Source organism: Zalophus californianus, chromosome 5 (assembly GCF_009762305.2).
Source record: "Zalophus californianus isolate mZalCal1 chromosome 5, mZalCal1.pri.v2, whole genome shotgun sequence".
NCBI lineage: Eukaryota > Metazoa > Chordata > Mammalia > Carnivora > Otariidae > Zalophus > Zalophus californianus.
The window spans coordinates 76,074,387-76,218,565 of record NC_045599.1 but is presented as its reverse complement, the minus strand read 5'-3'; positions in this window follow the sequence as shown (position 1 = coordinate 76,218,565).

Here is a 144,179-nt window from a genome sequence, read left to right as displayed (position 1 = left end):
CATGGTCACTAGTCTTCCGAGTGTACTGTGTAGTAGGGAGACAAGCAGACCACTAGAGAGTCAGAACACTGTAAATAGGTATGCGAGAAATTCCTGTTCATTTTAATCTTGTGAAATGCTTGAGGGCAGGGATGATTTACATTGTTGTCACAAAATTTACTCCATAAAATGGAGTCTCTTTTACCTTGTAGTAGAGGGCTCTCCTGGAGTCTGGAAAGTATACAATGATGACATAGAACATGTTTGTTGTTTTCAGTAATGTTCCAAAATGTTGTGTTGTAAACATAATGGAACAGCCAATATCACAAGTATCATTTTCTCAGGCGCCTGGGTAGCTCAGTCGGTTAAACGTCTGCCATCTGCTAATGTCATGATCTTGGGGCCCTTGGGATCGAGTCCCGCATTGGGCTCCCTGCTCGGTGGGGAGCCTGCTTCTCCCTCTGCTCTTTCCCCTGCTCATGATCTCTCCCCTTTCACTCTCTCTCTCTCTCTCAAATAAATAAAATAAAATAAAATAAACAAAACCAAGTATTGTTTCTCACTTTCTCATTTCGCGGCTAGAGGCTTCAATAGAGAAGAATAGAAACTACACATCATTTCTGTAATTCCGGGTCTTCCTTTATTTTATCCCCAGTGTGTAGGCTAACTTGGCAGTGACAAAGTGAATTGCATGGGGAGAAATGGGAGCTCTAGAAGAAGGGCAGTCACTCCTCGGTGGGCATCAGCGCCACTTGGACAGCTTCATGCACATAGCTCTCTATGCTCCATCACCAGAGTTTCTGCTCCCACGGCCCAGGGTCAAAGCCCACAGTCTGCAATTCTACCAACTTCCCCAGAGAAGGTGGTGTTGCTTTTCTGGGGACTACCCTTAGAGTAGAACTACTGCCTTTAAACACAGGAAGGGCTTAAATGAGGGAAAAATGCTTTTCATGTTGGAATGTTCTCCTGCCTTCTTTCTGGAAAAAAACAAAACAAAACAAAACAAAACAAAAACGGAATAAAGAGGAAGGACCAAATGTACCATTTATAAAAATTCCTTCTTTTAAAGCAATATTAACAATGCAGAGGAGACTTAGAAGTTTTCATGGGAAGTCACAGTCTAGAACTATTTCAATTGAAGATATCTTCTAGTGCTTGTGTTTACTTATTCAGAAGAAAATGTTTCACTTTTTTCCTTCTTTTCCACTTATTTTTCCTATACTGATGTATTTTAAGGAAAATGATAGACTATCGCATTCTACCTCCTAAATACTAAAGTACATTGTGTATGTATAAGAGTATAAAAACAATTGCCTAATAACCAAAATTATTACACTTGAGAAAATTGACAATTACTTAGTATCATCTAATACTTATTCCATATTCAAATTTTTAAATATTATCCCTAAAATGTGCTTTTCAGCTGATTTGTTCATACTAGTATCTAATCCAAGATAAATATTTTATTTGGGGGTTGTGTCATTTAAAATTTTTTTGGTAAAAAAAAAATGGGAGCACCTGGGTGGCTCAGTTGGTTAAGCATCCAACTCTTGATTTCGGCTCAGGTCATGATCTCAGGGTCGTGAGATCGAGCCCTGTCTTGGGCTCCATGCTGGGCATGAAGCCTGCTTAAGAATCTCTCTATCTTCCTCTGCCCCTCCCCTGCCCTCTCTCTCCCTCTATCCCTCTCTAAAAAGAAAAAAAAAATTAATCAAATATAGATAAATAAATAAAATACAATTGCTTTAGTTTAGAAGAGTTCTTTGTTTCATGACACTGACTTGGCAAGAAGAGAGGATCATTTACCCTATAGAACATCTCATTTTTCTGGATTTGTCTTACATCCGTGTGGAAAGGCTTAGTTAAATCACAGTAAATATTTTGGTAGGAGTAGATACAAGCTTAAGTCATGTACTCCATACTGCATTACATCAGGGAACACAGATTTGGGTTTCCCACCATTTGCATTGCTTTGACTGCATATGTTAATGACTTCCTAATTATCCACTATAATATTGTATTTTCTCATTGCCAGAAAGTAATCTGTATGCTGTTTCTTTAGTACTACACGGACATCTGATCCCTCTACATTTTTCCTTACAGTTTTAATACCACGTGGTAATTCTTGCCAAAATCAATAATCTCATTAAATTTTACAAAGTGGTAATTTATTAATTCTATCACTCCTACTACATATATTAGCTGGCATTCTTTTCAAATTAGAGCGTTTGCTTACAACCAAGGCTATTTGATCACTTAAGATGTATTTTCCATTAGAAAGCTTAATCTTGCCCATAATTCACCAATTTTCAAAGTAAGTCACTGGTTTAATTGAATGTCTCAAATGTTGAGAAGTCAGATAGTTCAAGCCTTCTCTAGAAAGCATATTAAAAATACGTTGATTTTCATAGGTGAATTGTGGCTCAGTTGTCTACCATTATTCTGAAAATGTATTCCTATGACAGGAGTAAACTGTCAAGAAGCAGTGAGCTGAAGACCAAAAGGACAATTTATTATGACAGGAAACAAGTGACTACTCTGCTAAGAAAACTCAAGGCCTCAGATTTTCTTGTTAGCCATTTCTGGGTAAACCATTCAAAGAAGACGCACTCAACCAGTAAAGTACCGACAAGCGAGAAAATACATACCATTTGCTTTGAGAGACATTCATTTCTATATGGCTTAATAGAGCCAATCCAGATTAGGGAAGAGTGGCCACCAATTTTTACTAGTAGAAATAGTAGAAAAAAAATGTCGGGGTAATAAGAAAACTTTAAAGAGGATGTAATCTTTGCACTGCTTGAGCCTATTTTGGGAATGGTGATGGTGGAAGAAATACTGTTCTTTATTGTATTTATAACCACGCTGAGTTTGCAAAAGGAAAACAGACTAAAGTCATTAGATGAATATAGCAAGGCACTCAAATGTAAACACAAGGAGAATGATTTATATGGAGGTCTTCAGCTTTTTTTCTATCTCCTAGAATTTCTTTAAAAAACAAAACAAGACAAAACAAAAAAATCCAAAACCCCCAAAACCCAGGATTGCAGAATTAGAAACCATCTCCTGTTACCTCATGTTAAGGCAAAAAGAAGTGTGCCAAGTTATTTTGGTAAGGCGGCAGGTGATAGTCATAGTCACAGGTTTTAACAATGTAGGTCCAAGGAGTTAAATATCTAGGAGATGTTTTAGAATCATCTCTCTTGGATGTTATCACCCCTTCCTTTTGGACAAGTCTTACACCTTTTTGATTTTTGTGCCCTGATTATCCGAAGAAAGTGACTATGGGATGTGATGTAAATAGAGTCCTCCCTCTCCCTTCCCCCCTTTGCTGGAAAGCCAGGCATTCCCCAGAAAGTCATGCAGAACTCCGGTCTGGATGAGCTTTCAATAGCAAACACCATTAGCTTGGACCCTGTGCATTCTTACACCTTTGTCCTTGAACTCCTTCTGCTAATATTGACCTTAAACCCAAGCCACTCTGATATCTTTCATTTCTTCTAATACTCTCATGTCTGTTCTCTAGTTTTAGAATGAGTTACCAGTTTTCCAGAAATATGGGCAAAAGTAATATCCTGAGAATTTTCCAGGTTGAACTTTCTGAACACACAAGATTTGTCCGTGTGGAGAGTGGACAGAAAATGTTATCTTGCAGAAGAATAGTAAAGATAACATTATTTCTTATTCCGGAATCATTTACTGAAGACTTAACTGTGTAGCATGAAGGAATAGCTCTGAAACAGTCAAATATGTCACCTGTTCTCTACCAGCTGTCTTAGTCACAGATCATGACTATTCAAAGCAATTAAGTCTATTAAGATAGAAAAATGAGGCGCCTGGGTGGCTCAGTCGTTAAGCATCTGCCTTCGGTTCAGGTCATGATCCCAGGGTCCTGGGATCGAGTCCCACATCGGGCTCCCTGCTCAGCGGGAAGCCTGCTTCTCCCTCTCCCACTGCCCCTGCTTGTGTTCCCTTTCTCACTGTGTGTCTCTCTGTCAAATAAATAAAATCTTTAAAAAAAGAAAAATGTTTTTGCTCTTGTAGGTAGGGTCTTCTATTTAACTTTTATCACATTTAAAGAGTAAGATCTAAAATGATTCTAAGTCTCAGCTTATTGCCAGTTATATGGGCCTTTTGAATGTTTGTATCATTCACATTCTTATCTTCTTTATTTATAGCAAAGAGCTTATGATATCACATAATTTGATAATAACAATCCAGTGTTTCATGTAGCTCCTTGCTAACTTCACTTCCTTGTATATACTTTACCTTTCATGCAAGGTTCAAATTTGCCTTTGAGACTATTACCTTTGGTTTAAAAAGACAAGAGAAAAAGTAAATAGGAGACACTTTGTACCTTTGTGCAAAGAATTCTTTGAATACAATAAACATTGTAATTAAATTGATAACTCCCTGTAGTTGTTTTAAGAACATTTTTCCCAGGTCTATAAAAATAATAAAAGTGCCATCCCTGGTAAGGATTTTGAAATCAATTAGTTGTATTTTATAGCCAATGAACAGGTTCGTTGGAGGTTTTGATGTGTGAGTTATATCAACTTCAAAAGGAAACTTCTGTGGTGTGGGATGAAATGTCATTTTGAAAATTTTAATTCTGTTTCATTCAGAACCAGAGGCAATCATACTTAATATTCTCTGCATTAGCAAAATCTTTGGATTTAGATAGCCATGACTTAAAAATAAGAAAGTTTAAATGAGAGTTGGAATTGTATAAGGTTTCTTGCACAAAGGTTATGATCTTCCTGAATTAAAAAGGGGGAAAGCTTCAATATTTTCTAAACCTTGGGTAAAAAACAATATACAGTTGAACAAGAAGGGTTTGAACTGTGTGGGCCCACTTATACACAGATTTTTTTTTTTTAATAAATACAGTATAGAACTGTAAATGTATTTTCTCTTTCTAGTGATTTTCTTAACATTTTTTTCCCTCTAGTTTACTTTATTGTAAGAATACAGTATATATAACATTTAAGGACAACATATATGTTAATCAACTGTTTACTGGGAAAGCTTCCAATCAACAGTATGCTACTGGTAGTTAAGTTTTTGGGGAGTCATGAATTATACACAGATTTTCAACTGTGTGGGTAGCTGATGCTCCTAACCCCTATCTTGTTCAAGTGTCTACTGTATTATAAGTGAAAGCATAATTTTGCCTTATTTTATTATATCTCTTCAGAAAATTTGAGATCACTTGCAAGGTACTAGATATGGAGAGGAATTATCAGTCAGGAAATCTTCCAGATACTTCCAGAGATTACATAGGCTCTTTAGGTGTCTCTTAGGAAGGCCTGCACACTCTACTGCACAGATAATGAAATGCAGTGATATGTACCACAAAAAGCAATCTCACTGTCCTGGATGCCTTGCTTATGACGCTCCCTAAAGACTCACTCTGGCTCCTGACTTTCCCCATTCCCTAGGACCTGAAGCACAGTGGGATAGGATATTTATCCCTTCATTCTCTAGCCTTTAGTCTGATGCTAGGGGAAGATGTTCAGTGTCCCTTATAAACAGATGGCACTGTACCCTATATCTGCTGGAGTATATAGCTCAGACATCCAGCTGGAGAAGACATTATAGCCTCAGAACATGAGCCCATCCTAGTGAAACAAACCTGAGAATCACAGAATTCCAGGCTTTGGAAGGTATTTTAAGTTTAAGAATTTATCCCTCCCCTCCCCTACATCAATTTCCCATATGTGGTTGTGCAGTCAATTTTGCCTTCATTTAGCTCCACCACGTTTTTAAAGCCACGGCTCACAAAATCTCTGCATTTCACTTTAGTGTCTCCCTATGGGTCCTACTTGGAAAATCAGATAATTCTTCCAGCTTTGATAGTCTGTGTTCCCATAATGCTGTGGGCCTTAGCTTAGTGATGCCTCTCTTCAAGTGAGATTTGTTCAGTGGGACCCCATGGTCGTGGGACATAGTAATTTATTCAACAGATATTTATGGAATGCCTAGTAGATGCCAGACACTGTTTTAAGTGCTAGACAGACAGAAGTAAACAGAAAAAAAAAAAAAAACCCTCTGCTCTCACAGAACTCATATTGTTCTAGGAGAAGAGAAGACAGATGAAAGGAAGAACTTAAAAAGTATGATGTGTTAGGTGGTAATATGTGCTGTAGAAAAAAAATAAAGATTGGTAGGCAGGTTGCAATTTAAAATTGAGTGGTCAGGAAAGCCTCCCTGAAATGGTGACTTTGAATAATAACCTGAAGGAGGTAGAGGTGAGGAAAGCTCATCAGATATTTCAGAGAAGAGCACTTCAGGTAGATGAGGCAGCGAGTTCAAAGGCCCCAAGCCAGGGTCACTGAGGACTGAGAAGGAGGTGGGACATAACAGCAGTGGCATTGGGTAGGGCCTTCTATAGGCAACTGTAATAATAACCTTGGCTTTTATCCATATTGAGCTAGGATGTCATACCTCTGAACAGAAGAGTGATACACTCGAACTTTTCTTTTCTAGGATGACTCTAGTAATTGTGTCACATGTAGACCAGCAGGGGCCATGAGCAGAAGCTGGGAGGACAGTTAGGAGGAAACTAATAATATGGATGGGATGTGCTGGGGGTTTAGAGCAGGCTGGCAATAGCAGGGGTGGCGAGAACTACTCAAACCCCGAATATATCTTGGAAAGTAGAGCAGATGCAGTCTGCTGAAGGGTTAGATATAGGGTGTGAGAGAAAAAGAGGAGTCAAAGGTAGCTTCAAGTTTTTTGGCCTGAGCAACTGGAAGGGTGAAACTGTGGCTTATTTATTTGGAGAGAGACCTAGATTAGGGTCCCTGTCTGTCCGTTACTCAGAGTGTGACTTTGGGAGCACAGCTTAACCACTCTGTGCCCTCCCCCTTGTTTTCACTTATAAAACGGGATAACCTTATCTACTTTGCGGTAGATACAAGAACTAGAGATAATGTATTAAAAGCCTGTGCACAGTGCTTGATACTGGCGGGTACTCCAGAATAACTGGAACTCTTAGCATTGCTGTCCCTTAGGAACAAAAGAACAAGTCTTGGTTTCCCTGCATGATGGGCCTTCAGATAGTTGGAGATAACTCACATGTTTCCTCCGAGTCTTCTCAGAATGAATTCCCTCTTCGTGGGGGCTGGCTGGTTTCTGTGACTCTCCTTGATACACATGGGCTTGAACTACTCTCCTGGTTTATAAAAGGAATGGGAGAGCGTTAGAAGAAACTTCACACAGCTTTCAATAGTGAACTAAATGATCAGAAATCCACGTGGTAGCAGAACACGTTTCCCATCCTCCACCCTCCCATAACAATTGTGAATGGAGAGGTTTTATTATGGATGCACTTGACACAAATATAAGTCAGGATAATGGGAGTCATTATTTACATGTATCTTCTTTTATCCATAATTCTATCCCCACTATATTCAGAGCCCATACATCAGAGGCATCAAGTTATTAAAGCTGGAAGCTTCTAGAATTGCACCATCCAATGTAGTAGCCACTAGCTGCATGTGGCTATTGAGCACCTGAAATGTGGCTGGTCTTAACTAAGATTAAGTGTTGTAAGTACAAAATCTGTATGTGTAAAATACATACACACAGATATTGAAAACCTAGTATGAAAAAAGGATGTAAAATACCTCATCGATAGTTTTTATATTGATTATATGCTCAAATGATAATGTTTTTTATATATTGGGTTAACTAAAATATATTGTTAAAATTAATTCCAGCTGTTACTTTTTATGATTATGGCTAGTGCCATAATGCATCAATTTTAGTCCAACTAAACTTTAACACTTCCAAGTTATAAAACCCATTCCATCCAGCCACAATTATAATTACTTATGGTTCTGAGTATGCCAGAATGGCTGTCAGTTATGAAGAAACTGGTGGCTTTTCTAGCCTCTTAGTCCTGTGAGCTGGCTACATAGGCAAAATGTTCTAGAAAGGACAAAAACAGCAGATGACTTCTATTTGGCTGAGAACTGTGTTGAAAGCCAGACGGTTGGAGCAAAAGCCTGAACACATAAGGAAATATGGAAGACCATACAAAATCAGACTATGTCTTTGGTCCTCATTCTTTTTTAATTAAAAATTAGGGGGCTGGATTAAGTAGTTCTTTTTTTTTTTTAAGATGCTGTATTCATTTTATTTTATTTTATTTTTTATTTTATTTTTTTTAGATTTTTTATTGTTATGTTAATCACCATCTATTACATAATTTGTTTTGGTGTACTGTTCCATGATTCATTGTTTGTTCATAACACCCAGTGCTCCATGCAGAATGTGCCCTCCTCAATACCCATCACCAGGCTAACCCATCCCCCCACCCTCCTCCCCTCCAGAAACCTCAGTTTGTTTTTCAGAGTCCATCATCTCTCCTGGTTCGTCTCCCCCTCTGACTTACTCCCCTTCATTCTTCCTCTCCTGCTATCTTCTTCTTTTTCTTTTTTCTTAAAATATGTTGCGTTATTTGTTTCAGAAGTACAGATCTGTGATTCAACAGTCTTACACAATTCACATTAAGTAGTTCTTAGAGTTGTGTCTAATGCTAATACTTTATGTTCTACTTTCTCCCTTCTGGTGCCCTCTCAAATACAGTAAAATAAATGTTAACATTCTATCTGCCATGGTGGAGATGAGAGCCTTCTGAAAACTTTTCACGGATAATCAAGCATCATAGGTTACACTGCACTCAGCAGATAGGCATGGCCCAAATTTTAAGCTCCGTTGGCAAAGCAAAGCAAGAAATTAAGTAGACCAATATGTAGAGAAGACAAACTAGAGATTCTCTTTGATACAGGCTGGATCCTCACAGTCAACTATAATTTCAATGTTCTTTATCTAGAAAAAAAATCTTTACTAATTTATCTAAGCAAATTAATAAACTTGACGGTGCTTCTAAATCACTTAGCACAATGCCTGAAATATAGTACACATCTAACAGGTGCATTTTGTAATAGTAACAGTGATAGTATTTTTAATTTTTTTGTGTCCTTCCAGGGCAGTGCTACTCTATATTCATTGAGATTGGCCAGTCTATTAGGCCTCTCAAAATGCACAGCCACATTGACTTAACTTGTTAATAAACTGGAACTTCACACCTGCTCCCAGCAGTCCCCAAGAGGCCCTGTGAAATAGAAACACAGCTGAAATGGCCCAGGGATTGCTGGCTGATTTTTAAATCCTCAGCATTCGTGTTGGTCACACATATATTCACACTGCCAAATGAAATACATCTTTGTGCAAGAGCAAAGAGTTTGAGGTAAGCTGGTAGCTTGGCTCAGAGATGCTTTCATGCTTTTCATCCTTTCCTTCCCTTCATTTCTACTTCATGACTCTCTCTCTCATATGGAGGGGGAGAGAGAGAGAGAGAGAGGACCCAGCAATTTCAAGTGAGTCTGTGTGTGGGTTTGTAGTAATTGTCTGTCTTGAAGGCTGGGGAGTAGGCATGTGCACACATCCAGCTCTGAATACATGCTCTGGTGCCTGTTCGCCAAATCACATGTTTTCTCTTGGTGCTGCATTTCTGATGGGTACATTGAGATCTATGTTCTTCACTAAGAATTTCTCTCCTACTGCTTGGTATTTAATTTTTTTAAAGTAACCTCTAGGCCCAATGTGGCAATCAAACTCAAGACCCACAAATCAAGAGTCACATGCTCTACTGACTGAGCCAGCCAGGCACCCCCTAAAATTTTTAATCTCAGTAAGAATGGATACACTTTTTATAGCCTATACAAAAGTCTCTAAAGTAATACTATGAAAACATTCTAGAAGAATTTAAAGCAATTCCTCGGGATTAAAAGAACAAGGCCCCAGTGTTCTAGCTATTGCAAATTTGTCATTTTATGTTTTCTTATTTTATATGACTATAGAAATACATATAAAATACACCTATATTTACATATAAAATACATATATATACACAAGTGCATTTGCGTGTATTTGTACATAATCTTCGTTCCTCAAGAAGTGGCCGAGACTCTTCATCAATTTTCGTTTTATTTTCTCGCTATGATGACCATGGATCTCTGTTGTTCTGACCAGAATGTAAGATTCATGAGGAAGGAACTTGTTCGATCATTCTCTAGTATATCTCCTGTCTCTATAAAAGCACATGTTAAATACCATATTGAGGACAAAAGAAACCTAAAGACTGGCATGGAACAAATATGGCATAAAGAATAATTGCTTTTAAAGGACAATAGAGATACTTGTGTGTTGTTCTTAAGTTTGAATGTATGTTAGAAGAACTGGGAGTTTGTCAAAAACTCAGATTCTTAGTAGGTCCCCAGAGATTTTGGTTCTGTCTATCTGGGGTAGAGCCCAGGATTTTATCAAGCAACAACCTGCCCCCCTCCTCTTCCCACAAATCATTCCGAGACAGGTAGTCTGTCGAACCACACTTTGAGAAATATCACCTTATTATCTGCTTTTTATTTCTATGTACTGAATAACAAGTATTGGAAGCTTAGTGACTTTGTTGATCTCCCCATTCTCTGCTAACATTGACGGAAGGACTTTTAAGTTTTTTTCACCTCTTTATTCCCTATATTAGAAACATAAGGGTTTGGCCAACAATCATAAAAAGAGCCTGACATTTATCGAGAGGAGCTTAAGACGAGTTGGGGCTGACTGACATCAGGAAATGAGATCAGGACACAGTGTGACTGGCCAGATTTGGGAGAGAAAGAGAACTAGTGAGTCTGCTCAGAAACAGCAAAGAGGGAGGAAATGAGATTTGAGTTAAGGGCAGACGGGGACAGGGATTGGTGGAGAGAGACCTGGACTGTGTGCTAAGACGCGTTCAGGAGGGTCTCATGACAAAAACAAGAGGAGAAGCCATCAGCTTACGGGCTTCAGGTTGAGGCAGAGAAGTGAAGCTGTGCCTTGAGTTCAGGGCATGTGGCTGGGATTCAGCCAGAAAGGATCTGGCATCCCCAAGGAATTGGAAATAAGGGAAATGGCTGGGCTAGCCTGAGTATGAAACAGGTTGGAACTAAAAAACAGGCTCTCACATCATAATTTGCCAAGTTGGATGGACTCTATGACGAGGCTGGGTAGTTCTCAGTGATCCATCTGTGGGTGCATTGGGCTCTGAAACCTTTCGCCCTCCAGAAGAGAAGTGTTTTTATCTTATTTTTATTTATTTATTTATTTATTTATTTATTTATATTTTAAAATAGCTTGCTGATATAGAATAAAGTACAGACCAGAAGTGTGGGAGCAAGATTGTTGGAATCCAAGATTGTGATTGAAAGGCTGCCTTATAAAAAGAAAAAAAATTATTAATCTCCTTTGACCTTGGAAGTGAAACTGATAAGTAGTGAACAGGAAAATTTTGTGTGTGCGCCTCAGGTGCTTGAGCACACATATCTCAGCTCTCAAAAGGTGCTAATTGAACAGCTGAACTGGTAACTGGTGACCTCAGGACACTCTTGCCTAGAGCAGTGGGTGGGTAGACAAGATCATTTTTCAAAATGATAAAACTTACATTTTTTGCTCATTCCACTCACAACTGAAATAGTCCAGATGATTCCAGTAACTAACTGTGTGAAATTGTGTAAGAAATTTAACTTTTTGGCATATATTTTTGTTTTTCTCATTTTATAGGAAACATATAGCCATTCCAAGGATAGAGACTAACATCCATACCAAAATCACAAGAATACATTCTAGCTCTAGAATTCAATGTCTTAAATAGATTCTAAATATAAATGAAAGGCACACGTAACAAAAACGTTTATTTAGTCCTATAAGATATGATGGCTAAGAGTTTGTGCCCTCAAGGGCTTGCAGTCAAGGAAAAACAAGATAAATCCCAAACTTCGTTATGGCTCTAGAGTCCAGAACCAAGACTTAAAGTTATTTTATGTAACATTTTAATGAGAGGAAAGGGAAAATGTCTTGGACTGGATTACTAAGTAAGGAACTGACAAACACATGGAATGAATGACCACGTTTCTACTGGACACATGTATAGGAATGGCAAAAGTAGGGAGTAATAGGTCAATTACAAAACTCCCCCCAAACAAATGCCCCTCTATGTGACTTGAGCACTGAAAACAACTAGCGGTATCCTGTAGGAAGTTGATACATTCGGCACCTACTTCTTCCTTTCACAGAGAGTTTTAAGTAAAATCTCTCTTCATTTATTGTGCAAATGATCACTGCTCTCTGCTATGCACTGCGCTAGCGAGAAAAGGAGGAAACATTAAATGGGATTCCTGCCTTCAGGTAGCTCAAATGTAGAAAGCTATGGTGTGAGGTAGGAAGCTTGAAGGGCTTTACAGAGGTTCTGGTAAGGTGGGTGGTATGCAGGTTCCATAGAGAGGCTGTACCACATCCAGCTGGAAGTCAGGGGGGCTTCATGGACGAGGTGGAGGATTTGAATTGGACCTGAGGATAGACAGAATTGGAAAGAGTTTGGAGAGGTGGTATGAGCTCTAGATACAGAAATTCTAGTAGGATTGAAGGCAATGAAACAGAAAATAACAAGTTATAATTGGGGCTGAGCAATGAGTAATCTGGTTTGCTTGAGACAAATGGCTCTAAGGAAAGGCACAGTTGGAGAGAGAAGCTGAAGAAATATTTGAATAAATAAATTGACTGATGAGCAGTATTCGATTATTTACTTAGTCTAGAAACTTGACCAGCTGTACAACCAGGGGAGAGAATTTGCTGAAGAGGATTTTGTAAAAAATTGCTGAGCTTTTCTGTGTAGAGTGGCAGTTGCAAGCTCAACTGATAAGAGAGGCTGGCAAGTAAGGTAGTTGAGTGAACTGAGCCCGGTGTAGGAAAGATAGCAACAGAAGGGAGATGCTCGAGGTCAATACGTCCCTGGCCTGCACGTCAGGAGGTGATTGGGACTGGGCTGAAACGTGGCTAAGGCGATGGAACACATCACTTCTGAACATGACAGCTGCTAGGCAACTCTGGACACTTGCAGCCTTGTAGAAACCGAGGTTCAATCTGACCAAATAGTCAAGAGAAACTAGAAGCCCCTATTTTATGTTGGCAAGGAATTCAAATTTTTTAAGAAAGTAGACCTCAGCATTGTGTGGGCCAAATAAAATAGGTCTGGAGGCAGCGAGTTTGAGACCTCTGAAGATTTGCTTAGGAGCCCTTAAAGAAAGGTGGAATGGGGAAGGACTTATCCGTGAAAACAAATCAAAGCATGGCATTGCTAGGAATAGCAGGAATAGCAAAGAGCCATTTGGAAAGTCCCCAGCTTACTTGATTATTTGTTCAATGTCTGTCTCAGCAGACTATAAACACCTCGAGAGTGGAGACCCTCCCCGTCTTGCTCCCTGACACCTAGAAGAGTGCCTAACATAACACAGGCATGAAAATAAATATTTACTGAATGGACATTATTCTTAGAAATGCATCCTTAAGGCTAATGAGAAGACCTAGATTCTGTTTTTTATATTGATGAGAATAATTATATTAATGACTTGTAATTTTATCACATCGATATGTTAGTAAATATATCATTTTTGTTTTCAGCAGAATCTTTTCATATACATTATTACAAAATCCTCAGAGTTCATAACCTATGTGGAATCTCTAAAATAATTGTGATCATTATATTCCTCTAATCAAAATGCTTCAATGATCCCTGTCACCTACTGAATAAAGTCTAAACTCAACATGATTCAAAGTTACTTCCATGATCTGGCTCTTAAATGTTTCCTTAGTTCTACCTTTTCTTTCTCTCTTCCAATCTTGGGTTAAGTGAGTAGGAAAGTGGCTTTTGGTTGCTGAGAAGAGTCATTAGGGGATTTTTGGTTCTGAGAAGAATTATTAGGGGACACTGTTCATATTTTATAGTGGTCGCGGAGACACACTGAACACCAGGGCATAGGATATGTTACCAGTTGCCAAAGAATCATGTGAAAATGGGCCAAGAACCCGTGATTGGGTTCAAGGCTGCCATCCTTGGTACCTCTGTATCATTGGCATTTCAACCTTGAGTTGTGCTTAGTTGCCCTTTGTAGGTATAGGACCTAATAGATAGGCACAAAAGAATTTTAAATGGTTTGTTAATATCCAGAGTTTGCTTTATCAAACACTTTTTTTCCTGGTTTTTCTGGTTAAATATTCTATTATGCTTGTGAATGTTGCAGGCAATATTCACATAATGAGCACTTTCTAAAAGTACTTTTTTATTTCTAGATGTTCTTTTACCCATTTTATTCTATGTTTAGAGTAGTGTTTCTCAAACTGCAGACTAAGGAACACTTACATTAGAATAACCCAGACTGTTGAAAACAGATTTCTGGAACATACCATAGGTATGTGCTGAATATAAATCTCTTGGGGAAGGGCACAAGGTTCTGCCTTTATTATGAAGCTGCTCAGAGGCTCAGTCAGTTAAGGTGGCTTAGTTAGTTAAGCATCCAACTCTTGATTTACTCAGGTCATGATCTCAGGGTCGTGAGATGGAGCCCTGGGTCAGGCTCTGCCCTCATTGGGGAGTTGGCTTGAGATTCTCTCTCTCCCTCTCCCTCTGCCCCTCCCTGACTCACACAAGTGTGGTCTCTCTCTCTCTCTCTAAAATAAATAAATACATCTTTAAACAAATAATAAAACTGTTCAAGTGATCTGGATGCATATGAAATTTAAGAAGCCCTCTTTGAGGGTACGTGGTCAGCCTAGAAGTGGCACCATTTATTATCAGTGGGTGGTCCTCCTTTTTTTCTTCCCCTATACTAGTGTGGAGCTAGCACCACAAAAATGCTACCCCCTGGAAGTTTGGCTGGGGAGTGTCAGTACAAACACCTGCATACCAGATGGGCACATCTGTTCAGCTGGTACTACTGACCCAACTTTGGCCCATGTCACGTACCACTCGCTTAATTTGGAGTGAATTGAAAGGAAGATGAGGATTTCACACTGATGTCTTCAGCACATCAGTCATTTTCCTTTCTTTTTTGTTCTTCTCTTTTTTTCTTTCCTACTTATCTTGACTTGCAGTCATTTTCTTTTTCATGAACAAGAATTGCAGGGATATTGAATACCAATAAGTAAATAACTCATCTAGCTAAAGGCATTGCTGTGTGAGTATAAGTCACTTTATTCAGAAAGACTCAAGAAGGTGGTGGTGCTATTGGCAGGGGTAGACTTTTTATTTATTTATTTTTAATGGATCCAGTTTTCTATTAAAGCCACCTAACAATTTAAGGTTTATCAATTACTGAGTGTAAAAGTACGTATAGCTACACTAAAGTAGGATCTGAAGAAAAAAGAATTACAATTTTTTTCTTTTTTTTTTTTTCCTATGCAAGTGACCTACGTATCAAATAGATGGTTAATCTCATCTACCAAAATGAGATACCAGGAAAAGTTCATATAACCTTTCAGCTAGGCATGTGTGAGATACATCTAGCTCTCTTTTCTCCTTTCTTTCTTTCTTTCTTTTCTTTCTTTCTTTCTTTCTCTCTTTCTTTCTTTTCTTTCTTTCTCTCTTTCTTTCTTTCTTTCCTTCCTTCCTTCCTTCCTTCCTTCCTTCCTTCCTTCCTTCCTTCCTTCCTTCCTTCCTTCCTTGTAGTTTCCCCTCTTACATTCTTTTTCCTGCTAGATCTAGAGGAAAGAATATTGCATTACAAGATAGAAGGAAAGAATAACAGTCTGTTGCTGGAGTCACAGGGAGCCAGGAAACAGTCCATTAGAGATGGGTCAGAAGTCATAGCTCATGGATAGAGGGTAGGGAACTGGGGGTATGTCGTTTAGCTCTAAAGAAAAAGCTGCCTACTGTTTTAATATAGGGGCAGGGGGAAGAAGTTTCCACAAGGTTTTTTAAAAAAGACCATGATAAAACTTTCTGACAATTAGAACAAATGATGACAATGGCAGCATATACATAGAGAGATAAAAATACAGTTTAGAGCTTTTCTTATACTATTCAAGGCATTCTGCTAAGTGTTTTGACTCTATCAGCACACTGAACTACATAAAAACCCTGCAAGGCAGGACTCCTCCTATTTTATAGATGAGTAAACTGAGGCTTATATAGGTTAGTTATCTCATCCAAGACTACCCAGTGGCAGAGCCAGAACGTGAGTTCAAGTAGTCTAGCCTCAGACTTTACAGACTTGACACTCTTCACCTTGTAACTGCTGGAAAACGCAGCAGGGAGAAGTACTAGTTGCTAGGGGTTAGTGAATTCTGCTAAATAAAGAGGACTTGGAAACATCTCAAAGAAAAAGCAGTTTAATTACTAATCAGGACTGGCCAAATCTGGATTGTCATTAAAAAAAGAAAAGAAAAGAAAAAAGCTCTGCATTATACCATCATATGGTCCAATCTGCCCTTGCTAGAAGATGTGGGGGTGGGAAGAACCAGAAACGGTCAAATTATTTGCATGAGATCTGTGCTGGTTTTGTCAAACAATGTTGCTTTAAAACTCAGCTGGCAGAAGAATGTGCTGAATAAAGCTGAATAGACCTGAAAGATATCCATCAAGTCTGTCTGCTGTTGAAACTCAGCAGAATATGGTTGCAGTCCATCTCCCCTCCTTGCTAAACAGGGATGAAACTGCTGAGCATTTGCCAGTCACACAGAAAATGCCTCTTAAAGAGGCAGAGCTTGGCTGACCTCTTGGCCCTTCCAGGGGACTGGGTCCAAGCGCAGAACTCGAGCTGTTCTTCTACTCCCAGCAGTACTGCCCTCTGCGGCCAGTTCATCGTGGCTTTGGAACAGTGGCAAGGGAGCAGGCATATTAAGTGAGCAGTTAGCCATTCTTCAATGCTGCGTTGCTTAAGCTGATTTTGCAGTCTTTACAATAGACCCAGCTACAGAACTGCCGCAGGAATTTCCTGTTTGGAATCCTTTTATTCTTGCCACAGCAAAACCTCTCAGAAATCTGTCCCGTGCTTGCCAGGTATGGCGAGATTAAATAATGCCAGGCTGACACTGTATTCCTTGAAGTTCAGTCAAAGGATTTTATTATCTCCCAGCACAGATTGCGGCAAACACAACTGCTCATATCTGGCACATGTGTCGTTTTGTCTGGTTCCTTTGCTAGGGACAGGAATATCTTTCAGGAATACGCTTTAACAGTAGTTTCAAGGATGAGAAGTAGCACCAGCCTTGTCTTGTCTTTTTTCTTTCCCAGATTTTTATGTTTCCTCCTTTCCCAACATGTTCTTGACCGTTTCCCTTTTCCTTTTCCATCCCCACTCCCATTTCCTTCTTTTCTGATATCAGAATTTTGGAACAACAGGAAAAAAGAAAATCTAAGGCATTGCACAGCAATACAGGAATCAATCTCGGTGGAAAACATTCTTTAAGAATGAGAGTGAGTTTTCATTATTCAGTCCTCAGAGTTGTACGTTGAGTTCACCCGTGTCGGGAAACTTTCAATAAAAAAAACAGAATCCTTTCTACGTCACAGGATTATATGAGGAATAAATGAAGTTGTGCATGGGAAAGCATTAAGTTCAGTATTTAGCACAGAGGAGGTGTTCAAGAAAGGTTAATTTCCTACTTCCCTTTTCCCTTTTCTGGGTCTTAAAACTCCTGAAGGAATGATTTTGTTTTGATCCTTTAAAAACAGTAAGTTGAGAACAGAATGCTAGGAAAAGAATTACGTAGAGTTTATCAGAGTTGACACAAACATGAATATATATGTATATAGTAGCTTACAAATAAAAATTTATAATTGCAGTGTGGTGCCCTGTTAACAGGCATACCTCTTTATCAGAGCATTAGTGACCCTCAGGGCTAGACTATTGCTAAGGTTTTATTTGACGTCTGACCATGGAACTCACCAGGGATTAGTTTTCTCTGTTTTAGAAAAAGCCTCGTGGATTATGTAAAAGCCAAACCTGAATTCCTATGCTGGGGAAAGAGGTGATGGGAAGGCAAGGGAAACAGGAAGGGAAAAGAACCCTTGTTTTGCATCATATTTCATATCTGTTTCTAGTGCTTTCATGGCTCTCAACACAAATGCCACTGGAATCTGTAAGCCAATCAGAGGTTCTGGTTTCTTTCTCCTATTATAGAAAGTTCTTGTATCATCTCTTTGTAGAAGATGAAGCTCTTCACGGAGTCCAAACCGGAATCCACAGTTCTGAACTATGTGGCATTCTTGGATGGAAGTGAAAAAAATGAAACTAGCTTTTGAATTATTGGTTTGTGTGATTCAAAGTAGGTAAAGCAGTCATACACAATATACAAACAATTGGGTGTGGCTGTTGTTCTAATAAGTCCTTGTTTACCAAATCCATTGGCAAGTCAGCTTTGGCCAGGGGGCTGTGGTGTAGAGTTCCTGCTCCAGCTGCCGTCCCATGACGTGGAGAAGCAGTTACACTGGACTCTCGTCCTCGACCCAGTAGAACACAGGAGCTCTACTGCATTTGCAGTGGTCCAGTGACTCTATCGATGACTCAGCACAGAAATGGCAAATGGGCTTTCTCTCCTCTGTCACTTTAAACCCTTGGTAGAGAATGCTCGTACAATTGTGTTGAGAAGAATTCTGAGGTCGTGTCTCTGCTAAATAGAGAAATATGCCATAACCAATCAGCAATGTTTAAAACAGGCACCGAGGGGGATGTAGCAGCAGACGTCATGTTCCTGTCATTTCTCTTGTGGCATACAGGATCGGCATGGCCTGATCCCCCTTCATAGACTGAAACATTTTGGCTCTAGTGCCTCAAAAGGTTTTTCTAGCTTGATGTTTTTCCAAGAGCCAAGTTTGGCTAAGGTGTCACTCAATGCAATTGCTCATTTTTTTCAATTCTTTTTTAGTATAGAAGTGATAAGATCATTGAAAATATTTTATTAGGTAGAATTAATCAGGATGTCAGGCTAACTCATTTGATGAAATACTCAGATGAGATACCTCTTACTTTTTGGTATGCTGGAAGTGGATGGCAAAGTAGAACTACATTTTTTAAGTCTTCCTTTAGCTCTCATTCCTTTTGTACATGTATTTACCTAGTTAGTGGTGTACTCTCACTAACCTTTCTAGTTATTACTATTATTTTTTTCCTTTCCTGGAGAAGGCCAGCGCCATCTTGAAAGCCACCAGGAAGAGTAACGATACCAAGTAAGCTGTTTGAGAATCCCGCCCACAGACACCCAAGCACTAGATGCAGCTGTGCAATAAAACAGATGGTGCTTCTCGAAAACATAGGCGTTGGGAGGCAGTAGGCAGCTGTTAAAACTGGATCCCCATCGTTCAGAATTCAAAGGGAAGGGGATTTTAACCATTAGTTTCTCCCACTTAATATTTAATTACCCTCAGAAGAAAAGGAACTTCTCTTCAGAATTCCTTAGGAGTCATACCCAAAGTTCCACCAAACGTGTTTATTGCAGTTGTCTCAACAGTAGCTGTGTGGGCAGAGGGTGCAGGAAAAGTACATCCACGCTTCCTTCTAGTTGGAGTTTGGTTTTAACCAGCTCCATAATCAGTTGTCTTATTTACCCTTTTCTAAAAAAGTAAATAAATTAAAAAATATGTATTAAGGGGGCGCCCGGGTGGCTCAGTCATTAAGTGTCTGCCTGCGGCTCAGGTCATGATATCAGGGTCCTGGGTTGGAGCCCCGCATGGGCTCCCTGCTCCGCGGGAAGCCTGCTTCTCCCTCTCCCACTCCCCCTGCTTGTGTTCCCTCTCTCGCTGTGTCTCTCTCTGTCAAATAAATAAATAAAATCTTTTAAAAAAAAGTATTAAAAATAATTTTGAACATTTTCTTATGAATTAGATTAGAACTTTATCTCTTATCAAAGAATGAGGTATGAAAGAATGGGAAAAAGGATGGAGACAGAAAAAAGAAAAAGAAAAGTTTGAGGCAGGGGTTCTTATGCTAGGCTAGCCTCGGAGAGAATTTTATCAGTTACCTGCAACTGTATGCAAAAGTTTGCATTTGTGTGTGTGTGTGTGTGTGTGTGTGTGTGTGTGTGTGTGTGTATGCACACATGTGAAGTTTATTTTGGAGATAAATATTAGCGTGTCAACTGAAAAGGACTGCTATGGAGATTGAATTCTTATCCAGAGAGGGCATCGTGAAGAAGTTCTGGAATGGCAGAGTCTGGTCTGAGGCCTGGGGAAGGTAAGGACCAAAGAAAAATGGATATTAATTAAGAAAAATATTATGTACATCACAAGTTTGCCCAGGGGCAGCCCTGATCCTAGCCACACAATTACTGGTCCCGGAACCAAGGAGGAATCATGGCAGCCAAGGCAGGCTTTTCTTGGGAATCAGTGACATATGACTGCTTCCTTCTTCTCCGTTGTTAAGCTAACAGCTGGTGTGCCCTGGAGAGGGCCTGACAGTGAACGATAACCCAAGGACAAGGAACCAGCTGAAAGCCAGCTTGGCTGCAAATTAGAGTATAATGGCAGAGTGGCTTCTGCTGAGAAGCGATTTGTATCAGAGCCCACCGACAATGCACATTCTGTTGGACGGGCATTTGTAAGAGAAGGAAACCAGAAATATTTCATTTCTAAATAATTTAGAAGAGGATTCACCAAAGGAAGAAAGGGAGAGAAGATAGGGAATCCCTGATATCTGTTTTTAGGTTATACTACATAGAATACTCATTTTCCTACTCCAAGGGGTAGATCCCTATCAAATTCACCTCCATATACTTGCTCATTGCCCCTCCTTCTGTACTCCCATAGTACTCTATGCATAACTTTATTATGAACCATATAAATACAGTGCTTAGACAAATATTTGATTAAATTGTGTGTTTACAGTGCTTAGGTATGTTTTCCCAACGATCAGTTTACTATGGCTTTCACATCAACACTCCAGCATTCTAAGAATACACACACACACACACACACACACACACAATATACTTTTAATTACATACATGTATCTTTAATTGTTTTAAGAAATCTTTAATTGTTTCCAGAAATAACTGAACCTCGTGGAAGAACCCTGATAATGTGAAACATCAGAGGAGAGATCCAATAAGAGCTCAGTGAAATTCTCTGATAACGAAGACAAAATCCTGAAGAAAGAAAACAGAAAGGTAAGAAGAAACAATAGGATTCATGAAATAATAATCAACTAAGAACAGGGAGGAACATAACAGAGGAACAGATGTTATAGCTATCAGCGAGATAACACGTTATATTCGGTATAAGATAAACACATCTAATGAACAGAACTCTTTTGTTAAGATAACTACGAAGACCTGCTAGCACGGCATATAGATACATGGGAAATTTTGATGGTTGATATGCTCTGTTTTTCTCTTCCATCTGATGATGGGTTTCATGGGAGTAGAGACTGTATCTTATTCCTTTGACAAACTCCAGTGCTTAGTTCAGCATTCATCACACAGAGATGGATAAATATTTGTAAAAAAAATAAGTCTGTCTGAGACATAAGATTCTTTGTAATCAGTCTGATCTTATCCATAGTTCCTATTTTTCCACTTCTCTCTATTCATCCTCCTGCCCTACTCATCTCTGTCTCCTGAAGCCATGCTAGAATGCCTTCTCTTCTTTTCTTTGCCTTCCCCAGAATGCTTGATACACACTTACGGTTCAGCACAGCTTACATCCCAGATGCTCCATGAGGTCTCATCTGTCTGCTCTTTGTATATTGATTCCCTTCTTCTCTAAATTGGAACCCAAAATGTTCATTTCTCATTGACTATTTCACTTGTTCAAGGCTCATTTCCTTGCCTAGACTACATGCTCTTTGTCAGAAGGAACCATAATTCCAAAGAAAGTGAATGTCTGTATTTCCCATGTTGCCAGGGAAAGACCAGACAATTCTTAGGCAGAGACATGCTTGCAGGGTAGCGAGCATTTCTGGGAAGGAGGAGGAATCTAATGTCATGGCAGAAGTGATGTATAAAGGACCTGAGCATGGCAGGTGGATGGGCATCTAGACTCAGAGGTTTTCCCAGACTTCGGGGTAGTTTCACCATTTGCAGGAGCTCACCTCAACGGAAGATTTGATAAAGCAGGAGGCTGGGCCCCTGGATCTAGTGTGCTTACTGAGGATCGCACACTTGGCTAAGCTTTCCCATTCATTTCCTATTTCAGCAGCTGTAGTCTCAGAGTCTACATATTGAAATTAGATCGGTTTCTTTTACGTGGTTACAACCATTAGCTGCTCTTTCTCTCTAGGGCATAAGTCAGTAGCAGGTAAATAAATAGTGGCATAGAGATTTAGTTAGTGTTCTGTCATTAGCAGGCTCCTCTCTTACTGTCTCTGCTTTTAAGTAGAGCTTAAAATAAGAACAAAATTGTTCCTATATTGTCATCTAGCATTTACCGATTTGACAGCATTTTCAGTACATGGGATACAAAAATAAAAGCTCTGATCTATGTAGTGTGCTAGCTTGTTAGGTTTTTTCCTACGGTTTTTCAAAGTAATTCAGTTATAATACCAGTCAATAGATTAGTGTTCAGTAAAAAGAGAGGGGAAAAATGTATTTCTATCTTTGTCAATAATAAAAAAAAAAAAACCCAAAACTACAAACTTGCTATGTAAATTCTAACCCTTCTGTCCTTGTAAACTCTACTTTGGGACTAAGGAGACTTTTCTTTCCTGAAATTGTAGAATATTTTTGTATAGCTACGCAATGATGTAGTGTTCTTTAACCTTGTTTTCCATAAAACCATCTAATAGCCTATTGGAATAATAAAGAAAGGCAAGATTCAAGATCTATCTCAGTCTGATAGGATTGTTCTATGTGGCAGTGGTTTACTAATAGCTTTATTATTCAACCATGTAAGCAAAAGAAAGCACTACAGCTTAGAGAGAACTCAGACAGATCTGCTTTCACCATGTAACTAAACCAGTGTGTAGAAACAAGTAATTAAAAGGACACAAAGCCCGTAATCAATTGCGCACTGGTTATCTTTGATTGCTCTTGCAAAGGACAAATTACACACAAGGCTGTTGCAAGCCTAAAGAAAAAGAGGTTCTATTATCTTCTTTTTGAAATCATTTCTCTGCAAAGACAAGGGCGTCCCTATTCCAGATCTCTTGGTTTAATTAAAAGGACACAAACATCAGATGATGTCGCAGCATATTGAATGTTTCCCTGTCAGGGCAATGGAGTGAAAGAAGGCAGGGAGGGGAAGTGGGGAACGGGTGGGGGGGGGGGTTGGAAGAATTTCTTTTCCATAAAGGCTTGCCTTTTTCACTCTGACCATCTGTTTTCTCATGGTGAAAAGCCCCATTGCTGGTATCCTGGCATAGCTTTGCATGTCTTTGTGCTTGAGGGACATTCAATCTTGCATCTGATACACGCTGATCCGTGACACTTCCTAACAAATGAGGCTTTGTTCAAACAAAGAGACTCCCTGATAGGAACTGTAAACTTGGAGCTTGATATCCTGTAGGCAAGGACTGAACTGGCGCAGGAAATTCCCTTTGCAGTGCAACAGAGCCCAGGGAGGTTACCCGCCCCCTGCAACCCATGCACGCAGATGCTCTTTCAGATCTTCCCAGAACCCTTCTCCTCTCTGTCTTCTCTTCAGAGATGGCAGCTCTTGGAGCACAGTTGCATTTGGACCCGAGAATGCGCCCCATCTCCATTACAGGCTGAAGCTCACTCCCAGAGATAATGGCACTTATCTGTATAGCTTCTTCATTTTACAAAGCATTTTCACCGTCATTAATCCATCCGATACAATAACCTTATAAGGCCCAGTCCAAATGTGATCGTTTCCAAGAGAACAATTTTGTAAATACGGATGCCAATTCCTCCTTGTCTCTTTTTAATTCCTTCTATGCCCTCTCTCGATTTCTCTCTTCTCTTCTCTTCCTTTTTATTCCCCCAACTCGTGACCTTGAATTTGAGGTTTATCACTTCGAAACCATCCATCTTTTCATCATATGGATGTCTCCGTAGTCCCTTGACACTTGGATTTAGCTGTGCAAATTTGTAAATGTATAACGAGCTGAAGATGGATTTTGTTTTGGAGCGGGTGGCAGAAAAGACCTCAGCTCAGGAAAACAGGACTTGCTCTTTCTAGCTGTGATTTAGAACCTTGTTAGAATGTATTTAAGTATCCTTAGAAAGACTCTCCCCTCCCCCCCCCCTTTAACGTGTTGTTTCCTCTCCTTGGCAAACTCCTACACACTCACTGAACACGGAGCTGAGAGGGGGCTTCTCCTGCAGGCTGTGCCTCCTTCCTCTAGGCAGTTAATTGGTGCTTCCTTTGTGTTCTCCACCGCTTTCCTTCCAACTCAGCCGCAGTGTAACACATTGTAGCCTGAGCTATTTGTTTATGTATCTATCTCCCCTACTAAGCTGTGAACCACAGGGCTGGAATTGTTTATTTATTATTCATCCTTGTATATTTCCGGTATTTTATGAAGTGCCTGACCCATAATAGGCTCCCAGTAACAGTATGTTGAATAAATAAATTGTGTTGGTGAAACACTGATAGAGCTGGGAGGAAAGAAGCAGGAAAATAGGGCAAAAAAGGGAAAACTGACTTCATTACACACATCTATAAATTTTTCCTTGGCCTGGACCTGTCATCTCGTGTTCTGCTTCCCACCATTTCAACAATGTGAAGCAGTGTGTGATTCAGGAATTATCTTAGACCTAGTTTCTCAGTTTTCTGGATCAGTACTTTTTTACAAAGATGCTTGAATTGCAGAGAACTTAAGTAACCTTTCAAAAATTCTGTCTTTGATTACTTAGTGGACCTATTACCAAATATAAAGATTTTTGGCCCAATAAGGCCCTGGATTTACAGGAAAGAAAACTTGTCCTGTGGAATACTTCTTTAACATGAAAATTTTTAGGGATGGCAGTGAGCTGCAGAAGGGAAAGTGGCTATGTAGCCCTTCAATCTCACTTTGCAACTGGTTTGTCAATCACTTAGAAGTTCTTTAGTGTTTCTGAACCTTGATTTCTCTAGCTGTGAAATAAGAATATTAACTCTAGCATGCCTCAATGAGATTTTATGAGGATTAACTAAATGTGGTTGTAAACCATTTTGGGGGCATCAAATACTGGATAAAATAATTGATATTCATAATTTTGAGACTGGAGAGGATTTCAAAGGGTGACGGTGTGAGGCAAGTTGCCTTTGCATTGCATTTTTAAAGGGAGTGGCTCAAGCTCATTTTGTTCCTTTTCTAATCTCTTTTCCTTATATGCTGGTAAAGATATAACAGAAACTTGATTAATTAAAGTTTGGTAGCATATTGGAATTTATTTGAAAATAACTTCTAAGAGTAATAACGGTCAGTAGTCAAAGGGTAGAGTAACCGTACTTGCCTTGTTGCTGCAATCACTTTGAATGTTAACCCTGTAAAACACAGGAAAGGTTCACAAAGACAGTAGAGACAAACCCTTTGGCTGCTGGCATCCAGTTACTCATTCAATCAAAGGTAACCGATAGTTGAATCCATGAGCGATTATCAAAATATGAAGCTTTCATTGCTGCTCTTATTCAAAGTGAGGTAGAAAAAGGCAGCAACACTTGCGGTGAGCATAGCTTTTATATGTGGAGAAGTTGAATCACTACGTTGTACACCTGAAACTAAGGTGACATCGTGGGTCAACTATACTCAAATGAAACAAATAAATTAAATTAAAAAAAAAAAAAAGAAAAGAAAGCGAATGGACTTAGAATTTGGGGCTTAACTTATTGAAGTTCCAGAAACAACCTCCAGAGTTGTTTCTTAAGGATTACACCATGGAATCATAAAATTAGTTTATTATCCCAGGGGAGTGGGAATGATAAGTTTAATGTGTTTGATTCTGCTTAAAGCAATGGCTTACATGAATATAGTGCTGGCTTTTCATTTGAGTTCTCTGTTCTGTATTACTGCATTTGGTGCTCTGAAATTCCCCATTAAGGAGAGAGGGGAGGTGCTAATCACGCTAAGGTTATTAATAAGTAACCCACCCTGGACAACTTTTTGCCTTGGTATCAGTGGGGCTCTGTGTTTTGATTAAGCTGTCAAATTTTCCAATGTGTTTATCACATGTGGAAGGTTCATTTGTTTGTCTGTTTGTTTGTTTTAATTTAACAAATGGCACTAGGAGAACAATTTTCCCAGTGTTTTCAAAAGAAATACTGGTTTTCCTTTCAAACTATTTTTCAGATTCCTTTCCTCTTTTCCATTTTCACTGTCAGCCCTGAAGGTCAAATCCTCCTTCTTTGACTTACTAGAGCAGTAGTTCTCAGTCTTGGTGGCACAATAAAATCCCTTTGGGAATGTTAAAAATACTGACACGTGAATTGGAATCTCAGAGACCCTGATGTAATTTGTCGGGGATGTGCCCTGCCTGGTGGGATATGGGGAGTGCCCTGGTTGATTCTCAAGTGTGGCAGGGAGTGGAACCAGTGACCAATGGCCATGAGCTCTCCTCTGTCCAGTCCATCCTGAGAACCTCTCACTTAGATTATATATTTAAGAACCACTCACTTAGATCTCACTTACAGTGACTGGCTCCTCCTGGGTCTTACCAAAATTACATCTCACCTCCACTTTTCCTTTCCTTATTTCCTCTTCCTAATATAGATATTTCATCTTACATAGTTTGAAGCTAGAAGTGGAATCACTGGAAAATATCATAAAATTCCAGTGCTAGGTAATATTTCCCAGTGCTTTAATCATTTTACACATTCAGAAATTCTAAAACTTCTACATTGCTGAGTTCTAAAACTCTTTGACCTAGCATTTAATATTCTTCAACATTTGTTTTAACTCCAATGAGTTAACATACAGTGTTATATTAGTTTCGGGTGTACAATATAGTGATTCGACACTTCCATACATCACCTGGTCATTCTTCAACATTTTTAAACCTCATTTGACCTCTCCGGTGTCACCTACCACTACTACTTTTTCTTTATCCCATACCTGACCAAACTGAGCTACTTGCTTGGCCCACAGTGTGTCTCATATCCTTCTGTTTGTGCCTCTCTTCTCACTTTTCTTCCTACTGAGAATGCCTTGAACCAGCTCCACTTATTTTAGTACAAATTATCCCTCATATGTCAATCAATATGCCACTTTCTTGAATAAGACTTTTCAGTTTTGATGAAAATGGGTGTAATTTCCTCCTTTTTTCAACTCCGTAACAGTTTTACTTCCATATCTTATAGTTTGCTCTATGATTATCTATATATTTTATTCTATTCCCTCCCTTTCTTCCATTTTACTGACAAGTCCTCAAGGGCCAAAGTAAAATATGAATAAAGCTCAAATCCTGGTTTTACCTCTTACTAGATGTGTGACCTTTAGCAAATTATTTTCCTCTGGGAGATACAATACCACCTTCTCATAGGCTTGTGGGGAAAATTAAATGAATTAATGCCCAGAATGTACTTAGAACAGTGTACTGGTAAAGGTGAGCACCCAGTAAATGTTAGCTATTGTCAGTCACTTGCTTTATCTTCACAGAGACTAGGTCAGGATCTTGCACATTTTAGGCACTGAAAATATTTGTCAAATGTACTAAATTCTTTGGAGCTTGAAAAGATCCCAAATACCCAAACTATAAATATTTGATAACTGATAACCTTCAAGTCATTTTTACAGCTACTTGAAGGAGCATGTGGGCCAAAGTAACCTGATATTTTGTTTGAAAAAATGGAAAACATAATTTCTGACAGGTTTGGTACCTTGTGGTGAAACTCTTCAGTCCCACAGTTAGTATTAGAGAATCACCTCTATGAGATGCCAACGCTGTCAATCAGAGTGATTTACTGCATACTCAATTCCACAGACATTTAAAAAAAATAGCTGAATATCCAAAAGCCATTGAAATTCTTCAGCTTAAAACAGCTATGTGCAAAGAAACTAAACAGGCATAATTATGTATTCTGAGAGCAAATTTCTCAATATAGATTCCATTTAATAATATACACTTCCCAGGTCTTTGGAGATAAAGACTATAAATATAAGTGTCAGACTTAACCAATAAATATTTTAACACCAGCACACCCTCACCTCACATGCATTTATGTCTCAGATGCCATAAAACAGAACTGACCTTTTGTTTTTCAAGACAGAGAAAAAGAATAAACAAAATGATGAAGCCAATGTCAAGTGTGGCTATACGACCAGTGATCGGGGCTTTACCTCTCCCATGCTGACTTTTGAAGTGTTTGAAGTACCTTTTTTTGAAATTAATAATTAATCTTTTCAAGGTGTTCTTTTTGCAAGCAGCGAGGGCAGTCAATGTTAAAGGAAAAAAGATAAGAGTAGAGGACAAGGGCTGCCCGGCAAGGTGTTTCCAAGGGAGCAAGACACTGCCTGAAATGGACTGCTCGGGCCTTGTCCCCTAGAACGTTAATGTGGCCTTTGTCTTAGGACACTTCCCAGGAAACGCTGCCAAAGAATTAATTCTGGACATGATGTTTCTGCCAGTGAAGTAGTAGTAAAGGTTTGAAGTAAGTCTACAGCTACAAAGGGAAGGAAGGAAGGAGGGAGGGAGGGAGATAATAGAGTCAAGAGAGACATTTCAGAGCAATACTGAAGACAATTTATCTTTCAGGAGCCACTTTCTGAGTAGGGTACTTGGGAATTTTTTTTTTTTTATAACTAGCATTTTTTACCTATTGCCGAATGTTCTATTTTCTCTTTGTTGAAAAATTTATGCATGACATTATCACTTGGATCCATGGAAGATCCAGTATTTATATTCCTGGGTGGAACTGTATTTCTTGATCAGATCCTTATATAGAGACATTATCTACTAGGCACTGTGTTCTAAGTTTGGCATGTCATCACTAATTCAGCCCTCAGAGAGCCCTATCAGGTAGATAGTATTACGATCCCCATTATACAGATGAGTTAATTGAGGCCCAGAATTCATTACCTTGCCCAAGGTCACAGAATAGAGCCAGGAATTGAATTCAGGCTGCCTGACTGCGTCCAGGCTCATAAGCACTGATTTAAGCGGCTTCAGAAGGGAAACCGCAGTCACCACAATAGCGATCAGAGCGTGTTGGCCCTGCTGTGTCAGCCTTTTGCTGTGGTTATGTAGTTCTAAGCAGTGCTCCCTTCTGAGCATAAGAAGAGATAATGGTGCTAACCTGACAAAGGAAAGAAATTTATCCAAAAATGGACAAAAGAACACCGAGAATTTGAATGGACTGTAAAGTTAGTGCAAAAACCTCAAAGTGTTTTGGCCCCGGGCCTGCATCGATCTACTGGCCAAGTGAGAGGCTGGTGGCTCAGGGAACGGCAAACACTGAGTGTGAGGTGCAGTTTTATGAGAAAGTGGCGAAGGTACAGGTAGAAGAGAGAGCATGAAAGGCCAGAAGTGTACGGATTCAGGGAGGACACTGTGTGGCCTCAGAGAGTGGTTTCACCACTTCTAAATACCACTGCCTCCACTCGAGCCTTCTCCCAAGCAGGAAAATAGTATAAGGATATCTTGCAGAAGCCAGCGGTCTGGAAACCTCAATTTAGCCCCCCCCCAACACCAGTCCATAACTAACTGGCTTTATGACTTTGGTCTACATATTACATTTTTCTTAATCACAGTTTTCCCATTGATGAGACAGGGCGAATACTAGTACCTACCTCAGGGTTATGGTGAGAATTACATGAGATAATCTGTATGAAGTACCTAGTATCACTCCCAGCACAGTGAGTCATCAATCATACTTTTTGTCTTTTTCTCTTCTCCGTGACACTTGATGGGTAACAATTTTGTATTCCATAACTATTGATTCAGCTTCTACTGGCTGGGGGCTGGGATATACATATATATATACACATACACACACATATATATATATACACATATATATACATATATATGTATATATATATAAAACAAAATATAGTCCCTGCCCTGGGGGACCTTCAAAGATATTCATGAACCAGACACAACAGCCCATAAATGCAAATACTTGTAATACTATATATTGTATATGTTTGTACAAATAGATAGGTGAACTGCAAATATCGAGATAATTTCTAGTCAAATTTCCAGAGCAAAAAAGTAAAGTTTTGAAGATATATAGTAGTACGATAAAGTGCACTAACTCATCTCTGCCAGGTGTGTCTCTGCAGCATCTCCGGCAGCCTGGCGGATATTGCCAGGGGGAGGATTCTGCACCCACAGTGTGCGCACTGAACGCCGCACAGGCTGGACACAGGTGCAGTTTGTCCTTGAGACCAGCAAAGATCTTTGTCCTTGATTATGCCCGAAGGGTATGAAAATCCATTTTTAAAGGGAAGGCGTGATGGAAAGAAAGTGTTTACACAGTTTCCTTAATTATAATAACATACTGTATCTAAAGTTTCTAAGACCTAAATCATAATTCCTGGCTAACATGTCACAAAGTTTCTTTGGACTGTACATTTTTCATTTTCTTTTTTTTTAAAGATTGTATTTATTTGTCAGGGAGAGAGAGAGAGCAAGCAAGTACAAGAAGGGGGAACAGCAGAGGGAAAGGGAGAAGGAGGCTCCTCAGTGAGCAGGGAGCCCGATGCGGGCCTCGATCCCAGGACCCTGGGATCATGACCTGAGCCGGAGGCAGATGCTTAACCAACTGAACCACCCAGGCATCCCGAACTGTACATTTTTCAAAAAACTTTCAGCTTGGGATGCCAGTATGCTATATGCTTCATAAGAAGATATGAGAAATTAATTTTAAATATTTAATATTATTACCAAATTTGTAGTGTAGCATATACTTCTGTTACCTCATGTCCCATCCTTCAGCCTGTCTCTGCTTTTAACCGCAGTGGCAAGGCCTACTATTATGCAATCTTAGCTTCACACTGACAACATCCTGCATCAAAGCCTTCCCCTGTGTCTCTCCACTTTCTACGGAGACCCTCTCCAAAGCCACAGTTCCTGCTCAGTCCAGGAACTTACTGGATATTAATACCCCAGGTGGGTTAGTGAGTGTCCTCAGCCTTCCTTCCTTCTAATGGAATCATGGTGAAACACATTCTGCCTTCTTCTCAGACATCTGGCTAAATTGCACTGAATACATCTTGATGTTGCTTCTTTTCCTTCCTTCCCTGTTTTAATCACCTTGCTCCCTCACTCCTGTTTTCAAGGTTACCTCTAAGTAAATAGTCTCCTTCCAAGTCTTTGTCTAAGCTTTGCATGGAGAGAATTCATATCAAGACATACAATCTCAACACCCAGGTGAATTAATATTCTCAAGCCAGTTAAATAAACTGAGTGAAGGGAAATGGGTAGATTAGGAAATCTGGGTTTTTCACTTAGTAAGTGAGGCTGTGAGAGTGAGACAATCAATGGAACCTCCAGTCAGACCAGTTAACGTCATAGCTCTGTGCAGGGTAGCTAGCCTCTCGTAAGAAGACTTAATTCAGAGCGTTACAAGTCCTAGGAAAAAACCCTCTCAGTGAACTCATCATTCTGAGAGGGGTTCAGTGGTTACATATTTCTATAATAAGAGCAGGAACGTTATGTTTTAAACACATGAAAGGAGAAATTAATACTCATATCTTTCTTCCCAGTAAACAGTTTTCAGTTATAACTGAAGTTGTGCTAAAAGGACTTAGAGACATATGGGCCACTTTCACTTAGTTTAAATCAATAAGACCCACATAATGGTCTCATTCTTCTTTGGCTGGTTTATGACTGCTGCTTGTGTTAGAATGTCAATGAAAGCTTGCGACAGCAACGTAAAAGCTTTCATATTGATTGTGTCATAAGCTTTGGGCTGATTAGAAGAAAAGTACACGGTGCAAAGTATCATTCTTATCATTTTATAATCATTATAAAAAGACCACAGTGATTATCACTAACAAAAGTGTTTACATCATGGTGTGTGAAACTGACAAGTATATAACCCAAACTGATGCAAATGACAGAAATTAAAGACAGAGCAAATACACCTGCTCTGAGTGAAGAGGACAATAAAAATGGTAGGATCCTTTTGGAAAAGTGGTCTACATACTTTTGTATCCACAAATTTTGCGATTCTTTTTTTTCTTAAAGATTTATTTATTTGAGGGATAGAGAGAGAGTCTGCACCAGCAGGGGGAGGGGCAGAGAGAGAGAGGGGGAAAGGGAGAGAGAATCTCAAGCAGACTCCCTGCTGAGCGTGGAGCCGACTCAGGGCTCAGTCGCAAGACCCTGAGATCATGACCTGAGCCGAAATCATGGGTCAGATGCTTAAGTGAAATGAGCTACGCAGGTGCCCCACAATGATTCGGTTTTAAAAAACCCCGCCAATATTTTGCACAGTGGCTTTATCATCTTTGCATTCTACACCAGCATGCATGATGGGCCTAACTTTTCCTTTTTTTATTTTTTAAGATTTATTTATTTATTTATTTTAGAGAAGCAGAGAGAGAGCGTGGGGAGGGGCAGAGGGAGAGGGAGAGAGAGAATCCTCAAGTAGATTCGCCGCCGAGCAAGAAGGAGCCTGGGGCAGAGATCAATCCCATGACCCTGAGATCATGACCTGAGCTGAAACCAAGCGTTGGACACTCAACCGACTGAGGCACCAGGCACCCCAAATTTGTGATTCTTAATGAACATGATTACACTTCAATTTTAAGTTACTGTTGGTGAGTTGGAGCATTTCATTTTAAGATTCGCTTACTGGCTTTCCCTCTTTCATCTGTAGCAATAGATCAGTCCTGATATGCATAATGCATTTAAAATTACTTATAACTCTAAGTAAGCTGTATGCCAACTTTCAGAAAAACAATCTCCCTAGAAATGATAATCAGTCCTTTCGATACTCCAGGTTTATGGGAACACTACCAGCGCAAAATTCAAGAGAGCCCAAATAATTCGACATCATGGAATTTCTCCTGGAATACAATCAGACACTGGATTTGCCCCAAAACTGTTGAAGCCTCTCGAAGAAAATTAGCAGAAGAGGAGATGTTCCCTGGCTATTGTGGGGAAATCTGGTCAGTGTCACGAAGCTGTCATTCGTCTTTAAAGTCACCGGAGAGCTATGTTCTCCATATTTGGTAGCTATTTGAGAATTTCTCTTAGTGTTGTTTATGAAATGGCAAAGTCTGAGGTACTGACGTTGACAGAAAATTGCTATGTGACAAACGATCCAAGAATCGTTAACTGTTGTGGCTCAGTTCCCTTCAGATGTCTGCAGTCGACACATGGCATTCTGTGGCACATGGCTCTCAAATGGGCAAGTCGATTTGTCTCATAGGATATGATGGGTATTACTCACTAATATTGCTGGTCCTTCAATCCTTCTGGAAGCATGGGAGGATTGTCCGTCTTTGCCCCCTTAAGTTTAGACAAAAATGTAACATGCTTTAACCAAGAAAACAGGAGTAACCTGACGAGGGTCACCTCACAGAAGAGCTTATGCATGATTCTCTTTGTTCTCTTCTCTACCCTACTATCACCTGAAGGCTCTTGTGAGATAGCAGCTGACAGAACGGCAGAAACTTCGTCTACCTGGGTCTCTGAGTGACTATCATAAACCAAACTCTGAGAAACAAACTGAGGGTTCTAGAGGGGACGGGGGTAGGGGGATGGGTTAGCTTGGTGATGGGTATTAAAGAGGGCACGTTCTGCGTGGAGCACTGGGTATTATGCACAAACAATGAATCGTGGAACACTATATTAAAAACTAATGATATAATGTATGGTGATTAACATAACAATAAAAAATTTAAAAAAATTTAAAAAAATAAACCAAGCTTGACCACACGGGTTATGTACTGTGCGTGAGAGGTAGACATTTGCTGTGTAGAGTCACAGAAAGGCTGGTGTTTTTTGTTAGTGCACATAACCTAGCCTGTCCTGACTAATATATAAGGTTTGTTTTAAAAGGCAATATTTATGGGAATCGGACACCTGGGATTAGAAATAGCTGATATATAAAATATATGTTTGCTAAATTTAACCAACTGTAACTCTACCTTTATTAAGACTATAATGGGGCACCTGGGTGACTCAGTCAGTTGGGCATCTGCTTTTGGCTCACGTCATGATCCTGGGGTCCTGGGACTGAGCCCCATGTTGGGCTCTCTGCTCAGCGGGGAGCCTGCTTCTCCCTCTCTCTCTCTGCCTGCCACTCCCCCTGCTTGTGTTCTCTCTCTCTGTCAAATAAATAAATAAAATCTTTTTTTAAAAAGACTATTTGTGGGGCGCCTGGGTGGCTCAGTCGTTAAGTGTCTGCCTTCGGCTCAGGTCATGATCCCAGGGTCCTGGGATCGAGCCCCGCATCAGGCTCCCTGCTCCACGGGAAACCTGCTTCTCCCTCTCCCACTCCCCCTGCTTGTGTTCCCTCTCTCACTATCTCTTTCTGTCAAATAAATAAAATCTTTTTAAAAAAAAGTAAAAAAAAAAGATTATTTGTATGCAACTTCCATACTTATGGCAAGATAATATCCCAGGAAAGAATAAAACCCATGTCAGTGGCTCTTTCAGTGATAGGGACACAGCAGGTACTCAGAAGATACTTTTTGAAATCAGTCAGGTTACATGAGAAAGCAAGTGTGCAAGGAAGGAGGTTTTTGCCCACATACCATCTTATAACACAGAAAAAGGAGTGTGGGGGTGGGGGAGACAAAATCAGGATGGGTTAAAGAAGGGCGTCATAGGCTGCAGGAGGTACACACACAGAGTCATAATGTGAGTAGGTTCCGCCCAGAAAAATGCGAATACAATGATTTGGAGCCAGCTCAAAGTCTGAGGGTAAAGGTAGTTGTGCGGACTGCAAAGGACTTTAAAGAACTGAAGCTGTATCTACATGATATCAAAAATTTGATCAAGTTCCATATTGATTTTACTGACCTGCTTTTTTTTTTCTATCAGACTGATTACTTAGTATTATGTAGGTAGAGTGTTAGTGTATCGCACCTAATCATTTGCTTTAACTCCTACAGTTTGGTAGAAATTATTTTATGGTTAAAAAGCTTTCTTTTTCAGTATCATCAACTTTTATAAAATTCAGAATCACACAAAACGTTTTAAAACTTTTATATTTCCCTTTCCCCCTTGTATTTTTTTAATGTTTGTATTCCCTGAGGAACTGATACTCCATGAAGGCAGGAATGATATTAGTCTATTCATCACAAAATCTCCAGGATTTAACATGATGTCTCATACATAGTGATGCTAATTATCTTTTGACTGAATGTATTAATGTGTATCCCAAGCTTTTAACACAATGCTGCCTTATCTCTTTGGTTTTATTCCCATTAGACTCCTCCACACACCCCTGTGCTCTGGCCAAACAGATCTGCATATAAGTTCCACCCCGTCTTTGTTCCTTGGCTTGCTGTATTGCTTTCCTCAATATGTCCCCATCTTTCTGCCTAATACTAACAGATAACTTTTATGGCTAAGCGCTTTACACATATCTTGCCATTATCTAAAACAAAATAAAGCTATAAGACAGGTGCTATTATTTTTAACCCCACAATACAGATGAGGTGAATACGGCTTGGAAAGGTAAGCTATCTTTCTTCTCCGAGCCCCAGAGCTCCCCAGCCACAGTGCTGCCAAGGTCTGCCTCCTAACAGAAACATGACTCAACCACCTCGCTTACTGCTAGCCCCTGGAGTTCACCCTTCAAGCCTCAGTTCAAACACTGCTTCCTCCATAAAGCTTTCTTTTATTATGTTGATCTTCATGAATCTCTCTTTTGTTCCAAACACCTGTTACTCTTAAACTCAGCACCAAGCTGTTAACCCTTATTCGTTCAGTTTACTACATATTTCATGCATATTAATGTTATCTTTCTCATGACACCTTAAAGTCTTGAATAGGAATTGAGCACTACTTATTTTGTAAATTCCAGTATCTAGCATATGAGAGATGATCAAGAAAAACGTCCTAGCCAACAGATTGATAATGAATAAAATAGTGTTACATTTGCAATATTTACCCTGGAATTCCCATTAAGAAATGCTCCTTGAGGCTGTAGTCTGACAAAGAAAGATCTGGCCTTCGCTTTTAACAACTTTTATTAAAAAAAAAAGAAGAAGAAGAAGAAATTCAGTTAACTTCCTTCCTGCCACTCAGAAACTTAAAATTACATGTTCAGATTTGGAATTGTGAGACAGTTTGGATGAAATAGGGTGCTTTTTAAAGATGAGGCTAAAATTGTTATTTCCAGTCATTAAAAATGTTTAGGAACAAAGGAATCATCTGACAACTTGTGACTGGTGCAATCAGAGAAGCCAGAGATTGGGATGTTTATTTTTACACATTGGGAAGGAAGAAGCAAGGATCAGCTTCCAAGTTTGACACCTTTGATGAGCTCAGTGGTTTTGCATCATATCGTATGAACATAATGCCTCTCTTCATGCCCCCAAAGACTTAGGCAGAAGCATACAAGCAAGCCCCAGGCCAGAGCTAAGAACAGAAATTGGATCTGAGCCTTCATAACTGAATCTGACCATATAAACAACTCAGAACAAGTGAAGAAGTGTCCTTGTGAGTTTCCTTATAAGTTAAAAATAAACTGAAACAATTATGTAGTCAGATTATGGAAAGGTAATGAAATTGAAGCTGATTTAGGTAATGATTCATGTTTCCCTAATACCTACAACTACTACAAAATTAAGTTTAGCTTATGGAAAAGGAAAAACAAAATAAATGGAACGCTTGGTTAGGATTGATATTCTTTAAATCTGTTTCCAAACATTTCACGGTGTCACCTTAAATCATATATCTGAATTTCAGGAGCAAACGACAATTATTACCTGAAGGCTCTTCTGCGGCCTATATAAAACAAACTCATGATTTAAGTTCATTCCCAATGCAAAAATGTCCAATACAATTACTGATGCTTTAAGCCGAGGCCTCAAATAATTTACAAATTGAGTGAGATTATGATCTTCTTATGTATGTGCATCTTTTTAATGGGAAACAAAAAATATTTTCTTATTATGAATTGACTTTAAAATAGAGACTGACAAAGGATCACAGAGTTTGTGTCGAGCATATAGCAAATGAAAATTGCTAAACCGAGCCAGATGCACAGTCTGCTTTGGACCATACTACCTACCAACACTTCAAAGATCATGCAATGGGAGAATTAGCAAGGCCTTTACTAATAATTTATTGCCATTCATTAACTTGCCAAAACGTTTTGGGATTATTATACTTTGTCATTATTAACTGCAATTGTTTAATTTACAAAAGCGTAACACCTTCCATTCCTACCACCATTCCTCAAAAAAAGTTAAAAAGGGGTGATGCCTTGCCGTGAGGGACTGCTCTATGAGATCTGTTCTAGTGTTACTCCTGCCTCCACCCTTCTGTCCTGTTCTTCATTCAGTCTTTTTTTTTTTTTAAGATTTCATTTACTTATTTGAGAGAGAGAGAGAGCATAAGAGTGGGATGAGGCTAAAGGGCGAGGCAGACTCCCCGCTGAGCAGGGAGCCTGACACGGGGCTCGATCCCAGGACCCTGGGATCATGACCTGAGCCGAAGGCAGAGGCTTAACTGACTGAGCCACCCAGGCGCCCCTTCATTCTGTCTTTCTGACTCACTGCTGAGATTCCGATAAGCTTACAGCCAAGGCAGCTTATATCAGAGAATTCATCACATCCACTCTCAGGCTACATGGTCTTAGTATTTCTTCACACTTCACTAATTTAGTAGTCTCCCTGACTCTTGCTCTTTCTAGTTGTCCTTCTCAAATGTAGATCTTCTCAAGTTATCTCTCTGTACAATTATTGACATGGAATGCTAGAGTGTAGTTGAGGTCCCCTGGAAAGCGGAAGCTCAGATAAAAGTAGATTTGCCCTACGACCCAGCAATTGCACTACCAGGGATTTACCGCAGACATACAAGTGTAGTGATCCGAAGGGCACCTGCACCCCAGTGTTCATAGTAGTAATGTCCACAATAGCCTAACTGTGGAAAGAGCCCAGATGTCCACTGACAGATGAATGGATAAAGAAGATGTGGTGTACACACACACACACACACACACACACACACACACACAAAATGGACTATTACTCAGCCATCAAAAATTGAAATCTTGCCATTTGCAATGATGTGGATGGAACTAGAGGGTATTATGCTAAGTGATATGTCAATCAGAGAAAGACAATTATCCTATGATTTCACTCATCTGTGGAATTTAAGAAACAAAACAAAGGGACATGGAGGAAGGGAGGGAAAAATAAAACAAGACAAAATCAGGGAGACAAACCATAAGAGACTCTTAATCATAGGAGACAAACTGAGGGTTGCTGGAGGGGAGGGGGGTGGGGGGATGGGGTAACTGGGTGATGGGCAGTGAGGAGGGCACGGGATGTAATGAGCACTGGGGATTATACAAGACTGATGAATCCCTGAACTCTACCTCTGAAGCTAATAATACACTATATGCTAATTTATTGAATGTAAATAAACTAAGTTAAATTAAAAAAAAAGAAAGCCTTGCCATATCAAATGTAAAAAAAAAAAAAAGTAGATTTGCAAGAGACTGATCAGGGGAAATGCCTGTGAAAGATAAAAGGGGAGAAGGAGCAGAAGTAGTCAGAGCGCCTCAGACCCCATGTGGGTCTGACATCTGTGCAAGGAGAGGCAGGGAGAGCAGCGTCTGGGGGGCGCTTGTTGCCATGGAGGCGAGAGGTTTCCGCAGCATCTCCTGCATGGGAGGAGTGCCATTTCTTACTGGGAGGGGTGTCGCCTCGGCGACTCCATAGTTTCAGCGGAGTCCGCTGAGCCCCCATCTTTAGGGGCATCTCCCCGGCTCTTCCCATCTTTTATCTCAGTGCCCTCAGTCTTCTGAACCTGGCCCTGACCTTAGCATAACAGACCTGCCACGGCTTGTCTTTTAAATGATTCTGGGGCTCGACAATCCTAACTCTTAGGTCCTGCGCCGGCTGGCAGCTGTGTCTGCCTTCGCACTGTCCACACACCACACACACACACACACACACACAAGAGGAAGGCCACTTCAGAAGTGACCTGAGATGCCCTCTGCCTCCCGTAATCAGCATTTGATTATTTGTTAACTGACTTAAGTTTCTCCTTGTCCTTCTGTAGGGTATTAACACAACTTAGTATAACCAACCAATTTCACTGTCTTGACTTGCATTTTTTTTTTCACCATACATTTCCAAATGCCTGAATCACTGCACCAGCAAAAAAGTGTTCCCTTCTACTGGGCTCTTTTCCCAGATAACCACCGGTGACATTGTCAGCAGTTGGGTTGTCCCTTTGTCTCAGAGCCTGTGTGTGCCTCGTTCTGGCTGGGCAGTAAGGGATCTAAGCCACAGACCGTAGCTCACTACGTTGTATTGGATCTCTTCTGGTATCAACTGTGTCAGCTTGGGAAGAGGATGACAGTATGGAATTAGGTGTGTGAGACTTTTATTTGGAGAACGGTCCACAGGAGATAAAGGGGGAGAGGGACCAGACCAGGCTGGAGAACCATGAGCAGGATTATGCAGGAGTGTGATGCCCGTCCAACACCTGTAAATGGAGATAAGGAAAGAGCAGGATAGGATGGAAAGAGCCTCACAATGTGATGCAGCTCTGAGAAGGCGCTGGGCTGACTGAAAGGTAGCCCCGGAGAAAAGATGGCCCTGTTAGAAGAGTCCCACTTGGGGCAAGAATGGCGCAGCTCTACGACCCCCCCTGTGCTCTGTCCCTGGCCATAAGCAGTCTAGGAATAGCATGGCCTCAGCAAGAATGCTGTGGTGGATTATACGGTGCAACACCACAGGCTGTCCAAAGAACACACCCCTCACAGCAGAGTCTCTCTCGAAAGGAGTTTTGGCAGCACACTCCAATGGCTGCCACAGTGGAATTTCAGGTGTGGACACACCGTAACTTTAGAGGGGGAAAATAATAATTACTTGATTTTTTTTTCCCCTTGTCAACTAAAATCACCCAAAGACACCTCATGTTTGGTTTACTTTCAAAACCATGGCAACCTAATGCAAACAATTTCCGCACATTCTAAGTCCTTTCTCTTGATCATAACTATTAGCTGAGAACTCTTTATTTTGTGCTTCGGGTTTGCATTATTTATGGCTAAATGCATTACCTTGCTTTTCTCATATTAAAATTTATCTAACCACTTTTCTACCCACTGTTCTGACTTAAATCATCTTTTCATAGTGCCCTTACCAGTAGAGTTCCTGTAACGGGGACTTCCCATTTATAATGGATATATGCAAGTTTTGACAAACATTTCTTCAGTTTCATGCCAAAGTATCTCTGGGGATTTATCTATTGATTCACTTTAGATGCTTTTGAAATCTCTGAGCAGAATCTTCTGAGGAGGCTCCCTTTACACAGCAACATGGGACTCATTCCCTGTATCAGCCTTGCATCCTTGTACTGAAGACACTAAATGAGGACCCACAGTCTGAAGAGCCTATCAAGCACACGCCATCTCTTAAGGGTGGAATTTCCTGTATGCAGGGTCATGGCTTAAGAAGCAAATTTTGCAGGTGAATTCTGTCTTGCTACCTCAGACTCACCTAACTGTACCACAGATAAAAAGGTGACAATGCCAGGTTATCTATGGGGTAGATCAACTGCCTCTAGTAACTCTGCTGATATTCTAGATGAACATGGAAAAAGTTAGGCACTTAAGTCCAGGCTATTATTACAAGGTTAAACATCTCACTCTTTTTTTTTTTTATAACTTTTTGTAAAGATTTACTTTTTTATTTTAGAGGAGGGAGGAGAGCAGGGGTGGTCAGGGACAGAGAGAGGGGGAGAGAGAATCTTAAGTAGGCTCCATGCTGAGTGTGGAGCCCGATAACGGGGCTCGATCTCATGACTCTGAGATCATGACCTGAACCAAAGCCAAGAGTCGGACGCTCGACCAACTGAGCCACCCAGGTGCCCCACAACTGTGCTCTTTCTATGTGATCTTTTGTGTGTAACACTACTATCAGCGTCACGAGGCAGTTTCTCACTTATTCCAGATTGTGTGGGTGCTAGCAATACAATCTATACATAGGTAACTTATGTAAGTCTCTCTTTAATGCTAAGAAATTTGATAAGTTTTACTTGGCTGTATAATTTCTGTTTGTATCTAAGCCACAAACTATGCCTGTCCCGTTCTCTCTCCGGACTGTATTTATGTTTTTTTTGAAAAGTCCTCCTCCCTAGCCCTCCTTTTCTACTTAAGGAGGAAACTGGTTCTGGCGCCTGCTTTTTGATCCTTAGGCCACTTTAGTTGCAGGTTTTCTAATTCATTCAATCATTCAGATGCCCACCAATCCCTGCATTTATTCCAGGGTAGAATTACCACTGAAAGCAGCTGCTTAGTGAGAGATTGTACTTCCCAGCTACCCCAGCGTGTAGATGAGGCTTTGTGTTTGATTCTTGATAATGGAACAGAGCAGAAATGGTATGTGCCACCCTCCTTTCTGCTGGCTAGATAGAAATCATGATCAAGCCCTCAGAGATGCATGTTCCCAACAAGGATGGAACACAGGTCTCTAACTTCCACATAAAGAAAAGCTGTTTGTTCATCAGGAGTAACCGGGTTAGACCTAGGAAGAAATTAAGTTCTATTGTATTAGATAACTGAAATTTCAGGATTTATTTGTCATAGTTACTGCCAATACCCTAATGAATGCAAGACGTTTTAGGCAAGGCAAGATCCTAAGTGTAGTTGGAAGAAATATCACTGCATTTACCTTGAGCTTAGGAACATCTCCGAGTATATGTACACAGAATTTGTAATGTTTTATGGGAAGGTAAAAAAAAAATGAAAACTTTATATAAAAACAATGAAATAGGATTGGACTCTCTTTGTATAGAAACATCACTTTTTATAATAAAAATGTGTAAGAAAATATTATAGACCAACAGACCAAAACAGTGCGACTGAGGTTCCAAAAACAATAAAAAAAGGATTTAGGTAAGCTGAAAAATTAGGTCAAGTTGTAAATCCAAAAGATTCATTTAATAGGAGATGGACTGGTGGAGTATTATATCAGCCTGAGGATGAGAGATATTTTGGAGAAGATGGAGGAATTGTGTCAAGAAAGGATGCCTAGTTTCAGAGGTAGAGGTCAGTGATTCATCAGTTGTGTATAACACCTCATTATATCATGTGCCCTCCTTAATGTCCATCACCCAGTTACCCATCGCCCTACCCCCTTCCCTTCCAGCAACCCTCAGTTTGTTTCCTAGAGTTAAGAGTCTCTTAATGGTTTGTCTCCCTCTCTGATTTTGTCTTATTTTATTTTTCCCTCCCTTGCCCTATGGAAAAAGAAAAAAAAAAAAGGATGTCTAAGCAGGAACAAACCCAGAAGGGGCCAGTGTGTAAGCCAGTAAGAAATGGCAATCACAAACCAGCAAATCATCTTAAATATAGAAAGTAAGCACCACAGATATGTCCATTTTTATCTCCTGTGTGTCAGTGGTATCTAGGTAGAACTCAAGTCTCATAACTAAAATAAAAATTTTTTTAGTTAACTTCTGTAGCTGCCTGTTGTACGGAAAGTTATGATGGACATTCAGGTCTCATATAAATGTGAAGAGCCACATAAGAAACTCATGGAATGATTCAGGGCTGTCCTACCCTTTGCCTTGATGATGCCAATATACTAGTGGGCTGAATTTTTTATGTATAGAGCTCAGGACTAAATTAGCATGAGCTATGGAGGAAGTTCTACACAGGCATCAAAAATAAGTATTGAGAGCTCTTTCTAACTGGATCAGCTGCACATGTCAGAAATCTCTGGAGGAAATATGTTTGGTAACTGGCTTCCTAGCTTTATGAGTTAAAGTAATTTGGAATAATGACGTTGGAAGAACAGGATAATAAGCCTCACTTAAAAAAAAGAAACACTAACGCTTTATAGTTCAAACATTTGTTCCATTTATCCTACAAACCCATTATTGAAATATGGAGAATGTTAAGGATAGGAATGTGGAAGTCAGTCGCTTCCCTCAAGGGGCTTTGAGTCCACTGGGGGATCCAGACATGTGAACAGATAGGACGTGACCATGGAATCCAGTGCTGTGATACATTTATTTCAGGGAAATATATGTGTTAACTCAGAAGCCATAATAAAAATAGTCAAATTCATGGGGAGTCATCCAAAATTTCATAAGTACCTCATTACTGAATCATTTAGTTTTGGTGGCAAAGAGCTAGACAAAAGTAGTTGGAATTCTGATTTTTTCCTTCCAGTTTTCTGACAGCCACCTGTTTTGCCTTTCCTAGTCGTCTTCCTTTCCTCTCTTCTCCCCATGTAATCCTTCTCATTCTCTTTCCCTTGATTTTTAAGCTAATCCATACATCTGCTTGAACCCAACCTCACTTTCACACAGCACACGGAATTTTTAATATTACAGTTTCTGGAGTCAGACTGTTGGGGTTCAAATCAGGCCTTGCCATTTATTACTTATGTCCCTGTTTACTTACAATTTCTGCATCTTACTCTCTACCTAAAAAATGGTGTTCATCTTATAAGGCTTTTTGTAAATACTTAATAAGTTTATATAGATACGTGCTTAGAGTCTGGCACATGGTAAGTGCTCTGTGGTTGGGTATCAGTTTCCTCTTGCGGCTGTAACAAATCACCACATACTTCGTGATCTAAACAAACAGCCATTTATTATCTCTCGGTTCTGTAGATCAGAGTCTGGATAAATTCTACTGGGTTCTCTGCTGGGGCACTACAAGGCTGAAATAAAGGTACTGGCAGGCCTAAGCTCTTACCTGAGGCTCTGAAAGAGAATCTGCTTCCTGGTTTATCCAGATGAGCGGCAAAATCAGTTCTTTATTATCGTAGGACAGTGGTCACTATTTCATTGACATTTGGGTCACTCCACTTTAAGCCTGCGATGGCACATTGATTGTGTATCATCCTTGGAGTCTCTTGTGCTTTTGAATCTTCTTCTACCACAGCTCTCTAGTTTGCCTTCCGCTTCTGCCTTTAAGGGCTCCTGTGAATACCTGTGCATACCCAGAAGCTCCTGGATAATCTCTCTATTTCAAGGTCTCTAATCAAGGTGATTAGTAACTTTAATTACATCTGTAAAGTCTCTTTTGCCATGAAACACAATATATTTACAGGCACAACATGAGGTGGTAAAGATTATAGGAACCAAAATTCTGTCTACCACAGGTTATTAGCTATTCTCATTGCTATTATTTAAATGAGTGGAAAGAGTAGCATTGGTAGGCAATAGAATGTTCTGGATGATAATGTTTTCTAGTGACTTGGAAGTTATTGCATTTAAAGAGTTAAACTTTGGGGCATAAGGAACTAATGCACTGATGAACAAACTGAAATCTTGAATTCTTATCTGTGTGCACATATATAATACCAATCTCGATATTTTTTAAATGTAACAGTCTGTTTTCTCTAAACTTTAACACAAATCTGTCAATGCACTTTCAAAAATATTTATGAAATTGCAATGTTAAGGCCACCCCTTTATTTAAAAAACTGAATAAAATTAGCAAGAAGAAATCTTTTTTACAAAATTTAACTTGAGGGGAAGTTTCAGAAATCAGAAAAATCATAGACCTTTCCCATATATGTTTTGTTCTGAAATATGATTAGGATTAATTCCTGATAATATAATAAAAATGAAACATATTTATTAAATAATTAGGCTCCAGGATAAAATGAAAACAGTTAAATTATAATTATTTCTAAATATTTCACTGTCAGAGTAAACCTAAACTAGATCTTGCCAGAAATTGAAAAGAGAAAGCTTCAAAAGATCATGAAAAAGAAAATAAAAAAGAAAACAAAAGATAGTGTTTTAGTTCTTTTGCATGCCTGCAGTATAAAGCTGGAAACTGTCATTCACATAGTTAAACTATTTCTAAAGATTTTCTTTTCTTTCGGTTTATGGACTTACGACAGGCAGCTTGTGACTATAGATATTGGAGTCTTCTGCGCATGGTAACTTCTCGCTAGCATCTGTTCATGGCTAAGAAACTCACTGTGGGGCTAGTTATTTGTATTTGGGGCTTGCAAATTGTCCTAGTACATGAGCCATTTCATACTTTGTTTGGGACAGTGGATCTGTATACACTTGTACATGCATATACGCATATGCTAGTGCTTTCACACTCATACACACACACGTGTGCGTGTTGTTGATTTACGTGACCAATCAACAATGATTTGGAATGTTTTTCAAACATACTTTTTTTTTTTTACTTTATAGTGTAATCTATATACAACAGTCAACACAACATCGGCTATCTTTAAACAGAGACATGTCACTGAGAAAGAAGTGGACAGAGATAGGCGATGAGTATTTCTAGACCTTCTGAGTTATACCATAACTTGCAATGTTCTTTCTATTTTGCTCTCATTTCCTGTTCCTATTTTTCTCTCATCCATTTTTAGATCTAACTTGCCAAAGTCTCCTTCTAAGCATGTTTACTCATGCAGTTACTGTTTTCTCTCACTTCCCTCACATTAACCAGATTTTGGCCCAGTACAGACTTTGCTTGACATCCTGGAATAGGGTGATTTAAGTCAAAATTCAACCTCTTGTTTCATATGGACAAGATGACATTTAAATCTCCAAGGGTTTATTTATGCAAATATCAGATATCAGGAGTGACTATGAGTCACTGTGAAATTCCTTAAATCTCCTTTTAGCTATAGTTAATAATTTACAGGTTGAGGGATACATGCTGGATTATAATCAAATCCTTCAGAAGAGAGGATGCTGGGACATAGTCTTTCACGATTTAGCATCCATTTATATGATATCACTGAGACTTTTGGCATAGTTTTCATGCCCAAAATGTTTTTAACATCTGTCTGACTGTTCTTTTTTTAAGACTGAGGATTCAGTATTCATTAATCTCTCAAACCCCAATTGGCCTTCAGAAGCAGCTGAATGCTTTCTTTGAGGAGTGCACAAAATATAATCTTAAAATAAATCACAAGAAGTGTAGTTCTAGTTCTAGGAAATGCAAGAGTTCCTGGTATGCTTGGGGAGTTAAGTTTAATGTGGTGAAATACTTTATGCGGCTTTGCATTATCTTTCACTTAAATCTGTCATGTGAAAAGCAAAGAAAGTTGAAAATCTCAGCAACAATAGTGGATTTGATTTAGGAGGGAATGAAATGATGCCCGTTTTTATGGTATATCAACCTAAAGCAGGTTTCCAGATTCTCTGTTGTTCAGAAATACAGAATATCCACGACGGTAAACATATTAAAGTTGCCTTTGGAAAATGAGGATGACATTCATTTGCCACAGAGGGTGCTTAATCTCTGCAGGTAAATCAGATGGGGAAAAACAGCTTTTTCATTTGGGTTGCATTTATTATCATTTCTGCACCTTTGATAAGATGGTCAAAATGAACGAATCAACCAGGCTGTAGGCAGTCGGAAGATTACGCTCATGGGCATGAAATGAACAGTTACTGACAGGGCTTTCAAGAGAAATGGAATATACTGAGCTGAACCTAACCCGAATGCTAAGATGGAAATGGCATAGAGAAAGTTTAGTAAGAGAACTCTTACTCTGGGCAAAACATAAATGCAAAATACACAATTCCACAATTTAACATTTAGCTTATTGTTACTTGGGAAAATAAGTCTTTCTAAAATTTGATGGGCGTTGAATATCCTGCTTGCCTTAGCATGTTCAAAAACTAGATTATTCCAAGTATGTTGAAGCAGAATTTTGGGGACCTTTCAGAGAATTGCATATGCAATAGTCTTAAAGGGAGGGAGAGACTCAAGGAAACATGTAATTCCTCAAAGAAATGGCCAAGAAGTGTTCTTTTCAAGTGCGTTACTATTATCCTTATCAGATAATTTAGAAACTTTATGAATAACTACATGATTAGATAAGAAAATCCATCCTTGTTGTAAGACATATACCTGCATAATCAATTGGATATTGCTGCTTTTAAGTTCATGGTTGCCTTGGATGCAGCTTGCCAATGAATGCTTATTTGATAAAATATGAGAAAGAATTAATAAGATACCATGATGAAACGGACTTGAAAACAGCTGAAAATATAAATAGTGCCTTTGATTTTTAAAGAGAAGATTCCTGCCAGGATAACACAGATCCAGATAATAGAGAACTCAGGAAGCTAAGGTCTGATAGTTTGTAGTTCTTTGTCGGCATGGTTAAACCACTTTGGAAATAAGCTTCAACTCTTACATTTCGGAATCAGCGGGTGTGTCCATTCCTGGCCGAATGCTGCTCTCTCAATGTTAGGCCCATATTCTTCTTTATTTTTATCAAAGTTACGCATGTACATAGACTGAAGAGTCAAAAAGGTTTTAAGGGCTGTTAAGAAAAACAGTCTTACCACCCACCCCAGACAAAACCACTTGTAGCTGACTTTTTTGGCACTTCTTGCCCTGTTGCTAGTAATAGACTTGTATGCTATGTCTTGATTTTTCAGTGTCAGGTTATATAACCTATCAACTTCCCACTACTAAAATGTCGTCGTTCACCTCACTGCTCCCTGCACTTCTAGAAAATAGGGTTACCCTTGTATCTTTCCATCAGCCTGTTAAAGGTATATGGTAATTTTGAATAGATCTATACTCCTTGCTTTACATTATTATGTCTATGTAAATACTTACCACAGCTGCTCCATCTAGTAAACTGTATTACTTTTCCTTTTGGGCACAAGTTTAAATTTTTCTATGAAATGAAAACTTGTCTAGTTTTGCTTGGTTTTCTTTATCATCTCTTTAACCACAAACTTTGTGCATCAAGTATTCCATTAATTTAGTATTCCAGAAGTATTTCCTTGAGCCTTCTGACCCGCTGCAAACTGAGCTGCTTGCCCTGCTCTGCCCGGTGACCCAGCTGCTGTGGGATCTTCTGTCACCACCATCTGAGGGACTCACCTTTTCTTCCCTATGCTCTGTCCTGTTTGTTAGGCCTATCTTCCCCACGCACCTTCCCTTCCACCCTCCCTCCTTTCCCTCTGTCTTTTATTTTTGGTAGAGTATAACCACCTAGGAGCTCCAACAAAGAATGCATGGAGGGGAAATTTCTGAGGCTTTGTGTTGTGTGAAAGTGCCATTACTTTTATTCCATCTTATTGATAGTTCATCTTGTTATAGAATTCTCTATCAATTTTCCATCAGAAATCTGAAGGTACTTCTCTTTTGACTTTCACTGCTCCCATTTTCCAAATTTGCTGCTGACAAAAATCTGAATCCATTTTTATTATTGTTATTATTATTATTATCATTATTACTAGAGAGAGTGCATGAGTGGGATGGGATGCGGGGAGAGGCAGGGGGAGAGGGAAAGAGAGAATCTTAAGCAGGCTCCATGCTCAGTGTGGCGCCCCATGCAGGGCTGGATCTCACAACCCTGAGATCATGAGCTGAGCCAAAATCAAGAGTCGGAGGCTCAACCGATTGAGTCACCCAGGTGCCCCCCAAAAACCGGAAGCCATTTTAATTCCTAATCCTCTTCAGATGAACTCCAGTCTCTCTCTATACCCTCTTCCCACCCTCCCCCACCTCTCTAGAAGCTCGCTGCATTTTCTTTTTGTCCTCAGTATTCTGAAGTATGGCAATGATACACTCTAATACAGGTCTCTTTGTGTCCATTACATTAAGCATGTAATTGGTAAAAACTCTTTTACTTTTCTTCTTTTTTTCCAGCTTTTCACTTACGGAACACATTTTTTGTTTGTTTGTTTGTTTGTCATTATACCTTCTGGATTGATCTTCTCATTTTCTTCTTATTTTTGTTTTTTCTCTATTTAAAATCATTTCTTGCTACTCTTGTTTTTGTTATGCCAAATGAAGTCAGTGTTTTCTTTATATTCTTGCCTTTGATAATTGGTGTCTAGAGACGTTTTTATTTCTATTAATTGTTGGGTTTTGATTTGATACAATTTTATTATATCTATGTTTTTCAGTTTACCAGCTCAAATGCATTAACTCCTTTCAAGTCAAATGCCCTGGAAGTTATTACCGTCTACTTAGCACTTTGTTCTGCTTTTTTTTTTTTTTTTTTGGCCTGAAAGATTGTTTAAACCTGTCTTCTGGCATATTTTTAATATACTAGAGCTCTTCTGGTTCTCAGGATGTTTCTTATAACATCCTGTTCTTTTTTTCCACAGTTACAATATCTCCTCTTACGTCTCACTGGATATTAATAATACATTTATCTTTAAAGCTCTCTCCTTTTTACACCGTCTGTTTCTTCCTAGCTGCTTTTTCTGTATTTTCCACGTGGCCTGCTTCCCTTGGATAACTGGTAATTCTAGGGGACCAAAAAACTCCATTGGAAGTTCTGAGACATGAGTGGATCTTGTCATCTGTGAACATCACAGTAGGGTGATGCAGCTGACCTTTAGACACCTTATCCTGAAGGGATCAGATTCCCAGAGAAAGTGATTCTAGTCCTCTATCTAGAGGGTAAGGGCCTAGCTGCTAGTTATCAGGGAACCAACTAGGAAAGGAGGTCACAGTCATCACTGTGCATATTTGAACCCCCTTTTTAAATCACGTTACCTCTGTCTTCAACCCTGAAAGGGGTCTTAAGCCGTCCCTGTTTCATTCCTTTAAGAGAACATGCCTCTGCTATTGGGCAAACATTTAGGGGGTGCAGGCATTTGGCTGTCCAGATCCGGGGAGGGGAATCTAGAGGTTTGACTGCTACTTAAAATCCTCCTTATTTTCTTTCTTCCCTTCAACTCACCTCTAATGGTATCTGATGCTACCATATCTTTAGCCCTTGGGGAATTCTGTGTTAGAAAACTTCGAAACTTTCCCCATTGCTGGTTTAAGACTCCATTTTCTGGGTTCTCTGAAGTCTTTTGCCAGTTGAACATCTGCTTTCTAGCTTCTAAAATTTTGTTGTTTTTGCTTTTTTTTTTTTTTCATTTTCCCTGTGCCGGTGGGTTTATGCCTCGGATGGGGAATCAATTTATTATTGTTTGAGTGAAATTTCCGGAGGGAACAAAATTAGATGTTTGTGTTCAATCTGCAGCAGATTGTGTTTTCCTAAGATGATCACAACAATATTTCCAATCCCTTATGCTCTTCTTTCAGTGTGACTATGACATTTCTTTCAGGAGGTTGGTTCTGTTTTCTCTTCTCTTGAATCTTGATGATTATGGTGAAAATATTGCTTTGTGACTTCAGAAGTTAGGTCATGAAGGGCTAATGAGCTTCTGCTGGCTCTTAAGGGACACCTACCCTTGGCATCTAGCCGTCATACTGTGGCCAGAACATAGTAAGAAAAGGGGAGAGTAGTAAAAGCCGTGGCGAAGGAGAGAGGGAGAGGCTTTGTTTTTACTGGACATGAGTCACAAAATCTGTTCTTCGATTCTAACTTTTTCAGGTAACCATGTGACTTCGGCAGTCTCAGTTTCTTCATCAACACAATGGATGCATGACATAAGATGGATTTTAAGCTTCTAGTTCTAATGTCCTACAATTTTATGGCATTCTAAATAATCTGGGAGCCGAGTGCTGTTTAGCTCCAGGGGTTTTATTCAAACGCACTGCAATAAGAATGACGGCCTCAAGTTGCAGAAAATGGCAGTTCTGATAATAATCAGTGAGGCTGATAATCGTATCTTTGACCTTAAGGCCTATGATGCATCTGATGTTGAGAATGGACAGGAACTTATTGCTCAGTTATAGCATTGGAGCTATGGAACACTATAATTTGATTTGCAAAGATTTCCTTGACTACAGCTTTTCTCTGAGTGTCTTGTGATGGCAAGAAAAGACCATATCTATGGCAATGTGGTCTTTGCCTATTAGTTTAGTGGGAGCACAAAGCACAAGCTCACGCTGATGCTGAATGATAATGTAGTCAAGAACAACAGATTTAAAGTAGGAAGATGTCTTAAAGTAATACATAATTGTCAGATCGCTTGTTTATATTCTACCCACTATTCTATACTTCCTTCTTGCTACCTCACAGATACTTACAAATCCCATGCTGCTTTCTCATATCTTTGCTTTAGAACTTCTGAGTTCTTTGGAAATTCTGAGAACTTCTTAAAACTTAAAATAGTTTTTCAAGTGTTCTAAGAGCCCTTGTTTATAGATCCCTTGAAGTCAACTTTTCTTGGCAAGAATTTCTATCTATATTCTCCCTCTACTGTAAATTTTTTGTATCCTTTCCCCCATGAAATTCCTAATTTTCTATATAAATTATTCTGCAAAGCCAGGGCTCCTGAGGAAAAGGGAGATCTCTTTTACACATGGAAAAAGCCCAAATGTCTGTATTTGCTTTGGACAATCTTTAATGTTTTTGAGAGGAGGATGCCCCACGTTGTGCTGGGTCTTGTCTTCATTCCCAGACTACTCCAGTCCTCTTGTGGATAGCCTACCCTGAACATTAACAATTAAAAGAAAATTCTACACTCACATTAGCCTTTTGGAAGAAACACAGCAATGAGATCTTTTCCCTTCCACCCAGAAGATCTCAGCTTTTGGAAAAACCCATGCAAGCACTTGATTTATTATTAAATTTGTTTCAAAATTCTACTTTACCCTTGTCTGCAGAATACTCCTCAGTGGTTCCTGGGAAGTTCACATGTCACACCATTATGTTTGATTAGCAAAATCAGTAAGGGATATATAAAACTTTGAGTCATTGTTGGGATGCAAGCCATTCTGGACAAACTCTTAATTAAGTTAAGAAGGATAAAAACATAGGAACCACTGAGGTGCCCTACTTAAAATAATAATCCAACCAATAAAGTGTTATTCTTTATGTGAGGATTTCTCAATTATTCTAGGGCAATAGAAAAATTGGCTTCACCTTCATATTTTCTGATTCAGTGGGTCGGGAGTGAAGCCTAAGAATTTACATTTCTAACAACTTCCTAGGTGGCACTGATGTTACTGATCTAGGAAAGCACATTTTAAAAACAATTACATGGGGCATCTGGGTGACTCAGTTGGTTAAGGGGTTAAGTGACTGCCTTCGGCTCAGGTCATGATCCCAGGGTCCTGGGATTGAGCCCCATGTCCTTCCTTCTGGGCTCCCTGTTCCACGGGTAGTCTGCTTGTCCCTCTCCCTCTGCCCCTGCCCACCACTCATGCACACACACTCTCTCTCTGTCTCAAATAAATAAATAAAATAGAATAAAAAATAAAAGAACCACTATAGTAGGGAGCCTGGAAACTGAGGAGCTCTACTTAATGAATAACAAACACTTTTCAAAAAAGATTCCACAATAAGTGAGATCGTCATGATATTTATCTTTTTCTGACTATTTCACTTAGCGTAATGCCCTTAAGATCTATCCATGTTGAAAGTTCCTAAGAGAGTACATCTTAAAAGTTCTTTTCACAAGGAAAAAATTTTGTAAATATGTGTGATGAGGGATATTAACTAGACTTACTGTGGTGATTATTGCACAATATATATGTATATTGAAACACTATGTTCTATACCTGAAGCTAATATAATTTCATATGTCAATTATATCTTAATTTTAAAAAAGACATTTTTGGAAGTTTTGATGCTTGCAATGGCAAAACAGCTTTCCTTACTGTGTTTATGATTTAGTTCTGTTGTGATTTCTGGTTCTTTGAGTAAATAGCTGGAGTCCCAGCATCATCCAGCTTTTTGTGGCTGAACATATCTCCAACTTACAAAAAGGAGAAGAGGTTCAGTGATTTAACTTACCATAATGCACCACGATGATGCAAAAGTTGACATCCAGAAAGTACTCCAAGGTTGGGATTCTATTGCCAAATTCAATACCTTATATCACTGGGTATTGGATTTGCTCTATAGTAGTTGACTATTTTAAAAAGCAAAACATGTATCAAGTATGAATATTGGGCAATGAATCCAGGTGTGTGTGATATCACTTTTCTTAATTTTATGTAAATATTCCAGGTCTCTGTCTGAGTCCTCCATTTTGGGGGAGAGGGGATGGCAGAAAATTTAGTCTGTCAATTTTTGGTTCTGCCACCCTCTATGCCATGCAAGGGCTTCTGTGATCTTAACATCCCTCTGGACATTGGGTCATTCATAACCACCTAAATGTCTAGTAGTCAGCTCTGTTGCTTTGGTATCCCAGTTGGCTTAATAACTTTGTTCATTAGATAAATATTTATTGAGTGCTAACTATGTGCTTTTTTGTAAAATTACAGTTGTAGTATATATTTGATAATGCAAAAGAAAACCACAACACATGTATATTATGAAACATAAAAATTAAATACCCGTGAACGATTCCCAAAAATAACTAGGACTTATCATTATTGTTGTATCTATCTGTGTATTCCTTCTTTATTCAATGTCCTTGCCTCCCCTAGCCACTCTAAATTTTGTGTCTACCATCCCCTTGTTTCTTAAAAATAGTTTTATCATGTAATTAGGTATCCTAACCTAGAATATTTAATTTTGCTGATATAAAAATGGTTTTATACTGTATGTAGTTTTCTGAAACATGACTTTTCTGACTAAATGTTGTGTTTCCAAGATTCACCTGTGTTGCTGTGTGAAGTGTTATTCATTGTTGTATAGTTTTTCTGTGTGTGAATATATCAGAACATATTTGTCCATTCTTCTGCAGATGGACTTTTAGGTAGGGTAGCTATGAATAAGGCTTTTACAGACACCTCTCTGTTGATGTACCAAGTTTTCTCTAGGATTTTTCGTCTTGAATGAGCAATACACTGATGCTGTAGAAAAGAAGGTGATAGTAGAACACATTTTAAGTATCTTTTTTTCCCCCTTCAATGTAAAAGATTTTATCAAGTATGTTCTATGGAAAACTAGTTTCATTAACCACACTTTCAAAATGTGTCCCATGGTCAAATAATAGTGGTAAGTACTCTTTTCTATGTACCTCCTTTGGAAAGCCATAGTAAAATTAGCATATCAATGGCTCTGAAAAATCCTGCAATACAGGCAGTGTTCAATTTTATTGAACCTAGTGGCTCCCATGGATTTTGATCACAGAATGCTTTTTGTTCATTATATCCAGTAATATCTCATGGTACCAATACTCCACTGAACACATTTTAGATACACTAATCTATTGCATCCATGCTATAGCACTATATAGGGTTTTTAATTGTGACCTTTTGACACATAAATGAAATTCGATATATCATTTATAGTTTAGATTAGGCAGGAAATCTCAATAGAGTAATAGAAAATCCTAGGAGTAATAGAAATTCTTACCTAAAATCATCAATTTTGCCTTAATATGCAATCATTGTGATTGATTGCCATTTACTGCCTTGTCCTGGTCTCATTTCCATTTTTTGTAGCAGGATCATCAGCCCTAATCTAGAAACTGGAGGAACCATGAAAACAGTAGAGAGGTAGCTCTTGTTCAATGTGCCAGCTGGGTTTAAAAATAAATTATGGCTTCTCTATGACTAAGAATGGAAATATTCCTTGAGCAGTGACCCCAGCATGTTTGAGAGGCTGGGATGAATCCTGGATTCACTCATGCCCACAGTCAGGGCTGTTTTCCTGGTTACATCAAGACTTCAGACATTACAGAAAAATCCACAGTTGCTCTACTCTCACTGGAACAGAAAGTAACTTTTATATTTTACCACCCTCCCCTCAAAATCTTTTTCTCTGTGTCTTATTTCTCTTTGGCTCAGTTTTTGAGTCCTCCTGTCCTTTAACTGATGAGATTATTCGCTTATTTTGCTGGTATGCCCAAAGTTTTGTTTCAACATTTCCCCAGAATTCATCTCTAGGATTTTCTTTTCAACTCTTTCCAAGCTAACACTTGGAAAAATAAAATCTCATCCCTGATTTTCTTGGAACTAAAAATTTTAGGATGCTACAAGTCAGGGTCAACTCTCAAGGTTCATTTAGTAAAAAATTGAGTTCCAGGTATCAGGGTTTCTATGTCTTCTTTCTATCTAAATAGCCCCTAGAATTTAGGGTACGCAATTCTGCATTCATTCCCATTGGCTAAGGCCTGCTTTTCCACTTTATCCTATTTGCCAGACTCTGGACTTATTCTGATTTTCCCCTTTTTTAGATTTTGTGAGTTTTCTACTATGTCCCTTTTACAACAGATGTTATCACTCTCTCTGCCCTGTGGCATGTGCTGCAGTGAACCATAGCAGCTTCCAGTGTTTTTTTTTAAATATTATATAGGGCCTCAGTTGCACTATCTTTTAATAATTATGAATAACCAAGCTAGGTGATGTCAATTACTTCCATAATTCCTAGTGTTTGAATGCGTTTCTTGAAACATACTCTCGAGTGAGCCTATATCCCTGGGAAATCTGTACCTTATACAATCGAATCTTTGAATATAACATGGATGTAGTTCTTTGGGCAGGGCTAAGTGTGTCTGAAGTACACCACATGCTCTACAGAACATGCCACAAATCTCTCTTCTTGAAACTGTTGGCAGCATTCCTACAGGCAGACATTTTGCATAGATGTATCCAATGTGGATGGACCTTAACTGCCACAACCCATTCTTTATTTGACTCTGGCGAATTTCCTTTTCTTACCACCTAATTTTTCACTAGTCAGATCAAACCCTTTATTTGACTCCAGGATGAATTTTCAACCTCTCACTGTCCTCATCTCTGACCTTGAATGCTCAGCCTTTCCACCTACTCTTTGTCTGAAAGGATGAGTAGGTCTTCTCCATTCAAACTCAATTTATCTCTTTGGCCCCTCTTCTTCTGCCTTGTTAGGTATTTGTCTTGCTAGTTACTACCTCTCTCTACTCCATTTTGTAGTTATTCATGTCAAGGCTTAAATACAATTGCCTCAGAGAAGACTTTTCTATTGTAAACCTAGACTAACACAGCTGGCTTTCTCCATCACATCACCTGTTTTATTGTTTCTCATGGCAATTATTATCATCTGGTATGCCTTATTTATGTGTTATTGGTTGACTCCTTTTTTTACTTCCTTGAGAGCAATGACCTTGTCTCTTGTTTATTCTCAGTGCCTAGAATAATGCTTGGAACATAGTAGGAGTTCAGTTAATATTGTTAAATAAAAAAGTGTATCCTCCATTATCTTCATTTCTACATACTCTTTCCTTCTAGCCTGTAAATATGTGCATTATGGTCCCATCTTAAAAACAACACAAGCAAACAAATAAAAGAAAAATAAAACTTTCCTTCATTCTGACAGCAATTGTCTAACCTTTGTCTTTTTATGACAGGTGCTAATCATTCTCTCTGCCCTGTGGCACACCCTGCAGGGAACCACAGCAGGAATTGGCAAATTATGCTTCACGGACAGACTCCCTGTTTTTATAAAGTTTTATTGGGAAGAGCCATGCACATTCATTTATGTATTGCCTATAGATGCTTTTTGCCCTACAATGGTACCATTGCACCTTTGCCATAGAGATCATGTGCCCACAAGCCAAAAATATTACTATTTGGTCTTTTCAGAAAATGTTTACCAACCTCAGGATCTAACTCCTATTTATTATTATTATTTTTTTTACATTCAGCATTCTCCAACATAGTACTCTAACACAATTTCTTGAATTCTTTCAAATCTCATTTCTTCTTTCTCTTCCTTCAGTCTGATTCCATCTTTAGGACTATATTATCCTGCTTTCTCTATGGATAAAAATGGTCCCTTAATTGCAAAACCCAGTACATGCTTTTGAGTCTTTACATTTTGGGGCTACTATTCTCCATCTGACTCTCTTAAAGCTCTCTACTTCTTTGGTTTCATGGCTCTTACCCTCCTCTTCCTTTTTGTACCTCCCTGACTATGTCTTTTCTTTTACTTAAAGAATGCTTCTTCTTCAGCCTGCCCCTTTAGAATTTGTATATCTGAGGGCTCTGTCCTCAGCCCAAACTTCTCAATCTGTCTACTTTTTCTTACATAAACTCATTTAAACCTGATTAGTTTCAATCTCACTGAACAAGTTCAGGACACATCATTTTTCCACTTGACCTTCATGGTAGCCTCCTGATTGGCCTTCCTGCCTTCAACTTTACCCCATCAAAGGTACCTCCTACCCAGTTGCCAGAATGTCAGCTTAAGGCAGTGGTTCCCAAACTTTATTGTTTATTGGACATTAGGCTCACTTGGAGTGCTTATTAAAATATTGATTCTTAGGTCCTACCCTTGGAATTTTTACCAAGTGACTGTCCTGTGGGACCTAAGAACTTGCATTTCTGTGTTCCTAGATGATGCTGATGCTACTGTTCTAAACTACACAATGAAAACCCCTGGTTGTCTATGGCCATACCACCCTGAACGCACATGATCTTGCCCGAAAACCCCTGGTTTTTAAAAAGTTTGTACTGCATCCACACCTTTCTTAAATCCACACAGTGGTTTCCCATAACCTGCAGGATTAGACCTAAGCTTCCTATTATGCCATATAATGTTTTCCAAAATCTTATGCTTTGTACTTCACCAGGATTCTCTCTCCCATTCTCTGACTCCCACTTGCTTCTACTGTCACCTCAAGCTGCATATCTCACCATTTCAACTCTCTGTGCTCTTGAACATGCCCAGAATTTCTATGCCTTCATCACCCATCTTTCTTCTCCTCGCTCTTTAAAGAGGTATTTCAAGTGTTGTTTCCCTTTCTGAGCTTCCACAATAATCAGGACATGTTTCCTTCATTACATTGTGCCTCTATCCACAAGTGCTTTATTGATAAATTTGTGTTTATTTTGTCTCCTGTAAACTCTGAGCTTCTAGCAGAGTGGTATGGTTCTTTCTCGCATCACAAAATGAAGACTCATTTTAATGTATCAACTTAGAAATATATTTTCCACCGAGGGTGAGAGCACAGGAAAATTAGTGCTCCCATACATTACTAATCACATTATAAAATGACCCATCCCTTCCAAAAGTAACTTGGCAGAATCCATGAAGACCACAAAACAAAAAGAAACAAACACAAAAACTAAAAAACAAACCTTGATGTTCTCAGTCTTAGTCATTCTACTTCTGGGAATCTGATCTAAGAAAATAATTCAAAATATGCCCAGAGATGCATGTCACACATTGCTTATAATAGCAAAAACAATGGAAAACACCGAATGTCCAACACTAGGGAGTAATTAAGTACAATGCATCTAATTGATGAAATATTGCATATTTAGATGATGATTTTGAAGTGCATATGGCAAGCATAATAGTATTTTTGTTGTAACGTTAAGTGAAAAATAAGGATACCAAATGTTAATATAAACTATGACTCTAATTATGTAGTGATATTTTTGAAAAAATTGACTGGAAGGAAAAGCCCTTAAATTCTAAGTTAGGATGATAAGCTTATGACATGACTTTTTAATGTGATTACATTTTAGAAAAACAAATAAAAAAACTTATTTTAACCATCTATGCTGTTTCATGTTCATGCAGTGGTCTTTTTAAAATTAAAAGGATGAATCAGTCATGGTTGCAAAGGCAATGCTCAATAAGTAGCTTGATCTTGTATCTGATCTTCTCTAAGTTACTGCAGGATATGATTTTTAGGAACTAAAAAATACCAAGAGCCATAACATTGAATGATATATTGACAAAATGTAGTCTAAGTTGCATGTAACAATCAGAGCTAAGATGGCTTTTGTGAGAAGAGGAAGCTGAATATAATATGAAGACACCAAGTTACAAACCAAAGCATCAATCACCAGTGAATTAGATAAACGCAGACATCGTGGCAAAGACTACAGGTTAATAAGGCATCAGTGTTGGGTAGTGGTTGGAGTTCACACTGTCTTGCCATACTCTGGATTTAAATCTAACTATGTCTCTTAACATTTCAGTAACTTTGGGCAAGTTTTTTACTTCTTGAAGTCTGCTTTCTCAGCTATAAAATAAGGGTAGTAATATTTACTTATGAATTACTTGCTGCTGCTCACTTACCCATAGCCATCTCACCATCTTCTATGGCTTTCCTTCCTCCACCGTGCCCATGCTCCCTTTCTCTTTTACAAACATGCATTTTCTATCAGAGTCTATCTCTCCCTCTACAGTCTCCAAATATCTGATCCTCATATTCTCAGCCCTCCCTTAGTCAAACTAGTCCTGGTCACAGGACCGAGGGAAATACCAGAATATCTTCTGGGAAAGGTCCTCTCCCCTCCAAAATATATTCATGGACAAACATGCTGGTCTTCTTTGCTTGGTATGGTCATTCCCAAGTGTGATGTCTGCAATCGCTTCAGTTTGTCTGACCATGAGGGGAGGGATCACTGACTCACCGAGCATAGCAGAGCTGAAGGACGGACAGTGTGAAGCTTTGATGACATTACACCCTGGAAAAGTTCTTTTATGTGAAATAATACATATGCATTTTGTTTAAGTCAGTTTTAGTTGGTTACTCTAGTTAGTACTTGAGGTTGAAACTACCACAACGTTTTATATTAAGTGAGATAATATGGGTGAGGCACTTAGCAAGAAAGTGGGGCATAGTGGTCAGGAGTATAGACTTCATAGTCAGATGGTGCTTTAATCTAGTGGTAGCCATGTAACCTTGAACAACAAACTGTTGAAACACTCTGTGCCTCAGTTTCCTCATTTATAAAATAGAGATGATAGTAGTACTGACCTCAAAGGGTTTGTGTAAGAAATAAATGAAATCTGGAAAGCACTATGAAACTGCCTGATACCTATACAAATTCCTATATTAAAAATTAAATGTTAGTAGTAGTAGTATAATAAAGGTTCAATAAATAAATACTGTTGTTACAGATTGGTGGTTAAGAAGTGACCTTAAACACCACCTACCTACCTATTTTATAAACAAGCTACTGTGATGGATTTTACATTAAACAATCAAGTCACCTAATTTTTAATTCGGGGCACTCTCTCCTATACTATATTGTCATTATCTTTTTAGCAAACTTGAACCACTATTTTATCACTTCTTAATCATCATCATTTTAATATTTTAATATGTGATACAGAGGTAGATTCAATGGATAGACGTTAAAACACCTCTGCATTGAATTTGGGTAAGTTGGACTCCTTATGTAGACACATTGTATTTGTGACAAGTTTGTATAATTACTATTTTAAAAAAATAAGGGTAAACTTCTCAAGCAAGCTGGCCATGTAGTAGATTTTGGGTGACTTCTCTGAAGCCTTCTCTCTATAGGAGTGGCACAGTTCATGTCTTGGACCTCTCATGCACTATAAACACTTGCAGAATCTAAATATTCAGAAAGTAACAAAACCATTATCGTATTTCATGTGGCAACTTCTGCTATGCTTTAAAAAAAGAATGTTTAATGCTCACAGTGGAATGGAAGGGAATGTTAATTGTTGATCCCCCTCTGAATATGAGAGGGAGAATCTATCATGTATTTGAGGAAGAACACAATTTGTTTCTTCTCCTCAGAGATAAACACAACCTTCTTTCCCTTGTGATTTAATTCAGCTCTGTCTAACAATAACTCTGATGTCATTCTCAAAGCATGAAGTTTTGGGTTATAGAAATGAAGAAGATAATGACTTTTCCCTCAAGAAACTCACAGTCTAGCAAAGGAAGACAAGTAAATACATCAATATCTATATGAGGCAAGAAAGTCTCTCTGGTACTTGATATAAGTGCTCACTAATATCCAGTCATCCACTCTCTCGCGAGCCTATTTGCATTAAGTTGGATTGCGTACCTAATTTTTCCCCTGGATCCTGCACATGTCACTTTTGGGTTGAGGCATTAAAAGTTCCCGCACAGCCTTTAGGTTTCTTCTTCCCTCTTGAAATGATTGAGGAAGCCTCATGTTGCCATAGCAGACACACAATTTGGAAGCAGCCTGGTGACTAATGAAGTCATTTGATGGAGAATAGCTAACCTGGGAAGTTACCAGACTTACATTAGGTTTTCTAAAGCAAGAAATCAAATCAACTTTACTGGGCTAACTGCTGAGATTTCAGGCTTTATTTGTTACCAGCAAGGCGCAGACTACCCTGTATTTTCTGCTTTAAATGAAGTATATGTGAAGTATTCTGAGACACGGGAGAAAAGAAAAACAATTCTGACTGGCAAATTAAAGACGTTTCCACAGAAGAAGTAATATTTTAATTGTGTATAAAAGATGAGGAATACTTCCATAGTAAGATCAGGGGATGAAGTTGAATAGGATCAGTAAGGATATCATAAGAGGAAATATATCAACCGAATAATGATAACATTCTGTGAAAGCAAAAAACAAAAAACAAAAAAAGAAAGAAACATTTGAAAGACAGAAAATAAAGTCATGTGACTAAAATGTCTGGTAATTCCTGGCAAAGCGTAGGCAGGTATAAGGCGCATGGTAGAGAGATGTGAATGAAAAAATAGATTGGAGCCACTTATTAAAGGTTTTGACAAACCTAAGTTCCTTGAACTTGATTTCATACAATCTGAGAGAACTATTAAAAGCTAGGAGACACTTGCTGGCAACCACTGAAGGACGTGCATTGAATGGACTGTAGTAATTATTACACAGTTCCTGCCCTGTGTTGCTTGCAAACTGCAGTCAGAGAGATTACATTGTTTTGAAATCATTTGTGTAGGTGACTTGAAGTGTAGATTCCATGAGAGCAAATACTTTTAGAGATACTGAGGCAACCTCACAGTGGAAGTTAAATTTGCTCTGAGTCTTCAGTGATCAACAAGGTAGCTAAGACTTGCTGCAGGAGTTAAGAAACGTAAGGGGGAGGGACTTACTCATATGGACTGAGATCTGTGACTGCATGCTGCCTCTGCTGAGGAAGAGGAAGACATCTCCATAATTGTTCAGCAGAGAAAATAGAGGCTCAACTGGAAAGTAGCAGTAGGCGTAACTTGGGGATGGATTGAGCAGGTTGAGCAAACCTGGATGCATCCAGGATATGAATGATGCATATCATTACTTGCAATTGGTGAGAAAGGAGAAGTAGCATGTTTGAAGAACCTTAAAGGATCATCTGGCCTTTTCAGCCTAGGTCTGTAATATGTGTGGTGGAGCCACTGAACTTGAGCGAGAAAACGGCCTTCTGACCATAATGCTTATGTCTCTATTGAATCTTCTTCTGAGACATGAAAGATCTTAAGACAAAAATGCATCCTCTGGAAAATCATATTGGTGCTCTTGAGAACAGAATGGGAAAAGTAAAATTAGAGGGTAGAGTTATATTTTATAATACTTGCAAATATATGGGTAAAAATCTCATTATTATGAAATAAGTATGTTATTTTTTAAAGTGCATACAGATGTTGATATTAGAAATAAAATATAAATAATTAAAAAAAATGACACTGGATCCTTGTAACGTTTTGCCATCATTGTAAGTCCTTAATCACCTGATAATAAAAGTACAACTATTATCATGAGCAGATGATATTTTTGATATTAAAAAGAAACTTCTATGCATGAAAAGTTTGAGAACATCTGAAGAGTTCCTTATATCACTGGTGTATAGAGCTATATGTCTGGGAGAATCTGAAAATAACAAAATAGAAATTCATGGTTTGCTTCTGAATGTAAAGTAAAAGGATTGGAGGTATGAATGGTCCTGCTTTGAAATAATCGATAATATAAAATTTACATACTTAGACCGGTAAACTGTTAACAGGAGTTCTGAGTAAGCTCCCAGAACATCGGGTCTTGGTGACAGAATCCAGTGATTTTTAGATTCCAGTGCTTGGTTGGTATGCGTGTGTTAGGAGCTCAGTGGCGGTGGTAGGAATGTTTGGAGGGAGGGAGAAACACTGCGATGGCCTTCTCAGCATGTGCCTCTTGGGGAAATCAGAAAGTTTGGCAGCTGTTCACATTATTTTCAGTTAAGTTCTTCATTGGAAACCTGTGGATTCTATGCTTCGTTTTGCTTGTGAAAGCATCTGTTACAAAGCATATTCAAAATGGCTGGTTACTTTTTCCATACGTGAGGACTTTGATCCTTTGTGAGAAATTAGTCTGTTGCAAATAGAGGATGACTTTGCTGAAAGCATTTTGTTCAACTTAAGTAGCAGAAGGTGATGCCTTTTATTGTTATTGCACTGAAAAGTCAAGGAAGGTTTAAGTAAATGTTTTCCTAGGAAATTGTGGGAGGAATCTGTAATTCTGTTCAGCGGAAAAATCTAAAATAAGCAATTAGCAAAGGCACTGTTTAAGAATGACATTTCCCTGGAAGTCAGTCGTTAACGATCAGCGTGGAAGTTTGCCTACTACTTGTGCCCCTCTCTCTTGACTTGGAAATCAGTTAACACCAAGAAGCTGCTGATTTCATTTTGTACGATTTTCTTTGTTAACATCTCCAGATATTGTATAAGGCTTTCCATTGGCATCAACATTTAATTAAATATAGTCAGTTTGCCTTTGCTTTGACTTTGATGATTTGAATTTCAACTGCCTTTAATATACTTAATATACTTCCGTATATTACTCACCATTTCACATCTGTTGCAGTTTAAAACACACAGTGGCCAAGAATTTTATGAAGCATCACTTAGTAATGATTCAGGAAATGATTAGTCAATGCATCTTATACACAAAGTGGAGGGCACCCTCTGTTGTCCATCTTGCTATGATGCTTCATCTATGTTTCCTCAAAGCAGAGAATCAGGCTATGAATTTGCAATCTCTTCTTAAGTGGACACCAATAACTGATAAATACACGTAGGAGGATTCTTTAACATTTTAATCCAAATGTGAAATCATACAGATAGGTTGGTCTAAAAAGACCCTCATGCTAATAATTAAAAAAAAAAAACAAAAAACTGGGTTCATTCTCAATTAATTTGGATTGCCAAAGTCACTTGTTATCTCTGTGTGTCAGCTTTCTCCTTTGGAAAATGGGAATGTTAATAGTTGCACAATGTACATTTGCAAAGGTTTTATTTTTATAGTTACTTAAATTTAAAGTGCAGATGAAGTTTCTGAAATTTTTTGTTTGGTTTTAACAATTTTAAGATGCAATTATTACTAACATTTCATTGCAATAAGGCCATGGAACTGATGACTACATCTTGAACGTTTAGGTCTTTGGCTGAAAACTGATACCTCACAAAGTTCGCTTCTTTAAACTTTCTCCTTATATGACCCCTATGTTCTTATTACTTCTCTTATTCCTTCTCTGAAATGTGCAGTGGATCTTCTTCTTTTTTTTTTAAAGATTTATTTATTTGAGAGAACGAGAATGAGAGAGAGAGCACACATGAGAGGGGAGAGGTTCAGAGGGAGAAGCAGGCTCCTGGCCGAGCAGGGAGCCCGATGCAGGACTTGATTCCGGGACTCTGAGATCCTGACCTGAGCCGAAGGCAGTCGCTTAACCAACTGAGCCACCCAGGCGCCCTGGATCTTCTTTATTACTGTTTATCTATGTTTTGATTCTTCTTTTTAACATTCTGGGGTTTTTTTATTTTTATTTTTTATTATTATGTTAATCACCATACATTACATCATTCGTTTTTGATTTGCTTCTTTATTTATTTTTATTGAAGTATGATTAACGTATGGTATTATATGAGTTTCAGGTGTCCAATATAATGATTCCACATTTGTGTACATTACTCAGTGCTCATCCAGATAACTGTACTCTTAATCCCCTTTACCTATTTCACCCATCCTCCCCACCCACCTCTATGTTTTGACTCTTGATGATTTCTAATAGTTCACACCTTAGACCTCTGCTGTTTCTCTTAACATACAACTCACTGATTTTTATTGTTCCAACTACCACACCATAAAAATAACCCTCAAATATTTATTCCAGTTTTATAAAGCCTTCAGTATATTTTCAGATGGTTACCATGCTCTTCCACACAGCGTGTCAAAGCTGAACTCATAATGTTTATCCCAAATCTACCCATTTGATCCTTTGGCATGACTACAGATGGGCATTCTACTTTTTCACTGGGAGGCAGGCAATATTTAGTTTGCTCATTGCAATTGGATAGATCATTGTTTCTAGAGCTTCTCAGTGGGCAGAGTTAATGTAATCTTTTTAGTGGACAGAGCTAATACATTTTACATATATTATATACATGTATGTATATGTATATAATTTATATATTATGTAAATGCATTTAAAGATAAAATATCTCATGAGCTCATACTGATATTTGCTATACAAATTTTAGAGTACAGTTTTTACTTAATTTCTTTTATGTTCCATCTGTTTCTCCTTTCACATTCTCCTTAGAAACACTAGTTCTCAAGGACACAGGGAATCTTAGAATTAGAGTATCCCATAATTTCTCATTTCTTTTATTCCATATCACATACATATTGTGTTCAGATGATAATACTGTTACCACCAACATTTATAAAAGCAATCATTGTTTTTTTCATTTGTTCTCCCCATTCTGTTCGTTCTTCTAAAATATAATATTCCTGTGGGACACCTAGGTAGCTGAGTTGGTTAAGCATCCGACTCTTGATATGGGCTCAGCTCACGATCTCAGGGTCCTGAGATCAAGCCCTGTGTTGGGCTCTCTGGTGGGCTTAGAGACTGCTTAAGATTCTCTCCCTCCCTCTCTCTCTCTGCCCCCCCACTTGTGCTCTCTCTCTCTCTCTCTCTCTCTCTCAAAAAGAAACAAGTATGTGTGTGTGTGTGTGTGTGTATAAAGTATATATTTATATATATATAAAATATAAAATTGTTCTATACCTACATTGTCAAACATAGAGTATTATAGTATTATATACTAGAATGTCTCCTTTTGAACCCCCATTTAGCATTAGTTCTATAAGTAATTATGCATTGAGTACTCACCACCAGTCCTCGTAAAAGAATACCCTTTTTTTTTTTAACTTTAGCTGTATGATGTAACCTCCTCTACTTGTCAGCCTATTTACAAAACAGTGAAAGAGCTTCACCAATGAGATATGCTTATTTTCCTAGACTAAGTACTGGTGACAGATTGTCTATGTCAAATTGGACAGATCCAAGAATTTTTTTTTCCTAACTTCTACAAATATGTTTCATTCCCTGGGGAAAAATATTGAGTTATATATTTGATCATAAATACAGCTGTTCATCTATAGGATGGATCCTTAATCTATTTCCTACTCAAGTTCTCCTGGTTTACATTTATGAAGCACTAAAACAATTTTCAAAGCTACTTTAAGCATTTGTGAAGAGAACAGATAATCAGGAGATTAATGTGTTAATGTAATTTGTTAAATCACTGAACAACACTAGCCAATTCTTACATATTATCCAAAGTAGACATACATACAAATGCTTGTGAGAATTCAGGATTAGGTAGAATTACACATTTAACTTTTTACATAAGAATATATTCTTTTTTCTTTTTTAGAATATTTTCAATTATTGGAATTAACTTCTGTGTGTTCAGGTGTACTGAAAAGATCACTGGTGAACAATAGGGTACAATGTAGCACATATTGTCCAAAAATAGATATTGTATTAACTTATCAATTTATTGGTACTATAGAAATACCCAGAGGTCAAACATTTCTGCATAAAGAATAGACTTATTAAGAATAGACTTTGCTGGGCGTCTGGGTGGCTCAGATGGTTAAGCGTCTGCCTTCGGCTCAGGTCATGATCCCGGGGTCCTGGGATCGAGTCCCGCATCGGGCTCCCTGCTCCTTGGGAGCCTGCTTCTCCCTCTGCCTCTCTCTCTCTCTCTCTCTGTCTCTCATGAATAAATAAATAAAATCTTAAGAAAAAAAAAGAATAAACTTTGCTAACTCATTTCCACCTGCAACAACTGATACCAAAATCCTACTTTGAAAATACCACATATTTTCTCTCAGCAATTCATTCTTCAGATTTAGTTCTAAATAATATGATTGAAAAACCATCATTATGTGGAAAGTTATATAATTTTACCACATAGATGTTAAAATAAGAAGAGACTTCCATTACTCAACATGTAAATATAAAAGATAATTGAATTAGATACCGTTCAGCTGATAAAAGATAAATTGAGGCATATAAAATTTTTAAGAGTTTATTTGAGCAAAAGTTGACTGGAATAAGACATCACCAAACTGTAAGTGGTCAGGAGCCCTCCATCTCCAGGAGCAAGGGGTAAGACTTGTCTACAGAAGTGGTGGAAGCAAAGTAAGGACATTATTTGATTGGCTTATTTGATATGGCTTAAGAGGTGACATTATTTGAAAAAGCTTAGTTAGCTGTTTGTGATTGGTTGTCCTTAGGTTTTGATTTTTTTTTAAACTTGAGGCATTTATAGGCTTAGGTTTTGGTTTGTTTACATAGGCTACTAGCATATATTATAACCATTCTTAGTCTACCGGCCACCTTAATTAATTTAACAGACCCTACATGAATGCTCCAATAATTTAAATGAGTTGACTGTATATACTTGGTCCCAAAACACCTTTTTCTTTGTCACAGAAGTTCTATGGCCAATAGGAAAATGAGAGAGATCTCTCTGTTTACTCTTTGCTGGTTTATCTTTTTCTAACATACTACGATTTACTCACTCTTTCTAATTGTCTTAATTGAAAAAAAAAAAGTTAAAAAAAAAGAGAAACAAAACCTTACCAATTTTGCTGAGTAAAGAGTGACTATTTTGTGCTATATAAGGCACTTGAAAAACAGTATGTATTAGTCTTCACCACTTCCAGGCACTATTCCTGGTGTCCCCCAATGTGCCTTACGGAGCAACTGCATCCTTGCGGAGTGATGCTGACCACCTGAGTCATTTCATTCATGTGACTTGAGTTACCACTGCAGACAGCTATGCTGGATTTTTTTGAATGTGTTTCTAAAATATTATGATGTATAAAAATAAGTACATGAGAAAATGAAAATAATCATGCAGATAAAAATTTAGGATATGAGCTTTGCTATCAAAAACAGATTTGAGTTCTGATAATGCAAAAAACAGATGTTCAATAATACTTGTTGAATGAATGAAATAATCAGTCTTTCAGATATTTAATAAATCCTAGTTCTATTCCTTATAGACTATGTAACATTGGGCATGTTATTTGGAAAACTGAAACACAGAAAAGTTATTTATAAGACAGGGAATAGCTCAGAGAATTGGAGTGAAGACAAATGGAATAGTGTGTGCAAACATCTGAAAAAGTGTCTTGAGCATAATAACTGGTCAATAAATGTTTCTTTGTCTTTTATCTTTCTTGAAGATACTTGGACTGTTTTTAGTAATATGCTGTCAAGAATGCTGTCAAGCTCTATGTGACTTTAAATAAGGGTATTTATTTATGCATTTCCATAGAACTGGGCTTCCAACAGACAAAGGCATTCACTCTATCCAAGGCTTAACCTGGAAAATAGCTTGAGGTTTATCAGACCATAAAGTTGCTTAGAGAATTTTAGGACTCTAAATGGATATCTAGGAAAGCATTTCTTGAACATCCTGAGTGAAACATAACTTGGAACCTTTCAACGGGACTGTTAACAGCAAAATCACAGGAGTAAAGAAAACTCTTTTCATTAGATAGGTTTTCTCATATGAAATGAACCTATTGCTGAGCCAGTTTAATTAATCTGCTTTTCTAGATTTTAGCATTTTTACTTCTTGTGTTGGATGAAATCAGGTCAGAGTAGGAGATTAGTAATGGCAGGTGAATTTCTGAATAGAAAGAGAACACATTCTTTTGCTGCCTGTTATTTTCTTCCTTAGCATATTGACTTCCCCTTTGTTTCTCTGATTTCAACAATGATCACTTTGGGCCAAACACAGTTTTCTTCTATTTTCTCCCCTTGTACATAGTAACATTTAAAAAAAAAAAAAGCATTTTTGTGCCAAATTCCAATGTCCTTTTCTTGTTCTTTAAACTTTCTGCAGATATTACATCTGTTGTGTTTCTCTTCCTTCTTGAATTTTGGCTTCCAAAATGCAACTGTATCCCAGTGTTCTTACACCTCCAGAACTCTGTTTGCTCTATTTCAACCTTCACTATCCACTTCTTTCAATATAGTCTTTCCTACAATATTTTGTGCTTACCCATCCTGGCAGATATGTGATGTGCCACCAAGAACATCTTTTGGATAAGAAGTAACTATAACTCCTGCTTCTGGGTGCACTAACAGAAGACAGACCTCCACTATTAGCACCTCTTAGGAGACACCTCAGTTGAAGAGAGTCACCTAGCCAAAGATCGTGCCTCGTTTCCAGGGCAGTCATTTCCAGTGACTGATTGGTACAGAGGTATAAGGCTCAGCCTCTGCTCCATCTTGGGGCAACTGAAAAGGGTCATACCACCTTCAGAAAACCCTGGAGGATTAGCTAAAGTTTCTGTTGAACCTGTATTCCACCTTGACCCCCAGAGTGTTGACTCCAACCATTCTCCCTAATAAACATCATGCTGGCTAATGTTCCTCTCAGAGCTTGCTTCCCTGGGCACCCAACCTGTGACAGTCATCTTTTTTTTTTTCCTCATGCTACACTGCTTTCTGATATAATCTCAAGCTCTCTGTACCTCGACTAACCTCAGATGATATCCAACTCTTTCTCTTGCTATGAGTTCTTTTCTAACCTTCAGATATTGATCTCATATCTAGTGCAGCACATCTTTATAAAGCTATCAGCCCAAACTCAATAGGCTGTCAGACGTTGTCAGTCTCTCACCCTCTCACCATCACTATAACCACCTTCTCATCCTAGTTCAAAAGTCAGTTAATGGCAACACAACCTACCCTCTTAGCTCATCTTGAAACCCTGGAATCATTGCTTTTTCCTCTTGCTCGTTCACCTCCTGTGTCATATGCTTCCCAAATCACATAAGTTTTATTTAGGTAATGACTCTTAAATCTATCTCCACTGTCACTTAATTACATTATTTTTTTTTCACTCATGCACAAGTATTTGCACGAGTCTCAGACCCAAGGTGAGGCACTCATTGTCCCTAACCTGGAAAACTCTCTCATCCTGGTTGATTCTCCTTTTCTTCTCTTCCCACTCCAACTTATCATTCATCCTACCTAAAACACAGCTATGATTATGGAATAGTTGTGTTCAAAAACTTTAAATGATTCCTACTTTTTCATAGAGTCTAACCCATATTCTTTAAGTTTGTCATTCTAGCTATTTTAAATCTAACCTTGAAACCATTTCTAAAACATTTCTTTTCTCTCTCCCTATACTCTTCTCTTTAATCAGTCTTTTCCCCGTCATGCCACACAGATGTTTTCAGATCTCTATGTTATGTTTGCCCTCCATGCCCTGCCTAGAACTCTGTTTTATTTTTTATGCATGGGGTTCTGAATTCATCTTTTAAATCTCAGCCAAAATTTTGCATTTTTGGAAGGACTTCCCTGAACATTTGGGCAAAATTTATCCCTCCTTCCATATTCTGCTACTGGTCTCTCTCACTGGATTTTGACTCCCTCTATGTCAGGAGCCATCTTCTTCCTGATATATATTAATGTTCAATATTTTAAAAGCTACTTTTTGTGCAAGCAAATGAGGTTCCTATTTATATTAGTGAGTAACCAATCAAACAATCTTTTTGTTTGTTTATTGAATTTGGGTGAACATTCCTTTACAATTTAGCACAGTGCCATGTACATGGTATTTGGCTACAGAAATTTGAACTGAATTTCTAATTTAAAAAAAAAAATGAGTGCCAATTTTCTAACCCCGACTCACACAATAAGATATAGTTGCATAGTCAAGGCATTGATTAAGGTTCACACACACACATATCCAGGAGGGAAGAATATACACACATACGTGTGTGTGTGTGTGTGTGTGTGTGTGTGTAGTGTATGTATATATAGCGTATATAGTGCTACTAAAGACTTAAATAAGACTTTTGCTTCCATGAAGGCAGAAACATATTTGGGCATCACAGCATCACAGCATCATAGCTGTAGCCCTAGCATCAAGTAAAATGTTGGAAATTAATAGGAAATGAGTATTTGTTGATGAAAAAATAATTAAAATCTCATCTGGAGTACTCAATTTTCTCTTTTTTCAATCCAACTCAGGAGCAACCAATATTTTATCCTAAGTCCTTAATTGATATTCCTTTTGGTAAAACTAGGTAAATTCTTGAGGACTTGTGCTTTTTAGAGTATGGCTGAAATTTAAATGGCACATTGGATTAATCTCATTTGTGTGTAACCTTGTAACCCAAGGATGTCTTGAGGCTGAAACAATACATAAGCATCTCTGGCATTGTGTTGCCTCTGGGCACTGCTCTAATGTAGCAGTTTTCAAATCATTTGGACTCACCTGTGTCCCAAAATGTCCCACTTATACTCTCTTATTCTGACTTGATCTAAACAAACACTGCCTTTAAACCATGCGGGTATTTTAAGGGTACTTTTGTAACTCTATTAAATAAAATAGTTTATTTTCCTCTTCTAAATATTGCACAAAAGTGGAAAAACACGTTGATGTCAAATAAGCTTTCATTTTTAGGGATCAGGCCTGTTCAGGGTGGTATGGCCGTAGATAGGGTTTTTTAAGCTTTCATTTTTAAATAGACCTTTCTGTAAATAAAATTAAGTTCTTTTGGCTTCCACATATTCCACTGCCCTATTCCACTGGGTATTTTCAAGACAGTCCTGTTAATTTTTAAATCATTGCACTGCCTATTTTGTCCCTCACATAATGGACTTTAAGACGGCTTCTTAACTGAGGCTTGATAAAGAGTAACTGCTTCCTTAATTTTTTCTACTTTTCTCATACTCAGTTTAGGCCCTTCACCAAGGATGTGTGTGTGCTTGTGTGTGTGTGTGCGCGTGTGTGTGTGTGTTTGCACATGTGTGATCATCTGTGTAAATTTTTCTTATAACTTTACTATTACCTTGTTCCAGAGAAGATTTAAGGTTGTTTAAGGAGATTATACTCTGGGTATATACATATATTTAGATATGCATCAATTTCAAAATCATTGCACCTTTATTTCAACCCTTGTCATTGGCTAGATGTCCTAAATTGAGGTAAAAATATCTGTCAAAGATACCAAATTAAATAAGTGTGCATAATTTCTCTTCCTGTTATAACAGATAAAGGGCAACTAGTCAATAAGTCAAGACCCTTCCCATTGATTGGGATCAGAAAGTTAACAGGAATGAAGGGGCCAAGGGGTTGAACTGTTCTTTAGTTTTAATGAAAGAATCATAAGAATATCATTAGTAAGTCTCCTCTTGTGTGAATAGCTTCCTGACATATTTATAGAGTACTTCAGGGAAAAGATCGGCAGCATAATTAAGATTTATTTTCCTCTATCTTCCTCTTTTTTTGTTCTTTAAGTAAACTCTATGCCACACATGGGCCTCGAACTCATGACCCCAAGATCAAGAGTTGCATCTCTACTGACTGAGCCAGCCAGGCACCTCCACCCCCCCCTTTTTTTTTTAAGATTTATTCATTTATTTAGTTGTCAGAGAGAGAGAGACAAGCCGGGGGAGCAGCAGGGAGAGGGAGAAACAGGATCCCCACTGAGCAGGGAGCCCGTGGGGCTTGATCCCAGGACCCCGGGATCATGACCTGAGCCAAGGCAGACGCTCAACCAGCTGAGCCACCCAGGCATCCCTCATAAGCACTTCTTTAAAATTAATTGTCAAGGATGGACTTAGATAGTTATAGATAACCAGAAGCTGAGAAACAAACTTGGATCAAACAAAGGGCGTCACAACTTCCAAAGAGCTAGCACTAAGTTAATATTGAATATGATTTGACACATTTTCTTCAAAACTCTATTGTTAGAGATGACGAATATTTAGCTAGTCAAGAGTTCTCAGTTTCCCCTGGTGCTGAGGATTTGATTTCATGTTTGGGATTTAACTAGTCTCTGCAAGTAAAATTATAACCAAAAGTTTTGGGGGCCTGAGGCTCTGGGTTATAATAATTATTTTTCTTATTTTACAGTAGAGTCTCAACAGCATGGTTGTGTTTGATTACACAGGAAGGATTTAAAATGACAACTGGTGGGACAGTGAAGGTGCTACGGGGAAGTCAGCCTAAGGCCACATTTGCTTAAAAAGACTGCGATTTCTGGGTGACAAACACTGGGAAGGGTATGTGCTATGGTGAGCGCTGTGAATTGTGTGAGACTGTTGAATCGCAGACCTGTAGCTCTGAAACAAATAATACATTATATGTTAAAAAAAAAAAAAGAAGAAGATAGCAGGAAGGGAAAAATGAAGGGGGGGCAATCGGTCCCTACCATGTTAGGTGTTAAGCAACTGGCAAATGAGTTTTTTTCTGTTTGATTTTTGGAAATGTGCAGACAGGATTGTGAGGGGGCAATATTTGAATATGGACTGAGTGACCAACTTCCAGCTCTTAAACAGGTTAGGTATATTCAAAAAGCCATCATTTGAGTAAAATGTTGTGTTTCATCCTTGGAGCTAGTTATAATGTTGTCCACATATTTGGATTCACATTGATTTGCAATGGAAAAAAATACAGAAATACCTGGAAAACTATTGGTGTGAACAAAAAGGTGATCTTGGCCAAGGAAACTTCCAAATCTTCAGCACAAGAACATTCATCTAACAACAATAATAACAAGAGGTCCTATTTACTGAAAGCTCATTATGTAGCCACTCTTCCATATGCATCAGCTCTGTTTTATATTACTTAATCCTCAGAGAAGCACAATGAATTTAGAATTATTAATATCATCACTTTTAAAGATGATACAACTAAAGCTGGGAGAGGTTACATAACATTCCCAAAGTGATACAACTTATGAGTCATGAGTGAGATTGAAACTCAACTCTGTTCTCGAACTTGGGTTATTTTTTTTAAGATTTTATTTATTTATTTTATTTATTTAACAAAGAGAGAGAGAGAGAGAGTGAGTGAGAGAGAGCACAAGCAAGGGGAGCCGCAGAGGGAGAGGGTGGGGGAGAAGCAGGCTCTCTGCTGAGCAAGGAGTCCAGTGGAGGACTCGATCCCAGGACCCTGGGATCATGACCTGAGTTGAAGGCAGTCACTTAACCGACTGAGCCACCCAGGTGGCCCTCAAACTTGGGTTTTTAATCTCTGCACTATACTGCACTTAATTTCAGATAATTACATATCAACTTTTAAAAAAGATGCTGAAGTGGAAGATAATAAATGGGAATTTTTACACTATAAAACCAAGAGTTAACTAACTTTAGTAAAATTAGTTACATGCTATGGTATTCTGAAAGATTTCAAGAGCTGTATGAGGGAAATAGATAATAAACATAGTCATCTTCAGCACCAGTTTCACAGTTTCTTGTGGAAAATTAATTGCATACCTTTTTTCTTCCCTACAGCATTTAGCTTCTTCTTCTTCTTCTTCTTCTTTTTTTTTTTTTTAAATCCATTTGCCAAGCTCTAGTTTGGAGCCTGGAATATTAAACTGTCATCTCACAACCAAAAAAGGACAAGAGTGAAATGAAAATGGATCGCATCCCAAATAACTAAAAGTTTTTTTGGCATTGTTTAATATTTGGAGGGAAATGAGTGAGCTGTAATATAACAAAGCAGAAAGCTCCTCGCTGTCATGGTTTGACTACTGCTTTTAACCTCAGAATTAAACAGAACAGAGCAAAACACATTTCCTCAGCCCACAATATTCAGTCTCACAGCACCATTTTTGGAGTCAAGTACCCTATCTTCAAATTTACTTTTTTTTTTTTTTTCTTTTCTAAGCCCCTAACCGGGATACCTCATACCGTTTTTTCACACAGCCGTCATCCCGTTATATAAAGAATATTTCCTTTGCATTGGCGGGCTCTAAATCCCTGTTCTGTTAAAATTATAAAGTGAAGATGTTCATAAGGTCTATTCTATTTGGGATGTTTTAAAAGACAGAATTTAGAGTAATGTTTTGAAAGATGGAATTTAAAGAACATGTAGATGAACATAACCTACAGGGAATAGACTTTGCAATCTGCTGCAAAGAGTTGTTTTTCCCACCACTTTTGCAGGGTTGCTTTTTTTTTTTTTTTTTTGAGTATAAAGAAATTGCTGCCGAACGCTGCTGCCTTTCAAGCTGTGTTTTCTCACTCTTTTTTTCCCCTTTAGTTTGCATTTCAAGAGACATTTGCATGAAAACAAGTCCTGTCCATTTGAAGCTTTATCTGTTCTGATTTCTGATGGACTGACCTCAGGTCATAATTAGCAACTAGAGAGCTTCAAAAGGCTGCAATCCCCCATCCTTTATCTCTAACTGTCCCTTTAGTTAATAAATTCCCCGCCCCCAATCTCCTCGGCAGTCCTTCCTTTCAAAGACCCTAGGAAAGCTTTAGCTCCCTCTCCCCTTCCTTTGACCTTTGGTCAGTAAACTCAAAATCCCACTGCATTTGTGAGATTTCTTGCAGGTGGTAGGCTGCCTGACGTTCCCACTCGTCTTTGCCTCCATAGGTGCCTCACTGCAAAAACACTCGCTTCCTGCTTCCTGAGTCGTGGCAATTCCCTGTCTCTCCTGCACAAGGGCACCTACCAACTCCTAATCATCCATGATGACTCTCTCTGGGAAACTCTCTTGACCCTCCTAATCTGGGGAGGTGTCCTTGTCTTGTACCCCGTACTGTCCTGTGCGTCTACTGTTACCACATCTACCATATTGTTGCAGCTGTTTATTTAGATATCTATAAGCTCCATGGAAGTGAGGACCGCATTAATTTTTTTGATATCCTTTACCTCGAACATAGTCTCTCACGCTTAATAGGTGCTCAGTAAACATATATGAATGAACGAGTAACTGAATATTGTTCAGCTGCTCCGTGTGCAGCACTTGGCTAGGCCTTGTTGGTGGGGGGGGGGGCACTAAAGGCTGAGAGGGGATAGAACCTTTGGCAAGTAGTTATTTGCATTCCTAAAGCTGTTCAGCCTCAATACCCATCCACCCATCTGCTCCACAAACAATGGAGGAGGTGAGGGAGTGGAGAAGTGGGGGGCAGGTAACTCTGAAGAAGAAACATCCTGAGCCAAGGCACAGAGGTGGGAAATGACAAAGAACACTGGAGAGGGTCTGAGGCGGCTTTCAGGCCACATCAGCCCTGGACCATTTCAGTCTTCCCTGCCAGTTCCAGGCCTATGGGAGCTTCCAAGTTTTATCTCATAGGCCACTTATTTCATAATGCTTTTCATGTTCCCTGGAAAGCTCTGTCTTTCAAGTCCCTTTAGAGTCTTGTAACGGAAGTGACGTATTTTGAACTGTGGTCATTTGTGTGCATGCCAGCATGTCTCACCCGCTCAAAAGTAAACTCTCTGAGGGGAAGGTCTGTTCCCTACTCATCCCATCATCTGCCCAACATAGAAACTGAGCATGTAGTAGGTATTTTTATTATTATTACTACTACTATTATTATTGTTATTTTACCCTTTGGCTTCAGGGTGAATATCTTTGTTGGTGAGGTGATGCATGGTATGCAATAAATGAAGAAAGCTACATTCTTTGGGTTTTGCCTACCCAGTATCCTGGTGTGAAGCTATTTGGCTTTATGGAATATTAACATATTGAGCCACTGGTAATTTATCCCTGAGGCTTGAAGTCTTGTGTATGAAATTTAGATACTGTAAGAAGCAAAGTAATATTTTCCATTATTTTTACATTAACAACAAAATTGTTGAATTTTAACTTTTAAGCTAGAGGGGAAAACCATCATTTGAATTGGATGTTAAAAACTTTGACCAAAGAAAGAGATTTGTGTTCCTTCTTGTCTTGCTATTTCTGCCAAATAGAAGAGCCAGGTAGTCATGAAGGAGACATGAAGTATCTGACAGCACCATTTCCCATTGAAATAGTACATCTAGACTATCTCTGTCTTTGGCTCTTTGCTGGGAAGTGTCCTACTCTGCTTCTATAAGGTGAAGTAGTTGAGAAGCTAGGTTTCTGCTTCTCACAGCATAGTTGTATGACCTTGGATAAGTCAATTAATTTATGTAGCTCTCATTCCCATAATTTTTTAAACAATGCAGTCTAATTAGGTGATCTTGAAGATCCCTTCTGGCTTCACATTTCTAGAATTTTCTGACATTTTAGGAAAGGCAAGGAGAGAGATGATTGACATACAATGTTTCTTTCCATCTTATGCTTGTGGCTGTTCTTACTATACAGGGACATATTATGGCTGAGCTTTCCATAATATAAAAAGCAAGAACATTCATAGGCCTTAGTTCTCTTTTCAGCTTCTACTTTATTCTACGGGGTAAAATCTTGCTAAGTTCCGTAGATTGCATACATTGCCCAGCAGTGATATATATGCTAATAAATGTGAGAGTCAAGAGGCCCAAGCAAGCTCTTCCTTCTTTCAAAAAGCCAATAGATTCTATTACAATTTTCAGCATATTTTAAAACAAGTCAAAGTCAGTTCCTTAAGTTATTTAACTAGTAGTTGTATCCTTTTTAATAGGAGAATCTAATGAATTTTTATAATTTGTTTGGATTTATAATAACACCATTTATTTACCTCTTCATTTTTCAAGGTACTGAATGATATTAATTAATTTTGGGGACTGGAGAGGCAATATAAAGTGTTTGGGCCCTGAAAATGGTCAGATATCCCCTTTAAGGGATTTTTAAGATACCAAAGAAGCCTATGAAAATAGAAATGAAAACCCACTATGAATCTTGTACTTTGAAAAAAACATTTAAGCACCGAAAGGGGTGAACCAGAAGAGAGAGGCATATAAAGAAAAGAGATGGTGGGAGGGACAGATTTGTTGTTAGCTTTTTCATCCCAAAATCTTAATAATATATAGATTTTGATTGATTTTGTCTAGTTTTCAAAATATCGTATCACATTTTGAATGATTTCAAACGTTAGAGATTTGGGAAACTTTCAAATTTGAATTCTGTTAAATGGAATTGACTTTAAAATATATACTTAACTCCATCTGTAATTGCTAAAACTGAAATAATGTTAACATTTTAGAACACCACAGATTAAATAATATCACTAATTTAAATTCATATTTAATATCATTTTTCATAGAACTCTTAACTAATTCACTCTTCCATTTCTACATGTTAAAGAAAAAAAAACACTTCCATCCAGTAACTTTTATCTATTGTTAATTTTTTCTTTTTGAGGTAGCTTACATGATACCAATGTCAACCAGTTCAGTTAATCACCAATAAGATTCTAGTAGCTAATTCTCCAAAGTTCAGTTCCATTTGTTTTTACGTAACTAACTTGCTTTGTAAATATTTAATGTGAAATCAAAGTGATTACATAATTTGTTAAAAAATTGTATTGTAATCCAAGAGTGGCTTTCCCCTATATAGTCCGCTATTCTGTGACAATAAAACAAACCATGTAAAAGAGACAAAAGCACAGCTTTGGAACCAATTAGGATTTTTTATTTTGACCTGAATTGAACTGTCTAAATTATATGCTATATGAGGACCACATTGTGCTGAGTCTAGCCCCATAGGTATTTTTACCTAAAGACCTGATTAATCTTAACTCTTACCTGTGCATCCTGAAATGGCCCAAACTCACATCCTCAGATAGTACGTTTCCTCTTGGGAAGCCTTGGGATAAAAGAGAACTTATGATACTCTAGCAAGAAGTTGCATATGCAAGAAAGCAAGGTAAGATCAAGCAGGAAATGTAGACCAGGACTTGAGATGCATTAAAACTTCCAGAGAGTGTCCTCTTGAGCAGAAATTGTTTTGGGGCAGAAGACTTCAAGGCCTGAAAGACACAGGCTTGAAGTCATTTCTGCCAGATCAGAAGAGCTGATCACAGTTGGGAAAAGACATTTTCATTTTCAACCACAAAATTGCTCTCATTCCTGCAAAACAGTGAGGAAAGTAAAACTGGAAGCAAGCCATGCACTTTGCTGGTTTTCCTTTGGGTGTGAATTTGTTCACATAGCTCTAAGTTCAGAACATAATGTTATGTTCTGAAAACACTGTGGTGTATTGTTAGGGGATGCAGCGTCATACTGAGGAACGTTCATTTCACAAAAGGGATTTTAGTTGCTAATAAGCAACCAAATACTATGTGTGTGTACTATAAACATACACACATACTATATACATGGGGTGTGTGTGTGTGTGTGTGTGTGTGTGTGTATAAATGCTCTGAATTTTGGATTGACTTAAAGAGGTGAAGAGAAAAAATACCATTTTTAAAAACCACCAAAAACTAGAATGCTGAATACTTTCACTTTTTATTTAGAGGCAGAATTTCTGTGATACTTGATTTACCTTTAGCACAGAAGAGAAGGATATAAATTATTCCCTGTGAATTTTCCCCTTTCTTTGACTATTCAGATTAATCATTAGGATGGAATATCTCTGTATTTGCAACAAGGACTGCATTTCTGAGCTTAAAGTGTGGCACAGACTATTTTGTCAAAAGTAATTGAAGCGCAAGGCAGTCCCTATTCTTTTTTAATGCCTGTTGTATTTGTTCATGTTTCATTAATGTCCCCAAGACCTACAGATAACAGAGTCTCCGTAGCATACTCTCTTCTTTCAGAGAGTTGAAGGGTGTAGAAAGTGGATTGGGTGCAAAGCAGTGGTGCTATTATACCCTGACTTGAAATGACTGCACTCCTTTGTAGCATCCTGATGCCATTTCATTCCTATTAGTTTGTTCTTCCCAGTTGAGGTGCAAATTATTCCTGAAATGGACAGGAATGTTTTTATGTATTTTATGTATTACTTACTGTTTCAGTGCATGGAGGTTATCTCTGCAAATAGCAGGCATTCAAGTATATTCTCAATAATTAAGGCTATCGTTTCAGTGCTGAAACACCGTATATTATATTCCAATCATCATGGAAGCCTAGAAATTCTTTTGGCTGGGTGACTGCCTCCTGCTAAGAAACCTTCAGGGATTCTTGAGCCTGTGACCTGCATGTGCTTCTGGGCGAAACAGCTTGAGCCTACGGGTCTGAGCCATGAGAGGGGGGTGAACTTACCTTTGGACCACCAACTCCAGAACTCAGCTAGTGTTTGTAAAGTGCCAAGTAACAATCTGGTCTTCTCAAGCCTTAAAAAATGAGAAATACAGAATGAAATGGTATTTTTGTTTTGAAAGACATTGCCACAATACTTGATGGTTAGGTTTCTTGAATAAAGAGTAAATCTTGTTGGGCGCCTGGGTGGCTCAGTCTGTAAAGTGCCTTCGGCTCAGGTCATGATCCCAGCGTCCTGGGATCAAGTCCTATGTCAGGCTCCCTGCTCAGCGGGGAGTCTGTTTCTCTTTCTTCCTCTGCAACTCCCCTCCCCAACTCATTCTCGCTCTCAAATAAATAAAATCATTTTTTTTTAAAGATTTTATTTATTTATTTGAGAGAGCGAGAAAGAGAGAGAGAGAGCACATGAGAGGGGGGAGGGTCAGAGGGAGAAGCAGACTCCCCGCTGAGCAGGGAGCCCGATGCGGGACTCGATCCCGGGACTCCAGGATCATGACCTGAGCCGAAGGCAGTCGCTTAACCAACTGAGCCACCCAGGCGCCCAATAAAATCATTTTTTAAAAAAGTAAATCTTGTTCCCATTTTGAAAGCAAAGGGACTGCTGATTGATTTTGATGACTGAGTCCTTCTCCACCTGTAAGCATTTCCTTAGGCCAGTCTTCACTCTAGTCTTTCCCCTTTTTCTGACCTGGGTTCCAGAGGTTACAGATGTGCTGTGGGGAGGGCACTTATCTGGCCTACAGGCTGAGTGGAGGAGAGAAAAAAAAGAATGTAATTTCTACATGGGAATCTACAGTGGGTCTTGTGATGCTTATGTGTGACATTGAGGAAATATTCTCAATAGATCTTAACAATAATACCTTTCAGAGGTACAATAACAAAGTAGACAGTCATCTGTTTTCTTAAGGTAAGTTCAGTACTTTTATTCTGAGGTGATTCATAAACTTTGCCACTTCACAAAATCCCTTTTGATACTTTCTTTGTGCTTGTAATGTTATCAGTTTTTAGATTAAATGTCATAAAACCCTGACTTTGCTGTTCCTCAGTTGCATACTCTGACCACCCATTCTTTTGAGATATAACCTAAAAAATCCTGCAAAACCTCATTCAGTTGAGTTGTACAATCAAAGCTCATTAAGGAAGACAATGAATCAGTTGTTTTAATCCACCAATAAGGACACTTTGCTGGCAGGTATAATCCCTTCAGCAACCAACTGGTGTGCCTGTTTTCGGCACAGCTGGCCCTGCTATTCTGCAAGGCTTTCAAATCTCCCTTTTGGTATACATTAGTGGAGAGGAAAATCAAAGAAGTGTCATTTTTAGAAGGCATTGGGGCTATAGCTTAACTAATCTATTTTGCTGATCTGGGATAAATTCTTAATGCAAATTAATCTACCACGTCTACTGCAAAGAGTGACACCATGTTTAGCTGAAATGGGATTCCTTTTATACCTTGAGATCACTATAGTTTAGATACAAAAAGGGCATCTGAAAATGTTCAGGCTCTCACATGGGGAATTCCGTGGGGAAAACTGGTGGAGTGTTCCAAAGGTGATGGTTTACAGAGTTCCTAGGGGAAATTCTGCATTGTGATGTAGACCAGTGTTTCTCAAAATTTTTTGGTGTGTGTCAGAATGACCTGAAGGGCTTATTACAACACAGATTACTGGACCTCAACTCCACAGTTTTTGTTTCAATAGGTGAGATATAAAGAATCTCTATTTCTAACAGTTCCCAAGCCTGTTCCCATGCTAGTCTTGGGACCACAGCATAAGAATCACTGGCTTAGAATATATTCCATTCCCACTAGAGATCCCCCCTAGCTTCTTGAGAGAGCTGGAAAAATTAAAGGAAAAGAGTAATGGAGTTTAAACAGGATGGAGAGGAACAGAGAGGCTTGGGGTTGACCAGTCAGGTCACACACAGAAATGAAGCAAACTATGAAATCTAGAGATCTCTTTCAGTGCCCAGTAAACCCCCGGTAGGGATTTATCTCTGTTTAGCTCCACAAATGAAAACAAAATTGACATTTATATGATGGCAAACTGTAAGGCACCGCTGCAGGCACGAGCAGTTCTGACTACCTGCTGTTCTTTTTAAATGTTTCAGACACCCTGGGAGCAAGTGCGGGCGGGGGCGGGGGCGGGGGGGGGGGTGGGGGGGACTCATGATCTAAACAATATGAGGAGAAGGATTCCAGAGAATACACTTCACACAAAGACATTCTTTTCTTCTAAAACAGGTTAAAAGACACGGTGTAATGCAGCAGCAATTATTTTAGGGAGGGAAAAAAAAGTACATAAAGGGCCTTTTCATGACTATTTCCAGATCTAAATATCCTTACTGCTATTTACCAATGCAGTTGAAATGTGGGTTATTTGTTTGGGAACACTTCTTACTCGTCAAGGAAAGGTAAGAAACAGTGCGTACAACATGTGGGTTTCCTAAAAGGTATCTTTCTTCAAAACACGTAAACAATTTGTCCCCATCCCCGCAGACCTTCAGCAACCAAGGATGATCATCTTTCTGCCCCAGGTAGATGCACTTATGGACATTTCGGCTGTATTTTCTGGGTACCATAAGGCCAAAAAGAGAACTCTGATTTACAGTCAACAGTTTCGACAAGTGACCCTTGCCAGAAAGGGTCTGCTTTTTCAGCTGGCGCTGTTGTTGAAGTTCAGAGAAATAGCTCATCTGTCTCTATTTTGGGTGTCTGGCAAATCGAGAACTGTTTGAGCATTCTCCATCTCACTAAATGCTTACAGATGACTTCCATATTCTGGAGCATCTGCTGGTTATCTCATTTCTCTCATTTCGGGTGATTTTCCCTGTTGTGTTTTGAAAAGTCTTGCTCGCTCGCTCTCTCTGGCCTTTATTTTGTAAGTGCACTCTTGTTACTATCGTCATGTGGGGAGAAATCAACAGATGTGTCTGGTGAGATGGGCCAAACCTGTGAATAATCTGAAAACAGAAATGGTGATTTTTAAAAAAGGAAACAAACAAAAAAAATAAGTCAGCTAAAAGCCCGGCTGAATCACAATTGTAAAATATCTTCAGGAAATGATTCATGGGCCGAAAGTAAACAGTCATCAATAATTTTGGGATCCTATTTGGAAAGTTCTTATAAACAACACAGTACTCAAAGAAATTCTATACACATGTAGTTGCTATGTGTGATGCATATATGTAATATAAATGTTGTTCATAACTTACTATTATAAATGAATGTACTCATTCTTATCCTTACTGATGCTTTGCCAGGTACAGTGCTTAGCACTATACCTTGTAAAATATGAAAACAGCCAAGTATTTGGGTTCTTCCTGAGGGAAATTTTCTTCATTTCCATAAGAGACAGACACATATAACTCATAATATATTTATTCCAGCCCCTTCATTTGCTTTTTAGAGTACATGAATGGTGTTCTGCATATATTAAGGCTTGTCTAACTTCCAGTTAATCAGCTATATGGGGCACTTACACACGAATTTGAATATTAATGTATTTATTTAAAAGCAGGATGACTAGTGACGTTAAAATTGTGATCTTGAATTGTTAATGCCCATTGAAAATTTCTCTGATGCAACTGCTAATTGGACAGCAAGGATGGGTATTTTAATTGCAAACATCTCCTTCAAAAAGAGACAGCACAATGGACATGTGATTAGCTAATAGTCTTGTTTTCTTAATTTTTTTGAGGTCTTAAGATACAGAAAAAATGAAAGAACAACATAAACACCCATCATAACAACATTGAAACATACCACTAGTTATATTTGCCCCATCATTTTTTTAAGATTTTATTTATTTATTTGACAGAGAGAGACACAGGGAGAGAGGGAACACAAGCAGGGGGAGTGGGAGAGGGGGAAGCAGGCTTATGCAGAGCAGGGAGCCCAATGCGGATCTCGATCCCAGGACCCCGCGATCATGACCTGAGCCGAAGGCAGACGCTTAACGACTGAGCCACCCAGGAACCCCTTGCCCCATAATTTTTTAAAGAAACAAGACATTACAAATGTAGCCAGTCTCCTGTAACAACTCCTTGTCATTCCATTAGTTTCCTTCCCTTCCCAAAGACAACTTCTGTCATGAAGTGGACACACTTGATTTCCAATCCATTTCTATTTTACATACATATGCTACCTACTTACCCAAGGCAATGTTGTTCACCAACATTGCAAAAACAAAACAAAATGAAACACTTAAAAACAAAAAACAAAAAAAAAAAAAACCCTGGATGTATAAAATATCTTGTATCTGCTATTTTATCAGACAAACATTTTCTATTACTAAAGCCCGGGAGAGCCCAAACCTTTAAGAAGCCATAGTGCTACAGTCTGAAGGTTTGTGTCCCTCCCAAATTCGTATGTTGAAACCCTAACCCGCAAGGAGGGTGGGTGGGACCCTTGGGAAGTCATGAGGGTGGGGCCCTCATGAATGGGCTCTCTCTTATAGAAAAGACCAGGGAAAGATCTCTCACTTCTTCTACCACGAGAAGATACAATGAAAAGTCCGGGACCTGAAAAACGGTCCTCACACTACCATTCCAGCACCCTCTACCCTCTGGCCTCCAAAACTGTGAGAAATAAATTCTGTTGTTTATAAGCCACCCAGTCTGTGGTATTTTGCTATAGCTGCCCAAATAGACTAAGACATATAGCTTTGTTAGCCTTGCAATCTCTAATATAATGTATGACAATAATGACCTAAGGAGCACCTGTGTCCACCTGCCACGTGATTGCCCATTGGATGCACAGATGAATTTGAGGGGTTGGACTGTCACTTGGGCACAGATCAGAGGATGGGGGAAGAAAGCCAGCCACATGTAAGAGTGTAGTGAGCGAAGGGAAACTATCATTTTTTTGTTTGTGAAAATTAGGCAAAATGGATTTCAGCAGCTGCTTGAGAAAACCACTTTTGCCATCTTCAGAAGAGGGGTTGAGATATCATACTGACATTGCCTCCTGCTCAGGAAGATATCAATTTCTGTCCTTTGTTTCACAAGATGCCACCCTTGATGGCCATCTCTATCTTTGGATAATAATGAAATTAAAAGCTCTAAAGTGGGACCAAGTGTCCTTTCCACATTTTGTCCTTTTATTTTGTTGTTGTTGTTGCTGCCACATACTGTCTATAGCTGATATCTAGCCTAGTAAAAAACATCCCTTACATATCTAATTGCACTGTGTCTTTTTAGTCTTATTCCTGAGTGTTTTCAAGGAATTGACACTTTTGTTAAATACAAGATACTGCTTCAGGTCACTGAATGGGACTCCTTATACAGCAGCTTTGAGTTACCTGGAGATTTCTGTGATCATAACTGCTTGGGGAATGGACTTCCAGCCTCCCAATATCTCCTTTGGTAGTGATGCTGCTATACTATTAAGAATGGGTTGTATGACTGATGCAAAAAAAAAAAAAAAAAAAAAGAGAGGTTTATAGCAATAGATGAGTAATAAAAACTAAACACCTCATGGGGGCCAATGACAAACAATGATATGACTCAATAACAAACATACTTATACAATGATCTACCTTGAAAAGGAAAAAAAGTGCACATCTTTATTAGCTCTTCTATGAATAAAACTTATAATTAAAAGACTTTGTATTGACTACTCAAGCAGGTTAGCTATAAAGAATAGTCCTTAAATTCTATCTACACATGTTTACATAATCCCATATTTTGCTCTAACATCCTAAACAGCAAGAAAATACCTTGTTAATAAGCTACCGGTACACAGCCAATTTGAAAAATGACATTATGGGTGTTTGATGACAATCCTAAGTGTATACATTTTTTTGTATATTCTAAAGATGTATTTATGTTTATCATTTAGAGAGTCTTAAACAGAGTCATGTTTGAATCCAAGGCCAGAAGCTTCAAAAAGAGTAGTGAAGGGGGTGAATGCCTAGGCATATTTAAAATCCACTGATGAAGAAACTCACCTATTCTTTTATACGGTTCTTTTTTTCCAACTGTGCTGAATCCAACCTACTAGGCATACTTTAAAATATTACATCGAGGTGTGATGCTACTGAGAAAATATTTTTATAAGGCTGTAAAACTTTGGTCTCAGACTTTTCTGGATAATTCATGATTGAGAATTTCAGTATAGTACATTTTGGTCCTGAGGTTTTATTTATTTATGTTAAGCCTCTCTTTGCTTGGCTCAATAAAAGATGACCCTTTACCTGATTTGTATGCTCATCATTGCTGTCGACGTGGTAAATCTAACACTCACAAAAACCTGGAAGTTGAACTTCTTGAAAAACACTGAAATCGAGACACCCTTGTGTTTTTATTTTATTTGCTTCTGTTTATTATTAAGGAAAACTGAGTGAGAACTCCAAATTGTACAACTAGAGTTCCCGATGGAATATGCTGTCAATGTAGACTATTGCCTTCTGGGTATAATCAATGGCTAGGAAGGTCTGATGGTGCATAAGAATCTCGACTGTTCTTGGTGATGCCTGGAATTTCAGTTTGCTTTTAAACGCAGCCCCTTGAATGTAACATTTCACATGATCACTCTTATTTCAAATATAACATATGGCAGAACCTTTCCTTAGAGGCTTTGATTAGTTATGAGCTTGAATAATTGGAAGAATTTAGAGATTGAGACCCCCAGAGCATATACTCACATAGGTTTTGGTTTTACCTGGCCCTGGCTTTGGGATCATGGACTGAGAGGATATTATATGGCTATTATTAGTGGATCTTCTATCTTCCTCTGAATCATTAGAATAGATTTACCATATTTCATTCGTCTTAGGTGATAGTTATCCTTAGGTATTTCCCTTGTCTCCCATAGGATTTTTCAGGAGCTACAGCAGTTTCGACACTGTCTTTTACCTGTCTCTTGCTAATCTTTTAAGCAAACAATTAGGTTTGTCTCAACTCTGGATACACATTAGAATCAGCAGAACTTTGAAAAAAAAACCTTCTAGTTTTCCATTTTAGCCCAATTAAACTAGAATTGGCAGAAAGAGGGGCTGTGCATTGTATTTAAAGAAAAAAAAATTCAGTGATTCTAAAATGTCCCCAGGTTTGAGAACTCTTGACTTAGCATTTAGCCTTCATTATATTATTTATACATCTTAATTACTATTCTACCTTATATATAAGATGCATTTATATTTATATATCTGACTCTACCACTACTGCAAAAGGACCTTAAGGACATTGATTACAGCTTACTTTATTTTGTATTTGCCCTTGTGTCTGGGTATTAATATGTATTTGAATGAACAAAGGAATTACAATGCAGGCCATATTAGCCCATTTACAAAAGGATTTATGTCAGGTAATAATCAATAAATGTTGTTTGAATGAATTAATGGAAGTGAAAAAAGGTCAGATCTTCACTTTTAGCAGCCTTTGGCACAGACCTTATGGACAGTATTATTAGCAGACACCAGGTAATATTTCCATTATTTATGAATGTACCTATGTCTTTATAATATCTTCACCAGTAAAATTTAAGACTCTTCAAAAAACCAAATGACTGATTATTTTGTTGAATTGACTGCTTTTTTTAAAATTTCTCAGAATACTCAGCATCAAGGACTATTGGATACATATTACTGACTGTTTGAATTGATTAAAATAAATAAATTTGATTTGCCCGTACTTTAAAAAGTTAATTTTTTAATCTACATTTCTTCTTACCTGCAATACTACTGCTTCCTTCTCTCAACCTAAATAATCAATGAGGAAATCCCTCCATTATCCTGACATGGGTAAAAATCTTTTTCTGTACGATTAAGGGCCTTTCAAGACACTTATAAGTAATGTGGATGCAATTATTTAGCACAGTTCTTGTTCAATAATTCAAATATTAATAGTTCTAATTCCTCACTGAATTTTATTTATCTGTTTCATGTAGGTAGTAATATCTTTGAAAGGACGTTGGGTCTACTTCACTCTGATATCACTGGGATTCAAATGACTCTGCAGTGAAAAATGAATGTTACACCTGAACTCATAGAGCTTCAATCTTTGAGGAATTCAAAAAGCTTTAAAACACAATCTTGTTAACCTTCACGATATCCCTTCTAGAAAGTCACATGACATTTTAATGTACGCAAGTGCAATGTAGAAAATGCCAACCTGCCTTACTGGAGGGAAGTTTTTAAAGATCTTAAATTTCTTTTAAGGTTTTGTTGTTGTTGTTGTTTATATATATCAGACTGTAGGCCTTTTAGTGCTGCATTTAGTGCCTGGTAGGTTTGAAGTGATCCAGATGGTGTTTCCAATCCAAAGGACACTTGTTTTTCTTTTAACAGAGACTTGGCTACACATGAAATTGTAAAAATTTTCTTCAAATTATTGTATACAGATGGTTTGGTATAGGTGAAATGTGATCAATTTTTGGGATTTTTGACTAATTAATTTTAGCTGCTTTAAAAACGAGTGGTTTTCTGGGGTGCCTGGGTGGCTCAGTGGTTAAGCGTCTGCCTTTGGCTCAGGTCATGATCCCAGGGTCCTGGGATCGAGCCCCACATCTGGCTCCCTGCTCGGCAGGAAGCCTGCTTCTCCCTCTCCCACTCCCCCTGCTTGTGTTCCCTTTCTCACTGTCTCTCTCTCTGTCAAATAAATAAAAATCTTAAAAAATAAATGAGTGGTTTTCCATTGTGCAAAAACCAGTATAAGTTGTGATGACAATGGAAATAATCACAGTGGATAATTCTTCTGCACCCCAAACCATTTTCTGGTTTCAATAATTTCATTTTTCTCTTTGTCTTTTATTTCATCATACTATAATCCAATGTCAACACTACAACTTGGGAGCTCTTTTCAAAATGCTTGAATGCTTTCAAGGGCCTTGAATGCCAGACTGTCATAAAAAAGATCCTCACCATGATCTGGCTTCAGGTACTTAGCTTGCTGCTCACAAACCTACACCCAAATGCGTCATTTACCTCAGATAGAGTCACTGTTAACCTGAACACATCATCATCACAAATTCTTCTATGCATTCGCATAAACTCTTCTCTCTCCCTGTAATGTTCTATCTTTTCTTCATGTAGCTAGATTCTACTCAGCTTTCAAGATTCAAATCAAAAACTACCTATACTGTAATCAATTAATATACTGTAGTTGTTGGTTTAATATTTTTTCACTCCAATAGATGCCAGCTTCTTAAGGAAAGAAACAATATGCTATTCATTTTTGAATCTCAATATCTAATATAGTAACTGATATATAGTGGAGATGCTAAAAAATTGGTCTTTTGAATGAATAGTCTTCTTTCCTTACAATATATATGCTTAGAGAAAGTTCCAAGAGATTATTACTAATATTAGCAATCTAATTTAATATTAACAAAATAACTTTGAGAAAATATCTAGACTTAGTCATCCTCTTCATGAGAATAAAATTTTCATGCTTGTAAAATGATAAAAGTTGATGTTAATTAAGCAGTACAAAAGTGTTGAGCCTTTACCACATTATAGACCTTTCCTGTTGAATTCAGCTGATATTCATTAGCATAAACCACATTTTAGACTCCTTATAATGAAAAGATAATGCCTCAGGCCTCAATTACTCATTTAATTCTATGTAGATTTTATTAAAATCTTGGTCCTTTATACATGTTTGAAGGTGGGAGGACTACTCTTCAAGTAGGGATCTTCTGTAATACTCTTAAAAGGATTTCACCCTTCCTCTCCATTTGGTGTAATATCAAAGCAGGTTCATCTGCCCTTAACTGGCATCATGAAACATCTTATGAGACATTTAAAGGTAAGAAACAATGCTTATCAAGTGTTGCTTGAAAGATCTGAAGCTGTCTAATCTTCCTCTAGTTACTATCTGGGAATCAAGCCATGCCACAGGGATGTGATATACACTGTTTTGGCCCCTTATGGATTTGTTATTTGTCCTTTGGCATGATAACTTCAGTTCGCAATAAGAAGCATTATAGGAACTGTTGTGTAGAAATTGCTGTTGTCTTCGTTGCCAAGGGACCTTTTGAGGCATCGTGCACTTTATGAGGGGATTTCAAAAGTGACAGCTCATGAAAACCAGTTGGTGAGCTTGTTAAAATACAATTCCTGTTCCTCTCTTCAGTCCTACTGGATCAGAATCTCTGGGAATAGTCTTTGAGAGGAATATTTTTTAGGAAATATTTTGTTTTGACGAACTCAACAGGAGATCGAAGAGGAGAGTAGCAACAACTCTCTGAACAGAAAAGCGACCACTTTCTGGAAGGTCGGACATGCAGAGAAGTGAATCCGAGGCGATATTCGGGAGGTTAGACGGTGGGGCAGGGGGCCTCCGTCGGCCGCTTCTGGCAAGTGCTAGAGCCGCGGAGCACAAAATCGGAACTTTTAGAAGTCGGCTCCGCGGAGGGACGTCGCTCCAGTGGCTAAACGGGAGGTGGAACCCTCGCGGGACAGTGTGGTCTCAGGACCCTCGGGGTCACAGGAAGACCGGGGGTGCCTGAGTGCAGAAGAGCTCCCAGGTATCGGAGCAGGGAAGCCAGCTGCAGAGACGGAGCCGAGGCGCGGGCTCTCAGCTCGGGGTGGCCATAAACTGTGATCCGCGGCCCAGTCGGGCCACTGCTCCTCCAGCAGGGACCCAACAAGCGGCAGAGCCGGGGAGACTCCCCTTCCTCCCCGGGGAGGAGTGGCGCGGGAGCGCACCGCAGGGATGTGCTGGGTTTGGAGACTCCACACGAGGTCGGGTGCCAGAAATAGAAACGATCGGTCACAGGCCGGGTGAGCACGGAGTGCGGCCAGAGACCGGGGACACGGGAGTGACTGACTGCTTTTCTCTGGGGGCGCACTGAGGAGCGGAGTCCCGAGTTCTTGCCTCCTCTGGGGCAGAGATTGGGAGGCTGCCATTTTCACTGTCCTCCTCCAAAGCCCTGCGGAAAGCTTCCAGGGAACAAAAGCTCCTGAGAGCAAACCCTAGCAGCCTGCTTAGCTGGGACCGACAAGGGCGGGGCAATTCCGCCTTCGGCAAAGACATTTGGGAATCACGGCAACAGGCCCCTCCCCCAGAAGATCAGCAGGAACAGCCAGCAAGCCAAGACCAAGTTCACCGATCAAGGAGAACGGGAGAACTCCAGCGCTAGGGGAATACTGCACATAGAATTCATGGCTTTTTTTTACCATGATTCATTAGTTTTTCAAAGTTAATTTTTTAACTGTTTTTTTAATTTCTCTTTTTCCCTTTTTCAACCAACATCTTATCAATCCCTTTTTAAAAAGAAAACATTATTTTTCATTTTTAGAGGCATATTTTATCCCTTCATAGTAGTTACCCTTATTTTTGGCATATATATATATATAAGTTGTTCTCTCTTTAAAATTTTGAGATACAGTTTCTTCTAACAGATCAAAATATACCCTAAATCACTAGTTAATGGCTTTGTTCTAGTCTCCTGCTTGATCACATTCTCTCCCTTTTTTTTTTTTTAAATCTTCTTCTTTCTTTTTTCAAACTTCTTATTGTATCAATTCCTTTTATAAAATCTTTTATAATTTTCATCTTTACAGTCATCTTCCATCCCTTCATTGTATCAACCCTTCTTTTATACATATATAAGTCTTTCTTCCTTTAAAATTTTAGGAGTCACTTTTTTCTAACAGACCAAAATATGCCCAAAATCTAGTGTGTGGCACTGATCTATGAACTAGGCTGATCATATTTGATCATATTCGTTTTTTTTGTCTTGTTCTGTTTTTGTTTTTAATCTTTTACTTTTTGTTTTTTTTTTTTCTTTCTCTCTTTTCTCTTTCTATTTTCTTTCTTTCCCTTTCTTTTCCCCTGGTTTCAGGTCTTTTCTGATTTGTATAGAGTATATTTGCTGGGGAAGTTCTTAAACTGTTGGCATTTTGTTGTCTCATTCATCTATTCTCCTCTGGACAAAATGACAAGACGAAATAAATCACCTCAGCAAAAAGAACAAGAGATAGTACCGTCGGCCAGGGACCTACTCAATATGGACATTAGTACGATGTCGGACCTAGAGTTCAGAATCATGACTTTAAAGATACTAGCTGGGCTTGAAAAAAGCGTGGAAGTTATTAGAGAAACCCTTTCTGGAGAAATAAAAGAACTAAAATCTAACCAAGTCAAAATAAAAAGGCTATTAATGAGGTGCAATCAAATATGGGGGCACTAACTGCTAGGATAAATGAGGCAGAAGAGAGAATCAGCGATATAGAAGACCAAATGATGGAAAATAAAGAGGCTGAGAAAAAGAGAGAGAAACAACTACAGGATCACGAGGGCAGAATTCGAGAGATAAGTGATACGATAAGACAAAACAACATTAGAATAATTGGGATCCCAGAAGAAGAAGAAAGAGAGAGAGGGGCAGAAGGTATATTGGAGCAAATAATAGCAGAGAACTTCCCTAATGTGGGGAAGGAAACAGGCATCAAAATCCAGGAGGCACAGAGAACCCCTCTCAAAATCAATAAAAATAGGTCAACACCCCGACATCTAATAGTAAAACTTACGAGTCTCAGAGACAAAGAGAAAATCCTGAAAGCAGCTCGGGAGAAGAGATATGTAACCTACAATGGTAGAAACATTAGATTGGCAACAGACCTATCCACAGAGACCTGGCAGGCCAGAAAGGACTGGCATGATATCTTCAGAGCACTAAACGAGAAAAATATGCAGCCAAGAATACTATATCCAGCTAGGCTCTCATTGAAAATTGAAGGAGAGATAAAAAGCTTCCAGGACAAACAAAAACTAAAGGAATTTGCAAACACGAAACCAGCCCTCCAAGAAATATTGAAAGGGGTCCTCTAAGCAAAGAGAGAGACTAAAAGCCGCACAGATTAGAAAGGAACACAGACAATATACAGTAACAGTCACCTTACAGGCAATACAATGGCACTAAATTCATACCTTTCAATAGTTACCCTGAATGTAAATGGGCTAAATGCCCCAATCAAAAGACACAGGCTATCAGATTGGATTAAAAAACAAGACCCATCAATATGCTGTCTGCAAGAGACTCATTTTAGACCCGAAGACACCCCCAGATTGAAAGTGAGGGGGTGGAAAACCATTTACCATGCTAATGGACATCAAAAGAAAGCTGGGGTGGCAATCCTTATATCAGACAAACTAGATTTTGAAACAAAGACTGTAATAAGAGATGAGGAAGGACACTATATCCTACTTAAAGGCTCTATCCAACAAGAAGATCTAACAATTGTAAATATCTATGCCCCGAATATGGGAGCAGCCAATTATATAAGGCAATTAATAACAAAAGCGAAGAAACACATTGACAGCAATACAATAATAGTGGGAGACTTTAACACCCCCCTGACTGAAATGGACAGATCATCTAAGCAAAAGATCAACAAGGAAATAAAGACTTTAAATGACACACTGGACCAAATGGACTTCACAGACATATTCAGAACATTCCATCCCAAAGCAATGGAATATACATTCTTCTCTAGTGCCCATGGAACATTCTCCAGAATTGATCACATCCTAGGTCACAAATCAGGTCTCAACCGGTACCAAAAGATTGGGATCATTCCCTGCATATTTTCAGACCACAATGCTTTGAAACTAGAACTCAATCACAAGAGGAAAGTTGGAAAGAACTCAAATGCATGGAGGCTAAAGAGCGTCCTACTAAGGAATGAATGGGTCAACCAGGAAATTAAAGAAGAATTAAAAAATTTCATGGAAACAAATGAAAATGAAAACACAACTGTTCAAAATCTTTGGGATACAGCAAAGGCAGTCCTGAGAGGAAAGTATATAGCAATACAAGCCTTTCTCAAGAAATAAGAAAGGTCTCAAATACACAACCTAAACCTACACCTAAAGGAGCTGGAGAAAGAACAGCAAATAAAGCCTAAACCCAGCAGGAGAAGAGAAATAATAAAGATCAGAGCAGAAATCAATGAAATAGAAACCAAAAGAACAGTAGAACAGACCAACGAAACTAGGAGCTGGTTCTTTGAAAGAATTAACAAGATTGATAAACCCCTGGCCAGACTTATCCAAAAGAAAAGAGAAATGACCCAAATCAACAAAATCATGAATGAAAAAGGAGAGATCACAACCAACTCCAAAGAAATACAAACAATTATAAGAACATATTATCAGCAACTCTATGCCAGCAAATTAGAGAACCTGGAAGAAATGGGTGCATTCCTAGAGATGTATCAACTACCAAAATTGAACCAGGAAGAAATAGAAAACCTGAACAGACCTATAAGCACTAAGGAAATTGAAGTAGTCATCAAAAATCTCCCAACAAACAAAGCCCAGGGCCAGATGGCTTCCCAGGGGAATTCTATCAGACATTTAAAGAAGAATTAATACCTATTCTCCTGAAACTGTTCCAAAAAATAGAAATAGAAGGAAAACTTCCAAACTCATTTTATGAGGCCACCATTACCTTGATCCCAAAACCAGACAAAGACACCATCAAAAAGGAGAACTATATCCTTGATGAACATGGATGCAAAAATTCTCACCAAAATACTAGCCAATAGGATCCAACAGTACATTAAAAGGATTATTCACCATGACCAAGTGGGATTTATCCCTGGGCTGCAAGGCTGGTTTAACATCCGCAAATCAATCAACGTGATACAATACATTAACAAAAGAAAGAACAAGAATCATAGGATCCTCTCAATAGATGCAGAAAAAGCATTTGACAAAGTACAGCATCCTTTCTTGATCAAAACTCTTCAGAGTATAGGGATAGAGGGTACATACCTCAATATCATAAAAGCCATCTATGAAAAACCTACAGCGAATATCATTCTCAATGGGGAAAAGCTGAGAGCTTTTCCCCTAAGGTCAGGAACACGGCAGGGATGTCCACTGTCACCACTGCTATTCAACATAGTATTAGAAGTCCTAGCCACAGCAATCAGACACCAAAAAGAAATCAAAGGCATCCAAATTGGCAAAGAGGAAGTCAAACTCTCACTCTTTGCAGATGATATGATACTGTATGTGGAAAACCCAAAAGACTCCACCCCAAAACTGCTAGAACTCATACAGGAATTCAGTAAAGTAGCAGGATATAAAATCAATGCACAGAAATCAGTGGCATTCCTATACACCAACAAGACAGAAGAGAGACAAATCAAGGAGTCGATCCCATTTATAATTGCACCCCAAACCATAAGATACTTAGGAATAAATTTAACCAAAGAGGCAAAGGATCTGTACTCAGAAAAGTATAAAATACTCATGAAAGAAATTGAAGAAGACACAAAGAAATGGAAAAACGTTCCATGCTCATGGATTGGAAGAACAAACATTGTGAAGATGTCAATGCTACCTAGAGCAATCTAAACATTCAATGCAATCCCCATCAAAATACCATCCACTTTTTTCAAAGAAATGGAACAAATAATCCTAAAATTTGTATGGAACCAGAAGAGACCCCGAATAGCCAGAGGAATATTGAAAAAGAAAAGCAAAGCTGGAGGCATCACAATTCCGGACTTCCAGCTCTATTTCAAAGCTGTCATCATCAAGACAGTATGGTACTGGCACAAAAACAGACACATAGATCAATGGAACAGAATCGAGAGCCCAGAAATAGACCCTCAACTCTATGGTCAACTTATCTTTGACAAAGCAGGAAAGAATGTCCAATGGAAAAAAGACAGTCTCTTCAACAAATGGTGTTGGGAAAATTGGACAGCCACAAGCAGAAGAATGCAACTGGACCATTTCCTTACACCACACAGAAAAATAGACTCCAAATTGTTGAAAGACCTCAATGTGAGACAGGAGTCCATCAAAATCCTAAAGGAGAACACAGGCAGCAACCTCTTCGACCTCAGCCGCAGCAGCTTCTTCCTAGAAACATCGCCAAAGGCAAGGGAAGCCAGGGCAAAAATGAACTATTGGGATTTCATCAAGATAAAAAGCTTTTGCACAGCAAAAGAAACAGTCCACAAAACCAAAAGACAACCGACAGAATGGGAGAAAATATTTGCAAATGACATATCAGATAAAGGGCTAGTATCCAAAATCTATAAAGAACTTATCAAACTCAACACCCAAAGAACAAATAATCCAATCAAGAAATGGGCAGAAGACATGAACAGACATTTTTCCAAAGAAGACATCCAAATGGCCAACAGACACATGAAAAAGTGCTCAACATCGCTCGGCATCAGGGAAATCCAAATCAAAACCTCCAGGAGATACCACCTCACACCAGTCAGAATGGCTAAAATTAACAAGTCAGGAAACGACAGATGCTGGTGGGGATGTGGAGAAAGGGGAACCCTCCTACACTGTTGGTGGGAATGCAAGCTGGTGCAGCCACTCTGGAAAACAGTATGGAGGTTCCTCAAACAGTTGAGAATAGAGCTACCATATGATCCAGCAATTGCACTACTGAGTATTTACCACAAAGATACAAATGTAGGGATCTGAAGGGGTACGTGCACCCCAATGTTTATAGCAGCAATGTCCACAATAGCCAAACTGTGGAAAGAGCCAAGATGTCCATCAACAGATGAATGGATAAAGAAGATGTGGTACATATACACAATGGAATATTATGCAGCCATCAAAAGGAATGAGATCTTGCCATTTGCAGCGACGTGGATGGAACTGGAGGGTGTTATGCTGAGTGAAATAAGTCAATCAGAGAAAGACATGTATCCTATCACCTCACTGATATGAGGAATTCTTAATCTCAGGAAACAAACTGAGTGTTGCTGAGTGGTGGGGGGTGGGAGGGATGGGGTGACTGGGTGAGAGACATTGGGTAGGGTATGTGCTATGGTGAGCGCTGTGAATTGTGCAAGACTGTTGAATCACAGATCTGTACTTCTGAAGCAAATAATGCAAAATATGTTAGGAAAAAAGAAAAGAAGATAGCAGGAGGGGAAGAATGAAGGGGAGTACGTCAGAGGGGGAGACGAACCATGAGAGACGATGGACTCTGAAAAACAAACTGAGGGTTCTAGAGGGGAGGAGGGTGGGGGGATGGGTTAGCCTGGTGATGGGTATTAAGGAGGGCACGTTCTGTGTGGAGCACTGGGTGTTACGCACAAACAACGAATCATGGAACACTACATTAGGAACTAATGATGTAATGTATGGTGATTAACATAACAATAAAAAATTAAAAAAAAAAAGGAAAATCCTAAAATATTTAGAGATTGAACAACACACTTCTAAATAAATATGGGTCAAAGAAGTATCAAAGGAAATTTTATGCATGTTGGAAAATATGTTTAGTATCATAATCCCGGTGAAAAACAAGGATCCATTTTCTTTCAACTGGTTTGTTCTCTTGTACTATTTTCAAGAAAATAGCAATTTTATTTATGTAGTGTTCTTGATTTTTTAGATGCTTTTACATAAATAAATTTATTTAGTCAATTATATTTAAAAAAAAGAAATATTTTGTTTTGAAATAGCTTTAGACTCACATACAAATTTCAAAAATTGTATAGAGAGTATCTGTGTTCTAGTCTTCAGCTTCACCCAATGATAACATCTTACCTCTAACATCTAAATAATGACTAAAACCAGGAAATTAACAATGGTATAAAACTATTAACTACAGACCTTAACTGGGATTTCAGCAGCTTTGACATGCATTGTTTTTGTATTATTTCATGAAATTTTATCACCTTTTATAGATTTAAGTACCACCACATCAAAACACAGAACTGTTCCATCAACCCTCCAAAACTCTCTCATGTTAGCCCTTATACCCACACTCTAGCCCCAGTCCTAATCCTTGGTGACCACTAATCTGTTCTCTATTTCTATAGTTTTGTCATTTCAAGAAAATATTATAATTCAGCAAAGTCTCGGGACACAAAATCGATGTACAGAAATCTGTTGTATCTTTATACGCCAGTAATGAAGCAGCAGAAGGAGAAATTGAGAAAATAATCCCATTTATAATTGCACCCAAAATAATAAGATACCTAGAAATAAATCTAACCGAAGAGGTGAAACACCTATGTACTCTGAAAACTATAAAACACTGATGAACAAATTGAAGACAACACAAAGAAATGGAAAGATTCCATGCTCATGGAATGGAAGAACAAATATTGCTAAAATGTCTATAATGACCAAACAATCTACACATTTAAGGCATTCCCTATCAAAATACCAACAGCATTTTTCACAGAACTAGAACAAATAATCCTAAATGTTGTATTGAACCACAAAAGACCCTAATAGCCAAAGCAATCTTGAAAAAGCAAAGCAAAGCTAGAACCATAACAATTCTAGACGTCAAGTTATATTACAAAGCTGTAGTAATCGAAAGAGTATGGTACTGTCAGAAAAATAGACATAGATCAATGGAACAGAATAGAAAATCCAGAAATAAACCCACAATTATATGGCCGCTTAATCTTTGACAAAGCAGGAAAGAATATCCAAAAAGACAGTCTCTTCAACAAATGGTGTTAGGAAAACCGGACAGCCACATGCAAAAGATGAAATTGGACCACTTTCTTATACCATACACAAAAATAAATTTAAAATGGGTTAAAGATCTAAATGTGAGACCTGAAACCATAAGACTCTGAGAAGAGAGCACAGGCAACAGTTTCTCTGACATTGGCCATAGCAGCATTTTTCTAGATATATTTCCTCAGGCAAGGGAAACAAAACCAAAAATAAACTCTGGGGACTATACCATAATAAAAAGCTTAGACACACACACACACACACACACACACACACACACACACACACACACACACACTCTGGAATATTACTTAGCCATACAAAAGAATGAAATCTTGACATTTACAACAACGTGGGTGGAGCTAGAGAGTATAATGCTAAGCAAAATAAGTCAGTCAGATAAACACAAATTCCATATGATTTCACGCATATGTGGACTGTAAGAAACAAGTAAAGGGGAAAAATAAGAAAGAGAAAAATCAAGAAACAGACTAAATTATAGAGAACACACTAATGGTTACCAGAAGGCAGGAGGATGGGATGATGGTTTAAACAGGTGATGGGGATTAAGACGGGCACTTGTTGTGATGAGCACTGGGTGATGTATAGAACTGTATCACTATTTTGTATACCTGAAACTAATAGAACACTGTGTTAACTGGAATTAAAAACTTTTTAAAAACATATCAGACAACATGGATTACTAGTTCTTCTTCCAATATTTTATTTTTAAAGATTTTATTTATTTATTTGAGAGAAAGAGAGATAGAGAAAGAACAGGAATAGGGGCAGGGAGGGGCAGAGGGAGAGGGAGAAGCAGACTCCTCGCTGAGCAGAGAGCCCACCATAGGGCTCGATTCCAGGAAGCTGAGATCATGACCCAAGCAGAAGGCAAATGCTTAACAACTGAGGCACCCAAGCACCCCTTCTTCCAATAGTTTATGAACGTAACATCCATCAAGGTTAATTTGAGAAGTGCAAAAAAATGTTTTATAAATGGAATCATACATAATAAAATCTTTTGGGATTGGCTTTTTCCCTCAGCATAATGCCCTTGAGATCCATCCCAGTTGCTGTGTCTATCAATACTTTGCTCTTTTTATTGCTGAATAACATTCTATTGTATGGATATACTACAGTTTATCTATTTACTTATTAAAGTACATTTTGGTTATTTTCCATTTGGGGCTATTACAAATGAAACATCTATGAATATTTTTATACAGGTTTTTTGGTGTGAACATAAATTTTCTATTTCTCTAAGGTAAATACAGTTCATATTCCAATTTTGTCAAGTGATCCTATACTATCTTTTATAGCATTTGCCCCTCACATTTTTTTTGAACAATGATTTTTTTCGTTCAGGAGTTAGTCATCGCCTCCTACCCTAAAGCCCCCACTTACAGAGCTCTCTCTCCTTCTGTTTAAATCCATAGTTGTTGCTTTCAACATTTTTGCACTGCTATTACCCAGGAACTTCTTTTCCTTCTGTTTGTGTGTTGCATATTATTTTTTGGAGTTGCATCTCTTTTGTTTCGGTTTCTATCCTTTTTACTGTGTACTTCCTAAGAAAGGATTTTTATCATTAAAAGTGTGAATATTTTACATGTCAGAAAATATCCTCATTCTATACTCTCACTTGATTGATCTTTTGGTTAAATTCTAACCTGAAAATAATTTTCCTTCTAATTTTCAAATACATTACTCCATTATCTTTTAACCTCAAGCTCTGTAGTTCAAATTTAGTGCCATTCTGATTTCCTAAATCCTTTCTATGAGACTGCCATGGGTGTGTATGCTCTTAAATTCTTTTCCCAATTTTGGTCTCAAAATTTCACAGTAATATCTTTTAATTAGGGGCTTTCTTAATTCATTGTGGTAACAGTGAGCCCTTTCAATTAGAAGTCTAACATCTTTACGTTATAGAAAATTTTCTTAGGTGTGTTTATATTATTTTAGGGAAAAAAAACCCTCCCCTCCATTTTTTTTTGTTCGTTTGTTTTCTTTTTCAGGAACTCCCATTGGTTCGATATTGAACCTCCTAAAATGGTCTGCTTATTTGCTTACACTTTCTTTCCATAGTTCCATCTATTGGAGTTCTTGCCTGGCTTTCTTGAAAATATTCTTGATTTTTAGAAATCAATTTTTAAATTTTCGGTACACTATAAAAATTTTCAAAAGTTCTTTCTTGTTCTCCGAATTTTTCTTATTTTTAATAATGTGTTCTTTTTTTAATATCTCATATTATCTCAGGATATTATTCATGAAGTTCAGAAATTTTCTTTTGTTTCTTATATTCTCTTGGTCTCCTTTTCCTTTTTGTGTCTTTTCTTATTCTGTCTTATATGTGGAGCTTCTGGTCACATCTCTGGTAATTTCATATCTCCCTATTCATACTTAAATGTGAGGAAACATATAGTATGCTTTGAATGTGTGGATGGTGCTTATCAAAAGTAGGCATCTCTATAATTAAAATCAGCTTTTATTTACTGAGATATCCCCCAGATAAATATATCTATGGTTTTCATTTTTGTTTTTAATCTGGACCAGCTCGTTTTTTCTAGTGAATGATGCCACTGGTCTCTTGCATCAGGGTAGTGTCTAGCTTTGAGGGCTCTGGTTCTGGGGCACAGGTAAGAAGGTGAGGGTCCCACTGCTCAGTTACACCTTACTTCATTGTTCCCTCCTCTTCTGCTTTAAATCTCATTCCTCCCTCCCACCCTTCACTGGAACTCTACACTTTGGGGAGGAAGATGGTGGTGCTGAGCATAAATAGTCCTCTAGGAGTGGAGGAAAAAAATAGAAGTCCAAACATTTTTTTATTCAGGTTTTTAATAACTGTTTTCAGACCTAACTCTTATCCATTCTCAGTATATTTGATACTTCCAAGTCCTGAGCATTCTTTGGTTAAAACTAGCTTATTCTCAATGGTATTTCTGTAGCTTTCTCAATTTTCTGTCAGTTTCCTGACCTTCCCCTGGCCTCCAAAAATTTGTTGCAATTTCTTGTCCAATATGTTTTATACTGTTTTGTCCACTTTCTTTTTAAAATTGATTTACTGTTACTTTAAAGTTGTTGGCAGGAGGGTGGTAAAGATAAATGTCTGTAGTCAGTCTGCCATGTCAAACTTGATGTATACTTATGTCACTGGCATTGTGATGCTTTACACTATGATAATTACATCAACCTCTTGGTTCTATTTCTAAGATGATTAGAGGAACGTCTTCCATTCATCTGTACATGCTTTGTTTGCATAATCCCAAATATTCCTCAAAATAATTAGCCAGCAAATAAGATAAAACCAGGCCACTAACTTTTTACAGTCTGCTGCATTTTCTTATCTTTGGTTCATATTTCTATCCTTATTTGCACATTCCCCTTTTTTCCTTCTTATTTATTTTCTCCTGTAATATTATATAATGTTTCTGTTAAAAATATCTCCTATCAGGGGTATCCGGGTAGCTCAGTCAGTTAAGCCTCTGCCTTCGGCTCAGATCATGATCTCAGGGTCCTGGGATGGAGCCCAGCATTGGGCTCTCTGCTCAGCGGGGAGTCTGCTTCTCCCTCTCCCTCTGTGCTCTCTCTCAAGTAAATAAATAAAAAATAATGATATTTTAAAAAATATCTCATATCAAGTTTGGAAAAAGATAAATGGAGACACAATGGAACATAAACAAATGAAGACCCTAGATAAATCTTTGGTAATGGTTTAAAGTGGTTTGAATTAAGACAAAGACTAATGTAGTTTTAACTTCCATCTTGAGTCAATTAATGAAACTTTTCTTTTCTTCTCCTCTTCTTCCTTCTTTTAACAATTGACATCCTTAATTCTTATGAAGCACAGTGGAGTTTACAATTGTGGTTAGACTGAGAAGAGGGGTGAAAAACACATGGGTTTTACTCCTCTGTGATCTTGAGGAAGTTCTTTTATCCAAAGTAGTCTAACTCTCTTATGTGGAAAATGGGAGCTCAGTGTACATTAACTATAGTTTAGCTATTTGTCAAAATTTATAGACTATCATAACTTATTCTAGTCATGTATGAATGAATAAGTACAGTGTTAGGTCAGAAGTTATCCCCTTATCTTCTAAAGATTTTGTTAGTATTGTTTTTGGTAATGCCAGTAAGTATCCACAAATCATCCCATGTTTAAAAATCCCCACAAAAATATTCCTTTACATTGGAAATATAGTTTGTTTTATACCATTCTTTTGCTTTCTTCAATGGCTTCTTGGGTTACCTAGAATAAAATCCAAACTCTATATAAAAGCCCAAACCTATCTAAAAATATAAATTCTATATAAAAGTCTTTTTTCTACCTCAACAGCCTCTTTTATATATATATATATATATATATATATATATATATATATATAAATATGCTCCATCATGCTAGCATTCCCTCTTGTCCTCAAATTGTCCAAGTTTGTTTCTGTTTTAGAGCCCTTGCACCAGCTGCTCTCTCCATATACTCCAAGGCATGCAGCCCTCCTTGATTTCATGTGGCTGCCTCAGTCTATAATTTAAGTTTCTCCTTCAGAGAGTCTATCCTGGACCACATATTTTAAGTTGCCCCACTGGGGCACCTGGGTCATTCAGTTGGTTGGGTGTATGACTCTTGATTTTGACTCAGGTCATGATCTCAGGGTTGTGAGAGCAAGCCTACCTTGGGCTCCACGCTGAGCATGGAGCCTGCTTCAGATTCTCTCTCTCCCAGGGCACCTGGGTGGCTCAGTGGGTGCTCAGTTGGGCATCTGACTTTGACTCAGGTCATGATCTCGGCATCCTGGGATGGAGCCCTGCATTGGGCTCCATGCTCAGCAGGGCATCTGCTTCTCCCTCTTCCTTAGCCCCTCCCCACTGCTTATGTACTAACTCTCTCTCTCTCAAATAAATAAATGAAATCTTTAAAAAAATTTAAAAAATGAAAAATAAAAAAAATAGAATAAAATTACCTCACTGCCCAAGGTCACTATCCATTTCACCTCCCAGTCTTAATTCTTTGCAAAGCAGTTATTATCTGATATTCTTGTGTTTGTTTCCTCTTTCCTTCCTTCCTTTTTTTTTAATGATTGGTGTTATTAGTTACTAAAATCCAAACTTTTGCCAATCTTTTTTACTTTAGGATTCTCCAGTGTTTGCAAAGCACCTTGGTTTTTATTAGGCACCTAATAAATATAAATAATACATTAAAGAAATAAGGAAAACTTAAAACAGAGTAATTGGTTAGTCAATCTAGTTGTAATTACTGGAGAAAATTGCTAAAAGTAGACCCATGAAACATTACTAGCATTAATAGACATTTTGTGTCTTTAGGATGATAGGTAAGAGGGACCTAGGCTTTTTAAAGCATGGAATACAATAACAGATTTTGTGCCTTTTACAATAAGCTGAACACATACCATTCTGACAACCTGCAAAGTGTTAAGATCCTAGTTTCATGAGAAGGTAAAGTACAGTAGATTTTGGATGATTGCAAGTCATTTTATGTCCTCACATGTGATTTGGCACTTGCTTCTTAGATACAAAATCATATAAAATAATTCAACCACCGCATATTAAAAACTAGAACAGTGTGGCAATAGCGTTGATTGCATCTGTTTCACTGAGCTTAGAAAGATTTCCTAGAACTATTCTCACAGTCTGGCAACATTGCACACAATTTTCACCAGTTATTGTGGAGGGATCAAGTAAAGACTTATTTCACTCATACATCGTTGGAGAAAACAAGAAATGCTATTTTGGAGAAAAAAATGCTATTTTGGTTCAGAGATAATTTGAACAAAAATGACTTGGATATCATTTAGAAATTGTAGTCATCATTTGGGTGAACCTTTCTAGAGGATACTAGTGAGCAATACTTTGGCAAGTTAATCTCAAAGAATTTGCTTAAGAAATTTAGAAGTGTGTATTATATTAGTTATTGAGAACTCGACTTGTTTACTTAGTAGAGTTCAGTTATGCTTTACAGAATATTATTTAGAAGAATATTATTTAAAAGTGGGTAAGAATAAGGAGTCATTCAGTTTCTGCGTTCCATCGCCTCTTCATGCAATCATTTAAACACACGCTTCTGCATGATGATTCTAGCTAAGTAATCTAAAACAGAACTTTAAAAAATTGCTTATTTTAAAATATTTCTATCAAGAAAGTAAGTTGTCTGCCGGAACAAAAAAGGCAGGCTAATTACTGAAATAATAAACTCTCAAGTGCCCGAATCTTAATTTAGTTATTTGCTGCTTGCCCACATCATATAGTCCATGGCAATTTGGTCTCTCTCCTCAAAGTGGTTTTTCAGAAGCCCAGCTGCTCCCTCCTTTTTGTGGTGCTTCTTCAACACAAAATCTTCAAGTTTGCCTCAGAATTTGAAAGAGAGTGGAGAAATGCTTAGAAATGTAAGGGCTCAGGCATAGAGAAAGTACACATTTTATCACCAGAACTGAGTCACGTAGCCCAATAACTTGAATGAGGCAGGATAATGTAGTGCCAGGGAGAAGGGGGTAAAGGAAAGGAGTTTGACAAGAAAATATCAGCATCTATCCTCACTCTTAAGTCAAAGGATTAATATGCACCCTACGGCAGTTGTGGAAGTAGGCTACCCTGATCTCCTCCAAAAGGACCTGATGAAGGGAGCATAACTGATTGACAATCCCAGCTGTTATAACTTTGAGTCAACCGTTATATGTAATACTTTCCCCAAACTGCTTTGAATCAATGACTGAGCTTGGTGGGGACATAAGAACCAGACTATTTACACTCAATGTCAGTTTCTTTCAAGAACAACTTTGTGCTTTAAGTCCGTGCATTGGCCTGCCCGGGACTTTCTTAGAACTACACTGCATTCAGAGGCTGGTCCTAACCAATCTTCTTTTCTTTTTCTCTTTTCACAAGTGTCAAACCTATATAGCGGTCTGAAGCCTCTTCATGTCTACTTCTACTTTCACTTTTATCTTTCAGAGATACCATAGTGAACCTCTTGAATGTCTAATCCTGTCTTGATGCTTGCTTATGGAAGGACTGGCACTGATGCAAATAGTACTTTTGCAAGAATTTAGGTGCAAGACGAGTTTTGAGAATGGCTCATTCCTTAACTGGCTGACAAAGAGGACTTTGTCCTAAGTGGAATGTAGAGCATAGATCCTCCTTGGCACAAGATGGCAGCCTAATTGCTAAAGATTTTAGCAGTGGTGCTCTGAGAAAATGTCCTGGTATAGAAAAACACCCTGCTGGTGCAATGATTCTGGCATTTGACAGATATGTGGAAAGCAACTCCTTCAAGGACAGTGGAGTTGTCTGGTTACTACTAGGTTGTATTGACACCTTACAAAGAGAAAACAGGAAACTGAGGGTGGTTAACAGACGGTTAAATACTTTGGAATCTTACAAAAAGCCCCTTTCCTCCTTCAGAGGAAGAGCAGACAGGGGTGATGTATTCAGGCTACCATCACAGGATTTGAAAGATTGAGCGGCTTAAACAATAAAAATTTGTTTACTCATAGTTCTGAAGATTAGAAGTCCAAAATCAAAATGTCAGCAGGGTTGGTGTTGGTAAGAACATTTTTGCTGGCTTGCAGACAGCCCCCTTCTTACTGCATCCTTACGGGTCCTCTCCTCAGTGCTTGTGCTGAGTGCAGGGCGGAAGAGAGATCTCTGGCATCTCTTCTTCTTCCTATAAAGACTTGTAAGGACCAGTCTTGTCTGATTTGGACCCCACCCCTATAACCTCATTTAACCTTAATTACTTCCTTCAAGGCCTTATTGCCAAATACTGTCACACTGAGAAACAGGACGTCATGTGAATTTTGGGAGGACACAATTCAGTCCATAATTGGTGAAAAGCTGACATGGGATTTGATAGAGTCAGAAAACTCCAGAGATGCTAAATGCTTAGTCAAAGCAGGTCTGTTATGCCAAGGTCAAGACCTTGTTTAGAAAAATTTGGTAAGGACTCTGGTCACCAATTTCAGTACACAGAAGGTTTGCCCCACACATCCAAGCAATTCTCTAATACCAGCTGGGTGTTATATAATTCACTTCAATTCTGACACTCTCTACCCAAAGATAGCATTAGATTCATAGGTTAAGGGTTCAATTCCCCAAGACTGCCTCCCCTATCCACCCCTCAGAAGCCTAGGCTGTCACCTGTACTTCCAATCAATCAGCTACAGATTGGATGTTTCAATGACCACCCATCCCGTTCCTTGGGTTCAATTAATTTGGTACAGTGCCTCAAAGAACTTACAGAAACATTTTTCTTACTAGCTTACTGGTTAATTATAGAAGGATATAACTCAGGAATAGCCAGATGGAAGAGATATAAAGGGAAAAGTCATGGAGTTTCTATGCCCTCTCCAGGCATGCCACCCTCCCCAAATCTCCACATGTTCACCAACCTGGAGTGTCTCTGAACCACAATCTTTTGGGTTTTCACAGAGGCTTCATTACACAGGACTGATTGATTAACTCATTGACCATTGGTGATTGAACTCAACCTCCAGCCCCTCTCCCCTCACAGGAGAGTACGTGTGTGTGGGGGTGGGGGTTGGACTGAAAGTTTCAACCATCTAATTACAGGGTTGGTTCTCCTAGCAACCAGCTCCTAAACTTAGGTGCTTTCCGAAAGTCACCCCATTAACATAACAAAAGACACATTTATTGCTCTCATCACTTAGGAAATTCCAAGAATTTTAGGAGCTCTGTGCAGAAACAAGATGAAGACCAAATATTTATTTCTTAGTATAAATCACAGTATCACACATGGGAGCATGAAACATATGTTGTAGATAACTGGATGGGCTGTGCAGACCTTTCTAAATTCCTAGAACTCTCAGAGGTGGCTTAGCTTTCCCTGAAGAACTCTGCAAAAAGACACAGCAAAGGCCTCCCCAGCAATGTAATACTTACCCATCAAGAGCTATCCCATCTCCTCTCCTAGCTAGGGAATGCAGGGCTTCGTGAGGGAGGATAGAGAGTATATACCAAGAAGGAGACAAGAATTAACTTGTATATTTGACAGACTCACAGAGCTCTACAGGACATGCAAAGAATCCCTGGGATTAGGCTTTATGGTTGTTCGATTAAGGGGGCCAGAATACAGGATAGAGCAAGCAGAAATTCATTTGCTTGGTGGTACTTTCTCGGGATGTGTGATTTAATACCCTGCAAAGACCAGAGGGAATGGAACAAACTCACTGCTGAGGAAGCTGTTAGATGTAAGGAAAAAACAAAGGTCTATGCGGAGTGAAGAGAAAATTCCTGAATGTCTCTGGTATATAGTAGAGAAAGGAGTAAGATCTCAGGCAGGTGGATATCTTGGAATGGATGTGTTGTGTAAAGCCAGAAGACCCTCCTGATGATTAAGTCCCATCACTACGGCCATGAGGAATGTGCTAGTGAGAGGGGTACCAGCATCACTGAGAAATTCAGGGCTGGGTCTTTTCTTTAGACCAGAACTGATAGAAGGAGAGGGACTCACAGACCTGGGCATTCTAACATCCAGATGAATTATGAGGCACCAAAGTAAGACACCGGGGGCACTGCTTACAGCCAGAAACGAAGAGGTCACAATTACTGTAACAACCAAAGGATCAGCAGGGCAGGCAAGAAGATTTGTAGACATGGTTGATATAGGATAGTACCTATATGAGCAAAATAGATGGGTGGCTAGCAAGAGCACTGCTTAATATCTACAACCAGAAGATGGTAAGAATGGAAAAACACTTCAAAAGTTTGTTCAGTTTCTGGACCTTAGCTGGTTTTCCAAATATAGAGTCTATTAAGAGAAGAGGAGAGATCTGCTATACCACAGCAAGTATATACTGTAATGATTCCCCTGGTTCATCCCCAAAAGGGGTCACTTACTTCACTGGGCAAAGGGGAATACCCAGACATTATGAGAACTCTCGTACGCAGTACTTGAATTAACATCTACACTAAGAGACTCAAGGCTTTTTATGGTTCCCTTGTGAAAGAAGGGAGTAACAGGAATCCAAGTAGTAAATGGAATCCTCACTAAAGTCAAGCTTACAGTGGCTGTTGAGTCTATGGGTGGAACCACCTGGTTATTGTTTCCCCAGTCTCTGAGTGTATAATAAGAATTGATATTCTTTGCAGTTGGATAATATCTACACTGAATTCTTGACTTGTGCAATGAGAGTCATCATAGTGAAGAAGGCCAACATTAGGTGGAAATCTCTGAAACTTTTCTGTCCTACTCCCTGAGTAAGATATTAAATTAAAAAAAATTACCACATCTTGGGGGCAAAGGTGGAGATCAGTGCTTCAATTACATATCTAAAGACTGTAGGGATGGTGATGTCTATTATATCACCATTTAATTTTTCAGGACTCATCCATTTTCTGACAGTCAAATTAAATGGTATTACTAGCTCAATTTTGTAGACTATCACAAGTCCAATCAAGTATTTTTCATAAAAGTGAAATCATGTAGTATATGGATTTTGTGTCTGGCTTCTTTGACTTAAAACAATGTTTTCAAGGTTCATCCATGTTGTATAATGTAAGAACTTGATTTCTTTTCGTTGTGACATAATATTCCATTCTATGGATATACCACACTTTTATCCATTGTTTTTCTTTATCCATTCATCAGATGATGGACATTTGGGTTGTTTCCACTTACTAGAATTGCTGGGTCACATGATAACTCTATGTTCAACCTTTAGAGAAATGCCAAATTGTTTTCCAAAGCAGCTGAACTATTCTACATTCCCACCAACAATATGTAAGGGCTCTAATTTCTTCATACTCTTGTCAACCCTTCTATTATCTCTCTACTTTATTATAGCCATCCTCGTATGTGTGAAGTGATATGCCATTATGGTTTTGACTTGCATTAATTTCTTTAATAAATAATGATGTTGAGCATCTTTTCATGTTTTTGTTGGCCATTTGTATATCTTCGAAAAAAATGTCTATTTTAATTCTTTGCTCATTTAAAAATTGGATTATTTGATTTTTTTATTGTTAAGTTGTAAGAGTTCTTTATATATTCTGTATACCAGACTTTATCAGATATGTGATTTGCAAATATTTTCTCCCATTTTTTGGGTTGTCTTTTCCTTTTCTTGATAACATCCTTGAAAAACAAAAGATTTTTTAAAAAATTTTGATGAAGACTAATTTGTCTATTTTTTCTTGGATTGCTTGTGCTTTTGGTGTTTTATCTAAGAAATCATTGCCTAATTCAAGGTCACAAAAATTTATATTATCTATAATTTCTTCTAGTAGTTCTATAGTTTAAGCTCTTATATTACAATAGGTCTTTGATCCATGCTGAATTAATTTTTATATATGTTGTGAGGTAGTGCTCTAACTTTATTCTTTTGCATGTGGATATTCAGTTGCCAGCACCATTTGTTGAAAAAGAGTATTTTTTTTTCCACTGAGAAATGGAACACTTGTCAACTGGCTGTGATTATTAATAAGGAGAATAGTATGCTTCCCTCCTTGATTATTGTTGGTCATGTTATCAAGGTTTGTCGTGCTTACCAAATTTTGTATTCTGTTAATAAAAAATTTTTTTTTGGTTTTTAGTCTTAGCTCAATATTTAAGTAGATTTAAACTGCCAATAAGAACTTCTTGCCCTAGCTTCTTCAATTCTAGAATCCTCTATTTCGCATCATACTTTGCTTAGCTGAATTTTTTTCTCAAGTACTGTCTTCTCCACCTCCAGAAAGGGCACATGGCTTTAGTTTCCTTGGCACATTTAGGTTAGACAATGTCTGTTTCATTGAATTTGAATGGCAACTTGGCCTGGCATATATTATCGCAGGGGTCAGCAAACTTTCATCAAAGAGCCAGACTGTAAATATTTTCAGTTTTGCAAGCTCTTTTGGTCTTCATTGCATGTGCTCAGCTCTGCAGTTGTAGTTCAAAAGTCACCATAGACAATTTGTAAACAAGTGAATATGATCGTTTCAATAACATTTTACCTATCAAAATAGGCAGTGGCCAGATTTGGCCTATGAGTTTGTGTAAACTGACCCACATATTATTGGATCATCCTCATAACTTTGTAGACTTGTTTGTTCAGAAAACACTTATTGAGTACATATTACATGCTAACTCTTCTAAATGCTCACATTGCTGGGCAAAGCAAATAAAGACCCCTGCCTTAATAAACAAATAAACAAAACACAGACACACACACACACACACACACACACACACACACACACACACACACAGAAACAAAGAAAAAAAGAAAGAAGGAGAGAAGGAAGGAAAGAATAAGGAAGGAAGGAAAAAAGAAAATAAGAGGTGGGGGAAATGATAAAGAGAAATCAGATGGTAGGACAGGCAACATTTGCTAGGGTTGCCAGAAAATACTTTGCAGAGGTAATAATGAGAAGATTTCAACTATGTGAAGATCAAGGGAAAATACTTCAGTAATGGGGCAAAGGAAGTTCAAAGTCCCTGTGGTGTGACTCAGAAAAGACAGCAATGTAGTATTATTGAACAAACTGATTAAAGGGGAGAGTGTTAAGACTTGAGGTAGGAGAGGAAAGTATAAGAATTGTAAAGCATTTAGATTTCATTCTAAATGCAGTCAGAGGACACTAGAGCATTCTAAGTGAAGCAATTACATTGTCTAATTTATTTTTAAAAAGGTTACCTTGGTCCTATTTGGAGAGAAGATTTTAGTGGGAAAAAGTATCGGACAGTAGTATTTAGAAGGCTTTTGCTATAATTCAGGAAAGAATTAATGGAGTCCAGGTAAGGCAAATAATGGCAGAGGTTTTGGCAAAAAGTGCACTGATAAAAGATATATGAGGAAGTACAGCCAGTAGGCCTTGCAGATAGACTGTATAAAGGAGAGAAGAATAAAGGACAACAAATTTCCGGTTTGAGAAATTTGAAGGTGCCCTTTATTGAGACTGGGGAGACTGAAGGAATAAGTATTTTTCTCTTTTCTTAAGATTTATTTATTTATTTGAGAGAGGGGAGGAGGGGCTGAAGGAGAGAAACTTCAAGCAGACCCCTTGCTGAGCATGGAACCCGACTTGGGGCTCCATCCCAAGATCTGTGAGATCATGACCTGAGTCGAAACCAAGAGTGGGATGTTCAACTGAATGGTCACTCCAGGTACCCTGAACAGTATTTTTTAGAGTCAGGGAATATACCCGTATGTGTCTAGTGATAGGTAAAACATATGGATACATGAAAAAGGCAGTGAAACATACAAATCTGGAATTTGGGATGAAGTCAGAGATGGAGATAAATATTTGGAGGTCGTTAACTGATAAAGGTATGTGATGAAAGGTCATAGAAAAGCTCAGGGGTGAGCACTGGACCATCCTAACATTTATGGCAAAGTAAGGTAAGAAGATGGTAGTTGTGCTGCTAAAGATGGCAGAGACAGAGTATTAGGAGAAGGACTAACTGAAAAAAGGAGAAGACATTTCAGTGAGATAGGAGGAAGACAAGGAGAGTATAATGTCAGAGAAGGTAAAAAAAATTTCAAGGAGGTAAACAGACAAGTAAAGAAAGAATATGGTAATAGTTTCTTATCAACTCTTGAATGAAATTAACTACGAGGCCAAGGCTACATATGACACCTTCTGCTTATGGTTTTTTTTCTCCTAGCTAGTAGAGGAGAAAGGGCTGGTCTGGCCAGTGAAATTACACAGAACTAGGGGAGGGAACAGACAGTTTCTCATGTGAAATGTGGGATATTAAAACCTGAGGAGCCAGCAGAGCTGAAGCCAGTGCCAGAAACTGGAGTCTAAGAAGTCGGAAGGGTGCATCTGGATGGTCACCAAAGAGAGGATGCCAGAATCAGATATCAAAGCTGGGTCATGGAGCCAGAAAGGCAGAAACTACAAAGACTAGAACAAGCATAAGCAAGTTGAGAATAGATGGGAGGTGTCTGGAACTTCTTTGCAGATAAGGATCTTTTATATATATATATATATATATATATATATATATATATCTAACAGCCCAGGTGTAGCACTGCTGGGTCAGGCTCAGATTCCCATCCCATAATCTCTAGGCTCTTTTTTCCAGTTGAGGTAAACTAAGGCTTCTCACAGACTGCTGAGTAGAAAGCCCTGACATATTCTGGTGAATCCTTAGTGAAAAGTAGTAATTTGGGAAGTGGAAAATGATAGAGCTGGCTTCAAGTGTGTGCAACCTACACAAATGCCCAGGATCCCATGCTTAGAAGGGTCCCATATTTGGTTTTGCTGTCCCTGTCTTGAAATTCCTAATATTTTATTCACAAGTGGCCCCACATTTTTAATTTGCATTGGACCTTGCAAATAATATAGCTAGTCTTGCTCACAGTTGCTTTTCTGGTCACATATTTCATATTTTTTTCCCTGACTGTGGGGTCAGTTTGAATGGGTGCTCTTTCTATCGCATGGTTGGGTTAATATACACTATCCGTCTATAGGTTTGTATCTAAAGGTTGGCAGACAGGAGAGTATAAAAGCCAAAGAATCTGAACAATGTTTTTCAGAATAAGTCTTAAACGAAGCCATAGTGATAGCTCAGAAGTCTGTATGGCACATGGAAGAAGGAGATTTCCTTGGGAAGCAGTGTAGTGGTGACTGGAACAGAATATAAGGTGCAGGATGAAGGCAGCATGTTGGTAAGAGGTCCACCACCACCCAGATGACAGCAAGTCATGGAGGAGGGGGAAATCCCTGCCAAAGTTGGTTATGGTAATGTCCTGGAACAAGTAGTAACAACAAGAAGTTTTATTGGCCCTTTTGCCTTCACATCAGTCCTTGACCAGGTTGGCAGGCAGCCACAGTATTTAGTGAATATTATATTGAGAAGATGGGGAATGTAGGGCAATCTCTATGACTGTTTGTTCTTCCTCTTACAAAACCAGTCCTTTGCTAGGTGGTTATGCAGCCTGACCCATAAATTATTTGAGAGCTGAAGCATTTAAAAAATATTCCCATTTTACCCAGCAAAGACTCAGCGTGTCTGCCTTTGCCTCAACAGTAAAGGCAGCAGTGATAAGATTGTGTATCATATAATATCACCTGACCTTCTGGTCATGTCTCTAATGACCAGAAACTCCTACTTCCTTGTGAGGCAGATGTCCATGACTGGGACCAAGATACTGAAGATGCAGGCCCAGAGTGAAGGTAGCATGGCTCCACTCTGATGTTGGGGCAATTAGTTTTATTGTTGATGTCTTGGGTTGGATTAGAGTAAACTACAAATAAGATAAGCAGACAGGGATGCCAAATGCTAGAATGTTATTTTGGGGGTAAATATCTAATAAATCTCTTTCCTTTTTAAAGAATCTGAGTGACATAGGAGATAGTGCATGAATCTCCATGTTGGGCTTCTAGACTCTTTTTCATGCAATGAGCACTCAGTCTTTTCCTAAGTTAGGACTACCATAACCAAGCCACTGCAAGCTGGTACAGCCACTCTGGTAAACAGTAGGGAGGTTCCTCAAAAAGTTAAAAATAGAACTGCCTTACGACCCAGCAATTGCACTACTAGGTATTTACCCCAAAGATACAGATGTAGTGAAAATAAGGGGCACCTGCACCCCAATATTCAAGCATGAATGTCCACAATAGCCAAACTGTGGAAGGAGCTGACATGTCCTTCTACAGAAGAATGGATAAAGAAGATGTGGTTCATATATACAATGGAATATTACTCAGCCATCAGAAAGGATGAATACCCACCATTTGCATCAACATGGATGGAACTGGAGGGGATTACGCTAAGTGAAATAAGTTAAGCAGAGAAAGTCAATTATCATATGATTTTAGTCATATGTGGAACATAGGGAATAGAGTGGAGGACCACAGGGGAAGAGAGGGAAAACTGAATGGGTAGAAATCAGAGAGGGAGACAAACCATGAGAGACTCTGGACTCTGGGAACCAAACTGAGGGTTTCAGATGGGAGGGGGGGTGGGGGGGTTGGGTAGCCAGTTGAGGGGTACTAAGGAGGGCATGTGTTGTGATGAGCATTGGGTGTTATATGCAACTAATGAGTTGTTAAACACTACATCAAAAATTAATGAAATACTATATGGTGGCTAACTGAACATAATAATAAAAACAAACAAACAAAAAAACCCAGTTATGAACTGAAAATGCCCTCTGCCTGTTAACCTCATTCCCTAATAGCTTCACTGACCCCCTTCCCAGGGCTGCCACATACTTTTTTTTTTTAAAGATTTTGTTAATTTATTTGAGAGAGAGAATGAGATAGAGAGAGAGAGCATGAGAGCGGGGAGGGTCAGAGGGAGAAGCAGGCTCCCCGCTGAGCAGGGAGCCCGATGCGGGACTCGATCCCAGGACTCCAGGATCATGACCTGAGCCGAAGGCAGTGGCTTAACCAACTGAGCCACCCAGGCGCCCTGCCACATACTTTTAATTCTAAGGATTTTATGAGATGCCCTTGGAGACCTCTCTCTCTCTCTCTTTTTTTTTTTTGCAAGAAAGGGATCTATCCACCATTCATCTTTCCATGAGCAAGTGGATCTCTAGATGAAATACTAAAATGTCTTTGTTTCTAAATAAAATAATTCAGCCCACAATGGCTAGGGATATGTTTAAATTTCCTCTCAAATTAGTTTTAATTCTTTGAGATTGTATGAAGTGCTTTTGGGGAAGGTATACATATTTCATAAAATAAATACTTTCATATTTCAAGTTACTCTCTTTAACATCAGTTCCAAGAACCTTGTTTGAAATTTCATTTCATGGTCAATTCAGTATATAATGAATAGCTTAGGGAGGGATTGGAGTGAATAACTTGGGCCATTGAAGACATGGATATGTTTTGTACTCCATAGTTTATACCTATCTGTAGAGATGGACATGGGTGAATAACCCTAATTATCTTTAGGGATAGAGCCCCTGTATAATCCGCCAAAATCCATGGGTTACTACATATACAGTAGTGACTATGCTCCCCAGGCTCTTCCCCACTGGGGATCCCAGAATGGGTTGCTGCAAGGGTCTTTCACATTTTGACCCTTTGATAAAGGATCTATGCCATGGCTGATGTTTGGGCTCTCCACAGGGTGCACCTCCACCTGAAAGTGGGACAAGTTGCCTTAGGATGAAGCTTCTTCCAGTCTAAATCTTTAACCATTTAGAAGTGTCATCTTTATATTTGGAGAACTGGGGTACATGTTTATTTAAAAACCTTCAAGATGTTCAATCCATCATGAAACACTTATAAAAATGCTGAGAGACCTCTCCCTATTTCTTTTTGAAGTGTATTTGTTTCCTATCACAGCTGTCATGAATTACTATAAATCACTTGAAGACAAATGATACAAATTTATTATCTTACAATTTTGCAGGCCAGAAGTTCAAAATCAATTTCACTAGACTAAAATCAAGGTATTGGCTGGATTGCTTCCTTCTAGAGGTTCCATGGGAGGATTCATTTACTTGACTTCTCTAGCTTCTAGAAACTGACTGTATTCTTTGGCTTGTGGCCACTTTTCTCTATCTTCAAAGCCAGTGATTGTAGCATCTTTAAATCTCTTTCTAGTTTTTGTTTTTGTCATGACATCATTATCTGTCTTACTCGGACAACTCCCAGGTTCCCTCCTACGAGAACCCTTATAATTGCATTGGGCCCATTCAGATAATCTAGAATAATCCCACTTTAAGATCCTTAATTTGGTCATATGTGCAAAGTCCCTTTTGCCATGTAAAATAACAACCACAGGCTTTGGGGATTGGGAAGTGACATCTCTGGTGGTGGGCATTATTTGGTCTACAACAAGAAAGCATAAATGCTGAAGCATGAAGTTGATGCCCTTGTTTGTGGTATGGCTTTATTCAAAGTCTTTCACAAATCATTTCAGGAACTCTTTTTTTGGTAGAAATATTTTGTAAAATTTTTCAGTATAAAACTATCCTATTTTGTTATTGCTAAACCAACAAGCAGTTTACAGTTTAATCACAGACTGTTTTATAAATATTTGGTATTTTGCTGTTCAGTGTTAGGGCAATAAATTAGTTTAATATTCACACAGTTCTCATGTACCATCTCTTAAGACTTCTACTTTAGTCTGGCACTCATTAGAATTTCCTAATAAACACTGTAAAATGACTCCATCCTGAAATACTGTCAATTTACAATGGAGAAGTTACATACACACAAAACCCATATAACCAGGAATAGGAATTCTGAGCACTGCTCTCTCTCTTTCTCTTTCTTTATCTGTCTCTCTGTCTCTCTGTTTCTTGGAGACTTCACTCTGAGGAAGGCGAGCTACAATACTGTGAGAAACGTCGTGGAGAGCCCATTTGGTGAGGAATTAATTCCTTCAGTTAAGAGTTATAAAGGCCTGCCAACAGCCTTATGAGTGAGCTTGGAAGCGGATCCTCCCCCAGCTGGCCCCTGAGATAAATGCAGCCCTGGCAATACCTTCATTGCAGCCTCAGGACTCACACAGCCTAACCACTCCCAGATTCCTGATTCACAGAAACCATGAGATAATACATGTTGGTTGTTTTCAGGCACTAGTTTTGGGGGTAATTTATTACACAGCAATAGATAACTAATATGTCAGCCTTGAGCACCTTACATTCTTATTAAAAAAACAAACAGTAAACTACTCAAGTCTGCACTTTGAACTGTTGGATTTTGAGTACTTCATAGAAGTCACTAAAGGCTTAGTTGGGAAAGGGGTGGGGCATTTGAGCCTAAGGCAAAGCTCTGTTTACCCAACGAGTTTAAAAAATCCAGGGTATCCATTCATCTGTCGATGGACAACTTGGCTCTTTCCACAGTTTGGCTATTGTGGACATTGCTGCTATAAACATTGGTGTGCATGTACCCCTTCGGGTCCCTACATTTGTATCTTTGGGGTAAATACCCAGTAGTGCAATTGCTGGATAAAGAAGATGTGGTATATATACACAATGGAATATTATGCAGCCATCAAAAGGAATGAGATCTTGCCATTTGTAACGACGTGGATGGAACTGGAGGGTGTTATGCTGAGTGAAATAAGTCAATCAGAGAAAGACATGTATCATATGACCTCACTGATATGAGGAATTCTTAATCTCAGGAACAAACTGAGGGTTGCTGGAGTGGTGGGGGGTGGGAGGGATGGGGTGGCTGGGTGATAGACATTGGGGAGGGTATGTGCTACCATGAGCGCTGTGAATTGTGTAAGACTGTTGAATCACAGATCTGTACTTCTGAAACAAATAACACAACATATTTTAAGAAAAAAGAAAAAGAAGAAGATAGCAGGAGAGGAAGAATGAAGGGGAGTAAGTCAGAGGGGGAGACGAACTAGGAGAGATGATGGACTCTGAAAAATAAACTGAGGTTTCTAGAGGGGAGGAGGGTAGGGGGATGGGTTAGCCTGGTGATGGGTATTAAAGAGGGCACATTCTGCATGGAGCACTGGGTGTTATGAACAAACAATGAATCATGGAACACTACACCAAAACAAATGATGTAATATATGGTGATTAACATAACAATAAAAAATTAAAAAAAAAAATCCAGGGTATACCTATGACCCTGGTAAGGAGTTTGCGTTGAGAAAATACTTGCATGGAAACTTAATAGCCTTCTGGAAATGAACTCTTCCTAAGGACAGTTGTTCCATTAGCCAAGCCCTAGTGTCAGGAAAGGAGTGAACACGGTTTGGTACTTCACTTAAATGAAACGCTTGATCGGAAAAAACCAAAATTGCTAAGGATGCTTGAGAAAAACAAAACAAAAGTACTTCTAGAAAAGTTTTACCAAAACTTCTGAGAGATGATATACTGACCACAAAGCAGCACTGCCTCACGCTCCCATGGTGTGATGATGCCATAAGGAAGAGAGGCCCTTTCTGGCCTTTCAGAGCGCCTAAAGCACCTTGGACCCTAGCAGGTATCAGTGTGAAATGGCACTGCCTTCCCTACCAGTGGGGATGGGCCCAGAGAGGGTCTTACAGACATGAGTCATCTGGGCCCCTGTGGATATCAGAGCCAGAGCAGGAAAGGAGGGACTGACAGATACAACATGAAGAGCTGAGGTGTCTGTTTATAAGCAACTAGGAGAAGGAAGGCTGGAAATTCCACAGTCATGAAAGGAAGCCAAAATGGAGAAATAATATATTACCATTAGGACTTTTCTTTTTTTTTTTTTTTTTTATCCATAGGCTGGTATGGCCTATGAAACAGCAATTATATACTTTGGACTTCTATGGGTATTTAGTAATCCTAGTACAACATCTGTTTGTAGCATGGATTAATTACTACCCAGAGATCAGAATGACCTGCATTATGGCTAGTGGCAGGGCCGTGGAGAGAATACTGTTTATTGTCAGAGATTATTTATACAGCTCCAAGCCTGGGCCTGGCACTACAAAACTTGATTAAAAATATTGCTGCAGGTAGTAAGAAAGGCTGGGGGAAAAGCAGTGTTCTTCTCTGAGAGATCAGAGATGTCTTTGCCAGTCTGAGGGGAAGCACCTTTTGACCCTGGCTGGAGCTTTCTACTCTATTGTAAAAGGAGGTAGGAATGGGGAGTACCAAGAGAAGGGTGCTGATTGAAGCCTGCAGGGCCCACAGTAAATAACAGCTACTCTCTCAGGGCAGAGAATGCTTACAATTATGGGGAGATGCTTGATTATGTATAAATAGGCATTTTAAGTCATGGAAATTCACATGACCATAAGGATTAAATTTCTTAAGATATATCAGAATGCAGGAAAGTTCTATTTGTGTGTTGTAGGAATAAAACCTTTAATAGGCAATAATAGACACAGGAGGTGAGATGGGGCTCAGTGCTGTAGTAAAATGTTTTCAAAGTGGCTTAGACTGCAAGGGGAAAAAATGTACAGCACCCTAGATTCCCATAATTATTACATACTAATAGGAGGAAGGAAAAGGAAGCCATTTTTAGCATTAGGAAAAGCAAAATCCAATAGGTGGGGGGAGCACCAATCATTGGAATAGCTACCAAATTAGCCAGCATTTCGAGGCACCATCCTAGAAATAACTTTGAGGGCCATCCAAACTAGTGGTTGATGATTAATCCCTTCTCTAATGTCATCTGTAATAAATATATGGAACTTAGAATTGGAACTATCAACCATTTTGTAACTGATTCATCTGCACAACTTTCCCCTGGGCATGTGACAATGGGAAAAGCCAAATCTTAGAGATCCAGTTCTACTTGGTGAGCCATGTTATATCTAGATTTTCTGGCTCTTTAAAGATAAGGCTTAAGGATCCGAAGGGGCATGTGCACCTCGATGTTTATAGCAGCAATGTCCACAATAGCCAAACTATGCAAAGAGCCAAGATGATCATCGAGAGATGAATGGATAAAGAAGATGTGGTATATATATATACAATGGAATATTATGCAGCCATCAAAAGGAACAAAATCTTGCCATTTGCAAAGACGTGGATGGAACTGGAGGGTATTATGCTGAACAAAATAAGTCAATCAGAGAAAGACATGTATCATATGACCTCACTGATATGAGGAATTCTTAATCTCAGGAAACAAACTGAGGGTTGCTGGAGTGGTGGGGGGTGGGAGGGATGGGGTGGCTGGGTGATAGACATTGGGGAGGGTATGTGCTATGGTGAGCGCTGTGAATTGTGTACGACTGTTGAATCACAGATCTGTACCTGTGAAACAAATAATATATCATATGTTAAAAAAAAAAAAGATAGCAGGAAGGGAAGAATGAAGGGGGGGAATCGGAGGCGGAGATGAACTATGAGAGACTATGGACTCTGAGAAACAAACTGAGGGTTCTAGAGGGGAGGGGGGTGGGGGGATGGATTAGCCTGGTGATGGGTATTAAAGAGGGCACGTTCTGCATGGAGCACTGGGTGTTATATGCAAACAATGAATCATGGAACACTACATCAAAAACTAATGATATAATGTATGGTGATTAACATAACATAATAAAAAAAATAAGACTTAGATCATGACGTTTTGATTTCTTGTTTCTCAAACTTTTCTGTAGTAAACTGGTACTAGTCAAAGTTTGGACACAAGTTCCCTGCATCTCAATCATGTTAAGAGAAAGTTGGGAAAAAAAAAAAAAAATATATATATATATATACACTCTTGCATCCCACCTCCTTGTACTCTGATTCAATAAGTTTGGAATGGGGCCCAGGAATCTAAATTTTAGCTAATATATCTCCCTTCTCAAAGTGATATGGGGACTATCCTTTGAGAACATATTTCTAGGGTCTTTTTGATTGATGAATTCTGAGGAATAGTAGTGGGGTGAAGGCAACCTTCAGAAAAGGAAAATGCAGAGCAGAATGTTACCAGGAACCTTAATAACCTGCCTTTGAAATTGATTCATAGGCAGAATTCTGTTGTTAATGTTCGAGAACCCACAATAAAGACAAAGGGTAAGTAGGGATTCACCCCTCCAGTTATTTACACTCTGAAGATCCAAAAGAGGAATCTGACTCAGGGGCAAAAAGGTTGTAGCTGATGATGTGGCCTAGAGCATAACTTCAGGGCTAGGTGTTGGTTCACTAGGAGTCACAGGCTATGGAGGGGAGTTTTCCAGAATGCCAAGAAGCTTTATTAAGGATCAGCACCAATAATTATTTTGAAAATTATAATGGCTAATGTTCTTAAGCACTTATTTGTAAAGCACAGACCTAGACAGTCTTATGTAATTCTTACAATAACCATATAATACCAGATGAGGAAAATTAGATTTAGTAATGCAACCAATTTTATTTAACTACTATGTGGACAAATTTGGCTTTTAATCTCAGCCTGACTTCAAAGCTTGTGGGCTACCTCCTTAGTTACTCTGCCTCCCTAAATGGTACCGTAAGCTAATGGAGAAGGCTCTTCTAAAAGGCATTAACTTTTCACAGGTAAGGTTGCCAAAGACAGACAAGGTTGATTATGTTACTTCTGTCATCAGAACTTCTGGAAAGTTTTTACACAGTTAACTTACACAGTTAGCTCCCAGCCATTTACTGTATCAGCATCTCTCAGAATCAAGCCTAGAAAGAGGATGTTTATTCCAAAAAAAAAAAAAAAAAAATTGTTCATTTCTGGGGATAGAGACCTTTTAGGAATATTACTTGGAGGAGTGTAGCAAGAGTCCCAAATGAATCTAAATTGAATGCACTTTAAGACTCTTGTTGTAGAGGTCTACCAAAGGCAGATATTTTTGAGAAAGCAAGCCCCCCTAGGAAGTAACTATTGCAAGGAAGAAGGGAATCTGGCACATATCTATGCCCAATATCATCAGTACTGGAGAGAAAGAGTCATTATTCACATAGAATGGTGTCTATCGCCCAGTCTGTCAGCCCCAAAGGACTCAGGTAAAGTGCTAGAAAGAACCAGGTAAACTTTGAAAGAGATTTGCATCAAAAAGCCTGAAATCACTGGGAGCTCTGTGCTCATGTCATGGAGTAGGACACGTAGGCTGACTGGGGATTCTCTCCTACCTCTGAGAGAACATACAGCATGGCACTGCGGCCACCCTGAAGGCATCCAGCAAACAGGTGGCTCCCATGATGTCAGTAACACTGGGCACTGCATCATGTTTGGCACAGCAGAAAGGCTTTAGCCCAGCAGGGCACCTGCATAGTGCATATTTATTATGAGGATTTGTGCCAGAAAAAAAAGGTCTTCATGAGATTTTATAAGCCTCAAGCCTGGGTAGCAGAGTTTATCACTGAGAGCCAGAAATGGAACAAAAGAGGGGGGAAAAACCAATGATTGCACATTATTTAAAAGAACTCTGTGTTCATTGTGAGATACTTTCAGAAATAATTAGGGGAGATTTTAAAGGATTCTAAAGATCCCAAATACTGAATAAAGGCAGAGCCCTAAAGAGGATGTTTATTACAATTAATATTGTGTTATCCAGTCTCTCAGATGCCTCCTAATATTCCTTGGTTCCTCATATGTATGTCCTTGTGTTGAAGCAAACACACAGTAAATGAGTGCTAACCTATGTCACCAACAGAATACTGTGAAAGTGATGGTGTGTGACTTCTAAAGTGGCTTATAAAAGGTAATGCAGATTCCACCTCCGTTTCTTAGACTGTTCACTCTGGGAGAAGCCAGACTCCATGTCTGAAGGACATTCAAGCAGCCTATAGAGAGGCCCACAGAGAGGGTAACTGAGGCCTCCCATCAAAAAATCAGTATTTGCCAGGGCACCTGGGTGGCTCAGTCTATTAAGTGTCTGACTTCGGCTCAGGTCACAATCTCGGGGTCCTGGGATGGAGCCCTGCATTGGGCTCTGTGCTCAGCAGGGAGTCTACTTCTCCCTCTCCCTCTGTCCCTCCCCCTGCTTGTGTTCTCTCTGTCTCTGTCTCTCTCAAATAAATAAATAAAATCTTAAAAAAAAATCAGCATTTGCCAGGGGTGCCTGGGTGGCTCGGTTGGTTAAGCAGCCAACTCTCGGCTTTAGTTCAGATCATGATCTCAGGGTCCTGGGATGGGGCCCCGCATTGGACTCCACACTCCGTAGGGAGTATGCTTGAGATTCTCTCCCTCCCTCTCCCTTTGCCCCTCTCCCTGCTTGTGTGCGTGCGCTCTCTCAGTCTCTCTCTAAAATAAATAAATCTTAAAAAAAAATCAGCATTTGCCAGCCATGTGAATAAAACACTTTGGAAGCAGATCTTCCAGCCTCAGTCAAACCTTCAAAAGACTACAGCTTGGCCAACATCTGACTGCAACCTCACGAGAGACTGAGACAGAATTGTTCATGCAACCCTCTTCCAATTCTTAACCCAGTGAAACAGAGAGAGATAGTAATGATTGCTCTTGATTAAATCGCTGAATTATAGAGTAATATGCTATGCAGAAAAGATAGCTAATGTAAATTTCTGCATTTTTACTTCTACGCTAAAAAAGGCATGAAGAGAAAGTTTGGATAAGACATGAATTGCACCACAAGTAAAGGGTAGGGTCTGATAGGCGCTGAGGCAATGAGAAACTTTTCTCAAAAGAGAGATGAGAAGGAAGATGCATCTGTGTTCAAAGGTACAAATTTGTCCACAAGGTTGAGCATACGAGGAGAACTTAGGCAGAATAAATTGGGTAGGTCGAGGTTAGGGAAGTCTTTCTTTACAGCCTCTTTTAGGGACTAGGATGTGAACCATAGAACACTGGAAATATGAAGCAAAAGAGTAATGGAATAAATACCTGGACTTCCAGTATATTATTTGATCCAGTGATAGGGAGCTGAATGAAGTAGAGGCAAGAAGACACTGGGATGAAGAGACTATTTCAATAACCTAACAATTGTACATAGTGAGTCTAAAAAAACCTAATAAATAGACATATTTAGAGAAACTGAACTTTCCTTTTCAAATATGACTTTATCTTGTAAGAAAACTAAGCAATATTAAAAATTACTTGCAAATCTCTGATTTAAAAGATTTTCATTAACAAAATGTTTACTATTTATTGTAGACATTAGACACACAAAAATTGATGTTTAATTCAACAAATGTTACCACAATAAATTTTTCTCTATACAATGTTAGCAACATGGCAGCAATTGTTAAATTAAATGTTAAATTATTTATTATTCCCTTAATTTATAGGTACAAATTTTAAGAAAATAAAATATTCCTCCTTCGTTATTTGTTTTTCCCTGATTTTGTAAGTTTCTGTCTTGAAACTGCAAGCAGATGGTGTCTATGGAGGAATTTCACTTTTCTCCATAAGGATAGGTACTGAATTATATTAAAAGTGTGGCCAGATAATCTCATTTGCTATGACTTGGGAAGGAGAGATTAGTTGTTACTTCTAGCTTTGTCCACTGCATCTCATAGTCTTCCTTCTTATCTCTGTTTCCTACCTTACTGTTTATGTCAGGAACTCTCATCTCGGTGGGGAAAGAACCACTCAATATCTGTATCTGTAACTAACAGTTGCCTTATTCTACAGTCCTGAACCAAGCTAATATACTACACACCCCAAACAAAATACCTGTACCACCTTCCATTTCCATGCAATGAAACGTTCTCTGGCCATGATTTTGCTAGAATATGAAATAGCATAATTTTGCTAGAATATGAAATAGCAATTTTTAGAAATATAAGGAATTTCTAGAGAAAATGATATATTTAAGGACTGCTCAGGTCTAATTAGTGCTATCCTTATTCTATTTTTTAAAAGATTTTATTTATTTGTCTGAGAGAGAGAAAGAGCAAGAAAGGGAAAGCACAAACTGGGGAGAGAGAGAAGCAGGCTCCCTACTGAGCCGGGAGCCGGGCATAGGGCTCAATCCCAGGACCCTGGGATCATGACCTGAGCTGAAGTCAGACCCTTAAATCTGCTGAGCCACCCAGGCGCCCCTGTTGTCATTATTCTAATGTTTATGGCTTTAAAAAAGAACCCTGAAAGCTGTGACTCGTTAATGAATGTGAAATCAATTGAGTGTATGATAAACATTTTTAAAAAATGAAATAGAATAGTATTTAATAGAAAATATCCCAAATGCATTGCACATCATAAGGGTATTATTTTATAAAACTTTTCTTCCAGTTTTTATGTGTTATCTCTAATCCTGGATCATATTTAACATTTTTGAAAACTATTGGTACTTGGGAATACATACTATTGAGACTTGGGAATACATACAAAGTATGTATATATATAATCATATTTTTGGATCAATTGTTTTTCTTCCAAATTAAAAAGAGTATGCAATGGAAAATGGAAATAGAGGTTATAGAAGTAGCTATAAGAAACTGTTTCACATTTCTATAAATTGTCTTATGATCTGTATTTTTTCTTAAGTTCTTATTATTTATTTGAGAGAGAGAGTAGAGCAAGAGAGAGAGAGCATGAGCTGGGGAAGGGGCAGAGGGAGAGGGAGAAGCAGGCTCCCCGCTGAGCAGGGAGCCCGATGTGGGGCTCAATCCCAGGACCCTGAAGTCATGACCTGAGCTGAAGGCAGACGCTTAACTGACTGAGCCACCCAGGCACCCCTGATATGTAGTTATATACAAAAAGAAAGTTTATAATTCTAGCTTTAGCTTCAGAATGAGCTAATTATTAACCTTGGACTAGCAATGTGAAAACTTCCTGTACAAGTCCCTTCAGCCAAAAAAAAAAAAAAAAATAAGAAAAAATAGTAAATATCTTTTCAAAGTATTGTTGTGTGATGTCACAGAAGATGACTAAAATACTTTGTGACTATAACATATTTAACATTGCTAAGTAGCTGGCTTCCATTCAAATTTCTGAGAAAGTTATCTTCATTTCTTAGGTATTTTTGTCTGCCAACAAATTAATTATACAGTTTTCCAATACGGTCAAAAGCAAACTATATTCTGTATGATACCAAGCCACTGAAAGCTGTGATCAATATTTGTGGACAATAATAAAGACAGTATTTGTGGAATGACAGTAATAATGAGGAAGAGAACATCAAAAAGGCTTGTTAGAGTATTTTCGATCCGAGTATAATAAATTTCCCTCATGACTTGTTATATTTGTATTAATTACTGCTTGTATATGACCTTATATATCCATATCTGGCTACATGGAAATTATGTATTTTGGGGTCTGTACTCCATTTCACACCTGGAGAGCCTGATTCCTGGTCATCCCACCCTTAGAATAGAAATGAGTGATAATGCTCTTAAACTTTCACATTATTGTAGAATAGAAACTTAGGAAGGGCAACTTGGCTTAAATTTAGAGTCAATTAGATGTCACGATGACTCAGAAAAACACCTGGAGTTAGAACGGTGGTTTGTTAAGTAACTCTTCAGTAACCTCGGTTTTCTTACACATTTATGAGCTACTTCTCAATTAAAAGTAATTCAATCCAATCCAGCAAGTATTTATTGATTCCCACTTAAATGAAAAGCATTGTTTGCTCTTACGGTTCTTGCCCTCAAGGTTTATAATCTAGAAAAAGAAATAAGCCAGCACATAATTCAGAAATCAACGCAGAATATGCCAAATGACTTAGAAGAAATCACCAGCAAAGTGCATAGAGTCTAATTGAGGGAGACTGGATGTGTGTACATGAGTAACTCTCTCTGACAAGGGCTCTCCATTTTTAGGAAATTAACTAGACAATTGAGCCACAATTCATTTTATCTTTTAAGACAGCACTTGATGTTCTGAGATAAATGGCTCAATCTAAAGTTACTTCAGGTGAAATAATTTTACTGCATATCAGAACATCACAATTTGTAGGCAAAAGGCTTGCCAAGTCCATAAGAATATGTGGGTGTACTTGTTTAAAAAATATGTGATTAGGCCAGAAAACTCTTCCCCTGATCTGTCTTACCTGAAGACAAATAAGCCAATCCCAATCCTGACTGATAGTAATAATAATTTATAAAACAGGTGGTAGAGCTGAACAGAAAGATTAGAGAAATGTGTTCATCAAATTCACAGTGGCATGCTTGTACCAGAAAGCAGCAAGGAAATAGATGGTTGGTGTCTGGGACTGCTGGCTTCTGGTAGGTAATTTTTCAGCTTTGATTAATGATGCGACCAGGCAACAGAGCCTAATCCCATAGAGTGTATTAGAAATCCACATCTTTCTTCACACAGGCTCCTCCCATCCAGATTGCAAACTGTTTGCAGGGTCCTCATTTCTGAGGCAGCCAGACACATAAATACATTTTCTTAGCTTATGTTTAATTTTTCTTAAATGTTCAGTAATAGATTAAAGGCAATTTATAAATACAACTGTTCTTGATTTAGCACAGTAGCACTAAGTGAATTTGTCACAGAAACAAGCAGACGGTGATTTCAGATATATGTGGATATTTACTGCACAGTTTATATATTAAGGTGGAGGGATGTAGGAAGGGGTACATGACTATAGGCATTGTTGTTTTAGGCGTATGTGGAACATTGAAGACTTTTTTTTTTCCCCAGGAAGACAAGGACATGTTTTAGAAAGGTAATCTAGGATGAGAAAGAAGAATGGAGAAATGACACTAAAATATGTTAACTTCAATAATCCAAGTGAATGACTATCAAGATTTCTGCTAGGGCAGTGAAAATGGGAATTAAGCAGTCATCAGGATTTGGTGACTGGTTGACTATGAGGAGTGACAGATGGTGGTGTCAGTGACCAAACCTAGAAAAACTAAAGAAGGATCCATTTTTGAGCTAGTTATTCTTAGAGGAGAAAGGAAAGAGATATGTGTATTATTTTTCGATCCTATTTCTGAACAATTAAAACCTATAGAAAAAGTATAAGAGTAGTACAATAAATACCATAAACTGCCCTTTACACCTTTCCCAGGTTCACCAACTATCAACATTTTGCCCATATGATCTTTCTTTCTCTCTCTCTCAGACATTTTACCTCTCAATATTTTTTTGCATATATCTCCTAATAACTAGTCCATTCTCTTACATGTTCAAAATATAATTATCACTCTCAAGAAATTCATTTTTTTTAAAAGATTTTATTTATTTATCTGAGACAGACAGACAGACAGAGAACACAAGGAGGGGGAGAGGCATAGGGAGAGGGAGAAGCAGACCCCCCCAGTGAGCTGGGAGCCCTTTGAGGCTGGATCCCAGGACATGGAGATCATGACCCAAGCCGAAGGCAGACTCTTAACCATCTGAGCCACCCAGGTGCCCCAACTCTCAAGAAATTTAAAATTATTATATTATTATCTAATCTACAAATCTATACACAGTTTCCCAATATTCACAATAATGTCTTTTATAGCTTTTATTTTGTTGGAAGGACATCCATATTGAGATTCTGGTATAGAGCTACAGCATTAATTCATTGTGATAAATGTAGATTTGAGAGTCACTCACTAGCATGGAAGTGATATTCTTAAGCCAATATTTTAGGTGAGATCACTCTAGAAAGAGATAATAAGAAGTAAGTTCAATCAAGGAGAGAATCTTAAAGGTAATTTTATATTAACTTTTTAAATTTTCAGAACTATTGTTAACTTTTTAAATTTGCAAAATTACTGTGTAGTCAGTAGTTTCTGTATTTTAGTCAAGCAAAATTATTTAATTAAGAGACTTGTTTATGACAAATAATGAAGTTATTACAAGGTGGGACTAAGACTTGGTTTTCTGGCTCCTAAGCTTGTGGTCCTTCTACTAAAACACAATTACAGCCCATGAGCACATAGTATCAGTTCTGGAAGACACTGTAGTGTGGCTTATTGAATTTTCCAAAGATGCTTGTAGTAGTAATTCCCAACGCACATGTTCTTTTGCAATGTGACTTGCCATTCCCGCATCAATGGGTAGGGTGGACATATTGTCCAATCAGGTCATGTCATGGAGATGTGAAATGCATGCTTCCCTTTTTACTGGTGATGTATAATATAATCAATAAGAGCTAATAAATAAGGGACGCCCGGGTGGCTCAGTCGGTTAAGCGGCTGCCTTTGGCCCGGGTCATGATCCCAGGGTCCTGGGATCGAGTCCCACATCGGGCTCCTTGCTCAGCAAGGAGCCGGCTTCTCCCTCTCTCTCCCTCTGCTTGTGCTCTCTCTGTCAAATAAATATAAATAAAATCTAAAAAAAAAAAAAAAAGAGCTAATAAATAAATACTTGTTCATTTACATCTTCACATTATTCCAAGAAAGATTTAAGTCAGCTAGGGATATTTTATGGTGCTCCTGCTTGAAGTCCTCAGAATGTACACTTCACTGAACGTATTTTCCTAACTAGGTGCATGCGTTTTTTTCAACATAATCTTTCCTTATTGCTCCAACTGCTCCCTTTCAGAAATATCTCCTTTCAAAGTTATTTTTAATTTTTATTTTTTCTATGTATTCACTTCTTTGTGTGTGGTAATTCCAATATAATTAACTCAGTGTTATCTTAGTTTCAAGTGTACAATATAGTGATTCAACAATCCTAAATATTACTCAGTGCTGATCAAGATAAGTGTACTCTTAATCCCCTTCACTTATTTCACCCATTCTCTCACTTACCTGTCCTCTGGCAACCACCAGTTTGTTCTTTATATTTATGAGTCTGTTTTTTGTTCGTCTCTTTTTTATTCTGTTCATTTGTTTTGTTTCCTAATTTCCATGTATGAGTGACACTCTATGGTATTTATCTTTCTCTGACTTATTTCATTTAGCATTATGCCCTCTAGATCAATCTGTGTTGTTGCAAATGGCGAGATTTTATTCTTTTGTATGGCTGAGTACTCTTCCTTTCAAGAGTTATACCTGCCATCTTAGAGGCGAAGTATCTAGCACAGTCTCTGAGTTGATTGAAATGCTCACATCAAGTCATATGTGTAATAATGTCGCCAGGTCCACTAGTCAGAGGCTTATGCAAGGAGTGATAGGATATATTTTCAAAGCAGAAAATAATTACTTTTTGAGTTGCAGTCTCTGAGGAGTAGTGGGTAGACCTCGGGGAGGGATGTAGGTAGAAAAGAGTAGGTGAAAGTAACCCCTCTCTGTAACTCATTGAATAGCATCAGATTTTGTGACTTATTGCTCACTTGATGTTAAGCACAATGCTCTGAACTAAAAGGCACAGTTTTATTCAATCTATGACCTCTAATATAATTTCCTTTAATTTTATTTTGTTGATTTGTGACTCTTGGTATTCAAAAATCCTGGTAAAACTTGAAGAATTTAAAAAGTATTGGTAATGGCATTCTACTACTTTATGAGCCAGATTAGCTCTTTATTTCCATTTTTATATTTTTAGAAAATTATCTGTATCTAGTGAGAAATTCAAACATTGCCAAGGGGAACACATCATAATAATGCCCCCCAAAATGCTCTAATCTCTAGTCCTTTAGTTTCCTCTCCAAAGTCAACCTGTTTTCTATTTTTGGTGTATATATATATATTCAGAGATATTTGTCAAACATGTACAAACATAGCTATACCTCCTTTTTCGTCCATTTAGTAAGATATGATTTTTGCTACTGTATATTTTGCTTTTTACAGTTAGTTTTTAAAACAAAGTTTGGTCCATATAGTATTCTATCATGTGCCTACATCATGATTCATTTAATTGCTTTTTTTTTTCTTTTTCTTAAGTAGGCTTGCAGGACTTGAACTCTCAATCCGGATATCAAGAGTCTGATGCTTAACCAACTGCGCCACCAAAGTGACCCCATTTAATTGCTTTCTATTGATAGATACCACAGAGCGCATACCAACTGATAAACAGTACTTTAAAGTTTGAAGTTGTGAAAATGCAACGTAACTTCAAAGTCTTTAGGTGAATTATACAAAACACCACAAGGTGGGGATACCAGGTCATAAAAGTCTATCTCTGAGTTTGATTCTTTCTGTTCTGTGGGCTTGTGCGTTTAAGTGACTGTATCTCTATGCCTCTCCTTGTGTCTTTTCCTGTTTGTCTTGGTTTCTTTCTGTCTATGCATGCACATTTCTACTCCTTAATCCTTTCTTAGTATTTCACTGTTAGGTGGATATACCTTAGAGTTTAAGTGTGGAATAGTAAAAAGCATGATGAGAGAACCAAGACTGGGTCCTTGTCCTGCCACCAATCAGATCTTAGATTTTTTCTCTTTACAGTTTTACTTTTTACATTTAAAGGCATTGGATTTCCCATTTGTTGAGCAAAATAATCTCCAAAGCTCTCTTTTGTACAATTCTATAGACTAATTATTTTATTTATCTATCTACTTATTCACTCCATCATCTAATAAATTTTGAGTATCTACTATTTACCAGATAATGTGGGAAGCCCTAGTAGGACTTGGGGGAGAATACAAAGATACATGAAATGCTTCCTAGTTTCAACTCAGTCTAGTGAAGAGTGCAAACAGAAACAGATAACTACATTGTGAAGAGTAGCAGAGTGTGCCAACACAAAATTTGCCTCTTTGGCATATAGATTATTTTGAACTTATTGTTTTGAGAAACAGCAGACACAGGACAAGCTCTGAAAACAGTGTAAGTTATCATTTTGTGAGGGAAATATACATTTATAAAATAAATCTCCATTTGTAAGGGTGTCTCTCTCTGTGTACCAAGAACAGAAGGATGACACTAAATCGCAAGAGAATCTTACTAATGGAGGAGGCACAGATTTAAATTTGCATAATAAACCTGGACCTTGTTTAGCCATGCTTTTCCTAGTAACCTCTCACAATTGGCTTCTTCCCCACCTGCCAACACACACCCCTTTCTTTCTTTTGTCTGTAGTGGAAGATGACTTTAAGCTGGTAGTTTAGGCCACCTCAGGGAGTTACTCATTTTTTCCCTATGTATCTCCCCTGTACTTATGAGGTATACGTGTTAATAAACTCCTGTGATTTTTCTCTTATTAATCCATCTTTTCTTATAGGAGGTCTCAGCCAAGAATTCAGAAGGGTAGAGGGAAAAGTGTTGTTTTTCCCCTACACTTGCTTATAATTATGCTTATTAAACAGAATTTTAAGCTCCTGTTTCCTAATTTAAAAAGTGGAGCAGTAGAATAGTTATATGCCTCTTTTTAAAATTTTGGTTTTTTTCTCAGTGTAATTCAACTAATATTTTCTGAGGACCATTTGTCTTCAAGAGAAAGAAACAAACAAGCAAAAAAAATATTTCTGAGTATATGACTTTAAAAGAAAAAGTGCTCAGGACTTTGCATACCAGACAGCTTCATATTTTTAATGACTCTTTTCAGTGTGTATTCAAATATTATAATTCATATGCTTGGTAACTGGGGACAGCAGATGCATGTCTCACCCTGACTAATAAGGGATGGATAGTGCACGAAGCACAGGGCGAACCCTAGACTGGTGGTGAGGGAGAGACTTAATTTGTCACTGACAAAAGGCAGAGTGAGAATCGGAGATCTGGAGCTCCCTGAGGCTCCTAACTGTATAGGAGCACAGGGCAAGAAGCCAGAATTGGAAAGAGAAAAACACCATCTTTATGGAAACAGTAAAATGAAATGTCTTCTTGGAGCCTTGCTCCATTTCAAAATAAATACAGAGAATCTGCTCAGAGCTATTTGCAGGCTTCTCTTCCATCAAGCCTGTGCTTACTAACCTATATCAGATTCTTTTAAAAATATTTTTTAAATGGTAGATATTTAATTGGAAAGTTAACATTTACAGACAGGAAACAATGTTACCCAATTTATAAAGAGGTGTTGATAATTAAAATGTGAGTGGGATGACATTTAACAGCCCACTGGCTGAAATGTCATTAATATTTCAATTCATATGATTTTTTAAATTATTGTTTAGTTTTGTTTTTCTGTGAAAAAGGAAGCACCATGAAAATGTCCTGCCAGGCTTCAAGGCTGTATTTATTTCTGTAGGCAAGATGACTAATCAAATTAAAAGTAAAATTGCATCAAACCATGGATCCGATTACAAGAACAAAAGTAATCCCTGCATTTTATAATCTTTAATATTTAAATGATGACATTTAATATGTAGAGCTGAGTCTTATATAAATATATCACCTTTCTGAGCCTCAGTTTTCCCATCTGTAAGGGGAAATAATAAGAGTAATAAAAACATATCTTTGATTGTTTTTTAATGAGAAATAAATAAAATAAGTAGTTTTAAATACTTGTAATTGTGCCCGGCTCAATTCTTATTTATATTATTAGGTGATCTTTAAAGTCTATGGAATCTGACGACTATAGTTCCAAGGCAGAGAAACAAAAATGAATATGAGTAATAAATGGGTGTAACTTTCAAGGTTTGCATAAATTAAAATTGAGATGCAATATTCTGTTGAGAAGAGCTGAAGGAATTCCCTCTGTAATTTATTTCCAAGGAATTAATAATCTATTTGTTTAAAACGGACACTGTTGGGGGTGGATTCTGAGCCTATTGAAAAATTTCTATACTTTCTTTTTAAAATAAATTGCATACATTTGGTCAAATGAAAATATTTTTATATTTACTATATTGCATAGATACCTTTAAGTATCAACTTTTAACATGATTCCATTAAAATCAAGCCTCAAGTGCACTGATGCATTTTGCCAAATAGCTCTAGTTCTTTCTCCTTAGCAAATGATAGGACAGAGGTTCTTAGTAGAAACTGACAGGTTCAGAGAGAAGCCTTGTTCAAGAGCTTCTTCAAGCTTAGAAATGAAAACCCAAATACAAAAAAACCTTCTGGAAGTGGCTCCTATCTCTTTTTAATGGCTATTAATTCGACTCACCTTTGCCTGAATTCTGTACTTTGCCCAGTGGTGTTCCTTCTGTCTCACTAGTCCTAGCCTTCTCCCCTCTTTCTTGTTTTTCCTAACTTTCTCCCTCCCACAGTGCAAAGAGCAGTATGGAACTTCCCTCTAGAGAACCTCCACCTCAAACAGCCATATGGGTTTAATGTATAATGCATGAGAAACAGCATGAGCTGCTGATAATTCCAAAGAGAAGCCTTCAAGGCTGGGCTCAGGAGGCATTCCTCAGTAATAATTAGAAAATCAAACAACATCTTACTGTTGCTCTAGTCATTTCATTGCAGTGTAATTACCCTGGCTCAAATAGTGCAAGGAGAGTGATATATTGCTCTGATACAACCTTCTCAACATAATTATTGTGCAAATTCACTTATTCATTACTAATGGGTTCATTGTCCTCAGAATCTCCTACTTAGACTTGAATGGAAATGTCAGTTTTTTATGGACATTTTTCTAACTTGAGCTGTATCACGAAGGTCTCTAGCAGAGACAAAAACAATGTGATGCTTAATTTGGGTGTTAATTTTCAGTATCTTATAAAAAGCAAATATCTGGGGAAAGGCAGAACAGGTCAAGACTCCGGCATGGTCTTGAGGCTAGTAACATCAACTTTTGAGAGATGTCCTTTCTCGTTCAAATACTAGGAATAGTATTTGAAATCAAGACTTGACTTTTTACTCCACCACTATATACAAGATTTTTGTATGTAGTCTAGGATTTTTTAAAAACACAAAAACCTAAAAAGTAGTGGAATGTAGACATATTTACTAGGTACTTGATGTGTGTGACAGGTACCAGAATATACAACTTCAAGGATTATTTTGAGGTAAAGGCCATTGAGAATAAGCAATTGCAGGAAAAGCTCAAAAACTGGGTACAGGTTTTCCTTTTGTAAGGGGAATTTCCATTTGTAAAGATGTCTCCCTCTTCCCAGCACCAGGAAGAAGAGCACTCTTAACAAGTAGGCAGCACTTAAATCTGCATTAAAAAATTAATTAAACAATCCTTGTTTACCAAATTTTTCTTAGTTACTTTCTCATAACTTGCTTCCATCTCCTAGAAGCCCCAGACTCCTTTTCCTTTGCTTAGCCTAAGAGGATATATAAGCCCGACTTCTAAACACTCCTTTAGGTTACTCATCACTGAGTACTCACATGTGTACATGTAGGATGCACATATTGATAAAGTTTTGTTTCTTGTTTATCTGTCTATAGCTAGTCTAATTTCTAGGACTCTAGCTGGAGAACCTAAGATGGGTGGAAGAAAAGATTTTTTTTTCTCCCCTATATGTGTAATGAATTCTTAGTAAGTTCAAATGGAAAGAGGGAAGGAAGGAAGGAAGGAAGGAAGGAAGGAAGGAAGGAAGGAAGGAAGGAAGGAAGGAAGGAAGGAAGGAAAGGGAGGAAAGGAAAGAAGGAAGGTGTTTCCCCAATGAATCAGTGTGCCTCTCTTCACTTTTTATGCCTGAAAGGACAGCTCTATAATTCTTTGGAAAACCTTGCAGGAGATACATCATTTATTTGAGGAAATTAGTCAAGGAGTTGGCAAAGGTGAACAAAGGCAAGCCTGATGCATAACGATATAGCGTATAATTCATCTCATTTACATAGGAACTGCAGTCAAAGCTCGTATTTTATATATGAAGATATATAAAAGCATAATTACTTCATAAGTTTCCAGGGCAAGGCATTTGATAAAATTATCGGAATATTTTATAAAGGAGAGACGACAACATTAAAAAAAATCACAGCTTCATTAAGTTGGAAGGAAGTTTAGATGGTGTAGACTTACAGAATCATTGAACTTAAGTTCATGCAGGCTCCTAGATAATGGATAGCCTGATCCTCTTATTTTGCACATTAGAGAACTGAGAACCAGGTTATACACCAAACACTTGTTATATGGGCTCTAGTGGGTAGATAATCAACCTCTGCTTGAATACCTCAGTGACAGAGAGCTCCTTTTTCTTGTGGCTACTACCCATACATTTGAGTGTCTTAAATTGTTATACAAATTTCCCTTTAGCGAAGTTTAAATTCCTTCTTTCTTAGAAGGAAATCATAAAACAATGTATTGTTTTATCTGAAATGTAATAGACCACTTTAACACTTATTTTTTGTATATTTTAGCGTTTAATTAACACAATGATATTTTGATGTTGCAGCACAAATCAATGGGAAACGATAGATTGTTTATTGGTAGTGTAAGGAAAACTGGTTTTCTAAACAGATGGAGGACCTAACAACATACATCTAGTTAAATAGTTGCCTGTGAAAAATGAATGTAAAAAAAGTAGTGGAAGACAATGCAGAAGAGTACTTTTGTGAGTTAGGGACTAGGAGGGTTTTTTTAAATAAAACTTTTAAATTGTAAAACATAAGAGGAAAACATATTTTTATCAGTATAAAGGATCTATTCAATGAAGGACATCACAGAAAAAGGTAATTCACAGATAACAGAATGGTAAAGGGGGAAAAGGTTTGTAATATCTACAACTGACAAGGGGTTACTGTCTAAAATATAAAAGGAATTTTTGCAAATTAACAAAAAAAGGGCATAAACCCCAATAAAATTGTGCATAAGATCTGAAAAGAAATTTACAAAGACGCAACTTAATAAGTTAACAAAGAGATGCTCAAATTCATTGTGTAATGTTAAGAACACAAATCAAAAGGAAAATAAACTATCATTTTATACCGATAGCCCTGGCAATAATTAGAAAGCTAGGTACTACCAAGTATTGAGTAGGATGTAGGGGTAGAATAGTCCCTATTTATTGCTAGTAGGAGATAAAAGTGAGGGAATCATTCCAAAGAGTGATATTAACTGACTTACTCAAAATAATTTTCCTTATACCTTATGTCTAAACTATTCATTTCCTCAATATATATCCCCAGGAAAGTCTCACACTGATCCATTAAGGAGCACGTACAAGGATATTCATTGCTGCATTATTTCTAGTGGGGGTCCATCTCTGGGAGGACAGATAATAAATAGTGGTTGGTATATACCATGGGACACTATGTAGTGGTTAGAAACAATGAATTCTGTTCATGTAGCAAATATGGATGAATCTTAAAAACATAATGCTTAGAAAAGTAAATAAAAATATGAGTAACACACAAAATTATGTACCTAAATATATCCTCTGTTTGAACTCATTATTTGAATCCATTCATCCAAAACAAACTAAATCACATTTTCATAATAAGACATACAAGCAAAAAGAAATACATTGAACAGAATGGAATGACTGCCTGGAGAGGAAGTAGTAAATGTGAGGCAGGTAAGGGCATAAAAGGAACTAAATGAATAAAACAAAGAGAGGCCTTTTTTTATGACCAGTGTTAATAACACATCATGAGCTATGGACCCTGATTAACTCAATCCTTGGCACTTGAGGGTCAAGGGAAAATGCTATCTTTTAACAATGATCTTGAAAGAGCCTGAAGGGCCTTTTGAATCATGTCAGAAATCATTAATGTGTTTAGTATCAGTGAAATTTTATTGTACTCTAAATATTTGGCATTGCAATACTGTGTGTGAATATGGGGGACTTATTTTAAATTATTTGAAAATGTTTAAACTCATCAAATATTTTGGTGAACTGTGAAGTTTTCTTAAATAGGTAGTTTAGGAAGAAAAAAGCTACAAACCTTGCTAAAAAATGCTGAGCATTTATTCCTGCCACCTCACTATACAATTTTCACTGTTTTGCACTTCTTATTTGGGAACTCTCTTTGGTCTTTATTGTGTTGTAAGTTATAGCCCCAAAGCTATTGTCTTTCGTCTTTTTTTCTTTTTGTATCCTTGCCATTATTTTTTAAGCCATTACGGAATAACGTCTTTTCTAAATTACTTCCTACTCAGGAACAGAAGTAAAAGCCCATGGGTAATTGACAGCATGAATGTAGGGAGGCTTACTGGGTAAGTGACCTGTGGCGCTTGCACGTTCTTTGCAGTCATCATTTCAAAATCCTTAAGGATTTTCCTTAATAAGGATCTCCATATTATGCACCGGACTCTCAAATTATGTAGCCAGTTCCGCATAAATAGGCACAGAATGCACTTTATTTGACAATAACTTACTGAACATCTCTTGCATACTAGGCACTGTGCTAGGGCTGGCAACTCAAAGGTAAATAAGGAACTACTCCTCTCTTTAGGGGCTCATCATAACACAGGAGGTACACATATGAACAATTAATTTACAGAGCAATATGTATTCATAACTGTGAAAGCCTGCTTTGGACGAACATATTTTTATTCGAGAGGTGTGGGGGTTACAAATGAACAAAGGGGCTAGAAATATTTGTCCCACACTAATACATAGACTCAAATAGATACCAGAATGACTTTATTTAAAGCACAAGGGAAATAAATCATTCCTATCCAGAAAAGCTCTGCAATCCATTTGGAAACAACACCTAATGTTATTTCAAGCAGAATCTCTGAAATGTCAAGCTACTCAGCTTTTGCTTTTTAACTAAATAGTGACTGGGATAACAAAGGAAAACTGGGTCCAAATTCACTGGCTTCTGGGTGCTTTGTGACTGGTGTTCTTCATTCATTTCATTTTCTTTCTTTTTTTTTTTTTTTAAAGATTTTATTTATTTATTTGAGAGAGAGAGAGAGAATGAGAGAAAGCACATGAGACGGGGGAAGGTCAGAGGAAGAAGCAGACTCCCTGCTGAGCAGGGAGCCCAATGCGGGACTCCATCCAGGGACTCCAGGATCATGACCTGAGCCGAAGGCAGTCGCTTAACCAACTGAGCCACCCAGGCGCCCATATTTTCTTTCTTTTTATCTTCTCTTTTTTAACCTTTTGACCCCTTCACCCATTTCTCCCAACCCACAGCCCAGCCTCTGGCAACCACCAGTCTCTTCTATCTATGAGCTCTTTTTTGATTCCACATATAAGAGAGATCATATGGTATTTATCTTTCTCTGATTTATTTCACTTAGTCTGATACCATCAGGGTCAATCCATGCTGTCACAAATGGTGAAATTTCATTCTTTTTTTTTATGGTTGAATAATATTACACTGTATACATATACACCATCCTTTCTTTTTCCATTCATAGAGTGATTGATACTTAAGTTAGCTCTATCTTGGCTATTGTAAATAATGTTGCAATGGGCATAGGGGTACCTATATCTTTTTGAGTAAATGTTTTCATTTTCTTTGGGTAAAAACCCATAAGTGGAAATCCTAGATCATATTGTAGCTCTATTCTTATTTTTTTGAGGAGCCTCCATGCTGTTTTCCATAGTGGCTGCCCAGTTTACATTCCCACAACTTTAGGGTTCCCTTTTCTCTACATCCTCGCCAACACTTATTTTTTTCCTTTTTCCTTCTTCTTTTTTTTCCTACAGAGGCATTTTCTTTTTTCTAGAGAAAGACAGTGTAAGGGCAGGGGCGGGCAGAGCGGAGTGAGAGAGAGAGAGAGAGACAATCTTAAGCAGGCTGGAGACTGCTTATGTATGAGGTGATATCTTATTATGGTTTTGATTTATATTTCCCTGATGATTAAGGTGTTGAACATCTTTTCATTTACCTGTTTTGGCCATCTGTGTATTTTTTTTTTTTTGGAACAATATCTATTTCTGCCCAGTTTTTAATCTGATGCTTTTGTTTTGTTTTGTTTTGCTATTGGGTTGTATGAGTTCTTTGTATATTTTGGATATCAGCCTCTTATCAGATATATGATTTGCAAATATTTTCTCCCATTCACTAGGTTGCCTTTTCATTTTGCTAATGGTTTCCTTTGCTGTGTACAAGCTTTTTAGTATGATGTAGTCCACTTATTATTTTTTTCTTTTGCTGCTTTTGGTGTCAGATTCAAAAAATCATAACCAAGACCTATGTCAAGGAGCTTACTATTTTTTTTCCCTAGGAATTTTATGGTTTCAAGTCTTGCATTTAAGTCTTTAATCTATTTTAATCTTTACGCATGGCGTAAGATAGTCAAATTTCATTTTTTTCCGTATGGCTGTCCCGTTTCCTAACACCATTTATTGAAGAGACTGTCCTTTCTTCATTATATATTCTTGGCTCCTTTGTCATAAATGGATTACATATGAGTGGGTTTATTTCTGGTCTCTCTATCTGTTCCACTAATCTATGTCTCTTTTTATGCCAATACGACACTGTTTGGATTACTGTGGCGTTGTAATATAGTGTTAAACCGGGTGTTGTTTTACCTCTAGCTTTGTACTTTTTCCTGAAGAGCGCTTTGACTACTTGAGGTTTTTTGTGGTTCTGTACAAATTTTAGGAAATTTTGTTTTATTTCTCTGAAAAATGTCATTGGTATTTTGATAGGGAGTACACTGAATGTGTAGATTGCTTTGGGTCATATGTACATTTTAACAGTGTTGAGTCTTCCAATTCATGAGTATGGAATATATTTCTATTTGTTTGTATCTTCTTCAATTTCAATAATTAATATCTTATAGTTTTCAATATATAGATCTTTCACTTCCTTGGTTAAATTTATTCCTAGATACTTTATTGTTTTTGATGCAATTCTAAATTAGTTATTAGTATATAGAAACACAACAGATTTTTGTGTATTGATTGCATATCGTGCAACTCTTTACTGAATTTGTTTATTCTAATAGTTTTTTGATGGAATCTTTAGGGTTTTCTATATATAATATCATGTATTCTTCAAAAAGTGACAGTTTTACTTCTTACTTTCCAATTTGAATGCTTTTTATTTCTTTCCCTTGTGTAATTGTTCTGGCTAGAACTTCCAATATTATGTTGCAAAGAGGTGGCAAGAGTGGGCATCCTTGTCTCATTCCTAATCTTAGAAGAAAGGCTTTTAACTTTTCACCATTAAGTGCAACATTAGTTGTGGACTTATCATATATGACCCTGATTATGTCGAGGTATATTCCTTCTATACCCACTTTGTTGAGAGTTTTCATCATAAATGGATATTGAATTTTGTCAAATGCTTTTTCTGCATCTATTGAGATGATATGATTTATGTCCTTCATTTTGTTAATGTGGTATATCACACTGACTGATTCATGGACATTGAACCATTCTGACATCCCTAGAATATCACCTGATCATGGTGTAATCATTTTAATGTACTGCTTAATTCAGTTTGCTCATATTTTGTTGAGGATTTTTGCATCTATGTTTATCAAGAATACTGGCTTTAATTTCTTTTTCTTGTGGTGTCCTTGCCTGGTTTTGGTATTAGGGTAATGCTAGCCTCATAAAATGCATTGGGAAGAGTTCCCTCCTCTTCTGTTTTTTGGTAAAGTTTGAGAAGGATTGGTATTAATTCTTCTTTGAGAGTCTGGTGGAATTCACCAGTGAAGCTGTCTGGTCCTGGACTTTTGTTTGTTAAGATTTTTTTTTTATTACAGATTCAATCTCTTAATTAGTAATTGGTCTATTCAGATTTTCTATTTCGTTTTGAATCAGTCTTTGTAAGTTGTATGTTTCTAGGAATTTAGCCATTTCTTCTAGGTTGTCTAATTTGTTGGCAAATAATAATCCATAGTAGTCTCTTACAATCCCTTGTATTTCTGTGGTATCAGTTATAAGGTTTCCTCTTTCATTTCTGATTTTATTTTGGGGGGTTTTCTTTTGTTTTTTTCTTGGTGAGTCTAGCTAAAGGCTTGTCAATTTTGTTTATCTCTTCAAAGAACCAGCTCTTAGTTTTATTGATCTTCTCTATTGTCTTTTTTAGCCTCCATTTATTTCTGCTCTAATCTTTATTTCCTTCCTTCTATCAACTTTGCACTTCTTTGTTATTCTTTTTCCAGTTTCTTGAGGTATACAATTGTGTTGTTTATTTGAGGCTTCTTGTTTCCTGAAGCAGGCATTTATTGCTATAAACTTTCCTCTTAGAATTGCTTTTGCTGCATCTCACAAATTTTGGCATATTTCCATTTTCATTTTTCTCAAGGTATTTTCTGATTTCCCATTTGATTTCTTCTTTGACCCACTGGTTGTTCAGTAGCATATTGTTTAATATCCACATATTTGTGAATTTTCCAGTTTTCTTCGTGTAATTAATTTCTAGTTTCATACTACTGTGGTCAGAAAAGATGCTTGATATGATTTCAATCCTCTCACATTTATTAAGACTTCTTTTGTGGCCTAAAGGGTGATCTATCATGGAAAATGTTTCATGTGAACTTGAGAAGAATGTGTATTCTGTTGCTTTTGGGTGGAACGTTCTGTATATATCTGTTAAGTCCATCGGTTTAACATGTTGTTTAAGGCTGATGTGTCCTTATTGATTTTCTGACTGAACGATCTATCCATTGATGTAGTAGGATATTAATATCCCCTACTATAATTGTATTGCTGTCTATTTTATTTCTCCCTTTATGTCTGTTAATATTTGCTTTATATATTTAGGTGCCTCTATGTTGGGTGCATAAATATTTACAAAAAGTTATATCCTCTTATTGGATTGATCCCTTTATCATTATAACACTTATCTTTGTCTCCTATTATAGTCTTTGTTTTAAAGTTTATTAATCTAAGTATAGCTATTCTAGCTTTTGTTTAGTTTCCATTTGCATGAATTTTCTTTTTCCATCCCTTCACTTTCAGTCTGTGTGTGTCCTTATATCAGAAGTGAGTCTCTTGTATGCAGTTTATAAGATGGATTTTTTTCACCCATTCAGCCATTCTACATCTTTTGATTGGAGAGTTTACTCCATTTACATTTAAAGTAATAATTGATAGTTATGTACTTATTGCCATATTGTTAATTATTTACGAGCTGTTTTTGTAGTTAGTTCCCCTGTGTTCCTTTTTTTCTTCTATTGCTCTCTTCCTTCCTGATTTGATTACTTTCTCCAGTGGTATACTTATATTTTTTTCCCTTTTATCTTTTGTGTATTTACTGTAGGTTTTTGCCTTTGGGTTACCATGAGGCTTACATTAACAACTTGTTATCTATAACAGTCTATTTTAAGTTGATAACTTAAGTTTGATTCCATTCTAAAGCTCAACAGTTTTATTACACCACTGCATGCTTTATGTTTTCGATTTCACATTTTACATCTTTTTATCCTGTGTATCTCTTCTTTAATTATTGTAATTAGTTATTTTTACTGCATTTGTCTTTTAAGGTTCTCCATAAGGGATTAATCCATTCCTTTATTATATATTTACCTTTATAGTAAGATTTATTCTTTCATATGTTTTCTTGTTACTAATTTGTCCTTTTTTTTTTTCTTTTCCCCAGCTGAAAGGAGTCTCTTTAACATTTCTTGTAAGGCCAGTTTGGTGGTGATAAACTCCTTTATCTTTTGCTTTTCTGGAAAACTGTTTATCTCTCCTTCAATTCTGAATGATAACTTTGCCGAGTAAAGTATTTTTGGTTGGAAGTGTTTTTTCTTCCACATTTTGACTATATCTTGCTACTCTCTTTTGGCCTGCAAAATTTCTGCTGAAAAATCTGCTTATAGTCTTATGGGCATTCCACTGTACATAACAAGTTGGTTTTTTTCTTTCTGCTTTTAATATTCTTTGTCTTTAACTTTTGACATTTTAGTTACAATGTATCTTGGTGTGGGTCTCTTTGGGTTCACTTTATTCACAAATCTCTGGGTCTCCAGGATCTGAATGTCTGTTTCATTTCCCAGGCTAGGGCAGTTTTCAGCCATTGTTCACAGAAGCTTTCTGATCCCTTCACTCTTCTTCTCCTTCTGGGATCCCTGTACTGTTATGCAAATGTTAGTCCTTTTGATGTTGTCCCATAGGCCTCTTAAGGTATCTTTACTTTTTTTCATTCTTTTCTCCTTTTGCTACTTGGATTGAATGAGTTCTATCACTTTGTCTTTTTGTTGACTCATCATTTCTTCTGCTTCATCTAGTCTGCTGTTGAACCTCCATTAGTGTATTTTTCAGCTTAATTATTGTATTCTTAACCTCTGACTTTTATTAAGTACTTTTTTTATATATTTTTCATCTCTTTATTGAAATTGTCACTGTGTTTATGCATTCTTCTCCCCAGTTTGGTGAGCATCTTTATGACCATTACAGTGAACCAGTCATCAGGTAAATCACTTATCTCCATTTTATTAAGGTTTATTTCTGAAGTTTTATCTTATTCTTTCACCTGGAACATATCCCTCTGTTTCTTCATTTTTCTTCATTCTGAGTTAGTTTCTATACAGTAGATGAAACAACCACCTCTCCCAGTCTTGAATGGGTGGCCTTATGTAGGAGATAAACTTTGACATTTAACCCTGCCCTTGCTTTTTTTTTCCCCTCTCAAACCTTTGTGCTGTCCAAATAGCCTATTACATATTTAATAGCTCCCAGGAGTTGAGGATGGGCCAAGACATGCCAATGTCCCTACGGGTAGGATTTCAGTACCTAGTCAGGCCATTTGAAAGCCAGACCTTCAGCAGTAGCTTTTACAAGTATGCAAAAATATATATTGGATTGTAGGATTGCTAGTGTGAGCCCCACTGCCCAGGTGATCTGGTGGTGTTCCCTGGGTTTTAGTCACAAAAACTGGAGCTCCAGATGAGCATATAAGCTCTTTTCTAGGAGATACTGGCAAGCTGGAGCAAGGTAGAGGTTCCAGTTCAACGTGGTGACATAGGAAGATCCTGAACCTACCTCCTCCCAAAGACATACAAAGTCTCTAGGTACATATAAAACAATTTCATCTAAAGAAAAACAGCAACAAGAACAACAACAACAACAAAAACCCCTAAATGTTGGCTGAGTGACAGCTACACACCAAAGAAACAAGAAAACCACATCAAAATGGGAAGGAGTGGCGGGGACACAGTCTCGCCTTAAACCACACCCCAGCCTGGCAACCCACAACTTTGAAAAATCTCAAAACTGAGAGCTTCTTCCTAAAGAACAAAGGGTTTGAATCCCACACTGAACACCTCAACTTTTAGGACCTGCACCAGAGAAACAAGCCCCCAAAATATCTAACTTTGAAGACCAACAGGTCTCATGTCCTGAGACCCACAAGACTGTAGCAATCTGGAAGACAGCTTTAAAAGGGCCCACATGGTCAGACTTACCCACTCCAGGGCCCAATTCAGAGATAGCTGATTATACCTAAACCTAAAGTGAAGAAGGCTCACCTGCTTATATTAAAGCATGGGCCTTAGGGGCAGGCATCTAATTTAGTATACATACCTAGGAGCCTGCT